The 144,179-nt window shown below is 29.9% G+C and overlaps 9 protein-coding genes across 14 annotated transcripts; 4 read left to right on the top strand and 5 right to left on the bottom strand.

The window, feature by feature from the left end:
• Positions 1 to 16,572: 16,572 nt before the first annotated feature.
• Positions 16,573 to 19,328, bottom strand: LOC125422821 (serine/threonine-protein kinase-like protein CCR4). Its single transcript, XM_048474978.2, has one exon. The coding sequence runs from the start codon at positions 19,069 to 19,071 to the stop codon at positions 16,720 to 16,722; it is 2,352 nt and encodes a 783-aa protein (XP_048330935.2). The 5' UTR covers positions 19,072 to 19,328; the 3' UTR covers positions 16,573 to 16,719.
• A 13,076-nt stretch (positions 19,329 to 32,404) lies between these two features.
• On the bottom strand, positions 32,405 to 38,112 carry LOC107421579 (receptor protein-tyrosine kinase CEPR2). 2 transcript variants are annotated; one of them, XM_016030842.4, is made up of 4 exons: positions 37,763 to 38,112; positions 37,144 to 37,489; positions 33,801 to 36,492; positions 32,405 to 33,090 (listed from the first exon to the last, which is right to left on the bottom strand). In XM_016030842.4, the coding sequence occupies exons 3-4, from the start codon at positions 36,358 to 36,360 to the stop codon at positions 32,720 to 32,722; spliced, it is 2,931 nt and encodes a 976-aa protein (XP_015886328.3). In that variant the 5' UTR covers positions 36,361 to 36,492; positions 37,144 to 37,489; positions 37,763 to 38,112; the 3' UTR covers positions 32,405 to 32,719. The 2 variants fall into 2 exon arrangements, with proteins under 2 accessions (XP_015886328.3, XP_015886326.3); XM_016030840.4 differs by having other exon boundaries at positions 37,144 to 37,492.
• A 5,330-nt stretch (positions 38,113 to 43,442) lies between these two features.
• Positions 43,443 to 49,325, bottom strand: LOC107421577 (ethylene receptor). 3 transcript variants are annotated; one of them, NM_001323874.1, is given in 8 exon segments: positions 43,733 to 43,920; positions 43,923 to 43,928; positions 43,930 to 44,154; positions 45,116 to 45,313; positions 45,505 to 45,632; positions 45,735 to 46,001; positions 46,118 to 46,486; positions 47,389 to 48,294. In NM_001323874.1, coding segments are annotated over 8 exon segments (2,214 nt in total). In that variant the 3' UTR covers positions 43,733 to 43,805.
• A 2,983-nt stretch (positions 49,326 to 52,308) lies between these two features.
• LOC107421580 (DNA mismatch repair protein MLH1) lies at positions 52,309 to 62,505 on the bottom strand. 2 transcript variants are annotated; one of them, XM_016030843.4, is made up of 16 exons: positions 62,147 to 62,505; positions 61,799 to 61,971; positions 61,422 to 61,494; positions 60,834 to 60,968; positions 60,505 to 60,715; positions 59,232 to 59,380; positions 58,434 to 58,532; positions 57,966 to 58,035; positions 57,641 to 57,779; positions 55,896 to 55,990; positions 55,691 to 55,799; positions 55,000 to 55,165; positions 54,479 to 54,640; positions 54,124 to 54,298; positions 52,978 to 53,138; positions 52,309 to 52,617 (listed from the first exon to the last, which is right to left on the bottom strand). In XM_016030843.4, exons 1-16 carry the CDS (start codon positions 62,378 to 62,380, stop codon positions 52,573 to 52,575), a joined length of 2,196 nt encoding a protein of 731 aa, XP_015886329.3. In that variant the 5' UTR covers positions 62,381 to 62,505; the 3' UTR covers positions 52,309 to 52,572. The 2 variants fall into 2 exon arrangements, with proteins under 2 accessions (XP_015886329.3, XP_048331835.2); XM_048475878.2 differs by lacking the exons at positions 61,422 to 61,494; positions 61,799 to 61,971; positions 62,147 to 62,505 and adding an exon at positions 61,351 to 61,370.
• A 659-nt stretch (positions 62,506 to 63,164) lies between these two features.
• On the bottom strand, positions 63,165 to 69,677 carry LOC107421581 (uncharacterized). The gene is made up of 7 exons (XM_016030844.4): positions 69,207 to 69,677; positions 67,980 to 68,768; positions 66,797 to 67,149; positions 65,113 to 65,324; positions 64,213 to 64,469; positions 63,934 to 64,112; positions 63,165 to 63,824 (listed from the first exon to the last, which is right to left on the bottom strand). The coding sequence occupies exons 1-7, from the start codon at positions 69,463 to 69,465 to the stop codon at positions 63,741 to 63,743; spliced, it is 2,133 nt and encodes a 710-aa protein (XP_015886330.3). The 5' UTR covers positions 69,466 to 69,677; the 3' UTR covers positions 63,165 to 63,740.
• A 9,127-nt stretch (positions 69,678 to 78,804) lies between these two features.
• Positions 78,805 to 82,599, top strand: LOC107421575 (uncharacterized). Of its 2 annotated transcripts, XM_025074407.3 has the most exons (4): positions 78,805 to 79,054; positions 80,231 to 80,362; positions 81,217 to 81,292; positions 81,773 to 82,599. In XM_025074407.3, exons 3-4 carry the CDS (start codon positions 81,224 to 81,226, stop codon positions 82,343 to 82,345), a joined length of 642 nt encoding a protein of 213 aa, XP_024930175.3. In that variant the 5' UTR covers positions 78,805 to 79,054; positions 80,231 to 80,362; positions 81,217 to 81,223; the 3' UTR covers positions 82,346 to 82,599. The 2 variants fall into 2 exon arrangements, with proteins under 2 accessions (XP_024930175.3, XP_015886322.3); XM_016030836.4 differs by lacking the exon at positions 80,231 to 80,362 and having other exon boundaries at positions 78,809 to 79,054.
• Positions 82,600 to 83,418: 819 nt separating this feature from the next.
• On the top strand, positions 83,419 to 85,190 carry LOC107421574 (gibberellin-regulated protein 11-like). Its single transcript, XM_016030835.4, has 3 exons — positions 83,419 to 83,558; positions 84,469 to 84,577; positions 84,716 to 85,190. Exons 1-3 carry the CDS (start codon positions 83,499 to 83,501, stop codon positions 84,895 to 84,897), a joined length of 351 nt encoding a protein of 116 aa, XP_015886321.3. The 5' UTR covers positions 83,419 to 83,498; the 3' UTR covers positions 84,898 to 85,190.
• An 886-nt stretch (positions 85,191 to 86,076) lies between these two features.
• On the top strand, positions 86,077 to 88,490 carry LOC107421576 (cypmaclein-like). Its single transcript, XM_016030837.4, has 3 exons — positions 86,077 to 86,231; positions 87,359 to 87,407; positions 88,100 to 88,490. Exons 1-3 carry the CDS (start codon positions 86,172 to 86,174, stop codon positions 88,279 to 88,281), a joined length of 291 nt encoding a protein of 96 aa, XP_015886323.3. The 5' UTR covers positions 86,077 to 86,171; the 3' UTR covers positions 88,282 to 88,490.
• A 38,536-nt stretch (positions 88,491 to 127,026) lies between these two features.
• Positions 127,027 to 135,482, top strand: LOC107435352 (laccase-15). The gene is made up of 7 exons (XM_048475138.2): positions 127,027 to 127,214; positions 129,732 to 129,883; positions 131,480 to 131,724; positions 132,114 to 132,239; positions 133,133 to 133,721; positions 134,545 to 134,927; positions 135,066 to 135,482. Exons 1-7 carry the CDS (start codon positions 127,116 to 127,118, stop codon positions 135,203 to 135,205), a joined length of 1,734 nt encoding a protein of 577 aa, XP_048331095.2. The 5' UTR covers positions 127,027 to 127,115; the 3' UTR covers positions 135,206 to 135,482.
• Positions 135,483 to 144,179: the final 8,697 nt, after the last annotated feature.

The raw sequence follows: 144,179 nt of genomic DNA on the forward strand, positions 1-144,179 counted from the left end.
ATTAATATTGAATCCAGAATACCAGCGATGGCATCGCTTAGATTAGGCGTTGTTAGATGGATCCTCTCATCCATCTCCCTCAACGTACAAACTGCATGTCATTTCAATTATGGAGTTCACTTGGAAAGCTCTTCAGCAATCAGTCTAGAGCAAAATTGATGCAGCTAAAACTTCTGTTGCAGTCAACCAAGAAAGTCATTGTCCATCAGTGCCTATTTCGCCAAAATGAATGCCAACAGCTTGGCTCTTGCCGATCATCCCATTCCTAATGATGAGTTCATTATGTATCTTCTTGAAGGTATGAAAGTATTCCTCTTGAATATGATGCTGTTGTTGCTAATATTAACTTTCAACCTATACCTTTAGATGTTGAAGAAGTTCAGGCACTTCTCATGTGACAAGAGATGCGTTTACAGAATGCCACATCTGTCATTGCACCTGCACTAGACAACTAGATAAATGGAGAAAGTTGAAAATACCTCAAAAGTTTAACCTAATGGAATGTGTATTTTTATTTCATTTATATTTTTTTTTAATCCGTTTTTTTAGGTTTTTTTTTGTGTCTTTACATTTATTTTTATATTTATTTTTTTATTTTGAATGGAATTGTTGAATTTTGATCCTAAAATTTTTTGGATCTCTGATACCAAATTAAAAATACCATTAATACTAAAAACTTAAACTGATTTATCCTTAAAACTGATATAACGTTGCAAAACAAGTTCCACACCAGTAAGCTCTAGTGTTCAATTAGCCAAGCAGGTTGGCTCCCCCTTCAAAGGTGTTTTTCAGTTTTAAAGCACTATTGGAGCTTTGCAATATTTAACTTTCACTCAACTTGAATTGTCTTTTATTGTGAACAAATTAGATCAATTTTTGCAGTGTCGTACCGATGTCCATTGGGCCGCTTACAAGAGGATTTTAAAATATTTAAAAGCTACTGCATCTCTTAAACTTCATATTGGATCATCCTCTCATCAATCCTTGTTTGCTTATACTGATGCTGATTGGGCTTCAAATATTGATGGTCGTCTGTCTACAGGGGGTTATTGTGTGTTTTTTTATGACAATCTTGTGTCTTGGTCTTCAAAAAAGCAATAGGACAACTAGGTTGTTGCCCGGTCAAATACTGAATCTGAATACCGTGCTCTTGCTAATGGTGCTGCAGAATTTACTTGGATACAATATTTGCTACAAGAATTAAGTTTACAACTTCCTCAGGTGCCTGTTCTGTGGTGTGATAATATCGGTGCAGGTGTTCTTGCTTCAAATCCTGTGTTTCATGCCAGAACTAAACATATAGAGGTTGATGTTCATTTTGTTAGAGAGAGAGTGGTTCAAAACAAGCTTGTCATTCAGTATGTTCCTTCCAATGAGCAGATTGGAGACGTCATGACTAAAGTCTTATCCAATGCTCGATTTCACTACTTTCGGTCCAAGCCCCAATCTAATTGCATTACCTTGAGCTTGAGGGGGGCTGTTAGGATTTATCATTATCTTATGTTATTATTGTTTATCTACTAAGAGTGTAAGAGTTTATATCATTTACGTTGCTCTTACGTGTGTATATATATACTTTTGCAATTGTTAATGAAAGTGTACTGTTCACGTAGTTTCTCCTCTGTTTTCGTTGCATGATAACAGAGCTTTGCTCCTCTGTTTTATTTCAGTTTGGCATTGGCTGGTGCTGGTGTCGGTGGCGAGTAGTAGCCGCTGCTCCACCGCCACCACCGATGGCCCTGTTTGAGCTTGAGCTTGAGCTTATAACTGGTTTGTTGGGGTCTGAGTCTCAGTGGTCTGAACCAGGTAGTCAGAGCCAGGGACCCGGGACCTTCTGATCTTGTTTATTATTTCCATCAACTAAAAAGAGAATATGAAGTCTCTAAGTAAGAGCTGGTTCACCTTGACCGTATATACCCTGACGATTGCCAGAGAAACTGACAACCTAGTCGTGCAGCGACTGATATGGAGAAGCTGATGATCAGCGGGAGGAGGAGGAGGATATAGTAATACTACTTGTAATGGTTGCTGAAGGTGGTGGTGGTATTGGTACACTAGCTAGTTTCTTTCTAAGGTGGGAAAGTGGGAGGAAGATCTGAGTACCCAAAAGATTTGTTATTTTTGTGTGATTGTTCACACACGGCTTTCTTAACTTTTTCAAGGTGTTTGAAATGCTGAAACGCTGTGAAGAAAAAGGAGACAGCTTGGATAACACCTCACCTAAATAACGCGGTTTCAAAAATTTATAAAAGAAAAAAAAATTAAAACTTTGTGAGAGGAGAAATTAAAGACCATGTACCCTTTTCTAGGTGACTAGACGTGTGGAACGATCTTTGCCACGTTTACACGAGGCAATAATCACTTTAATATTATTATTATTAGTATTAGTATTTAAAAATACAAGCTATAATAAATATGTATAATTATAATACTATTATATTTATTCAAATAAAAATCTATAATCTCAGTCTTTGTTATGAGCTTTAAGATTGATTATGTTCAGCTTTCTATTTCCTTGCTTTTTTAATATTTTTTTCTTTTATTTATTTATTTATTTTTTCTTCTGACTTAAATGATTTCGGGCTAGTAAAACTCTATACAACAATAGAACTTCTAACATCAAGAAGAAAAATCCCACTTAATTTATATAAATATGAAAAAACAATGATGGTAGTCTAGAGCTCTCATCTCCTAAAATGTAAGAAATCAACATGATATTTATGAATTATCCAGGACCAAGTTCATGAGATATGCACCACAAAATAAAAAAGTGTAGAAACCATTGACCAAAATAAATAAATAAAGTTGGTATAGATAAATTAATTTGAGAAATTCAAAAGTTATACATTCTAAGATCCTTGCTATAATTTTTTAACACAATCAACACTCCTGATCCTTGCTAAATAAAGCGGTTTCAACCCGAAAAAAAAAAAAAAAAGGACTTTGTGAGGGGACAAAGACAAAGCCCTCTTTTAGATGAAATTGGTAGGTTCCATTACTTTTAACATTTTTTGTACTGTAGCTCCTGTAGTTTCCAACTAGCAAATGAGTCCTCTTTTAAAGCGGTGTTTGGCTGGTGGAATGGAGGAGGAATGAAATAATCACTCCCATTGGAATTTCCATTTTACAAATGCATAAGGAATTTCTTATAATATCCATTCTTTCTTTTGGTTAAGAAAAATGTATGAATAATAGAAGTATTCCATCCTTCCATCAATTACACTAAAAATAGTGGATGACATGCCTCCTACGGGAGGAATATTCCATTCCACATCCTGCCACATACAAAAATACAACAAATTATTATCTCTTAAAAATTTAAATTATCTTTTCCTTCAAAAAGAATTTTAAATTATCTTTATATTTTTTTTTATATCCACTCTGTCTCTATGTAATTCTCTCTGTATATTTTTCTCACTCTAAATTTTCTATCTCTACCTTTCTATTTTTTAATTTTTTATCCTCACTTTGTCTCTTTATATTTTCTTTCTATTCAATTTCTATCAACATTTTCTTTCTTTATATTTTTTCTTCGACTTCAAATTACTTTCAGTATCTATAGCAATATTAAAAGTGGAAATAAAACGTTAGATGCCATTCTTTTTAATTTGTTCAAATGTTAATATTATTAATTAAGCCATCTATTTGTTTGGGCTCCAAATAATTAATGAAGTTAGATGGTATTTTTGTAATTTTTTCAAATATTATGGTTATTTATTAAGCCAACTTTTTTTTTTTTTTGTTTTTTTCACTCTCTAATATTGCAGTTATTCCATTTTAGGCTTCGGCGTAAGAGGAGTTATTAAAATATATATATATATATATATATATATTTATATATATATTGCTATTTACTGTCTATGCTTCAATCTATCTATGTAACAATCTATTTTTATCATTTTCTTTGTTTCTTTTTGTTTTTGTTTTTTTTTTTTTAAAAAAAAATAACCAATGCTTTTCAATAGATTTTAGATCACCAATTTCATTTAACTTTGTAAAAACTCATAGCTAATTCTCTCTGAAACAATACACAAAATCCTTACTTTATTACTTTCACATAAAACAAAGAAGAAATTTTTATTGAAAGTCCATTACTTTGTTGCTTTAAAAAAAAAAAAAAATTCATGTTTACGTTTGGCTAACATGTACCCTTAATAGGGAAATAAATATATAATTAAAAAAAGTTGAATGAAAGATTAGATTTGAAAATTGATCAAAAAGTTGTAAAAGATTGGAGAAGTTAATAAGGGGTGATGTTCGATGAAGATCATATATGATAAACCTTGTAAAAACAACTAATACAATGACTATAAATAGAGTTTGACTTATGAAGTTGGAGTTGGTTGATTGAATTCAAACTTGAATTTCTTTATTTTCGGAATTTAATCCAAACACAAAAAACTTAAAGCAATGAGAAACTACACCTGTTCACTTTATAAATTCTCTAAATACAATTTATTTTCACATTTGTTTGAGAATGTTGATTCCATATAACTCTAATGTCATTAAAGTACTTGGCACACAATGTTCAAATTTATGCAGACCGTCACTATTATATTTAATTAATTAATTTATTTATTTCTTTATTTAAGGAGGATACAGATAAAAATTAAGTCCAAAAGGTTTATGATCATAACATGCTTTCCTGCCTTTTTCATTATGTTCCAAGTTGAAATGATAAAACATATTGTCAATGTCTTCTTAGGCAAGCAAAATTTGAGCTATTATAATAATAACTGTAATTCAAAATACCTAATTTAATTTTGTAATTTTTGTACAAAATACCCAATTATTCTACATCTTCTTATTAAATTTGAAAGTAGCTATTTCCTTTACATTCTGCAAATAGGAGAAGCTCAATTTTTCAATAGTTTCAATTTACTTTCATTTCTTAGCAATAAAAATTCATAAATTGTCGTACTATTTTTTTTTTAAATGAGGAAAAAAATAATTGTTGGATTCAGTTCACAATCTCAATATATATTTTATGGCTTCAAAATATATTTTTAAATACTAAATACTGGTAGAAAAATAAATGATATTAACCAAAAGTTTGAAAAGGAAAAATAATAAGGGCAAATTAACTGACGTAGGATTTACATTAAAAGTATTAATGTTCTTATAATACCATCATAACTTATTTTCAAATATATATATATATATATATTGCTAAGCTTAAATAAAGTTATTAATATAAGGATTGACATGAAGTTTAGATCATATCAAAAGTTGAAATTTAAAATTACAATTATTACCAGATAACGACAAAGTTTACTTTTCCTAAATAGGGTTTAGTATGTCACTAAACCCACATTTAAATATTTTTTAAATTTTAAATCTTAATTTATAATATAATCTAATAATTATTAGAATGGATGTTAATTTACTTAAAGTAAGATGTATATATATATATATATATATAACTCATTAGTAGACTTAACCCATTAAATATACCTCCAGGTGTTGGGTTAAACCATATCTGGATGACATCCCCATTCTTTTTAATTTAAACTATGAATATACCTCCACGTATTGGGTTAAACCATATTTGGATGGCATCCCCTTCTTTTTAATTTAAACTATGTAATCTTCTACAAATATATGCATGCATACAAAATATATATATATATATATATATTTTCTCTGATTTGGAAATTCTGGATGAATTTTCATTTGAGACAATGTGTATCCTAAAGAAGATATGAACATAAATAGAATACATGCATATCTTGAAATGAATTGGCATTGTCTTGGATAAAAATTCATCTAGGATTCCTAGACTAAAGAATTACTGTATATATACGATAAGGCTCAAATTAGGTTTTTATTATCAGAATTATTATTTTCAACCTTAAATCACATCAAGAGTTGAGATTTAAAATTATATTTATTAATTCCTAAGTTTTGACAAGGGTTTATTTTTCCGAAATAAAGTTTTGATATGTCATTAAATCAATATTTTATTATTTTTAAATTTTAAATCCAAATATTCAATGTAATTTAAGGGCAAATAAAAAAATAATTGATATTAAAACTATCAGATCATCCTAATGTGAGTTTAACTCTATATATATATATATATATAACACTATTACATCTTTATTTTACCTAGCACGTAGCCAACACCAAGTCAAAACACATGACCCAAAATAGTGTTAGAAAAAATTTATAAAATGTTAGAAAACTTGCTTTCTAACATAACTAGAAATAAGAGACACCTACCAGAATATTATTAAAATTTATTTTTGTACTTATATTGCTAGCTTGCATTTTCATTAGTGGTTATTACTGGATTGTTCCAAAAAAACACCTGTCAAAATATTATAAAAATTTTAATCTTTATACTTATCAATATTGTTTATTTCATAATTTTAACTTTTCTTTTATGCTCGGAGTTCATATCTAAAGTAGTTTAATCTACCAAAAAAGAAAAAAGTTTATTTCATAAGTTTTGCTGAAGTTAGGCCCTGTTTAGATTATGTCATTCTTTGTGAGAATATAAAATTCTGTGAAAGTTATTCATTTATTTATTTTCAATGTTCGTGTAGGATGACCAATTCGTGTTAACAATTTATATCTATTTACCATATGTGCTAGATAGCTTAACCTATTCAAACCGTTTAAATCAAATATTATTATTATTTATATTATTTTTATAATTTTTACATTATAATATATTAAAGTATATCTTTATTTATCATGATTTAAAATTTTTATACATTAATTGTACTTATTTGTATAGATTTATATCAATTTTGAGTTAACTAAATGAGTCATTTTCGAATCGTATTTCACATCATAACCTAAATTGCCATCTCTGTGTTTGGGTAATGTGTGTTATCAAGAAAATGTGAGCTCCAGGGGAAAGTGATTGCCAACATGAGTGAAAGTTGGTGGGAAACAAAACCCATAAATTGATGGTATTCTTGTATTTTCCTACAAAAATGAATAAATGTGTTTATTTATTCCCATAGTATTCATATATTTTAAAGGAGACTAAATTTTTATTATATTTTAATCCATATTTCCATAATACAATCCCAACATTTACCAAATATTTATAATAAAAAATAATTTCAAAGAAATTAATTTTTGAAAAACTAAATTTTGGTAGCGCCTCATTTGGGAAAGTGTTCAAGTTTAAAGGAAAATTAATTTTTGAAATTTAGTTTCTAAGGAATAAATTTTCTTCTTATTATATTTGATAAGTGATAGAAAAATTAAAACTTATAAATAATTAAATTTAATGTTGTGTAATATATTATTGGTAAATTTGTATTTTTAAAAACAATCTAATAATAGGTTTTAGACATTTTAAAAATTGACATCTCTGTAGATAGGAACAATTTCTTTTATACTTTTCCACGTAGATGAAAATTTAATTCCTTGAATCTACATTTTTTTCATCCCAAAATAATTATTCAAATACAAAAAAAAAAATTATCATTTTCTCTAAAAAATTAAATTTCCTCTAAATTTACCATTTCATTTTCTAAACGAAGCCCTAAGGTTTAGATTTAGCTTGGGCATTATAATACTATTGGATATCATATTGGACTGGTCTACCGTATCATTTGAACCCATACATGGTATAATAACCCAATGCAAAATAGTCAGTATAGGGCTTTTTTTTGTTTTTTTTTTTTTTAAATGGAAAATTTATATAATTTTTCAAGGGAATTTATCTTTTTGAGAAATATTTTGGCCTAAAATTATGTATAGTTTGATTAACTTAATTATATAATAATAATATGATATCAAAGGCCTTGTGGCCAAAAATATTTTGTTTCTGTTGTTTATTCCCTAGAAGCATCTCAATTTCACGTAAAGCGGCTTTCCTAGTATACGTACATACAGGCATAAGCCCCTAAGATGTTTCAGCTCAATGCTGTAGATTGTGGCTGATGGAGTTGGGGGAATCAATTTTTGTGGGAGTTGCTACAGATTTTGATCCTTTGCTTCCCTAAGGTTAGAGAGCATGGTTTTGGATGGGAAAATCATGACCGACTAACTTCTGGACAATGCCTCTCAAAGCTGAGAAATGCATAAGTATTGATTCAATTATCCAACCAAACAAAGCAATCCATTCCACCATTTTTATCATACTACTCTTCAATTATCCTCTTCACTTTACCAACTAAACACCACACGCAATATCAGTCCTAATTCCTGGTATTGTGAGTTTGGACTGTTAACATGTTTGTGCAGTGTATGTGAGAATCTCTTCTCAACTTGGTTAACACGATTTAATACAAACACTAATATTATTCAAAATTTTATTAACTTTGTTGAACAAAATAACACTAAGGGTCCATTTGGTTACACAGGTATAATTGGATGGGATGAGATAAAATTAATCCAATATTTTATCAGATTTCAATTCTAATGGATTATTTTTTTTTATATTAATTAATAAAATTTATTAATTTTTTGAAGCAAACAAAATAATTTAAATTAGATAAAGTTGTTTGTCAAATAATTTATTATATTATTAATATAGTCAATTTTTCATAAGCGATAAATTTTCTATAATAACCTCATTTATCAATAATTAGATCTCATAAATAATTAAAATTTAAAAATGTGTTTGAAATTTTAGATAAATATGATGAAATACTAAAACTCCAATTACGTATTTGGTAGATAATAACTATTTCATAAAATTAAGTAAATTTATATTTCATTAGTTTCTATATCGAAAATACATATTCTCTAAGGATTAACTGTTCTCTCATTTTAAGTAATATCCATTCTTTATCAAAACTTAAACGATGTCTTACACATCCACTATACACTGTTCATTGGGCTATCCATTCCTAGATCCGATACTAGCTTTTCATGAGCATTAGCGGGTCCTGGAGTCCCTGTCAAGGGCGCCAGCGCATATCTCGGAGTGATCATCAAAAGCCGATGGTGCTCTTTATACTATTATAGATAGTTTGAGTTGGTCCCGGTCTCATTCCTTGACCCCAATATGGTAAACCTTTTTTTGTAATACAAATATGATAAACATTAAATAGATAATTCTTATGAATTTTCAATTTAGTGTATTATCTATTTAAAATATGTAGAATAAAAAATATTTTAAAAATCACTTAACATAAAATAAAAATTAAATTTAAAAATAATAAATTATATATTTAATTAAACAAAAACAAAATTTTTAAATAAAATATAAAGAACATAAACATAACCATAAATAAATATTACAATTAAATTAATTTTTTTGTGCTAATAATTAAATCCAATTCATTGACATATTCAAACAAATGAAAAAGATTGGTGATTTCTATTCCTTATATTTTATTATTTGGAATGACTATTCCTATTCTATCAGTAATAATTATTCTGTGTATTAAACATAATTTAAAAAGATAATAAATTTTATTATGATTTATATAAATCTCAAATGTATTTTTAAATTTTAAATCTTGAAACGAACCACTGATTGATAAATAGGATCTTGATGAAAAATTTAGTAGAATGTTGAAATAAAAGATTGACTAATTCTTAATCTTTTTTAACAATTTTGTACGTCGTAGTCTACATATCTGAATTTTTCAGTTATAAACATAGGAAAAGAAACATCAAAGATATCTATATATATATATATAGATATAGATATAGATATATAAATCCACCTCAAAGGCAACAATAAAGGAAAAACAAAGACTGAAGATAAATAAAGATAAAGAATGAAATATTTTTGAAAAAAAAAAAAAGAACAGAGAAAAGAAAGAAAAATAATGAAAGATATGGCCATGCATTAAATAAAGAATTCTACGGTCTTTGAAATTTTTTTTTTTGGGAGGGGGGGGGGGGGGGGGGGGGAAGAGAGTCTCGCGTTAAATTTACTTTATTTTATCTATAAATAATCGTCTACGCTCTCTATGTACCCTAATTTTTGGATTGAATTATTCCAATACTCGTTCTCAACGCAACGAATTTTTATTTTGGTTACAAATTTTCCATTGACTAAGTATTGATGTGTTTTGACCGGTAACAGTAATTTTTGACATGCTATTGTCACTTGATTGCCAGATAATTTTTTTTTTTTTAAATCTAAAATTTTCTAAAATTATTTTTGAGCTTCAAGCGACAAAATTTTTAAACTTCCACTCAAAATTTTGGACCATTAGCTACAAAGTTTCTTATAAGTTGTCAACACACACATACATCCGAAGCAAATTTGGAGGCACTGTTACCTACATTTAAACCATTAGGATCCACGTGGGACCTACACCTGTGGATTTTATTGTTCAACCTTTCGTCCCCCCTAACTCCGACAAGCTTTCACAGTTGCAACTATTATCCTCCTCCTGCAATGCTTGAAACTCACAAACAGTACCGGCATCAGCATTAGTTGGGGGTGTTGAAAAAGTCTTCAAAACCCTAAAACCCATTTAAGTCCATTCCAAATAAATCCGGTTCAAACTCAGATCAAGCCTTAGCCTGTCTAATTTTTTTATTGGGATGCGGTTGCACTTTAATTTTATTATTATTATTATTATTATTATTATTATTATTATTATTTTGTAGACCCAATCCAAAACCTGATCCATAGGGCTTAGTCGAGTGTCCAATCCAATTAGCTAGTCCAAAATAAATTTTATAAATTTATACCCATGTTAAATTTATTACAAATTTTTAGTTTATTATGTATAGTGATTTTTTTTTTTTTTTATCATCTGTCTTATTTTTATGTTGTAAATATGATGACATAAATTATTACTTTTATTATATTTTTTTTATCAAAGATATTTTAGCATATATATATATATATATATGTGTGTGTGTGTGTGTGTGTGTGTGTATGAATCAAATTTTGGAACCCAAATCCAAACCATAAGAAATAGATCCAAAATCAGGCCTAAGGTATAGAATGGTTCAATTTATTTTGTGTTAAAACTGTCACACCCACCTAACCAAATAATAATAATAATAATAAGTTAAATGATGTTGAATCTGTGAATTACACATCCACATCTAAAAGGTCATGATTTTGAGATATCAGAATAGAGAAAATAAATGATAAAAAATAAATTACCTTATTTTTAAAATTCTTATAAATTTGTCCAATTCGATAAAAATTGATGAAAATCATCGAAAAGGAATTATGTACGGTGCATGTAACCTCTAAATTTGATTTTTTTTTTAATTTATTTCAATTTTGTAACATTGATAACCTTATTTTTAAAATTCTTACAAATTTGTCTAATTCAGTTAAAATTGACAAAAATTGTCAAAATCAATCATGTACGGGCACATGTGATCTCTGAATCTGATCTTTTAATTTATTTTTCAAAACTTTCCATTAAAATATTCAAAAAAAGATATCATAATAGATAAAATCATTTTAAATGATAAAAAATAAATTATCCTTTTTTTATAATTCGTACAAATTTGTCCAATTCGTTTAAAATTGACAAAAATCATCAAATAGAAGTCATGTATGGCGCATGTGATCCCCAAAGTTTATTTTTTAATTTATTTCAATTTTGTCACATTGATAATCCTATTTTTAAATTTTTTACAAATTTTTCTAATTCAGTTAAATTTGACAGAAATTGTCAAATATGATCATGTACTGCACATGTGACCTCTAAATCTGATCTTTTAATTTATTTTTCATATTTTGCCATTTAAAAAATTCAAAAAAAAAATGTGAGTCCAACAAAAAAATACTAGATATTTAAAATACATTTGAGAGCCCAAAAAAATATTAGGTGGTAAAAAAAACTCTAAGGACATGATAAAAAAATATCAAATGTTCAAAAAATAATTCCGAGATCACAAAAAAGAAAATACCAGATGGTTAAAAAGAATACTAAAAGTACAAAAAAAAAATCAGATGTTAAAAAAAACTAAGAGCCCAAAAAAAATCAAATAGTAAAAAACAAAATCTGAAAGTGCAATAAGAATATCAAATGGTAAAAACATTTTGAAAGCCCCAAAAATAACAGATATTTAAAAAAAAATCCAAAAACCCCAAAAAAATACTATATGATAAAAGAATTTTGAGAGCATGATAAAAAATACCAGATGTTCAAAAAAAATCCAAGAGCTCAATATAAGTACTAGATGTTCAAACAATTCTAAAAGTGAAAAAAAAAAAATCTAAAGGTTAAAAAAATTTTGAGTATTCAAAAAAAAAAAATATTATGTTTAAAAAAATTTTGAGAGCCCAAAAAAATACTAAATATTCAAAAAAATTTAGATGGTAAAAAAATCTTTGAGAGTACCATAAAAATATTTTACGATAAAAAAATTCTGAGGGTCTATAAAAATACCACATGGTTAAAAAATTTTCCAGTGTTGAAAACAGATAACAGATAGTAAAAATAAAAATTCCTAGGGCTCAATCAAAATGCCAAATGCTTTATGAGCTCTTAGAATTTTTTTGGAACATTTGATTTTTTTTTTTTTTTTTTTTTAGCTCTCAAAATTTTTTTTTTTATCATTTGGTATTTTTCTGGCACTCAAATTTTTTTTAACCACCTAGTAATTTTTTTATGCTCTTAGAATTTTTTTGAATATATGTTTTTTTTTTTTTAAGCATTTAGAACTATGTTTTACCATATTATATTTTTTTCAGGCACTTAGAATTTTTTAACCATTAGGTATTTTTTCGAGTATTTTGTTCAAGCTCAAAGAATTTTTTTTACTATTTGTTTTTTTTTTTTTTTTTTTGCTCTCAAAATTTTTTTGAACATCTCATATGTTTTTTGGGCTCTCTAATTTTATTGACATCAGGTTTCTTTTTGGACTTTTTGAATTTTTTTCAATATCTATTTTTTTAGGCTCTCAATTTTTTTTTAATTATCTATTTTTTTTTTTTGAGTTTTCTAAAAATTTTTTTAAATATTTAGTATTTTTTTATTGTGCATTTGAAAAAAATTTTTACTCTGGTATTTTTTTGGCCTCTTGGATTTTTTTGAACATTTTTTTTTAGGCTTTCATTTTTTTTTAATTTTTTAAATGAAAAAATCTGTAAAATAAATTTTTTTAAAAAATTCATATTTGAGAATAACATGTACCGTACATGATCTCTATTTAATAGTTTCTATCAATTTTAACTGAATTAGATTAATTTGTAAGAATTTTAAAAACAAATTTGATGATTTTAAATGATGCCAAAGTACAACTATCCCTAAAAATAAACTATTGCAGCCGCTGGATGAGAATACAATTGGCCGTGCCATAAGTGACACGGTAGGCACACGGTAGGCACACGGTAGGCACAAGATATATAAATAATTTTTTATTGGGCTTTCGGCAATGTTTGAGTCGGCAATGTTTGAGTGATTTGGTTGGAAAGAAGGAGGAGCTTTCGGACAAGTTTCTGAAACGAATTACGTTTGAAAATTGAAGCAAGTACTTAGCAATTCATTTCAAGCATCGTCTACTGAAGAATTAAAAGACGACCTGTTTTTCATATTTACTACTGTTGGCAGGATATTTTGTATAATTTGTGTCTATTATTGTTTTATTATTGGTTAATAGTTTTATTTTTATCCTTTATTCTTATATTATGTTTATGGTATTTAAGGAAATTTTTTTTTTTTTAAATCCTCTATTTGTCTACTGTGATTGTTTTCTTGGCAATTAAGTTTTGTTTCTTATTGAAAAACTTATAAGTCACGCACTTTATTCAGTGCTATGACTCATTATCCCACTGTTATATTACATTGTTAATTTGGTTTCATAAAACTCTCTTTTCATATAGATGCCTGCACTTTTTATTTGCTGATTTTGTTTTTAAAACATAACCAAACAATGACCATTATTACAAAGTAATAAAATTTTGCATGTAAGATCATGTTTGGAATGAGAGAAATCTTGCACTTATTGTTAGAACTAACAACAGCTCACATGACTTGTTAACACTATACCAACCTATACGAATAATTTGGGATTTAGCTAATATAGATTAGGTTAATAACAGATTAACCTAGCTGTTAACATCCTTTACGTTAATAAATCATAACGGGTGAAATCCACAAATAGCCCATTTCACCCATTAAGAGAGACATTTTAATAATTATACTACAGGTTAAAAATAAACCTAGTTTTATGATTATAGTTGCAGTATTTTAAACAATTTGTATTTTTAATTTTCCTTTTTCTGAAAAAAAGAAAAAAAAATTAATTTCTTTATCTTTGATTTGTAATAAGATATTCTTATTTTGTATTTATTTTGATAGCTAAAAACAAATATATATATATATATATATATTTGATAGTTAATGTTATTTTTTTCTTTTTCTTTTTTAATAAAAAAATATTTTATAGAATATAATATAAAATAGGTCAAATGGGTCAAACAGGCTAAACGGGTAATGTATTTATGGTTAACCCATATCAATCAAAAAAAAATTTAACATGTTAATAGGTTGTATAATGAATAATGCATTAAATTAATAAATAAATTTAAATATGAATATATTCACCTGTTGATTTAACAAATTGTGTTTGAATGAACAAAATTTAACACAAACACGACATGACATAATCCGAATTTGTTTCCACACGACCATTGCTCAGACTTCTTATTATTCTCTTTTCTCAAATGGGGCATGAGATGGCATTTAACATGGCAGATAACCTTTCAATTGTAAATCCAACTTGAATAGTCATTTATGCTTGTCATTTCAGATAAATGGAAATGTTTGTAAAGAGGATGTGTTTGTTCAAATTGATGGTGTGCTAACAAAACTAAACTTCTTGAGCAAAGGAAGGAAACTTCAGAATCTCTGGCAGCATGAAAAAATTTACCAGAAGAATGGTTAAAACCCCCTATTTAATCAGTCTCCAAATATGGTGGGAAGGAATAATTATGTGAAATACAATGATTTTTTGGTGTATGTTCCGAGTTCTTATGAAGTAGCTAGAGAAGAAGAGTTCCTATAAATATATGAGCTTTTCTATGGCAAGCCAAAGAAATTGTTTCTAGAGTCTTATAACAACTTTGATCTACATAATGATCCATTCATCTAATGTACATAAATTTGTATGCAAAAGTAATCAAGAAAAAGGTTCGTGCATGCATTCAAGTTTTGATTTGAGTTATTATACACTTTTTAATTGACTTTGTAATATTTCAATAATGTTATACAATTTAAATGTTTTGTATGATCTGAAAAAAAAAATGATGGGTATGTGTTGCTCATGAATCATTATTAGATAATGTTATTTTGATTATACCGAATAATCTTTTCTCTAATTTGGATTTTAGATGTCTTCCTCTTCCAGTAACAAATAATAGTAATAATAATTAAAAAATTATTAGCTGCTTACAAGGGTCAGTTTATTTATTTTTATCGAACAAACAAGGAGCACTTGTAGGATTGGAATATTGATTTCCCATTATTTTCTTCCATATTCATGACTCTCTCTTTTTCTTACCCAAAAAAAAAAAAAAAAAGATAAAAAAAGAAAAAAGAAAAATTATCATGTTTAAAAGGAAATCTTCCTTTTACTCAACTGTATCTGAACTTGTATCCAGGATTTTTCCTTCGATACAGGATTTTTCCTTATTTTTAGTATATAATATTTATATATCTTTTTCTATATAATTTCCATAACTTTGATTTTTTTCCTCTTGGGTTTGACCTTAAATGATAATTGTGTAATGTACCCCATTTTGAGTACCGAATTTAATTAGAATTTCCGAATAAATGCATCCATGACCTTGTTTAACCAAACCAACGTGTAAGAGTTAGGTTTGGGTTTGAATAATGTGACATATGAACCATCTTTTGGTCATAAATCAGACAACAGCAAAAATAAAAAAAAAAGGTAATAAAAAGTTTTTTATTTTTCCCTTTTTTTTTAATTTTTAAAGCCTCTTCTTTCTCACGCAAAAGGACGGCTGTACTATTCACCCCCAAAAAAAAACCAAAAAAAAAAGAAAAGAAAGCACAATTGTACAAGACCCCTTTAATTAATCTTCACGTTTTACATTCCTCCAAGTTCTATTCTACAATCCTAATGATTAAAAGCGTATTATTGGTAATCAGGAAGAGTTAATTTCTTGCATGCATAGACTTTTCAAAAACAAAAATTAAAAGAAATTTCAACTGTTTGTCATTGTCTTCGAGGAAGAAAATCAATGACCATTACAATGATAATTGAACCAAAAAAAAAAAAGGAACTGTACAATTCACCCAAAAAAAAAAAAAAACAAAAACAAAAACAAAAAAGGAAGCACGACTGTACAAGCCCCTTTAATTAATTTTCATGTTTCACATTATTCCAAGTTCTATTCTGCAATCCTAATGATTGAAAGGGTATTATTGGAAATCAAGAAGAGCAAGTTCCACTAATTTCTTGCATGCATAGACTTTTCAAAAAAAAAAAATTAATAATAAAAGAAATTTCAACGGTTTTGACGTTATCTTTGAGGATGAAAATCAATAGAAAAAAATAATAATAATAAGAAAAGGAGATCACAAATAATCTTTTGCGTTATGAACAATGTCTACCCTCTTTTCTACGGTAGGTAGCTGATTCAAACACCTTTTGTCACAACATCAACCACTAAAAAAGATAAAATTTAAAAAAAAAAAGAAAAAAGAAAAAACAAAATTGTTTTCTATACCTATGAAAATGATGTACAAAAAAAAAAAAAAAAAACTATAATAACAAAAAGAATGATTTTTCCTTTACATAAAATCTTGACCATGTCACACCGTGTGTTAAGAAACCGAGGGTGCATGACTATGCCAGAGACTCGATGGATGGCGACCGAGAGCGTGGTGGCCGTGCGAAGCACGCCGCCAATGCTCTTTCCATGTAACCTACAATCTCCAACATAGTTGGTCTATCTCTGCCTTCCAAAGCCACACAATCGGCGGCCATGTACCCTATATATTTCACGGCCTCTATCTCAAATGGAGTAGGCGGGGGCACTTTAGGGTCCAAAACTCTATGTATTTCATCTCGAACAATATACGGCACCATATAATCAACCACATTTCTTGGTACTCCATTTTCATTTTTATGAATTGCTTTCAACCCAGAAAGCAATTCTAATAGTACCACTCCAAAGCTATAAACATCACTTTTAGAAGTCAATTGTTGAAGCCTATAGTATTCCGGGTCTATATACCCCACAGTTCCAGCTGCCAAAAGGGAAAGGTGGGACCCTTCCTCTTCCGGACCCATCAAGGAAAGTCCAAAATCTGACACCTTGGCAGTCCACGTGGCATCCAGAAGTATATTAGACGACTTTATATCCCTATGTATGACTGGTGGGATTGAGTATACGTGGAGATACTCTATCCCTCTTGCTGCGTCTAGTGCCACTTTGATCCGAGCAGCCCAAGAGGAAGACAAAGGGGAGTTTTCGAGCCTGTGAAGGTGATCATTCAGAGAGCCGTTTTCCATGAATTCATAGACCAAAACTCTCTCTTTATCATCTTCATAGAAACCCAGAAGCCGAACCAAATGCTTGTGGTTAAGTCTGGAAAGAAAGTCGAGCTCGTTGACGAAAGCACTGTCTTTGTCTTCTTGTTTTCTTGTTATTCCTGGAGTGTTCGATGTGGAGGTCGAGACCTCTGCCCTTTTAATGGCTACTTCTCGGCCGTCACCCAGTTTTCCATGATAAACAGAGCCGAAACTTCCTGTCCCGATCTTATGATCTTCGGAGAAGTTTCCGGTGGCGTCGAGTAAGACTTCGAGAGAGAATTCCTCCAAATGAGCTCCATTGCCAATGCTGATCAAGTGGCTCAGCCTCTTCTCTAGTACAGGTTGTGCTGGTTGAGCTTGTTGAGTTCGGTTGTGGCTCTGCTGGGTTCCTGTTGAATCATCCAAAGGGCCTGAGTCGTGGACCTTTCTGCCTCTGATATTGCAGAACCTGGATAGAAAGTAACAGCAAACCACAACCAAAGACAAAGAGCCCACCGAACCCAACACTATAAACGCTATCATTTCATTGCTAAGACCATTTTTTGATGATTTCGTCTGCGGTTGCGGCGGCGGAGAAGGCGACAATGGCGGCGATAATGGTGAAGTGGCTGTTTCTTCAATTGAAGGATAGCAGAGAATACCTTCTTTACAGAAATTGCCGTAGCCCGGCAATTGAAGAGTACCATAAGGGCATTCTCTCATGCATGTTCCGGGCATGACATTGTCGAAAACCGTGGAATTTTGTGATTCCAACATCTCATTTCCCCAACAGAAGAGAGAATAATTCTTTGTGGAAATCCCACAGAAAACACTTTTCTTTGCTTCAATGGAAATGAAACGATTCTCTCTCAGATTTTCCGGCAAAGTGAAATTGTTTTCACCCCAGCAGGAAACCAAACCATTGGTTGTTAAACCACAACTGCGATTTTCTCCCAATGCCAAAGAAATGAACTTTCGTGTTGGTTTCTCACCCTTCATGTCTCCCCAGCATTCCAAGCTGTTATTCATGGAGATTGCACATGCATGATTGAACCCAGCAGCAATTTTACTGTAATTCCCTTTGGGTTCACTGCCGACGACGCTGGTATTTCCTCCTAAGCAAGTGATACTTGATGTCGTAGAAGATAACCCACATACAAATTCCTCACCCACTGCTATGCTCGAAAAGTTTTGGCCTTGGAAATGATCGGGATCGGATCTAAATTTAGGCCATTGCCAACATTCAAGACGGTTAGTCCCATTAACCACTCCACAAATGGATGAATTTCCTGCAGAAACTTCCCTGAGAGGTGGTCCACGGTATAAACGCTTGTATTCCATATTAGTTCCATTAACGGAGAACCTCCAGCAACTGAGAATGGAAGTGGAAGAGAAAGGAGATGAAGAATCAGACATCAAAGAACAGAGAAACCCATTTCCAGAAACTATCCCCGTAGTCAATGGAGCATTGGGATTGACTGGAATATTGATTCCAGGAGGGAAACTAGTACAAGTGAGATTGTTGTTAGGCTGAAGCAAAGCACAGATCAATGTCTGATTTGAAGTTTCAGATATTGATACAGTGGAAAGTGAATAAACAGATGGAAAAGAGCAGCAAAATATGGAGAAGAAGAAGAAGAAGCAGAGGAAAAACAGAGTGTTGTTATTGAAGAAAAAAGCCATAGAAATAATGGTTAGTGGGATCTGACAATTTCATGGTTAATGGGTTTTTGGGTTGTTTTTTTTTTTTTTTCTTTGGGTGGTTTCTGTGATTATAAAATTGAGAACTGGCTTTTGAGATTGTTTTAAAGGACTTTGAAGGAAGAAGAAGATGAAGAAGAAGAAAAAGTGAAAAACGCGGTTTGAGAGAGTGTATTGTGAGGACCAGAGACTCAGTCCTGATAGAAAATTTCCATGCCTTCCAATTTTTTGAGAAGCAGAGAAGAGCGCGTGGGTCAAAATCTGAAACCTGTGGTCTTTTGGCTTGGCACACGAATTACCTGCCTTTTTTTTTCTTTTTTTTTTTTTTAAAGAGAAGAATATGGATGCCTTATTGACTCAGCCATGTGATTATTAGCAGCTTTGAACTTCACCACAATTAATTAGAAGAATGTGAAAAGAAAACAAGATGGTAACTAAAGATATGAATCTTTAGGACGAAGTCTAGCTTAATTGGTGACCGTTATTATCTGTGTCAAAGATGATGATTCGAACTAATTGGTGAACGTCATTATTTATGTCAAAGATTGTGCCACTTCGAATCATAGGTTGTGGGCATAAGGATAGCTAAATAAAAAAAAAAAAAATCTAATTATAATTAAATTATAATTGATCATTAATTTAAAGTTTTTAACCCTTGTCCTAATTATAGTTAAATTTTATATGTTTAAAAGTTTTTAATTGTTAAAAATTATAATTGTATTTTTACAATATTATTTAATCATTAATTTTTATTTTTTTAAGGGTATTTAACTATAAAAACTAATTTAAAAAATTAGCAAACTGATCTATTTTTTATAAATGTAAAAAATTAAAGAAAAATTAATGATAATTTTATAAAAATATAGTATATAAATACAATTATAACAAAACTAAAAAGATTTAAAAGAAATTTATTTATTAAAAAATTAATAAATTTTTACATATATTAGTAAAAATTTCAAAAGGAAGCGTGGGAGCAGCTTTTGAAAATTTCTTTCACTAAATAATTGGCTACCTAACTTTCTGACTTAATTTTCCTTTTATTTCTAGATGAATTATTTTAGTTGTAAAATTAATTTTTTTTTTAATCTCTAGATGAATTATTTTAGTTTTAAAATTACATTTTTAATTCTTAACTATTAATTTTTTAAGACGTAATCGTTATATAATACGAATATTTAGATAGTTTGATTTAAACTAAAAATTTAACAATTATAAACATACATATGTCAAATCTTAATTTTTATATGATTTTTAATATATTCAATCAAACAAACTTAACACTTGTATCTAATTTTCAAAAGAAAAGAACACAAAAGTATAAAATTAAGATAAATGCCCAAAAACAAAGTTCAATGCAAAATGCATAAATATCTATATCTCTATATATATATATATATATATTTATATATTCTGGTAAATAGCAAAACGCATATTGTTGTTCATGAAAAAGCTATACATGTTTTTAGATGTGATGTTATATTATATCCTTGTACAATCTTTCTTTTGTCAATATAATACATGTTAATATTTACTTTTACTACTTTCTATGATTTTGTTTTTTTGGAAAAAAATTCTATATTTTTATTTTATCATTTGCTTTTTCCCCAACTATTTGAAAATTTTGGCTCCCTATGCAATTTAAAAGGCTAATAATAAAAGAATTATTATATATTTTACTACAGCTATAGCTATAGCTATGATAAAAGAGAAAGTTTGTATGAATTTGTAACCAGATGACAATTTTGTAATATTGCCTATTTTTTAAGGTAAAAATGTTTGCAACAAAGAATAGTTAACCATGAAACATTTATGAAGGCGTTAAGCCTTAAGCTCTTTCCCTTCCTTTCTCTATCTCATTTTTTAATTGTTTCTTCATTATTAATAATTAAAATTCACTTTAGTAAATTTTCAATTGTAATTTTGAATTCCTGTCGATCTATCTTTCGAAAATGATGTTTTGTTTTTGAGCTGCCTGCATGCAAAAAGTATGTATTTAAAAGTGCAAATATAAGTCTTGTAGCCAATTTAATTTACATGTTTGTTACAACGTTTGCTAATTTTTTTATTTTTTATTTTGGGTATTTTTCCATATGTTAAACACCGCTGTAAAAAGAATAAAACATAAGTAATCTGAACATGTGTATGTCTATGCCTAAACATAGAGAAAAATTTATTTACACCTTTTAATTTTTGCCAATATTTCACTTAAACTCCAAAAAATTATTATTTATTTCATTTTACTTTTCAAAAATTATCAAAAGAGATTACTTTGTTAGCTTTTGTCAGTTTTTACCATTTTATTTTAATAGTTAATGATTAAAATTGTATTTTTACAATGTTAATCATTCATAAAATATATATTTTTAATTTTTTTTTAACCTTCGACTATTAAAATTAATTAGTTAAAACTGACAAATAAACTTGCTTTGACATATATATATATATATACATATGTATATATATATATATATATGTGTGTGTGTGTGTAAATATATATATATATATATAGTTTTGCTGTAGAGAGAATTATATTCATTCCATAAGGTGAGAATCTAATATTGAATATTATTTCAAGAGAGTAGTTTTGCTCCAAAACGAATAGGTTGGCTCTTAAGCAAAATTGACTCTTTCAAAATAATGTTCTATATTATATTTCTATTTTTATAAAATGAATCTAATTATTTCTATAACAAAACTGTATGTATATATATACATTAAATATATATAACTAAATGAAGGTTAATGATGATTTTTTTAAAATGTGGGATCCAAATGAAATAAAAGCAAAACTACATGGGTGTATTTAAACATATAAACATATATAGGTGCAACCTATTACAAAAAACAACTTAAATAATATTCTTTTCTCTAAAATGTGTTTCCACGTACTCCAATCATAGTCTAGATTTTGGATTGTCGAATATTGTTTACATCTTTTTCCTTTAATAGTTTGGAACATAAAAAACCAAAGCTCAAGAATTAGTGAACAAAAATTGTAATTCATCCTCTATAGTAATTGATTCATAATATTTTTTTTTTTGGATGAAATTGATTCATAAGAATTACTTACTAAAAATGATGTTTTATCGGAGTAACAACAATTACAACCACCAATTTTTTTCATAGATTTTTTTGTTTGTATTTAATTTGGAGTATAATAAATTTAAAAGCAATTACAGATTTTAAAAAATTTCATAAATAATTATGGAATTTCATAACTTTTATATTAAATTTGTAAGAAGCAATAAAATCTTTGGAATGGAAGCAATATTTAAGATGAACACTTTTATTCACAATTTCCCATATAAAATGCCATGAAATACATTAAAATCCATCACGTTTTAAAATCCTTTCAAACATAACTTTCTTTAGTACCTTAGGATTTTAGAAAACTTCAAAAATGTTTTAATTAAATACATATGGATTTTAATAAACTTACACATAAATCATTAAAAATCTAAGTTGAATACTGTTTACTTGTAGAAAAATTATGTTTTTCACTTGTCACTATTCTACATTGTAGTAAGTATCATGCAAAGTAAAAACAGCCTATATGACAGTAGTGACACATAGTGGTACTCTTATTTGTATAGCTCATTTAAAATCTAAATTAAATACTCATTGACTTTCAAACTTTTTAAAAATCCATTAAATTTTAAATTGAATACATCCTCCTTAAGGTACAAATAAGCAAACTTAGTATAATATGTTTTTTAAGTTGTTTATCTCATATTTTTGAGCATTTTGTGCTTATAATGCTAGATGTCAAGGGGAAAGAATGATTCAAAAAGTAATGCTAAAAAAATATGTTACTTTGTCTACCCTATGTAGTCATTGGTTGCAAAACAATCATGGATAAAAGTGACTATTAAAAATTCTTCCCATAGAAACATAATGTGTAACAATTTAATGCTATTTCTTTATATATCAAGCTCACATGAACTTAACGTGATGGTTTTGTCATCAGGTTGGGATTTTAAAATTAATAAATGATACAGTATGAATTTAGTGATAATTTTTTTGCAAAAAATAAACCTCGTAGAGATCTAATAAACTATAAGTGAAATTTTAAATCACAGCTTTTAAAGTGATTCAAAAATTTAAAAAGAAAATCCTAAGGGTAAAATCATTAGGCTAACTTGATAGGAGCCTAGTTGTTTCTTTATATATATATATATATATTTGATATAATATATACAACGGATTCCTATTAAGTCAACCTGATAGTTTTATCATTTGGACCTCTGTTGGAAGCTATTGGATCACTTCAAAAGCTGAGATTTAAAATTTCATTGATAATCTACTAGGCTTCTACGTGATTCACTTTCTCCAAATGTGGTTTTAACACATTATTAAATCATTTTTTTAATTTTTAAATCTCAATCATTTAAGCGATCCAATTAGTTATAATGAAAGATCTGATACTAAAAACAACAAATCGATCTAATAATGAGCCTGACTATGTATATATATATATATATATTCTTGAAAACTATCTCCAAGCTTATTTTGAAAAATATACTAATCTAAATACTAAAAATGGGACCCACATGATCCCATAAAAATTTAAATGCTTAACCTCAAGAATTCACTTTTTGATATTTGGTTTTTATAATATTGAAAAGTAAATTTTTTTTAAAGGATTAACATATAAAACCAAATGGATTAGTTAATATAAATCTCATTTTTATTAGTCAAATCATCATATCTCCTAGATAAACTAAGAGATAATTTCAAGAAAATCAATGATATATATATATTTTGTATTAGTACACTTACCAAGAAAAATTGTATATTTCTATCTATCTTACTTTTTATCAAAATTTCTTTCCTTGACTTACCCATTAAAAGTATGTCTAGACTTATCAAGTAAAAATGGTAAATGTGTAAAATAAATATTATAAATTAAAGTTTATTTTACTATAAATTAAAGTTTTAGTATTATACTATTTAGAATTTATTGTTTTATCATTCTCATACTACCTTATAATAAACAAGTTATTTGATATGACAAGATTCGCTATAGAAACCTTCTCAAGAATTTTAGTTGGTCTCATCTCGGGAAGTTAAACTGAACAATTCTTATGGAAAACCCATAAAGTCTCATCAAAATCAGAGACTATCAAACGTATGCAAAAAAAATAATAACTCGAGATATATATATATATATATACACATATTTAGCCACAACAACATGTAAGTCCTCAACTATAGTCAACAACTACAACCAGTTATACTTAAGCCACTACCATATATACAAACTAGGGTTGTTACTATGCCCATAATTTAGATCAGGCATTTTAGGAGTAAATATAAATTTATTTCATACAACTAATACAAATGAGTCAAGAAGGATGAAGGAAAAAAAAATGTAATGACTTGTCTTAAGAAGACACTTGAAATTTTAAATTTTAAATGATTTGACCATTTCCATGAGACCAAATTTGAATTTTCCTTAGAGATGGATTTTGGCTTTACCTCTTATATTATTGCATAGAGCTCATTGATATGAGTTTGTAAACTGTAGAATACCCGATTTTGAGATACAATTAAAAAGTTACAGTTTTAGAAAATTTGATCATAAGTATTTTACCTGTATTGAAACCAGTCCTTGTTTTTGTTTTTTAGTGATCTAAATGCCTAGAAATACTTCATAAGGCATGCCATGGGGTTAAAAAATTTGCAAAATATATAAAGGTCCCCCAAAACTCCGGAAAACAATAAGAACCTGTTAACCAAACCCGACTTGCAAGCGATCCATCACTGCCACAGCTACAAATCAGTTTTCATCAATTTTGAGCCTTTTTTGACTGTCAAAATGCCACATACACTAGACCCCCCTGAAGTTCATCCAATGGTGACCTAGTTGCTAAAATTTCAGGCTAGATCTCTGACCAATGCGTTTGGATCAACAACCAAAATCCGACGACACGCCTCTCTCCCTCTCTCTTAGATTCTAACCAAATTGACTCCAAATCGGCCCAAATTGACAAAGACATGCCTAACCATCAAGTTACCCATCAAATTACAACCATCCCAACCAAATTTTCTAGCTATCTATTACCAACCGAGCCCAAATCAAGGATTTTTTAAGAGCAGAAATAGCTTTGGTCTTTTCGATGAGTTGTCCATTTTTCAGCCAACTCAAGCCACCTCATACCCATTATCCTCCAATTTTGGACTCCTTAAATCCATTCTTAGTGTCAGTTCATCAAAATTTCTCACTATTTGAGAGATCCATTAATATCACGTTTGATCGAAACTTTCCAGCGAGATTATGGCCACCATCAGTATATTATTCATCTCTTGGAATTTCCATTTATATAAAGTTTGTAAATTTTGAACATCGTTTGATGATTTTTTTTATTATTTTGGGTCAATTAATTAAATACTGGTAAATTTATACTATGTTTGGATAACTTAAAACAAAATTTGGGGTTGTGAAATTAGATTTTAATAGGACGAACTGAAAAATACTAATTTTTAGTAAAAAATTTCAATTTTGGGTACTAGGTATTAAGGGTCTACAGTATAATTAGACCCTTGAAAAATCAATTTTGGTAATTGAAGTGTTGTAAAACTTATTTTAAGACATTTGATTGGAACAAATGCCTCTAGTTTGATTTTTGAAAGCTTAAGAAGTGTCCTTGTTATATTTTAGGCACCAAGACATTGGAGGTGACCCGACGACGGATTAGAAGTGAGCTATATCTCTGTGAGTATATTTATTTTTCTAAATATTTTTAGGGCATTTTAAATTGATGGGTCTTGCTTATTGAAGTTCTATGAAATTTTTTATATAAAGTTTGATTATATAATTATATATATGAGTACATATAAAATTTATCATTTCATGTAAATTTTGATAGGGTTTTAAATGTTTTTAAATTTTAATATGATTATGCTGAAATTATAGATTTTGGTATTTAAAAAGTTTTGGTAGTTGAATTGATTATAAATTTGCATGATAATAATTTTGATATTAAAGAAACACTTATGATTTTATTATTTTATTTAGCTTATTTATATTTGATTTACATATGATATGTCAAATAGTGAGTTTTTGGACATGGATATAAACATGGTTTAAAATATCCAAAATTTCCTAGAAATTTTTTCTTTTAAGGGGTCAAAATAAAATTAGGTTCTAAATGGAAATTGATAAAATTTCTATAATATCCATTAAAATTTTTGAAATTTTGCCAAAATTTCCATGGAAATTTTCATAAAAATATTCACATCAAATCCTTAAAAATTTGGTTGAAAAATTTATAATTTCTATGTAAATTTCTGAAATTTCCATGAAATTTTTAAAATATTCATGGAATTTTTTAATTTTTTTAAAAAATTCATAAATATTATTGATATTTAGTAAAAAAATTTATCAAATTAACTTCATTGATAATTTTTTTACCCTTTAATTACTTTTTTAACATTTAGTAATGTAAGTAAAATAGAATGAATTGAATTGAATAATATTAATAAGTTCTACTTATTGAATATCGATAAAACAAAAATATAAAGATTGTGGATTATATTTTTGAACCTGACAAATCTTATTGCCGGAAATATCTATTTTACAAATATTGGTAAATATATGATGAAACATATACATGGAGATGTCACAATAAGAAAAGGATTTGATTTTTATGAATTTTGGATTAATGAGTGTTGAAAGTCATTTTCATATCCTTTATTCAATAAATATTTATGGAATGTCATTAAGTAGCAACTCATGGGTACCATCTCAAACTCAACCATCAGAGAGTAGTAGTTATACACATAGTCAACCAATAATTCAGGATCCATATGGTTGGCATATTAATAATTATATACAAAACTATCAGAGAGATACAGCTTTTCATAACTACTTCTCACATTTCACATCTCAAAATTAAAATGAGGAAGAAACCGATGATTTTTAACCACCCAAAAATTCTATGTGATATTAAAATGACATTTATAAACTACAATATAATTGTAATAATCGTTTTATATATTTTAGTTAACAAATAATTTTATCATATATGTTTTTTTTTATATATTTTTATTATTAATAATATATCTATGGTCATTAATGCTTATTATAAATCAATTCACTAAGAAGAGTGTAATATCCGTTCAATATTTTAGAAAGTGTTATAATCAATTTGATAATTGATGGATTAAGTAAGCTAATTCTAAAGTTTCGATAAAAAATTTATTTTTTAAAACAAATTTCTATCATTTTGTATAATTTTTTTTATCAATATTCGATATTTTTCGATATTTCTATGGAAATTTTCATATTTTAAACTCTCGATATTTCCATCGATATTGATTTTTTGAACCTTGGATATAAAGAAATAAATGATATCTTGCTATAAGATATATGTAAGATATGGAATTATAGATACAGATATGGACTTGGTTATGGATACAGTTATGACTACATATACATATTAATCAACCCTCTACTATTATCACGTGATGTGGATGTTGAGGGTCATATGAGAATTTGCTCTTCCCCCCATTCGCTCTGAGATGCCTTAGGATACTAAGGATTGTATGTCAGGATTTGGTATTGGGCATGACACATAGATTCTGGTATTTTATAGATTATGGTTATGAAACTATTATTTGCTTATAGGTTATTTCTGAAAAATATAAATTCTTTATTTAGTATAGGAGGTTATAAATGGTATTATGTTTAAAAATATTTTCATGTAAATCATAATATTGTTATATTTTTGGGAGAAACTTATGTGTTTAATGAAAGACATTTTCTAAAAAGTAAAAGTAAGGTTTTGGGAGAAATATTTTAAAGATAAATAATTATTTTCATATTATTATATTGTTCTACTTACTAAATTTATCTCATAACTTTATTATTAAACTATTCTTCTAAGCCTTAGTTGACAGGTTATGTACATTATGTTCAGGCATCTTCGTTTTTTTTATAGTATTCCATTGCTAATGTATTGTTCTTTTTTTTTTTTTTTAACTCTAATAATAGTAAATATTTTTTCTTTCGCTGATTTTGATATATAAATTGCATTAAGCACTTTTAATATTTTATATTTATTCATTTGTACTCTTTAAATTATTCTAGTGGATTAACCTAATATATATGACTCTTATATTTTCTTTTATTGATGATATTTTGAGAATTTTATTAAAAATGTTTATGATGTTTTATTTATACTATTGAGTTATATCCAAATTATGGAAGAGTTTGACTAGATTTTCAATAAGAAATTCGATAGGACTTTCCAAGGTGAGACCACTTTGGGTTTTTGAAAAAATCTCGGGAGTGACCCTGCCAACTACCAAAGAAAGATAAAATATTGTTGTTATTGTGAAATGTAAAATTGTACAAGTGATATGCAAGAAAGACTAATCCGCTAACTCCCTAAACCTAGGGGAATGAATTAAAATATATATATATATATATATATATATATTAAAGAATAATATCTCAATAAATGACATATATAATAACAAAATAATAATTTATTCTTGTAAACATTTTTTCTCAATACCTCACATTTCACTCTTTTGAAAAAATTTCCTTTTAAAACCATTTTCCAAAACTCAACTTCTACCCCTAATCAATATCATAAAAAAAGTACTTCATAAACAATTTAAATATTATAAATCAAATCAATATGATTTAAATACTTGGTATAGAACAATATCAATATAGTCATAATATAATTATTAAAAATGGAGCAAAATTATAAATATATTAGAAAACTTACAATGTATCATGTTGTACATCCAATATTGTCAACTGATGCACAACTTTCTGAAATATCATGGGGCAATACAAAATTTATGGAAAGAACCCAATTTATAACCCTTAATGCACTAAAGTTATCGTGACAAATATAAATCTATGGAAAGAATCCAATTTTTTTTTTTTTTGGGTATTAGTATAATATAAAAAAAAGGATAAAACCCAAAAACATAGAAATTTGAATTTAAGCACTATTTTTAATTTTAATTTGATAAAACAAAATAAATAAGCTTGTTTTGGCTTCTTTCAAGAAAAAAACAAACAAAAAAATGTTGATAGTTAGGACTATGAACTTTTGTCCATATTTTTTAATTCTTTTATACATATTTTTTAATTAAAATAAGTTTCTTGTGATTATGAGTTGCCATTTGGAATTGTTAAATTGTTAATAGATGATTACAATGATATTTCTGGCTAATTTAAATTATTTAATCTAGGTTTTTATTATTATGCTAAGTATAAAATTGAATAGTTGATTTAAATGTTATTATTATTGGCTATTTTATCTATTTTCTTATACTTGGTTAGAGTTTATTATCATAATAATAAATCGAAAGATTAATTCAATTTGGTTGTTGATTTTATACTTTTAAATATTTATTATGGAATCATATATATTATTTCGTTAATACTTTCATATGAAATAATTTTGTAGTACTACATAATAAAATTTTTTGATATTAATTTGGCAAGTTATTATTATTATTTTTATGTGTTGTTATATTTATTGTGTTTGCATTGAACATATTTAAGTTAATGTAGTAGTGTTGTAATTATTTGCAAATTGAGAGATATGATTCACTATATCCCCTTCTAAGTATATGTTGACTTTTCATATAATAAATTTTTTCTATGTTCAAAGATTGTTATTTATTTATTTATTTCTTATCAGATTACAATATTTTATAAACTATGGAAAGGGGTATGACTTGAATCTAGAACCTTAAAAAGGTCAAGCAATGTTTCATTGATTTATTTTATTTGTTTTATGAATTGAATTATTTATTTAATTATGACACATGAGATTAGATTTGATTTTCTTTAAAAAAAAAAAAATTAGCCCCCGGATGTCGAATAATGGCTATGTCAGTGTTTATATATTTTATAAAATTCTTAACAATGACATTATTATTACAACTACATGTTTGGATTAAAAAAAGATAAACATTGTAATATTTTAGATAATATAAATTTTATGTCTTTTTCATACTTGGAAAGTGAAAGAGATTTAAACAAAAAGTGGGTAGACCTGAATTTTGACCTCAGTTTTGGTGACTGCTCTGCTCCTTGTAATTCACGGTCGATAAGTAGACCCCTCAAATATAAGTGTGACTGTGTGAGAGTGTGAACGATTATTCACCAAAAAAATGATAATAAAAATAATAAGAGTGTGCGACCAATTCTCGAAACTAGACAGCGATAGTCTTAAATTTAAAAATAAAAAATATATATATATTTATTTTTAAGATAATGAAAGTTGTCATAAGAAATGCCTAAAATACCGCCATCTTAAACTTCATTTTCATTATCTAGAACTCATTAATTATTAGATATAATTTATTGGATATATTATAGATATCAAAATATTTACTAAATTATAAATTAACATAAGTTAAAGTATTATTGTTTGAGAAATAAATTTAATGAATATTTTGGTAATTCTAACATCATTGATAAGTTATTTTATAGCAAGATTATGTACCTTTTTTTATATGTTTTTGGAGAATAATGCCCCATGTAGTTGCATTTTTCAATTTTTTTAAGTCAATATGATAAATAATATTTTTTTTGACGTATGTATAAATATAATATATATATATATATATTTTTTTTTTTTTTTGGGTCAAAATATAGTTAGTTTGAATTGAGTATAAAAATAAAATAATTGTGATATGCATATAATTTTACTTCTATTTTAATTTTATATTTTTTAAGTATTGGACATATATATATATATATATTTATACATATATATAGGAATTTAAATTTAGCCAAAAAAAAAATAGTTTTACCATAGAATTATCCCATGTGAATAATTTAATTTAATTATTATTATATCAATCTCACAAAATAACGGGGAGTGTTATTGGTCTTTTTATTTTTAATGAAATTATCACAATTTAAGTATTTCCATATTAAAAAAAAATAAAAATCAATAAACTGTACAAAAAATAAATAAATAAATACGCCTAAAATATAATTATTTGACCAAAATATCAGTACTAGTATATAAAATCCTTTTCATAAGTAAATAAATAGAATATGAAGATATTTACTAAAAAATGTTAGATAAAAGTTAATTCATTAATTCCATCATAATCCAATCCAACTACCAAGTACACTTTTCTAGTAACCATATTTGGAAAACCTTTCAAATTAATTATTCTCCAATTATTATAGGGAATATAACATATCAGCTATTTTTTCTTTTTTTTTTTTATCAGGATATTAGCTGTTTAGTGAACTTAATACATATATAATAACACAAAACCACTTTCCAGCCAAAAAAAAATAATAATAAATAAGTAAATAAAAATTAAGGTAATAATAATAACATAAGCACGCTGAATTATTGAAAACTACATGGCAAGTCAAATATAATTTTCTTCAAACTTAAACGTTTTAATTACTTTTCAGGACAAGAACGTTTAATTATTTACTATTCCACATTAATAATATTATATCTTTTCAATATTTGTGATGATTACAAATGCCACGTATTCTTATAAATTACATAAATCTACAACAATTATATAAAATGTCAAAAATATATATTTATATATATATATATATATATTTTTTTTTTTTTTTGGGGGTGAATGACGGTAACAAAAATATATTTAGAGAAACATGGAATTGCAATGAGCAAACGTCTTGGAACAGTGAAGATTTGGTCAAACATCCACCAAAAAGTCCACCAAATGGACTTGAATTTAACTTCGCACTGTACCAATTAGCATCAAATGGAAGACGGATTCTCTTCTATAAATGTTTCGACCTCTTCAAACATCCCATTAAATTTTCATAAATTATTATATGGTCACTATTGCAACTGACATGTTCTTCATTTTTTTTTTTTTTTTATCATTATAATTAATTCTTTATTTTTTATTCTGATATTTCAAATCTACAGCTTTCAAACTGTGGATACAAATATTTTATCAATACTGAACCAACATCACTTAGCAAATACGACTCATATATTCATCTCTACCTTGAATTACATTTCCATATTTTTTTTTTTTTAGTTTAAAAAATTAAAATAAAAAAATAAATGCAACCAATTAAGTCTCATTTATAAACATGGTTAGTTTTTAATTTCCCTTTTATATATATATATATATATATATATTTTTTTTTTTTTCCTATATAATTGTATGTAATTTGTTTATTTCGAATGTCAACACAAATAAGAAGAAAATATAAGTTTTGTACAAATATTATGTTTTCATGAAAAGAATGCAAGAAAATTATAATTCCCTTATATTTTCTTTTCCTTTGTTGCATACCAGTATCGGAACATAGGGTAATCTGTGATAGCAAAAACTGTTCCTCTATTAAAAAAGAACAAAAGCTTATACACAATAGCAGCAGTAGTAATGAGATTACAACATCAACTTTTGCTACAACTTTAACTTCCATAAGACCAGATGCCATATTTAGAGCTTCTGATTTGGAACTAATTACACCACCTTCGATTCAACAAAATACGCATGGTAGGATTCTAAAATTGCATGAAACTCTTAAACCCCAAAAGGGAATTTTTGTTTTTTTTGTTTTTTTGTTTTTTGGGTAGGGGTAAAAACTTCAACCTCAAAAAGTTTAGCAGCTGATAAAAGAGGAGAATGACTAGACAAGAACCTTGCTGTTTCTTTCTGAATTGTCATCTGGCGACCGGAGAGAGCAAGGATCAGCATCAATAAGCATTTTCACCACCTCTCTCATTGTAGGGCGCAGATTTGGAAGCTTTGTTGTACATAGAATAGCAGTCTTCAACACCTTAATCATGTCATCTCGGATTGACTCAGATGCCACTTTGTCATCGAGAACCTTGAGGACATTTTCGCGATCATGGAGATGTGTTGAAACCCAATAAACTATGTCTTTTCCTTCACCATACTCCTCTTCAATCGGTTTTCTACCAGTAACTAGTTCTAGCAGCACCACGCCAAAACTATACACATCATACTTTTCAGTGACTTTGAGAGTATATGCTAGTTCTGGAATCGAAGAGAAATGTTAGAAATTAGGAAGAACTTAAGACATGTTCAATAAACATTTTGGAAGCTCTGAAATGGACCATGGTCCATGGACTTACTTGCATAAATTTATTAGTAAGAAATGAAACTTGAACATGGGTATGAACCAGAATTAATTATTTCCACAGTTTGAATAACTGGTTCTAATATAAAAGATGAATTTTCCGTAAGGACAGGACACAAGAATTGAGCACGGTTGCAATCAGTGTTAATTATATCATTCTCAGACAAAGAAACACAAACAGGGAAATCCATGGATTTCTCAAGCCCATTAACCAGTCTATGTCCAAGTTTCATTAAGTATGTTAGGATATGTTAGAAACTATAGATGCTAACAAGATCATAAAGATATATTATTCTAAGCAGATGTTTTATAAAGTAGTGAAAAATATAAGACGAATTGATGGACCAAATGAATCCATATGAATGTCATTTCATATATACTCTGTTTCTAAATATGTGATGCATATGATAAAGAAACTAGGGACAACTACTAATTGTGTGTGAATGCAGAATCCATAAAAAACTTGTATCTTAATACATGACATGGTAAGATAAAGAGAGATAAATATAAAAAATAAATTTGCTACATGAAACCTATGAGCATATTAATATACCAGAGTTGAGAAAAATGTCAATAAGAGCAACTATGCCAACCATTTGAATCTTACCAGGAGCAATATAACCATGAGTGCCAGCAAAAGAACTATAATCAGAACCCTTTTGAGATTTTTCTGCAATCTTTGCAAAACCAAAATCAGCAACTTTAGGCTCATAGTCCTGATCGAGTAGGATATTGGTTGACTTTATATCTCTGTGAATAATCGGTGGTGAACAATCATGGTGTAAATAAGCAATTCCCCTTGCTGATCCCAAAGCAATCCTAAACCTTTGATACCAGTCCAATTCTGGTTGCCCACCTTTGATCTCTCTATGAAGTGCTTGAAACAGATTACCATTTACCATGTACTCCAAGACCAAGAAACTTGATCCTCCTTTTGTCAAAGAGGCATAAAGCTTCAATATATTTCTATGCCTGATCTTCCCCAAAATATCCATTTCTGCTGCCAGAACTTTCACACCATCTCCTTTCCACAATTGCTTCACAGCCACCGTACTGCCATTTTTCTTCAAACTTAAGCGAAAAACTTTCCCGGTACTGCCACTTCCAATCAAATTGTCCTCATCCAAATCACATATTTCTTCTACATCAAATTCCAATTGGTGGAAAGATGAAAGTTTCCATTTTGATTCTGTTTCCATTCCCTCTCCCAAGTTGTTTTCTATGTCACCAACACCAATCTTAAAGTTCTTATAGCTTACAATCAGGAACCCTGCTAAAACAGCAATCAAGGAAGCTATTATGCAGAACAAAACCATTTTATCTTGCAGGAAACTTTTCTTACTGGGCTTGGTAGAACAAATACTCATATCCAAATTTGCACCAGTCCTGGATTTCTGGTCAACACAGAGCTCCTTATTTCCCTTGAAGGCTTTGTATCCACCCATGGTCAATAGATCAAATGGGACCCTTCCAGATAAATCATTTTCAGACAAATCTATGGAACTTAGTTTCAATTTCTCCAAATTTAGTGGAATTAAACCTGTAAGTTTATTTTCCGAAAGATTCAGAGAATTCAATGTGCTCATTAGTGAAAATGTATAGGGGATATTACCAGACAAAGAATTACGAGCAAGATTCAACTCCACCATCCTCACACAGTTACCAAGTTCAGCTGGTACCGGTCCCGTTAATGAATTCTCTTCCAAATGTAATGATGAAAGCTGCATAAGATTACTGATTTCTGAAGGTATTTCACCAGAGAAGTTATTGTTATTCAGATAGAGCCTCTCTAAGTTGATCAGCTTGCCAAGCTCCGATGGAAGATTGCCTGAGAAGCGATTGTTATATAATACCAATTGACTCAAGCTGGTAGAAAAACCTATCGTGGGAGATATCCCTCCACTGAAGTCATTATAACCAAAATCAATCATTGTTGCATATGGTAGTTCCCAAACGCCATCAGCAATCTCCCCAGATAAATGATTTTTACTTATTCTTAACCTCTCTAGAGATTTACAATTTGCATATGAATCCGGAAACTCCCCAGAAAAGTTGTTTTGCAAAGCAAGCAAAAACTTTAACTTCCTGTTCTCACACAAAAACCTTGGGAAATTGCCAGAAAACTGATTCTCGGATATGTCAATGCTGTCCAATGGTGAGAATCTGCCAAAATTTGCTGGAAAGTCACCAGTGAAACTGTTCCCATATATTGAGAAAGCAAAAAGATGTTGCATATCCCCAAAACCAGGAGGGAATTCTCCAGAGAAGTTGTTTTCATATAACTGGAAAACTGTCAAATGTTTCAGATTTCCAATTTCTGGAGGCAATATCCCATGAAAATTGTTTGTAGAGATATCAAACTCCCGCAGAAGGGTAAGATTGGCAAGCTCGGGTGGGATTTCTCCAGTCAAATTGTTGGCAAAGAGTTCAATCTTGAAAAGCTTCCTCATTTTCGAAATCGACTTCGAGAGCTTCCCAGAGATTTTGTTTCTTGAAATGTCCAATGTGCCCAGCTCCTTGAGTTCGAAAATAGACTCTGGAATCTCTCCGATGAAATGGGAATTTGACAGAAAAAGCCAAGACAAGTTCTTCAAATTTGCAAGATTCTCAGGAATAACACCTTCATCAAATTCATTTAGCCCAAGTCCCAGATCAACAAGCCCTGTCAGATTTCCTATCCAAGTGGGAAAACTTCCAGAGAAGTAATTCGTAGACAGATCAAGAATCCGCAAGGCTTTAAGGGTGGAAAGATCCGGTATCCTTCCAAACATTACATTAATTGAGAGATTCAATTCTCTAAGATTGCTACAATTGGTAAGCTGGGGAGGAATCTTTCCTGAAATATGGTTTGAAGCTAATGAGAGCTTGGTCAAGCTCTCGAGGGCAGCAATGGAGGTCGAAATCTCACCTGAGAGAGACTTATTTGCAAGAGAGATTTCAGTAACTTTCCCGGAAACCAGATCACAAGTAACACCAGAAAAACCACATGGGGAATCAGAATCTTTCCAGGAATCAAGAAAGTTCAAAGGGTCTTTGAGCTCTCTTTTGAATTGAAGCAAGGCTTCTGTTTCAACACTTAGAGCCATGCAGGGCGGGAAGAGCAAGGAATTTAAGAATACAAACGCTTGTAGGAAATGGAGGGAAAGGAAGGGGACTTTGGAGGCCATTGGTCAAAAAGATCAGGGACAAAATGGGTAAATCAAACAGGAAGGAAGAATCTTGAGGATATCTAGCCTAGTGGTAGTGGATGAACAACGCCATTATATGTCGATTGGATACCAATACCATCCTGCAAACAGCTGAGCAGAAAACATTCACAAATCACTATCTTTCTTTATTACAACACCAATATTTTATAATAAGCTTTCCAATAAACTATTCAATTTAAATTAAGCTTGCCTAAGAGAGAGAAAGAAAGAGAAATTAGGTGATGTTGTGATCATGTTCAAGGAAGGTCACTTTTGTTTGTAGCTGTGGATTTATCATCATTAAAATATTATTTAGTACTGTGATTGTTCTCAAGAAAATTAGAAAAGAAAGAACACGCTTTGAAGTCACTCATAATCATCTGTTTTTGCATCTGGGGTTTTTATTTTTCCTCACTAATTAAGCAAAGAAACTCACCACACTGAATCTGGTAATTAAATAATGAAAAGGAATATTTGAAAATGGTAAAATATGATATTTTTTCAATCATGGGCTAATGAGAAGCAAAACCCATATTCTCATTTTAATTAAAAGTGACTTTTTGAAGCTGGAATGTCTTCAAACATTCCAAATTATCCAAACCCAGATTTCAAAAATTCCTTCCATTCTTTAATCATTTTACTAGTAAAGCAATTGGAAAGCCCAAGAGAAGCAAAAAAAAAAAAAAAAAAATTCCCAGAAAAGGAAAAAAAAGATAAATATGAACATGAAAGAAAATTTCTAGAAGTGTTTGAATACAGTACCTGCACACTGAAGAGTGTTACCCTGGAAATGAATAGCTGAGTTTGATAAAATCTGCCATTGCTAACTCAAAGTGGACAAATTCCAATCTTCGAAACCAAAGCCAAAAAAGAAAGAAAGAGGCAAATTCCGAGAATATGAATAAAGGAATTGACACTAGAAGAATAGCGGCTTAGAAAGAAGCTTTAGAGACCATTATGAAAATTCTTGGAAAAGAAAAGCTGAAAGAAAAAGCGTTGGACTTCCCCTTAGAAAAAAGAGCAAGAAACAGCAATTGCAGTATATATTTTCCCGAGAAAAAAGCTTCTTTTTTTTCTTTGTTATAGCTGGCTCATTGAAGAACCTCCTCTGCTGCAGATAAAATGTTACAACTAAGCATTTATATCAGACACACAGTAACTCACAAATCCACAAGCACATGTTCCACGAAGTTCAAAGAAAAACCAAATCCCAGAAAGATGAAAAAAGAAAGAAAACCAGGAGAGAATAAAAGAAGGTTTGAAAAATAAAAAAGAATAAAGATTTTGATTCTTTTATGAACTTCTAAGCAATAAAAAGAGAAACCCACATATGCAGAGCAAAAGACAAATATAGTTCGATTAAGTTTTGGAATTTACTCACCTCGAGAAGAGCGAAAAACAGTAAAAGCAAACAAAACAAAACAAAAACATGGTGGCATTATTAGTATGAGCGAGGCTGATATATGCGTTATATGTGAGTCAGAGGAGAGGGATCAAGGAATATGGAGAAAAAACATATATAAGTTCCTGAGATGAGTCAAAAAAGCGTTTTCATAAAACAAAAAATAAAAAATAAAATCAGATAAATCTTTTTGGCTTCAAAAACATATCATTCACTGCTTCTACAAGCAACAAATATGGTACGGTTTTTGGGACCCATCCATTTTCTTGGTTTTAAGGAAATCAGTGTTTTAAAGCTAAGAAATCTTAAAAATGGATTTTATATGATCCAACTTTTGAGGGCTGTTCATTTTAATGTCTGGTTTTATATTATAATATTGTCTTTATATGAGAGAATAATATGAACTGTTTTGTTTTTAAGATTTTGTGGGTGTTTGTTGGTCTGTTGCTAATTTGGATTTGTCAAATTATTTAAGCATCTCAGATGGTATCTTTTTAATTATTTTACAAATTATAGTTGAATTATGGTGAAATCTTTGGATTTTTTAGAGTAATTGTACAAATTTGTAATTATATTGTCCTTATATGTACTTTTTTTTTTTTTTTTTTGGCTTTGCCCTTATATGTACTTGAGTTGTATTCAAAGTTTTTAGCTTTGATTATTATATATATGAGGCCAAAAAAACAAAATTTAAATTTTATATTTTTTAAATTGTTTGGATTGGATCAAAATATAATTTCTATAAGATAAGCTCGACTCTGCATTTATGTAAATATGTGTTTTTTGTATTATATATTTTATTATAATATTTTTATCCATACAAAAAATATAGAGTCTACATGATGCCACATGCCCGTTTGTATATCCATCCTATTGTACCTTTCAATTTCTCCTTTTTTGATTTTGGCTTGATCGGATCTTTCCTTTTTCTTTTTTTTTTTTTCTTTTTTTTTTTTTGGTTAAAAGCTTGATCGGATCTTTTGACTGTTGAAAACAAGAAGCTGAAGTATTGTTTTTTTTATTTTAATTCTCTCTATGTCTTCTTTTTTTTTTTTTTTTTTCCCCTTTATGTGGTCCTATAGTTTGAAAACTAATTAGCCAAAATCTTTCCGTTTATTTGCAATTCTAACATGGAAAATGTAAGGGAAACAAAAATGCTTACATAATTTAGAACAAAATTGAAAAGTTTAGAATGTATAACACAGATGTATTTACATAATATATCATGCATATGTAAATATATTGAGTCATAATCACCAAAAAATATATATATAATGAGTCATATATTATGTTGATTTAATAATTTTACTATCAAAACTTTATTTATTCATCATTGAATTATTTCAATGATGTTAAGTAAAATGTATCTTTTTTTAAAAAAAAAATCTAATAAAGTATCAAATTGATTGATCTGAATATGATTATATGAATAAATTATTTTCTGCAATGGATTATGAGCTCCAAATGTGGCAATAAACAATGTAATATCTTTTTTTTTTTTAATATTAACTTTTTGAAATCCTTTTTAAACACAAAAAGGTTGTTTCATTTGGTTTGATTATATATTGGTATGCCATGCTGATTCTTTCTTTCTACCAAAAGTAATAAATAAAAAAATAAATAGAAAGCAACGGAATTTATAAAAGGATATTTTGTGTGTGTGTGTGTGTGGAGCCACTAAAGAATGCGTGAGTCGCGTAAATATGTGTATATTTTTTGTGTGTATGTTATAAGATTTTGCTTCTTAATTCCAGAAGCACACCAAGGGCAAAGGAAATTAACCCATAAAAAAAAAATGTAAGAATTTCTCTTAAGAAAAACTAGATGATAAATATGAAACGTAGTATTCTTGGTGAATATTATTCGAAAATTGAAAAAAAAAAAAAATTGGAGGCAGTAGTGGCGCAAGTCATTTCTGTAAATGAGTGAGATATGACATGATGCCCCAACAACTAATGCATTTGAAAGGGATTGACAACTGCACGCTCTTTCTCTAATTACCTTCATTTTTTTTTTATATTTATTTTTATATATATTTTTATCATCCATCTACATACATATCTTCTTCTTCTTCTTCCTTTTTTTAAGCAAAAAATAAAAATTAAAAAAAAAAAACATAAATATCTTCTTCTTATGTCTATTACATACTCAAATAATTTAGAATTTAAAACTACGTACTTAATATTTCTCTTTCGATATTTCTCTCTGTTCCCGTCAAGTAATAAAGAAGTCATTAATTCTTTAATCCCAAAACAAAGAAAAAATGCGGATGTATTGAGAAGCTAGCAAGGCATTAGGGAAATCCGTCCATTTACCAACCAATCTTCTACGCTTTTGTTGGCTTCTTGATTATTTGATCATGAGGTGGGTAGTTGTTTTATACGAATCCAATGGATTCCCTTAGGACCACATTTTGACCTACACACACACACACACACACACACACCCACACACACACATGCTTTTAAAATATAATATATATATATATATATATATACAGTTCATCTGAGGACGATCTTCATGCGGATCATAATATTGGTGACGGTTTTTCATAGTATTGGTGACGATTTTCTAAAAAACGGTCGTTAATATTATAAAAAATCGTCACTAATATTGTGCTTATCATGCGGACCGTCTTCACCATAGAATTTCTATCCTTTTCATGTGGACCATCCTCACCATAGAATTTCTATATATATATATATATATATATATATATATATATATATATATTTTCAACAAAATATTTAATATTTGAGATATCATTTATTGAATTTGTTATATTATTTCGTTGAGATAATTCTCATAGAAAATTATGTTCTCTTATTGTTGATTTCTTCGGATTTATTTAATTAGAGTCTCTTATTCCAATTAAAATTTGAAGAGTTGATTTGTAATGATAACTCGTTGGTATAATGTTATAAAATTCATCCCATAAAAAAACTGGCTTATGTTTATATTTTTACGTGTTTGTTATGTACTCTACGTTGTTTCTTCATACACTCACAGAAAAAAGGAAGAGATATTAAAAGAAAAGTAGTCATAATGACAAGCTGTTAGAATCTTAAAGTTTGCTTTATCTTTTTTGAATTTACTCGCCATTACTTAAGAAATAATCTCCAATTAATGCACTTTCTCGACAACCAAGCACAAATTAGTTGTTACCAAAGAAGGTTGGAAAGCGTGTTAAAGAGTAAATGGAGCAGTTAGTGATGTGAATTGGATTGGGTTTTTGGTTCCCATCAAACTAACCAATTAGGCAGCTTTTTTAATTAGCACTGTTAATATTCCTATGCTTTTATAATGATAAATTCCAAATAATAATGGACACTAAATTATGCAATTTCTTTTATTAGGGTAAAAACATTAGTCTTAACTATGTTTTTTTGGTAAAGAGAAGAGACAAGATGAATAGGTATTGTAGGTAAGGAAAGTAAAAAGAATACTATTTTTTTTCTTTTTCTTTTTCTTTTTCTCTTCAATCACTTTGTTTGGTACGTATATAAAGAATAAAAACGCCTGTTTTTTTATAAGAGGAAAAATGGAAAGAAAGAAAATTTTTTAAATTCAAAATTTCTCTTTTTTCTATTAATTTTTTTATAAGTTAGTGTTCTATTAATCTGGATTAATTGGACAAGGATTAAAGAAAGTATAAATATAAAATATATAAAAACAAATTTGTTAATTGCATTTTCTCTTTTCTTCTTTCTTCAATTCATCATTTTTTTTTTTTTTTGTGTAGTTAATACTTATTGTTGTAAAATGGATTCAAACAGCCTATATTTTGTCCTTCTTACCAAATAAAAAAACAAAAACAAAAAAAATTTACACTTCAAACCCATATATGATAATAATTGAGTGGCTTTTTTATGCTAAGCTACTAGCATTAGTAGTTCCTTTTATACATTCCTTTGATCATACCATTCATCCTCTTTATAAAATATTCCCTAAAAAATTCACCAATATTAAAAAAAAAAAAAATTGCTACCCATAATAAAAACTCTATTGATGTATTAATAATAGTATCAATAAAAGAAATATAATAATATTTACAATATATAATAATTGTATCAATATTTCTGTCACTCTAATTCCTTACAATAATAATATATTTAATTTGCAGATTAATTTCAGAGAAAATTGAAAGGGGATAACATATGCCTGTGTCCAAGCACCGACACACTAATTGGAGTACAGAAATGGGGCACATGTCATGCATCGCAGGGCTGCCCATTCTACGGGGCATGGCCTAAGTCTGTGGTTAGGAAGCAAAAAGAAAAAGGCAATACTCTCTCCCATCAGCTAATTTAGTACTTTTCATTATGCTGACGTTTGGATATTTTTATTGATGGCGCTTTCTTTATAAATCGTTGTCTTTATAAATATTTACACGATAAAATTTGTAAACATTCACATTATAAAATTTATATATATATATATATATATATAGATATAGAGACGGAGATAATGAAACAATTTTCTTCCCAACCAAACAGTATAAAAAAAAAAAAATCAAGGAAAAGGGCCCTAATGGGCCATCCTAAGATATACATGTTCTGTAGTTTTCATACAACCAGATGGATTTTTTTTAATTTATTTTGGGAGACTGACAATCTAAATTGAAAATTCAAACAAAGTACAGTGCAACAGTCTGTGATGGTACAGTAATTCACAATAATTTCTTCATATTTCATTATGGAAAACGAGGTGCAATTTTATTCGATTATATATGTTATTATTCATTTTATACTAGTGAAAAATAATTATAGTCCAATAATTACTTTTTTCTCATTGATCCATCCTATAATACATATTCATCAGTCCCAGATTTCCTGTTAAACATAAGCGACCTTTTTATTTTTGGAGCCAATCCATTTAGCAGGCCTTGCCATGTTTTCTTTTCTTTTTCTTTTTTTAATTATAAATATAGCTTAAATGGCAATGATTATGATTTTATATTTTCATTGGGTCAGGTGTTAAAAAATAAAAAAAATAAAAATTACTAGCTCAATTTTTTTCCTCTGGAAACAGAGAAGGGTAAGGCCGTAAGGGTATGAAAAATTCATTTCTCTTGTTCTCCTAATTCTTTATATCTACACCAAACTTCAATGTTGTGCTCAAATTGATGCATTTCTCTCCCTCTTCCGGAAACTTCAATTGCATGTCAAAGAGGTACAAAGGTGATGAATTTTCATTAGTGAGTTATTTATTTATTTATATATATATATATATGTTATTTCTTTTTCATTATCGTTCTCCAACATAAATTCTTCTAGTTTTTTATTACTCGAGTACTTAATATCATTATGAAGATTGATTTTTTTGGATTTTATATTTATAAACTATGAATTTAAATGTTAATTATGAATTTCATAACAAGTATTCAATTATTAGAGACTGATTTGTTATTTGGTTTTCTTTATGCGTCCGAACAATAAATGTCTAATTAGTCGGAGAAGACTCGTGAGCTAGAAGGGTAAAGTTTGATCAAAGCTTAAAATTATGAAAAAAAATATATATATATGAAATAACGTTTACATTTATTATTTCTAACAAATCTTATGTTATTTAGTTATATGGAAAATTTATAAACAGTCACCAAGCATCATAAACTCCAATTTAAATGGAAAACATTATTTAGTCGTTTAACTCAAAGCTATTTCATTGAAATATAACCATTTGGAGAAAACATTAATTTTTTTAGCTGGGCAAAACAGAAACCAATTTCTTCAACAAGGTGGGCATTATTTCCCACACAAATCTGTTCACTGATACATTTGCATATATATAATTTTCTGCCAAGATGCAAAACAATAATTACATAAAAATCTAATATCCAATTATTTGCACCAATAGCTCCATCTTCCATCTATTGATACAATACCATACGGTATGTACAAGATAGCGTAAAAATCGTTTGAAGAAGCTCTCGTCTCCTCCTTTCTCCAATTTTTTTTTTTTTTTTTTTTTTTTTTTTGGGTTCAGCTTTAGAATTGCCTCGTGTAGTCAGTTTTGCTATAGGTTACATTGGCCCCAAAAGAACCCGGTGTTCTAGTAATTCAGATAAAACACTCCTCATTTTATCAACTGAAAGAGGCTTAAGTATAACTCCATCCATACCAACCCTCATGCAGTTCTCTTTGGTGGCCTTGTCTGTGGTACTGATAAGCGCTACTATTAATGGTCTTTCATGGCGTTTTGCGAATTTTTCATGTAGCCGGACTGCAAGTTCATAACCATTGGTGTTCACATCCATGAAAACTACCCTGTGTTCCTGAGAAACAACACGCAAGCATTCATCACTTGAGCTTACAGTTGTTGCATCACATCCAAGGTGCACAAGAAGCCCCTTCGTTGCGGTCCTGCTAACCCTGTACCATTAGAACAACAATCATTTTCATCGCAACCCACATGAATATACTTCAGAATAACTAAATCTGTCGACCTGCTTTTCACTTGATTGCAATTGTTCAATCATACAAGTTGAAGAGAGAACTTCAAGGTTTAATTGGTGCAACGCTTAAGAATGGATCCATATGAAGCTCTGGAAGATGGAAGATCGATTAAGACTTTAAAAAGAATGACATCAATAACCGACTCAAGAAACTGAAAAGGTTTTTGTAGGAAACTCAAGACATCAGGTACTTCATGGCTTTAGGTCTACATGACACAAATCGCTACCAAAAGCTTCATAGATTCCGAAAACATAGCCTTAATAATTTTCCAAAATAGAATAATTAAATGCATACCATATGCAACTTACATAAGTAAATCAATTAACATATACACACACAGCACCCTGACATGGAACAATTATATACTTTTAGCACTTGTAGGAATTTGGTTAGTTTAGAGTTCATAAATAACCATGTTTCTAAATAAAAGACATTGACACAATCAAAAACTATCTTTCTAGTTCAAAGAAACATAAAAGAATCAATCGTCACACTGCATAGCCTAATCCTAAGCAGGAAACCTGTGAGTCCATAATATTGAACTCGAATACATAACCCTAAGCTTACCCATCCTTAAGCTTCATAAACCTTCTTTTTAATCATCAGTAGTATTAAAGTATATAAACCATTCTGGAGGCATCTCCAACATGCTTGAGTTTTTAGGAGGTGGGCCTAGAATGGTTTATACACTTTAATTGCTTTAACAATCAAAAAACATAGACCAGAAGAAGAACACAGTTTGAAAGGCCTCTTTGTTTCCTCAAATCAATTAAACAAAAATAAAATAAAATAAAATAAACAAGAAGTGTACCTTACAAGGCAATTGATCAATTTTAAGTAAAAAGGAGAGAATTAGAAAAATGGCAATGTTACTTACCCATTTTCATCCATAACAATAACTTTCAGCCCTGGAAAATTTGTTTGAGCATGATTAGCTTGACCCTTAGGTGCAAAAGGCGGCTTCGATTCATTTGATCGCTCAGGAAATCCAAGTTTCACAATGACACTGGCAGTACATCCCTTGCCAAGACCTTCACTCTCAATCCATATATGTCCCTCCATAAGATTTACAAACCTGCTCAAACCACATACAGCAAAAACCTCTTAGACAGATCAGGGCCAGCCTTAAAAAAACATTAGATGCAACAATAGGCAAAATGACCAATTGAAACTGTTCTCTTTACATAAAAAACCAAGCAAAATATAAACATTGTATAATGCAAAATTAAGTCGGGTGTAAACATGATATAAGCAGTAGAAAAGTACCTCTTACAGATTGCTAGACCAAGTCCACTACCACCAGAATTTCGAGTTGCCAATGGTTGAGTTTGAGTAAATTTGGTGAATAACTTAGGAATATCTTGGGGGTTAATTCCTGATCCAGAATCTTTGACCTATATTAGAGAAGAAAAACGTTACCCATATAGCAAACTTCATAGAGAAAAGGTAAGCACTTCCAAGCTGATGGGTTTCAATTAATTAGCAAAGAAGCATACCTGTACACGCAAATAAAAGTGACAATCACTTGGCATTGGAAAAAAATCCGGAGCTCGAAAATCTCTTAAGGATTCTACTTTCGCAACAAAAGCAGCCACTGAGATGCTGCCCTCTTTTGAGAACTTGACAGCATTACCAACAACATTTAAAAGAATTTGCATAAGGCGTTTTTCATCACCAACAACATATACTGGCAAATCTGGAGCTAAGTTTAACATAACCATCAACTTTTTGACTGATGCAACAGGCTTGATTAAGTTATGGACCTGAAAGTAGCAAGACACAGATCCAACTACATCAGGCAGCTAAACAATCCATAAATAACTTCATGCCATAATGCAGTCTCAAATGGCTAGCAGTTGAAAGGAACATATAAGCCTACCTCTCTGAATACAGAATGAAGGTTAAAAGTGCCTATGTCAAGTTGAAGGCTTCCATCTTCAAGCCTTGAAAGATCTAATACATCATTTATGAGTGTAGCCAAAAGATTGCTACTCTTTAATATTGTCTCAACCATCAGGCGTTGCTCAGCAGTCAGCTCTGTTTCTTGTAGCAAGGAAGAAAGTGCAATAATTGCATGCATAGGAGTTCTCATCTCATGGTTCATAACAGCCAAGAAATCATTGCGAGCGCGAATTGCTGTTTCTGCTTCCCTCCTGGCCAGATCAAGGGCAACATTCTGCTCAATTAGAAGATTCCTTGCCCTCATTGACTCTTCTAATATAGCAGCATGAGAAAGGGCAACTGCCACCTAAATCCATAAGAATTATCAAATAAACATCTCATGTTTTGTGTTTGTGAGTCATAGTATATAACAGCAAGCTACTAATAATGGAATATCTTCTTCAGACCCTCAACCTTCATTCGTTATATTATTTATTTATTTATTTTTCAACCGTTCCATGAGATCGAGCAACCTAAGACAATTTCCAATCCACATTACAATGTTTTAGTGAATACCAATATACTGCAAACCAATCCCACCTTCTGGATGTCAAAAGAGCATCTTGCGTTGTTTAATTGCAATATGTATTTTATTCTAAAACAAGAAAGAGTTGGCTATATGTTCTACCTATATGATGCTGCGAGTTACTTCTTTAAATGCAACTAATAAACTTAAACCTATTGGAATATTTTCCTATGGTAACAGTTTTTATGAAATACAACCTATTTCCATGGTTTATCAGTGTAAGAATTATACTATAGGCTGCGTGCTGGTTTCCAAAAGTTCTTCAAAGTTCATGTTGTACCCAGGGTTCATTACAAAAATCTAAATTACTAGTGCTGTGTGCATGCTGTAGGTATATTATAAAAGTTAAACCATCTGAAATGGTTTGCTTCTGCCTATTATCATATCATCCCAAGGCCCAATTTTTATTGCTAAAAGAGGTCAATAAACCATATAATTTGAAATATCCTACTGCATGACAACATTGTGGAGGAGGTTCACAATTTGGTGACACTCAATTTACTAAAATGAATAACTTTATTTCATAAGTGAATAATTCCACGTTGAATAATAATTATAATTTATAAAGTACTCAAACATGCCCAAAAGCAGCTACAAGTTGAAACTGGATAAGGAAAATTGCATAAGCATTTCTTATAGAGTAAGCGAAATTTCAAAAGATGGCAAGTAAGAAAAATTCATACCTGATCAGCAACCACTTCAACCAGTTCTAACTCATGGACATGCCATTGCCTTGCACTATCTGAGGGAAGCATCAGGACCATCAACGCATAGCGTTTTACTGAAAGTTCCGGCCAGTCGTTAATTTGGAAATTAGAGATATGTAGAAGTGGGACTCGAACAGCAACAACCTCTCCAGGCATGTATTTTCCAGCAAGAGACCGTAGTCTTGCTATTGGGGAATTTGGAGAGATCTTTATCGCATGGTTACTAGTAAAGACTTGGTTAATCACAGGAAGATGAATGGGCACAGTATATCCAACTGGATTCTGCTGATGGAGAGTGTAAGAAAGTTCAAGTTCTAACCCAGTTCGTGTTGGCATCCACAAAGCACACTCTTCCAGTGCCAAAGTCCTCCCCAGTTCGACAAGCGTGGTTTTGAGTATGGTACGTCTATCAAGGGTGCTTCTGATCTCATGGGTCAACATCCTGACATGTCGACCTGTTTCCTCTTGTGTACGAATAAGTCCCATCTCTCTATCAAGCTCCGCAGCCTTGTTTTTCAAGAACAGCTCTCTAGTTTTAACGCTCAACAAATCCGGAATAATGTGTACAAGCATGAGGGCAGTTGCACATGACACCACAGCAGTTAGAACTTTAGCAGTGGTCATTACGACTGCTACCGTTCTTGAATGCATAGTAAAAGTCCACAAATTGATAAGATGAGTAGCTCCACACAATACTATGAAAGCACCAAACTGAACAAGAACCCATCTGTATGGAAATACCGCAGATTTCTTGACAAAGTAGATGATTTCCAAAGGGATGGAGAAATATGCGAGAGCAATAAAAAAATCAGAGATGTATTGATACTTCATCAACAATTCATCAGCCGGCCATTGTGGCTCAATGCAGTTGCAGGATTCCATGATGATTGAGCCACTTCAGCTCATATGTCTCCTTTTACATGCCTAAAATTATAAAGAATAAATGTTATGAAAGGATTTATAGTCCCAAGTGAGTTGGGGGGAAAAAAATAAATAAAAGAAAGACAAAAGAAAATATACACACAAGCATAAACACCAGCATCAAGAATAAAGTGAATTTAAACTGATCAGATTTTATAAACCCTGTTTTGAATAAAGAAGACATGAAATTTACCAATACTTACCAAACCACCAAAAATATACTATTTGAGGAAAGTTAGATGGACCAAAAAAAAACCCGTTTTTAGGAAATTTTTAAGATAGATAGATAGATGTCAGTCAGTGTATGTTCGAGTGAACACCTGCTCTGCTTAATTAAAGGCTCCACTTGTGGTATCAAACAGAACCTGAACCCACACCCACATCTCCATTTACATAAAAATTTTCTGCAGAACCGGAAAACTAAAAACCGATCCATTTTCCCAACATCTAATATAACATGGACAAACCAACATAGAACACAAACAAATAGACACCAGAAAGTAAAAACAATTTTTATTTTTTATTTTTTAAAAAATTCTGGGATCCGATTCCCATATTACAGTTTCGAAAACCCATTTATCGTATTTTTCAGATGAACACTTCTCATCTGGGTATTCATATTCGATCACGCCAACATTGAAAAGAAAGAAAATCCAAGAGAAAGATGGAAAGAAACAAGGGAATCAACTTGTGGGTCGTAGTTGGTCAAGTGTTGGATGCTGAAAGAGAAAAGCGAAAAGTGAAAAGCGAAAAGCAAAAAGCGAGAGTTCTATATCACCTTGCTGTGGAGGCATCAATGGCGACAAGGTCTGCTTCGTTTCTGGAAGGCGGAGATGGAAGGTGGTGCTCTGCTCAACCCAAGTCAACAAAACATGGCTGTCGGAGATAAATTTTCCATTTTTTTGGGGGAAAACTTTACTGTTTTTTTACTGTCCAATTCCGAGTCGGCATCAACTTCGGTTGGACTACTTTTATCTTATTTTTTGGGTTTTCTTTCTTTTTCCGGTAAGAAAATGAAAACAAAGCCCATCGATCTAGGCCCAGTCAGCTTTGAGTAGTACGTATTAACTATCTTTTCTTGGGTCGGGCCTACGGGTTGCATCATACCATTTGGATTTTGTGATGGGGGAGTGTTTTTGTCCTTTCGGCTTTTATTTATTTCTATTTTTTGGGGGATATTTTAATATCTCATTTTTTATTACAATTCTGTCATCCACTTAAAATAATAAAATAAACATAAAATTTTTGGACGTGGTATTATTGCTTTACACATTATTATTTTCGAAGTTATTCTTTTTAACAATTTAAATACAACCTTTAATTTGAGTGTTTTTACTATACATCTTTTTATTATTATTATTTGTTAAAAAAAATTTACACTCCATTAGTGTTTCATCTTATACCAACTATTTAGTGTTTTGAGCTTATGTTCATTCAATTGTAGATGATGATTTTATTTTATTTTTATTTTTTTTCCCTTTAATGAAGATTTTGCTTCTACTTAGGTGCTGTTTGAAAAGTGTAAGGGAAATTGATTCTTGAAATTTAGTTTTTCAGGATTTAATTTTATAAGAATTAATTTTTCTCTTGGTTTGTTTGGTTAGCAATAGAAAAATTGGGATCTATAAGTAATTAAATATAATATTGTATAATAAATTAAGAACAAATATGTACTTTAAAAAAAATTCAAACTTATTTTCTTTTGAATTTTTAAAATGATACTATATAGGTGGAAATAACTTTCCTATATATTTTTCTCTATTTGTGAGAATCTAATTCTCTGGACCCATATTTTTCCACCTTATAATAAACATCCAAATAAAAAAAAATCATCACTTTTCCAATCCATAATTTTCCACTTTATAATAAACATCCAAATAAAATAAAATCATCATTTTTCCAAAGGAATTAGATTTCCACTAACTTTATCTTTATCCAAACATACCGTTATAGTGAACCAAATGCTAACTAAAATAATGTACAAAAGCAAATAATATGCAAAATATTTTCTGTTATGAATTATGTTCATTTAACAACTCATAAAATCTAATCTCCATGGAAATGCATCTTTAATGGGGTTAGAATGACACCCACATTAATTTCCTATGGAGAAATCCCAGCCCAACCTAATTTCCAATGAAGCGGGAACATGGCATATGTGTGTTAACATTTTATTTTTATTAGCAAACATGTTAACATATTTAGCCACTATATTCGATATAAGATTTTTTGTTCAAAATTCATAAGATATCAATTATCCTATTACTGGAGCATATTTAACTGCATAATTTTAATAAATCTTAAAGCTAGCACTAAAAAATTTTTAACGTTATAAAAATTATTATTATTACATTTGAATTATTCTCATACTATATCCAAACAATATAGAGTTTGATATAATATACTAATACCATACCTATCTACAATCTCCAAAAAAACCACAATACATTCGGATTACTTGCTTCCTTCCTTAATACAGAAGTAAAGCCCACGCACCCTAAGAGTTATAATGATAATAATGAAGTATTTTAAGTATTTTATCTTTTATCCGGTCAAAGAAGTATTTTATCTAATTGTTAAGAATTTTTTTTTTTTTCATTTCATTTTGTAAGCCTTGCTATATTATAATAACCTTTTCTAGTTCAACTTTCATCAACCATTGTTCATGTTAAAAATGCTTCCAAGTTTATGTGGCTCAGCTTCGAAGTTTGCATGTCTTAGCCATATGGATTCAAAGTTATTGGTAAAGAAAATTAAGTTTATTAACTGGAAAAGTCATTTTATGGACTAAAACAATCTCTGAAGCAATTGTATAACCCTTTGATCAGTCTAAAAATATAGCACAAAATGGTATACTAGAAGAAAGTTTGGTCATTCTGCGTAATTTTAATATTTATATAAATAAATAAATAAATATATATATATATATATATATCTCTTTGGAAATCTAAGGTTTAATTTAACTACAGTTTAATATGATTATTCACTTCATTTTATGACAACATATTGCAAAGACTTTAAATCAAATTTTGTTAGAAATACAAAGATAAATCTAACAAAAATTATAAAAAATAATGTAATTGTTTCTTAATTACTAATAGAGCTCATAAAACCTCCAAAGAACATAATTATAATTCTTAATTTTTTTTTTCATTTGCAAAATAATAATATAATACATGCGAACCTCACGCACATTTCTATTTTCCATCAGCCTCAAATCATCTCTTCAAAATTTTGTTAATTTTCAACCACCGACCCCCACATGTATTTGAACTTATTGTAAGCAACAAAAATTCCCACTGGCCTAATAATATCACCGTCGATCAATAACCACTTTTTGGCATCTAATGCATTGGCTCACATTGTAGGAAATAAATATTATTTAGCAACATACTTATCCACATTTGGTAAGTTTCCCCCTAAATGCAACACAATCTTTTTTTTTCCCCCCCTATTTTTATTTTCAGCAACTCCACCGATTATTATTATTAGTATTATTAAATGGAACTCGCAATGCAAGTAGCGCGAACTCCACCAATCTATTACCAGTTTTTTGCAACAAGGCTTCGCATATTTACAACAAGGCTTCCATCATAAAACCTTTAAAATTCACCGTCGGTAACAATGATATAATCTAACAAAATATTGATTCAAGCAGTTACATATCTAAGTCCACATCAAAATGTCATCCTTATGTAACACTTCAAACTTTTTCGTCAGTCCAAAAAAATAGAAATAAAATAAAAATACCCCAACATCAGCAAAGGCGAGAACAACCCAATTCCAATCCATAAAGTTAGTGCAGGTTCGTCATCATAGGGGTGAGAACAGTTACAATCAAATCAATAGTCAGCTTGAAATACCATATATAGCAGCAGCACAAGAAACCAAGCTATGTATATCAATACAATAGTCAGCTTGAAATACCATATATAGCAGCAACACAAAAAACCAAGCTATGTGTATCATACTGAGTGAATATTAAATTTTACTATTATTTATTTTTAATTTTTTCCCCCTAAGGAAAAAAAATGTGTTTTCCTTACTTGTAAAAGGAAGAGAAAATTAAGAAACAGAACATACACAATTTCAGTCATTTTCTTTTTGGTGAATGATTTCAGTCTACATCGTGTAGCAACGTGTAATTATGAAGTTTAGACTACATTGAATCCATAAACCCTTAAAACGACATCACTTATCTGCAGGCTTTTTATCGTACATCCATAAAGGGCGAGCTAATTAGCATCTTTCAAAAATTTTGTAGAGTTTTTCCAATGAAGCTACCTGCCAAAAAAAAAAGCGCAAGGTATATATATGAAGAATTTTTAAGTCTTGTATTATTTTCAGCATTTATAACTAAACAAGTACAGTGCCTAATGGACTTGAAACTGTGTGGGAAAGCTAGGAAAGCTAGGCCAGGCTTAGAACCTTTAACAGTAATATGTAAACTAGAAATGCTACGGTACGGATGGTCCATATGCGGACCCGTAGTATTGACAAACCGTCAATGTTGCTTTTGTGTGATAGTATTAACGACGGTTTTTTCAAAAACCATCGTCAATACTGCAAATCTGCATGCTAACAATCCGCACTATAGATGGCCTTATATGTAAACAACTCGTTCTCAAAAGAAACATAACTTACTTGAACAAATGTTCCGTTTGTAGCCATAAAAGTCGGTGGCTTAAGAAAGAGTCTCATAGCTGGAATCAAGACATGCTGGATTGACCATTCCCGCTGAGCCCATGCTGTCTCTGCCTCCGAAAGCAGTTCATGATCAATTTCAGTCTCCATTGTGACATCCCCTGTGAACAAGCAAGAGCACCATATGGTACAAACTTCATGAAATGATTTTAAAAACAAATAAGCAATGAAAAGGACTTGTGATCTGGGCAGTAAAAAAGACGTCTACTACATTAGATTAGGTTCATATGTAAAAGCAAAAAGATCTAAATTAATGTATTTACCATAATAATAATAATAATAATAATAATAATAATACTTCTTCAGATTGATAGAAAAGATTTTTTTTTCCCCCCCCTAAAAATTAGATTTTGTGTTAAAACCCAATGGTAACAGTCACTGCTTCTTTAGGCAATGATCCAAGTTCAAATCCCCTCAACCCCAATATCAAAAAACGAAAGAAAATAAATTGAAGATATGAATGATGCCTATAAATTCATTTCCTCTCATATTCCACAGGTGATTGAATTTTATTTATTGACTTCATGGAAGTTTCTTTTATCCTTGTAGGAATCCTAAAATATCGACATTTGAAACATCAATTCCACCAACCATCAAATAAAATCTTAAGACTCAGCAAATTAATTACTATCTTTATTGGGTACTTTGGAGGTCATGGCCCAAGATTAACAGTTTTCAATCCCAAATATAATTCTAACCGAAAGCCTGATTGTTAGCCCTCCTGAATAGTACTCTTTTTATAGGTCTTTAAAAATGCACTATGATGGCCATATTTTGGACAATAAGTAACAAAGAAATGGCAGGATTTCCAGATAAGATTAAAGATGTTTGGTTTCTATTAGTGAAATTGGGTTCTTTACGAGCATCCACTTAGAAAGAGTTTAACAATATGCATGTCTATTTTATTCATCAAGAGTTGGAAAGATGTAATTTAAAGTCGTTACTTTATTTTCTTGTGTATACTAGAGTATTTCTCATCCTCCCTTATTTGATATTTTTTATGCTAACTAAGTTAAGCTGTCTATCACAGACAAAAAAGACCCATGCTACAGCAGAATGGAGTTTACACAGCATGAACAGCCATACCTATTTTACCGGCTGGATTTCCTTCATCTTCAGGATGCCATGGAAGTTTTTTCTTTTCATAAAACTGCAAACCATCACCAGATGGGTTGGGCAACATGGGAGGATGCATGGCATAGAAATTTCCTAGAGCAGCTGAAATTGCTTGAAAGCAATTCTTTTCATCCTCCCAATCAACCTACAATAATGAACCAGAATCAAGTTCACCAAGTATAGTACAGAACTTTAGAATGCAAAAGTATGATAGCTATAAAAATGTCTTTTTAACAAAATTTTAACAATCAAAAGAGTTAGTATCAACATCTATGATATTATGTCAAGGAAAATACATATGGGAAAAAAATATAATCGAACCTACATCATTTCCCAGACAGAGAACAAATTCAGGGACATGATCCATGTCAGGTGCGTACTGGTCCAGAACGACTGGAAGTCTTGACAAATTCCCATTCATGTCTATTTCAATGCCAAAATACTCCTGTAGCATTTCTGTCTTTTGCTTGAGTAATTCTGTATTCATCTGCAGAATATCACAATAATTGATTTAATATATTCTTACTTTTCAAATAAATACACATTTTGAAGTTTTAATATATGTTTCCTATCATAATAAACAGTCAATTAATTAATTAATAAAGATCAAGGATATTGTTATGATACCGATGAAACTTGCTAACAATGGATTATTCTATTCAGCAGCATATGTAAACAGCATTTTCCTATTCTACCCCACAAATCAGCTGATATTGCTCAAAGTAGATGAGAGAAAAAAGAGAAGCATAAAACAGAATCCAAAAGGTTTAAACTCAATATAAACCTAATAAGAAAGCCAATACACAAAAACCAAAAAGGCAAAACTACAGGGGAACAGTGCATTACTTCTGCAATCTTCTCCTTTAGGTCATGATCCCCACTGCATTCAGTTTCTAAATCTTCCTCTTTCAGCGCCAACATAATCAACTCTTGTAGAGGAGCTGGATCACTTAATTGTATAGCATTGAAATGGGCAAACCGGCGAAGAACTTGCTGATACATAAGCTCTTTGCTGTAAATGCATTAAGAAAAAAATGAAATGTTAGAGAACACATAGAAAGGAAGCATGAAAATTATGTTTAGCACCTGGTTTTCTTAATACCAACTTGTGCTAACTGGTGTTATGCTGTTAAATAATTTGGCTGCAGTAGGCCCAATGAGGAATGCTAAAAGTATCTACTATTTAAGCTTGATATACAGTGATGTGTCCACTTCTTAACAACTTAAGCTTTTGGGAAGAATAGTAACTTCAGATGGTCCTAGAGCCTAGTGATCTAACCGGTCTCATGAACAAATCATGCCATCCCTCATTTCTATTTATTAATTGTTCTCTATGTGTAAGGCCCAAAATCTATCTGCAAGGCTACACACACGAGGAGAAGTGTTAAAGATACACTGTCTTAGTTTCATTTAAATATTTAAACCCACTTTAAGGAAAGTGGTAAGTCAACAAATTCCAAAAGCTAAAACTGTTAGGAAGTGGGCTCAACCATAAAATAAGGCAACATAACACACTACAGAAGCCATAGAATTATACCTCAAGTTGACAACATTTGCAAGATAGAGATGAGTATCATGTTGAAGCAATGCAAATACATCATCTGCCATTCCAATATATGTGCAATGTCTGACAACCTCCAGAAGCCCTACAAAACTATAAGTCAATAAAGTATCTGCTAGATTTTCCAGACTCAAAAAAGGCTTCACCGCATAATGGTATATGAATTTGGTAAGAAACTTACCAGAATGGCAGTTACAGTCAATCTCATCAATAAGCTCCTGAATGCTTGTAAGATCCGCAGTTTCCTTTGGTTTCCTTCTTTGTCTAATAGAAGACCTACAGTTGGGGTTTTATATGTTAACAGAGGTAACCATGCATAGAGGGCTTGTGTTGTTATCCATGTTAAAATGTGTGTGCATGCACATGCTCGTGTATACAACAGAATAAAATGTGATATTTATTTGTACAGAAAAAAAGGAAAAGATATGAGAATATAAAACCAGCCTTGCGAGCATAAAGAAACACCATGAACGAGTCAAACACCACAAAAACACAGCTCTTAAGCAGCATTATTTTCAACACCTCTTATATTATTCCTAAAGCAAACACAAAAAAGAATGTGAACGACTTTCTATCAAGCAAAATCAAGAACATCCAAACACCTATCCCTACTGGAATTTCTCTAGTTCCAAATGTGAAAAGAGAAAGAAAAACAAATTTGTACACTATTTAAAACAGATGCAAAGGTTTATGCTCTTTGCAAACTATATATACTCTTTAAACCACACCAGGGATAAACAATATATACACCTACAAAGGGGCTAAAAGCCATGGATAGCCTTGTGGTTACAAGATTGGAGTACCCTAGATCGTAGGGCTCTAAAGTGCAATAGAAAGAAACTCTGGGAACAGTTGATGATGGTTAAAGACATGAAGCAATAGAACCATATATGAAGAATAAAATCATTATACATGTTAATAAGAGTGGAAAACTAGCCAAAGCTGCAGCAAGAAATGGATCTGGATGCTCGAGATATGGAAATGGATGAGTTATGCAAGGACTAGAAACACAAATTGATTGTGGCGAAGGAAGGGGGTAAAACCTCAGTGGTAATTGGGAGGTAGATCAAGTTATGAGCTACAATAACCAATCAGGTAACAATAGCCATGAATGATGAAGACAATAGAGCAATTATTAGTGCTAACCACAAGTCATATTAAAGTGCAACCTCACAGGTTATACACAAAAAAGCAAAAAGTAAATAAGAAGTCTTATGGCACTTGAAAAAGTCAACATAGAGACATCATAAATAATATTCGCCATTTGTGGGGGTAACCAAACAGGCTTCAACATCCTCTTCCTCCCAGTTCCTCGCCGTTTAGACTACTAAGAAAAATTCAGACTGCTACTGGAAGGGCATTTCTTCTCTGTCAAGTAACATCAATCCCAAAAATTAAACTGTCTGCCATTAGAAAATGTGATAGGTATAGAATTTGAAAATTTCATTCAAATTTGGTAGGTAGATGAAGAATATTATATATTTAAATTTTGAATAAAGTGTGATGGAGAGAGAGAGGGGTGTGTGTGTTGGTGGTTGTCGTTATTACCAACATTTTGGACTCAGTGTCAATATAGTATCATTAGAGCCATTACGTGGGTATATGTACATCCTTTTTGTTTCTTTTTTTTTTTAGAGAAATCTTTCACCAAAAGCAGATGAATGTACAAAGGAGGACCAGCAGCTGTACTTTTTATCCATCTACAATGTAATGCAAACAAAAACTGAATAATATTTTAAACATTCAGTCATTACGTTAAGTTTTTTACAAAATTTTAAACATATTATAATCTTATAATAGACCTGCAGTAACTAATGCCAATTCACACTATATATGAGAAACAACATTCAATAGAGCGAGTTTTGGAAGCAATCGAGTCCAATATATTTGCAGAAGTGACTACACATGATCATATATCCATCATACCTCACCGCTGTCAAACTGGAATCCGTTCCAAGATGGTCAACAGGCTTGTTTTGCAAGTACGCATGCAACCTCCCAGCAGGATCAGTTGCATCTGTTCTAACCATTTTATTGACTGGAACCTTTTGAGGTTTTGATCCTCCTGAAAATGATTAGTTGAAGGAAGTTGAGTTTAGTACTGATTAACTATTAAATAACATAGAAATAAAAAACACTTAAAATTGACAATAGTACAAAGCAATGAGCAAGTAATATTAAGTAAATAACACAGAGTGAAGCGAAACAGCAAAGGCATGCAATTCAATCTAAACAGAAGCATTCGCCTTGCCTGACGGTGACTGGCTGAGATTTGAATCCTTGAGTAGATTATTTTGAGCAGATGGAGATGGTTCAGCCATCTATGATGCACGTGTCAAAAAAGATAATGAGAAAGTATAATAATAATAATAAGATTTTTTGAAAATAAGATTAAGGATGTGTGGAATTTGTATGATAAAATTAAATTTTTGGTTTCTTTATGGACAACTTCTTCTGAATTGGAAGGATGTTATTGAATATTTTTCTTGATCGTATTCAAGGATTTCCCAACCTCTTTTGTATAACATTTTTACGCTAATAAAGTTTAGTTTTTATACAAAAAGAATAAAAATAAAATAGTGTAACGAAGTCAGTAGAACTCAAGCTTACAAAGTAAAACATAACAAGAAGAAGAATAGCAGGCAGACAATAGATGGGTTCTTCAAACTACCAAAAAGCATCAATTTTTGACCTTGAGGAACCTGTCAGCTAGAATTACCTGTTCATCATATGTTCTCGCTTCATTAGAGCTCCTCAATTTTGACTCGACCACTGACTGTATCTTCTCAATAATGATTTCCTGATTCAAAAGGCTTACCTGCATATCAACATATGAGGTGTCTAAGACCTACACTCCAATATCAGTTGCCCTTCAAAGATACAGTTTATCAAGTATACCCTATTTTTTATGAAACCAAGAGGCAAACCATCCAGCATCATACAATTTTTTGCTCTAAACTTAACAACAACAGGTGGAATTTCTACAGTAACAAATATGAGAACATTGGGAACCAGTTGTCTCTAAGCTGTGACAGAAAGCTACAATGGAGTCATGTCCAAAAATAAGAATAAATAATGATAGGAACAGCGAAAATGTTCCACTCTATATATCCAAATAAAAATTACTCAAACAAGATGGCATTTTAAGAGTTAAGGCTGGTGTCAAAAGAATAACTAAGAAACACAGTGGCAGATGCTCATTCTAGTTAAGGCTTGAGATATACAACTAACAGTGAACATAAAAGTTGGACGGAAAATCATAAAAAAAAGCTCAGGAAAACTTTCAAGCTCAAAAAAATCATCTGCTCTTCCATTAAGGAACTACTAAAAGAAACTGTTGCTTCAGTTTCTGCAACTGCAGGATAAAAATTTACATTCTTTGCTTTGCCAATCAGAAATTTTTCTTTTTTGTTTGTTCTTCTCATCATAAATAGAGTTATGACTCCTGGACACCACTACATCCAATCTATAAAAAGAAATCATAACATGACAAGTTTCAAACAAATAAAAAAGACACCTCTCTTTTAGTTGGGTGCACATTCACATCAACATGCTCTGCTGGCACTATGATTGACATATATATGAAGGGTTTCGATGCTTTTGGCAGTGTTGCAGAATAAACAATTTCTAGAGCCCTCTTCAATGCAGTCCAGTCCACCAATCTGTCTGCACTTAAAAAAATAATTAGAATAAGAAAACTGATAGTGAAACAAAATATCAAATGTAAACTCTGTTCAATCCTAAACTCAGAATTAAGAAGATTTTACGCTCAAATGTACAACGTAGTAAATATAAAGAAATGAGGTAGCCCCCAGTCAATTTCCTCACGCACATTTATTTCCAAAAAGAAGAAGAGAGATTGTCTGCTTCAATGAGATGCAAGTTATTGTCCACAGATAAGCAAAATATTTAATACTTGGAAAATTAAGAAGGGGAAAAGGCCATGTCAAGAGCAACATGATTTAGTGAAGCATAATAATTTATACATGCATTGTGAATGGTAGTCCATATAGTTTCAATTTTAGAGAGAGAAGCCATTTTCTGGCTGTTTCCAATAATTTGGATTTCTCAGAGAATCATATGCAAGTAGGAAAGGAAACTGAAAGCAGAGTGATTATGCTTTTTTGAGTTATTTGGCGGAGAAGAAATGGATGACCATTTGAAGATAGGTCTCAAAATTTAGAATATAACTGGGATAGAATAAAACTTTTATCTTCTTTACTGGCTACGAGTTCCAACAGTTTATAGATACACCTTTTGGTTCTTGATTTTATTAAGGTGGATGAGTGCGTCATACTTCTTTTTTTGTTTTTTTGTTTTTTTTTTTTTTTTTTGAGCTTTATGTTTCAAAGTTTCCTATGGAACTTCTTAGTCTCTTTAGACATTGTACTCCTTTTATCAATAAAGTTATATATTTTATTAAACAAAAAAAAAAAAAATTATAACTTACTTCGCTCAGCCTTATGTCATAATAAATGTTTTTTCTCCCCAACCTTGAATTTCAGAAGATTAGATGACCACTTGAAATTCACAATTGTCCCCATTTTAGACATCACAAATAAGAGGTAAATAAAGTTTACCATCACAATGAGATATTTATTCTTGAACCTTCACAAACAACTTTAACCTCAGAGAATAGATAGCCATCCGAAGTGGACATTTTATTTGTAATTGCTCCAAGGCAGATAACACAAATCAATCCTCAAATATTCTTTAAGATACTACAAGTCTAAAACATACAAGCTGAATGTCATATGTTGCACCATTAGCATTATATGAATGATACATACCATTTATGAAAAGCACCATTGTTGTTTTCTTTGCAACAAAATTACAATTGGAGATGAGACCACTCATTTGAAAAACTGAACTGGATAGATCATCGTCTGAAGCTTCTACTTCCAACAAATTGTGAGCCACTGAGACCCCATAAACTGATCGAATAGCATTAAGCCTTGCATCTGTAGCAACAGAATGCACATCTGCTCTTCCAGCACCATGCTGATTATAAAAGCGGGCCAAACACTTTAGTAATGTGTTGTAAACAATCACCAACTATGCAAACAAAACACCAATCACAAAAAGGCAAATTTAATCACTCAGTGACACAGAGACTCACCTTTCTACAAGAGAAACTAACATTTATATGATGAATGGCAAAGCGGCTTAGCAAGTCTATAATCTTAGAATAATCGTCTGCAGCATTTTGTAGCGTCTTCCTCCGAGCAGTCATATTATAGAATAAATTCTCAACCTAACAACACATTCAAGGAAAATCATAATTTCAGGTGCTAAATTTAAGTCATCAAGACAGCTATGATTTCAGAATAGCTATGACTTGAGAAACTAAATTAAATTGCAGTCAGTGAATTAGCCAGCAGAGTTAAATCTTAATAATCCATAGACTTCAAACAATGCTATCTTTCTTACTGAAAAATAGAGTCATCCCATTTACTTTGATCTGCATCAAATACAGAGACATGTTTAATTATATTCACAATAACCGATATCTACTAAACCAGCGAGTATACACTTATAGTATGAAAGAACAGCCAAATTAAACCCATTTAACTTGAAGCATAGAAAAATATAAAAGATTTTTATAAGGTATTATATATAGGACACAAAAACTATACCAAAAATTCCAAAATGACCATTTTCCTAGTTTCATAGTGAACTAACTCCAACCAAAGTTTCCAGTTCAAACCATTATCTGAGTTCCTTTTACAGCAGCACACGCCCTTGGTTCATGCTCCATGACTCCGTCCTTATAAGATACCCTAAAACCATTAAGAAAAAAAAAACAAAGAATTAAACCTATAAACCATTTATCTCCGAACAAATATTGAGCTTTTTTTTTTTTTTTTTAAAATGCAACAACTTCATTGTTCCTCACATTAACCATTTTCCTTCCTCTTTGAAAAATAATAAGAATAAAAATAAAAATACAAACTCATGAGATTCAACACTCTTTTTCCTTCCTCCATTCTTCCATATTTGTCAAAATCAAAGACGAGCTTAAATGCAAACCACACACCCAGACAAATTTCATCAAACAGGTTAGGCGCACAAAGACACACCAACCTGTAACCATGCAATTGACCTTCGGTAATGGTGGTAACTGTAACATGACCGACATAGGTCATGCTCGCCAACGCTTCTCCTCTGAATCCCATCGACTTTATGGACTGCAAATCCTCAAAGGTAGACAACTTCGAAGTCGTGTGCCTCTCGCATAGTATTGGCAAGTCCTTGTACTGTAAACAGCAGCACCAAAAACACACAAGGAAAAAAAAAAAAAAAATCCCCATTAGATAGTTTCATTCCAGTGAAATTCCCTAGAATAAGAAAAATTGAGAAAAGCCAACACTAAAACATTCTCGAGAAACAAATGGAAAATGCAAACAAGCAGAGGAATTAAGGGAGACAGACGCGGATGCCATGGCCATTGTCGGAGACTTGAATGAGCTTGAGACCACCGTCTTTAACGGTGACGTTAATGGAGGAAGAGCCGGCGTCGAGGCTGTTCTCGACGAGCTCTTTGACCGCGGACACCGGCCGCTGGATGACCTCGCCGGCGGCGATTCGGTTGACGACTGACTCGTCGAGGCGGTAGATTTTGGGAGGGTCTCTGGCGACTCTCTCTTGTTCTTCATCCACTTCCATTTTTGTTGAAGTTTGCGAATTGCTTGCCAGGTATGATAGTGCCACTGCGCTCTGTCTCTTCTTCTTCGTATACTGTTCTTATTCTGTTCGTCTCCCAAAAATGCCCGCGCCGTACAAACACTATATTAGAACCGCCAAATTGCCTCACTTTTTTTAATTATTTATTTATTTATAAAGGTTTTTTTTTTTTAAAAGATAAGAATTTATTTATAAAGGTTAATCGCAATATGATAATTCTATTTTTATAAATAATTTATCAATTGAAATTATGTTCATAAGATTGTTTGGTAACTAAATTGATAAGTTAGGATTAAATTCAATTGGTTTAATTTGCAACAAATATAAGTATATATATATATAAAGGGCATAATATTATAACAAATTTTTAATCCGATGATTTAAATTATAAAATCTTAAAACTACAAAACATAGCAAAATGCAATTAGCTTTTTCTTTATTATAATCAGTAAATTCAAGATGAATGCCTAACCAACTCAAAATGTGGTGGAACAGACCACTTATGATTAGACACTTTTATTTTGACCAATTTATTGACCTCATAAGAGTGATGCGATATCACCGTGCACCCAAGTTTGTGGTCACTTGTAGTAACAACAATTCAGAGAGTCCAGAAAGGTTGAGAAGTTTCACATTGCAAAAGAAACAAAAGAAAAAATGAAAGAAAAAGGAAAAAATTTTAAATCAAATCAAATCAACACTTCACGAAAGAAGAACAGAAAACAGCAAAGATGTTAAAAATACAGTATGGAGTTCATGAGATCGATTTTGGAGCAAAACAAAAATAGTCCCCTGTTGGCCGTGTGTATATCATATCATACATATTCTAAATGACCCACTCAAAATTTCTTACAGAAAAATTTATAATTAAAAAAAAAAAAAAAATCCAATTGAGCAAGTATGAAGTACACTGCACCACAATTTGTTGCAGTATGAGCAACAGTATAAAGGAGACTGATTGCTTCAGTTGCCTCCAGATGAAGCAGTGATAAAAAAAATGAAATGAATACAGAGGAGACGCTTTTAAGCAGACGACAAGGTTCTTTTATATATGGTCACACCCAGAAGGAATAAAGCAACTGCAGTAATGTTGATCCCTCACCCACCACAAAGAACTCACGGACAAAGGGACGATAAAAATTCAGCATTGCCTATAGTCGACTTCTGTCACATTATAATCGCAAAATTCTCGTGTACCATGTTGGAAAACAGTTGCCTGCTACATGTTGGGATTTCAAAACACATACCAGCCACTAAAGAGCAGCTTGCCTGAATGACATTGTATTAAAACCGACTTCCCACAAAAAGGGTATAAGAGAATTTTTTTTTTTTTTTTTTTTTTTTACTCTGCTGCCTTTGTTCGATTACGCCGCTTCTCCTCTGACCTGTGATGAAACAACTTGGCAATGGATCTCCTCTCACAGTCCTGCAATGTAGGGGGGAAAAAATAAATAAATAAAAAGAATAAACAATTAGACATGCATTGTGGTTTTCACTCATATTGGCTGGTGATAAAATTCTCAAAAGTTAATCACCTTGAACATATTAAGATGAAAAGGTTTTCCAGGATTCATCCTCTTCAACTTCTGGTATGTATATGCAAAACTTAGCTGATCACGGGGAGTAAATCGATCGACCTCATTGAACCAAAGACATGAAAACAAATTTGACATGGGAGTGTGCGCCCGAATGATGAAAGACCCTTCTGGTACATCTGTGGATGGTAAAAACCATTTGCATTAAAGATTGGTCAGACAAGGAAATTCAACCAATGAAAACCAAGGGAGAAAATGATTATTGAAAAAAAATCATACTGCTTGGGAGAAGCTTGTTGGGATCTGAGGCATTAAATCTTCTCAAGCCATCAGCCTGATAAAATTCAAATTGCTGATCTATAACGCTATGATTGTACTTGTTCAATTTCTTATTCTGTGCAACCTCTTCCCATACACAATGTCGGTCATAGTGATTCGAAATTGCATACTCATAACCTTTTCGCCACAGGAAGTATTCCAATATGAGTAAAGGGTCAAGTTGGAGGCGCAACTTGCTGTCTAACCAGATTGAATACCTGAAAATTTCGTGTTTGAATAAATATTACAGTGGAGAACTTTTTGCATAATAAAATCATGCTATACAGCCAAAAAAAAAAAAAAAATTCCCAAGCACAATTGCGGGACAGCAATTTCTGTAGAAGTCCACCATCAATGTTCTTTGATGGTTTAATAATTCATTTTGTTTTAGTAGAACATTATGCTTGAAATATATAGCATGGCAAAGAAAAAATAAAAAAAATATTAAACAAGAAGAGGTGTTCAGGCTACAACATCCAACCATCAAGAGATGTTTACAGCTAATAAATAATCTTTCAATCATAAGTCTTCTCCTCCACCACATGCCCTAATATCTAAATTGTTTCACCCTAATAATAGCTATATTAAATTAAATCATAAAAAAGAATATAATAAAATATAAGAAGCTGGTCCTAAACATCACTTGGCATTTTGAAGTTCCATATCAGAATAGTAGCAATAACTTCACTAACCAATACCTTTTCCAAAATACAGTTCATATATTCAAGTGCCAAACAAACACATGTAGACAAAAAGAACAAACATATAGAGTGACTAGTGACTGCTCGGGTGCATGCTAAAGGGATGAGCTAAAGAGCTACTTAATATTGTTGTTACTTGTTACAAACTTATCATTCTCACCTTGCAGAAGGGAAAAGCCGATGTGGCAAAAGTTTTGGTATTTTGCCTACTCTTCGCATATCATCATATGGTAAGTTTTTCACCACCACAATCTTCCACAATCCAATGTAACCCATTGAATCTGGTGCCTGACCTTCTGAAGAAAGTGTTTGCAGTGTAATCTCATCAATGAACATTACAAAGCATACATTTTTCCTTGACAAGCGAGTGACCTGAAATCAAAAAAGCTGAAAGTGAGACGCCATTTTAGAAATTTAATTAGTCTGAACCAATTATCAATTAGCATAGAAACAAAGGTGTAGATTGCAGAGCAAGGGTCATAGTTAGTAATGATAATTTTTTGGTATTTTCTTATTAGAGAAAAAAAATAAAAATAAAAAGGACAAAAGTTTTGGATTATGGATGGCATAAAGGTTAACTTAATGCTCGAATAAAAAGAGGTTAAAAGACAGGACAGCTTGTAGAAATCATCCTAGCAAAAGGCTATCAAAGGTATATGTTACAGGAGACAGTGAATCTTTGTTGACCATCTCACATTAAGATGGACTTCTAACCCTCCCTTGCACTTTCTCTACTTCTTGTTTAATCCTTTTGTTTGTGAAATCCTTTTGTTTAGTACATAAAGGTTTATGATGTATGACATGTCATAGGATAAGAAGATGTTGACAGTGTAAAACCAAAACTGACAAGGAAACTGGGAAATTGCATGGGTTCTTATTATGGCCAATATAGAAGGACCCAAGAATAGTACCACCATTTATTTTATGAATTTCAAGTACACATGGGCATTGGGTTGCACTGAGTTTTCTGAAATTATACTTTTAGGATGTTCTCAGACTCGAAAGAGGGTTAGGTAAGGCTAGAATTTGAATGTAGGGTACAGTAAACTAAAGAGAAGGCCAGACAGATAGCAATTAAATGCCTTAGAATCTCATTAAAGTCTTCTAGGAATCCCATAGAGAAGAGTTCATCAATGAAGAACCAATATAGAAATCAAATATGCTGAGAACTTCATAAATCAAAATTTAGAATTCTTGCAACATAGGATTTTCAATAAATCTAATATTAGCAAAAGAAATATTAAAGAACCACACAACAAGAGAAGGATTTAGATAAATATAAAGATTAAAACAACTTCTACGCAAAAAAGGTAAAAAGGATTTAGATTACAGAAGTGCCCTTGACATATACAAAAGAAGCCTCCAAATGCAAAGATCATATGTAGCCAATCCAAATAACACTTAAATGGGTAGAACTCATCAAGAGACATCATGATGAGGAAAACAATTATATAACAGAAGCACTGGTAAAAAATTCAAAATGCAACCGAAATATGAATCCTACTGATCTTAAAAGGCCTATAATAAAGTTACACGTGAAATAGTTATAGGCTTATAGCCACCTTCATTTAAGGTAGCTCTCAGCTCTCATCCCTCAACTCTCTACTCTAAGCTCATAAGATGGAACAAAAACACTTAAATACATGTCAGGTTTTATACATTAGAGACACTAATGCCATAAATTAAAGAAAAAAGCCACACGTCAGGTTTTATACATTAGAGACACTTATGCCATAAATTAAAGAGAAAAGCTAACATTAGCAACACTATATTTTGTAATAAAGTACATTATTAAGAAAATAAAGAACATGTTTTGATTCCCATTAATAAAAGAACTCCCATACCGCTTTACCAGTAGGCATCCTCAAGCGATCCGAATTTCCAAAAATGCAGGACATGACAGCAATGTGACATCTACTGATGTAATTTTCATCATCTTCTGCCAAGTCAAATCCAGTACTTGGGGATCCTTTAGGACCTTTAACAAAGCCACAATTTATTTTTTGATCACGTGCCACAAATGAATTTTCCCTTTCTTGCAAACTTTGATGTCCTGCAAATCTTGGTTCCCACTGCTCTTGTCCAACAGGGTTCTCCGTTTTAGTGTACTGCAAACTAAATCTTGCAAATTTTCGACTTTCTGGAGGTTCTATAAGCTGTGCAGTAGAGTTTAAGAATTTTATCTCACAAGAGGAACCTGAAAATTTAAAATATGAGAAATCAGGGAAGTAACAAGAATCCAAAACTCACCAAACATCCCAAACATATGATTAACAAGAAATGCCAAAAGCTTGATCCTTCAGCAGATTCAAATCAAGAAGATAAACCATTTACACCAACTAGGTCACAAGCCATTTCAATGGGTTGATACAAACAAACATCCCAAACACTAACAGATACATAAATATACACCTAGATGATACCTCTTCAACAAGAAATTACAAAAAACCAAATCCTCCAACAGATTCAGACTAAAGTAAATCATTAGTACCAACCAGTTCCCTTTACTTCACAAGCCATGGACCCCAAATCCAATACAATAACACTTATGGAATACCTAATAATTGAAAATTTCAGGAAGATATGTACAAACAAACTATTATCATTGAGGATCAGAATCACTGATTTCAGACCTTACTTCATGTCAAAAGGATTTGAAATTAACATATATATATATATATATATATATTTTCATAGACAGGTTTCTATTTGTCTACTAAACCTCCTTTAAGTCCCCGTGCTTTCAATAAAGCAGCATACAATACATAATATATTTTTCAATTGATTGGACAAGAATGCTATCTAATCTACAATACTAAGGTACTGAAATGTCTGATTTTACCAGCATTTATAAGATCAGAAAATTTTGTCTGTAAGTGGTAAACAGTGTAAAAAACCAAACTATTGTTTCAAAGGTGCACAATGATTTGAAAATTTATGAATGAGAAAATAAAATAGTTAGACATGCATGTGTGTATACTCACACACGTACACAGACACCTGTCTATATTAAAAGCAGTATGTTACCCGAAAACTTGTGGCGCTTTCCTTTTTTTTTGGAATCTGACTTGGACCTTTTTGACGAGTGACCATCAGTGACACTGACATGTCTGGAGTTAGTACTAACTTCATCAAGATTTCTAGAATTCTTCTCAAATGACTTGTTGGAGACTTCTCCAACTTTCCTAGCAGTATTTTGATCATCGGTTTCAGAATCAACAAGACCAGAGGACTGTCCACCAGATTTATGATGCGAATTCCCTACATCAGAATGATCACCTTCTTCATGTCTAGCATCGTCATCATACTCATCCACACGAGCATCATTATAGTCAATTCCATCATCATATTCATCAATAGCATCAGCTGCCTCGTTTTGATTTTCCAAATCCTCATCATTCTGTTGATTTCGATGGATGCCTGCTTTAAATGAGTTCCCTGTACTTTTCAATGAGGCCTCATATTCTGCTTCATACATTTTCAACTCATTTCGACCAGCTTCATTGTACAATCCAACACTCTTCCTATCCGAACCCTTAACAGACAACCCCTCGAGAGCAGAATTCTTCTCACCATGCTTGTCTTTCATTGAAACAGCACCCTTAACGGTAGCTTTATCCGTAGAATCCCCACCAGTTTGCTCCACTGCCTCCTCATTGTAATCTTCATCCCTTCTCCTATCATCCTTATCCCAATATCTTGAATCTCGGCCATGCACCACCGAACTGTGTCCAAACTCAACGACTTTCCGTGTCACATTTGAAAGGAAATCATCATTTTTCAAATCATCATCTTCGGCATGGTAAGTACTTAATTCTGCACCACCGCATAAACAATCAGTAGGTTCCATATATAAAATTCATACACTTCATTAAACAGAAAGCTAAAAGTGAATCACATGTTCAATTCCAAAATTAGCAACTCTTGGTTCTGTTTTCCCTCATGTTAAACTCAGTTCTCCAAATTCTTCCATGGAGAAAAATTCAGTACTAATCAATCACTAATTTATTTCCAAATCCATAAGCACTATTCCTACAATTTTTTTTTTTTCCTCACCGAAGACGGGGAAAAAAAAAAAAAAATGCAACATCTCAAATGCAAGTGAAAAGTAAATACCACTTAGTCTGCATCTCATAGATTTTCTCGGCAACCAAACAAACAGATGGAATGCACAAAATGCATGTACACATTGTAGTCTCCCAAGTATCCAACACATCGAAAATAAGCAAATAGAAAAACCGAAGAAAAAATCACCTCCATTGTCCCTAGAAAGGAAGTAGTAAGCCAAAACGGTGACAGCGAGCACGAGAATAAGGACTACAATGATGGCGCCGATGGATACTCCGAACAGCCCCTTGTCGGATCGACCCGATCGGCGGGTCCGACCCTGCTTGTGCGGTCCGGAACGAATACCGAGGACGACGTGATCCGACGAGCCGTTGGAGTGGTGGTGCAGATCGTGAGACGCACGCGCTCCGTACCTCTCCGTTCCCGACTGCCTGTACTGAGCCATCCTCGCATTGTATTCCCAATGCACTCCTCAAAAACAAAAACAAAACCTCCTGATATTTTTTGTTTTTATATTTAATTTTTTTTTTTTAAGGCTCTGAATTTTCAAATAAGAAATTAGAACAAAAAATCAAAATAAAAATAAAATAAAACAATTTATGGTGTGTGGGGTTTGGTGGAAGAAGAAGTGTGAAGTGAGCGATCTTCCTTTGAATTTTTGGTTTTAGATGAGATTTAAGCTTTTTAATTAATTAAATTATTTATTAATTTTAATTTTAATTTATATTTTTTTTATATATATTGATGCGAAAGAGAGATGAGGGTGTGTGCATTACACCTGTACGATTTGAAATGACAGTGTTGCCCTTTGTTCAGCCCCAACGTCACGTCTCATGTTTCTTTTTCTTTTATTATTTTCTGATAACGTCGCGTCTCGTTTGATCGTGACATGGACTACGAAATTACCAAATTGCACTCGAACTTTTCGTGCTAATATAATTATCAGAGTTCCGGATCAAGTACAAGTACATCATTTTGGTGCAAAATGTTAAGCAATCCAATCGGGTTTGCAACACATAAACGTCCGTCACTGAATTCGATTGGGTCGAAGTCACGTGTTTTCCCACGTGTTATTTTTTTTTATCTTTTTATCGAAGTAGGAGTTTTTGAGTTTGATCTTTGCATGACAAAGCTGCTAGATTGCCCTCTCAAGAGATAAAAAATATTATTTGTTTTTTTATGAAAACAACTTTTTTGTTTTTTATTGGGGTGTTGAGTAGTTTTCTGAAAACAACTATCAACATATTATAGTGATGAAATTTATAACCAACCTATACTAACTTAGTAATTTTACTTTTCTATCTTTGAAAAAAATAAATAAATATTAAAGGGATAAATTATAATTTTTAGGAATATAGAGTTAGATTTGCCAAAAAGATCAAATGATGGTATTTATTGTGAAATTTAGTTTAAAAATTTTTCAGTATATTATAGTTGAATATTTTGAATAAATAAAATTTTAATTTTAATTCAATTTAATTTTACATCTATTTAGAAAATATATTGTATAGCAAATGCATTAATAAGGAGATCATATATTATTTTATAAATAATAAATTTTTTTATCTTAATAACATACCATAATTAGTTATTATTGTGAATTGTTGAGTTACGAGTTTAGTAATATTTGTTATTTTCTTTAAAATACATAATATTCATTTAATTGTATCAAATTATAAAAAAATTTATAAGTTGATTAACAAATTCATAACTTCGGCCCAATTTTTCATTATAGTTTTGAAAAAATACCTTGGATTAAACACATACATCTTAATATTGTACTTTTAGACAATATTTTATAAACTATGCCATTTAATTTTTGAAGAAAAAAACAATGCCAATATTGAGTGGTTCTTTTTCTAATTACAAATGGACTTTATATAGTCTCTTTTTAAAGAATGCATGCCCAAATTAGGTTTTAATTTAAAACCAATTAGTTATGAATGGAGCAGCTCACTTAAGTTATATAATAGATTCCTTTTAAGTTTCTTATTAATGTGGAACTTTGTTTTGTATTTTCTCAACAGTCTCATATCCACGTGAAATTAATAAAAGATCTAAACGGTTATCCCATTTTTAATAGCTACTGCACTCACCTAACTTATCAACTTGCCTTGCAATAACCCACATTGCTGACAATATTAGAGTCAAATGGAGAATATATACCTATCCATACGAGAGGCAATAATATGAAAAAGCTTGAATAATTTCATAAAGCAAAAACCAATATTAATACCAAGTTAGGTTACAAGTAGGACTGTTCAAAACATCCGTTAATCCGACAAATCCAACCCAATCCAACCCAGTAATTAAAGAAACTGATATAATTTGGACGAATTGCGAGTTGATTTTTTTCAACTTGAATTCATCCGGGTCAGGTTTCGGATTATAAATTAAAAACCCAACTCCAATCCAACCCGATCCATGCTTTACCTATGGGCATGTTTTGCTTCCTAGAGGACACATAATGACATAGACTAAGACTTACAAAACTGGGGCGAAAAAAAGAAGAAGCAAAATATTGGGCTTTTAATTTTGGTGGGCTTACTTATTATAGGCTAGTGAGTTTATTTGTCATGGGCTGGTGAAAAAGAAAAAAAAAATTCTTATAAAAACAAAGGAAGGAAGGAATCACGCATTTCAAAGTTGAAGGGATTGCTCTTAATTTTGCTTCTCTCTCAGCGGCTCCATTGAGTCTCCAGCTTCTCTCCCCTGGTTTAGATACACCAATCTCCTTTATCGGTCTCTTTTCCTGCCTTATTTTTGGTAAGTTTTCATAATTTTCAAAAATACATTATTTAGTTTATTTACTCTTATCATTTTATTGCTTGTGTAGTTTACATTTATATATGCAATAGACAGGAAATAGAAAAAATGACAATGAAAGATGTAAATGGATAATTTAGAAAGTAGATTTCAACTCAGAAAAAAAATAAATATGATCTCATATCAAACCATGAAAGAGATTGGGAAGAAAGTTGTAGCCATAGAAAAAGAACAAAAAAAAATTAATTAGAAAAATGGGAGCAACAATATTTGGGAAAAGTCATATCTAATTTTAAAAGAGGTTCACAAACACAATGACCAAAATTTATATCGACCACCCATGGGTTAAGATTCTTATTTAGAGAGTCCAAAATTAATAATTGGGCCTTAGTTGTATGAATTTTTATTGGAAAATGATCAAAATTATCATTTGAGTTAAAACCTAACTTGAGGCCCAATCTTTAAATTTAACATTTGGACTTAAGACTAATTTAAGATTCAACCCGATCACCCAATCTAACCCGATTATTATTGGGTTGGGTTATTATGGGCTATCAGGCTGGTTCGGGTAGAAACCTGATCAACACAACTTGGTTGGGTCGGTTATCATTTTTCTTCCTACCCAACTCGTATACACCTTTAGTTACAAGAGATAAGCCTCACTAACAAACGTACAAGCCTATATTACATCTGTACAAGTAGTTACACCAAATAAATACATAATAGACTACACATTATTTAATATGACCTCTTAATATTAAGGTTATAGGTTGAACATTAATTTTGTTTTGGTTGGAAAAAAAAAGCTGATGAGGAAGGGATTTAGTTAATATATCAGCATGCTGATCTCTAGTAAAAGTATGTGTTGTTCGACGTGAACCTAAAGCAATCAGTTCGTTGACAAAATTAAAATCAAGAGTGAAGGATCGGATTAGAACAGAAGTATGTGACACTAAGGATATCACAATAAATCATTGATGGATGCTTCAATTGAACACCCAACTTTTTGATCAAGGGTTGCACTCAACAAACTTCTATAATGGTGTTTCTATAACCCTATATTCAGCTTTAGCAAAAGATCGAGAGATAAACTTTTATTTCTTGGAGGTCCAAGAAATTGGATTAGCACCAAGGAAGATGATATAGGCTATGGTGGAACTTCTATAATCCTTATTGCCAACCTAGTTAGAGTTCAAAGAGGCATGCAACATTAAAGGAGAAGAGTTGCGTAAAAAGAGTCCAAGATGGCTAGTTCTTTTGAGATAATGTAATATTCTTTTTACTGCACCCACGCACATCAGTAGGTTTGTGTATGAATTGAGCAAGCTTATTGATAGAAAAAGTGATGTCGGGCCTAGTGATAAACAAGTATTGTAAACTTCCAACTACTTGTCTATATTCGGTTGCACTAAGTAGGTTGGCACCATCAAATAGATACAAAAGGAAAAAGAAGACATTGGTGTTGGGTATTCCTTGGCATCTAACATATTTGTTCTTTCTAATAAATCAACAACATATTTTTGTTGAGAGAGAAGCAATCTAGTTAGAGAAGGTAATATTTTAATGCCAAGAAAGTAACTTAAATCCCCATGGTTTTTGAGAAAAAAATGTTTTGAAGGCATGAACAAAGAGTTGCATAAAGGAGAAGTTATTACCTATTAGAATTATATCATTCATGATACCTTTTTTATTGAAGACAAAAATAGAGGCATGTAAGAATTTTGAAACCCATACTATAACAAAAAATCTTAGAGAGCTCTGTACCAAGCTCTAGGAGTCTACTTTAAACCATAAATAATTTTCTTCAATTTACAACATAGTTAGGAAATTCAGAACTTGCAAAGTCTTGAGGTTGAGACATGAATCCGTCGTTATTCAATTGACCATTCAAGAAAGGTGTTGTTAATGTCTAATTGTTGAATCTTCCAAACATTATAAATAACAATGCTCAGAATGATCTGAATGGTAGTAGGCTTGATCATCAGTTTAGATATTTAAAAATAATTAATATCCAGTTTTTGATAAAAGCCCTTTGCTACTAACCCGACTAGATATTGTTGAATGGAATCATCTTTTTTTTTTTTTTTCTTTATATGGAAGATCCATTTATATCCCACTACATTTTGTGTTAGTAAGGAAGGTACTAGTTCCTATGTGTGTATATATATATATATATATTTTTGAAGAGCTTGAAATTCATTTGTCATGACTACATATTAGTCCTTATCGATAAGAGCTTTACGAACTATTCTTGGTTCTATTTCAATGTCACATGTGGCCACATGGAAAGGAATTTTGTGTTTGAAAATATTATCTAAGGATTAGGTACACATAAAATGTATGCATGAAGGTGGGGAAGGAGTACTAGAGATAGAGTGCTGTAAAGAGATGTATTAGATGGCCTATTAGTGTTGTAAGAGATGTATTAGATGGCCTATTGCATGATAAGTGGGAAGAGGTGATAAGGACTTTTGAGGTGTACTTTGATGAGATAAAGGAGGGGAAATAGGATGGGATTGTTCTAGTGGGGTTGCATTGGAGTTAATTTTGGTGGAGACAGAAATTTGGTGGGTATTGGAATTAAAAGAAAGAAGGTGATAAGGAGATTGATAAATGAGAGGAGAAGACTCGTCATTTCTAGTGGCTGGTGAGGACTTTTTTAAAAAATCAAGTTTGAAAGGAAATATGGACTCAACAAATTTAACATGACAAGAAATACATAATTTATTATTTATTGGGTCAAGACAATAATACCCACTCTAAAAAGAGAGATAGCTTAAAAAAATACATAGTATTGAAGGAGATTTTAATTTATGAGACTTATATAATTTAATTCAAGGATAACATAAATAGCCAATTTTTTTTTTAAAAAAAAATTAAAATTAGGAGACTTATTAAATACAACTTGAAAAGGGAATTTATTTGGAAGAGTGGATGTGGTGAGTCGATTAATAAATACATAGAAGTAGTAAAAGCAAAAGACTAGAACTTTAAGGGAAGATTGGTGCGAGAGAGCAAAATTAGACATGTTTCTTTAATATGTCTATAGTATCTTTCAGCATATCTATTTTGTTTCAGTGTATAGGGAGTTGTCAAAAAATGGTTTATTCCATTTTCTTCAAAGTAAGGTTTTAATTTTAAAAATTTTCCCCTTTATAAGAATAAAAAAAGATGAAGATTGTTTAAAAAAAAAAATTTAACAACTTTAGAATACTGGAAGAGAAAATTTAGAAACAAAATGGCTAAGAACTTTTGATGATGGGTGACTAGTACGTGAATGCCAATTGGACAATGAATCCTTGTTAGTAGCAAGAGCAATGGGCTGAGAAATTTTGGAAGGCCATTTATATACTCCTTCATGATGTGGACCTTGAAGCAGATTGGTTACATTTGCATATCTTTAACAAGAAAATAATTATGCAAAAATTCAATACAAGCATTATTGAACTAATAATGTGAAGTCCCACATCGGTTGGAAAGGAGAACGAAACACTCATTATAAGTGGGTGTGAATATTTTTCTCTTGAAAGACCTTTTAAAACCTTGAGGGCTGAGTTGTAAGAGAATTTTACAGGCCCAAAGAGGACAATATCTCATGCGGGTGGTCTGGGCTGTTACAGATATTATCAGAGCTAGTACCCAGATCGGTGTGCCAGCGAGGATGCTGGACCCCCAGGGGAGTGGATTGTGAAGTCGCACATCGGTTTGAAAGGGAAACAAAACACTCATTATAAGTGGGTGTGGATACCTTTCCCTTAAGAAGCCTTTTAAAACCTTAAGGGCTGGATTGTAAGAGAATTCTCCAGGCCGAAAGAGGACAATATCTAATGCGGGTGGTCTGGACTGTTACAAATAAAGCTTAGAAACTGACATTACATTTTTTTTCATAATAGGTACACATAAAATATCAATAAGAAGAAAGGATTTTGAAGGTGTGTAAATGTGAGCGAAGCCAGTATGAGTTATAGGTAGTTTAGTACCATTATTAATAGTTATTTCGTCAATGCCATCATACTCAAAATGAATGGTTTGGGTTTGAAGATCATTGGCAACATAGAGAGATGCTCCTATATCAAGAAGCCAATTTTGATTTTGGAAGTAGATAGGTGCCGGCCCAAGAGATCATGTTCAACCGAGCTAATGTGAAAAGCTTATGGAGTATAATTGTATCGACAACCAAGGGATTCTAGCATGAGAGAGTATAAATCCATTGTTATTCAAAGTAGAATAATACTTGATAGAGTGACCTTGTTGGTCACATAATTGATACTTTCGTTTTTAAGTGTTCTGACACACAAGATTGGAGAATCTAAAAAAAGGCATGGTGGCAGGATAAGGAAAAAAATTGAGAACATGTGGTCTTCTTGTTGGTGGGGACAGACCGATTGGCCATGTTAACAATGATAACAGACTTATTGAAAGATTGAGCAAGCCTTTCTAGGTAAGCATCATACTTAATTAATTGGTCATGAATATTGTCGAAGGAAATGGATGAGTCCCTGAGTTCAAAAAGATGCAGAGATGTCTTTAAACTCTGGTGCCAGACCATTCACAATGTATAACACTATATCATTGTCACCAATAGGTAGGTTGAAATGTGTAAGTTCATTTGTAGTGGTGTGAGCATTAAAAAGATAAGTCGATATTGTGCGTGAGCCCTATGGTTCAATAAATTTTTCCTTCAAATGCATTATATAACAACATGAGGGCTTGGGAGAGTGATTGGCAAGTTTTGTCCAAACTTCATATGAGGTTGCAACAGCAGAGACTAGAAGAGAAACTTCAAAAGTGATTGATAAAAGTAATGCATTGAGAAGAAACTTGTCTTGTCTCATCCAAAAAGGGATTTGGCTTGATTAATGTAATAGTAGAGTGGTCTCTATTATGGTTGGAAGAGGGCATGGTCTGGATCGTCTATAAACCCATACAAATCATTGGTCGTAAGTAATGAATCAAATTATGCTCACCAAGGAAAATAGGTAGTTTCCTTTAGTTTAAGAGGGGCTTGAAAGGCAATATTGAACACTACTAAATCCTATCCAGCAAACATTGGTTCATTCTGAATAGTTATGGTAGGAGCTAAGATGAAGATCCGTCAGTAATCGAATTAGATGCCATTAAAGAAGGGACAAGAAAAAAAAAACCCATTAGAGTATTAAAGGCTTTGATACCATATACGAGAGGCAAGAATATGGAAAAGCTTGAATAATTTCATTAAGCAAAAACCAATATTAATACTAAGTTACGTTATAAGACATAAAACTTACTAACAAATATACAAGACTATAAATCTGTACAAGTAGTTACATCAAAAAATATATAATAGACTACACATATCTAATACTATCCACAATTGTTTTTGCCACTTAGATATGTTGAAAAAATGACCATAAAAGTCAAAACAACCAACATTGTTCATGCTCTTGATGATACCATCCTCCAAAGATACTAATAAACTCAAAGCATGTCTATATACATGACCATGGCAGCATTGCAAGGAAAATCCACCAAAAAAAATAAAAAAAATGCCATATGCAGTTGGTTAGAATCACAAACAACACTCTTATTCTTTCATAGTTTAATTGGCCAATAATTTTTTTAATCATATTTTGGTCATAAGTTGATACATTAGTGTGTATTTAAAAAACATGTCGTCATGTCTAATTATAACAAGCAAAGACTGGCAGTTCTTTTTTTTTTTATTTATTTTTTTTAATAGGGTAATAGGCAATTCATGTTAATAGTTCATAGCTATATATGTCTAACTCATTTAGTTAAATCTATTAATTAGTATGATAAAATAAAATGCTATTAATTAGTGTTACAATTTATAATCCTAATCCACTAGCTTAAATAAATTAGATGAGGTATTTAACCTATTTAATAAAATATAATATTTATTAATATTGTATAATATATCATATTACGTATTTATCTATCATTATGTTTAATTTAATCCAATAATATAATTTTTTAAATTGTCGATATTAGTAATATTGTTAATGACTTGTCTTTTAGTCGGATTTCCATGACAAAACCCAATACTATATAATACATCCCTATTGTTAAATATTTTGTTAAAATTGGCAGCAAAACAAATTGAACCAAAGCCCTTTTTAGGTGTGAAGTATAACGAGACTAAGCCCATTTTAGTGTCTGTTCAAGTAGACAACTAAATTCGCAGTTAGACTGGCTATTATCCTGCCAATTACATTGAAGCGAGTTGCCTAACATATCTAGTTTGTTCTAATCTCTACTGTTAAGGATACGTAGGCAAAAATTTAAAGATCTTACTTTTGTGTTTGTTTTCATGTTTCTGCTTTGTCTATTAACCCTCAATTGTCGAAGTTTTATAAATTATTTTTAGGATAAGATATTAGTATAGAACTTTATTTGTCCATTTTAACCTATTACAAAGATGATAACACAACGTTATATTTATACATTTAATAAACAAATGAAACTAAATAAACGTGGTCAAATGTACTTCTTAGAATGTAGTTCACATACGTATCCATAAGTCATCTTGACATTGTTATATTACAAAATATTAAAAAAAAAAAAAAATTTCTTGTATTACCACATGATTGATTATCAACATTTAGGGCCTAATAATGAACTAATAATTGATACTAGACTTTAAATAGGATAAATAAAAAATTTAACAATAAAATAGATATGTATTTTGTTAAAATTTGAAGTGAATTGAAACAAATTGCAAAATTATGTTTGTTTTTTGGTTGAATTGTAAATAATAAATAAAAAATAAAAGTTTTTATTTATTTAAATAGATAAGTTTCTTGTGGAAATGCAAATTGCATTTTATTTACAACATTGCACGTATTATTACTCTTTTTTTTTTTTTTTTAACTCATATGAGACTAAAAAGAAAAGAAAAAAATTTGAAAAATTAGATGCATTGGAAGCCAAAATTCAATTGAAAAAGCAAGTGGACTTTTAGGTCTATATCCACGTGTCATCACGACCATTCATTGTACCAATACCGGGATTTTCTCATTTTCCTTCTTCCTGAGCCAAGAGCAAGTCCATTGGACAAAACTGCGAGGATTTAGAAGCTAATAGTGCAAACATGTGGCGCGTATAGCTGGGGATTTAGAGTGAGAAGAGAGACGGGGTGTGGGGTCCAACTTTTGCTCTATTTGCTTTGCGAACCAGAGCTGAAGACCAACCATCTCCCTCCATCTCTCTCTGTTTTCTCGCGGTAGCTCTTTGAAGGTAACGCTGCGTTGAAGAAGTGCTCAGTGAAGGTATTATCATCTACTTTAGTCTTTAAGAGTTTCTTTTTGAATTGTTTGATGAATTGGGTTCAAAAGCTTTAAGCTCCAATGTGTTTTTTGTTTCTATATGTTTACATAAGAGATTGAAATCTGAGAGCCCCCTTTTTTTTTTTTTTTTGGTTGCAATTTATAATTTTTACCAAAGACCCACATAGAACTAGTACTTGTTAATATATTTGGAGTCTTTTTTGAGTTTTTATCTGTCTATCTCTATAAGTTGGGATTTGGGTTTATACATGTTTTTGGAAATTACCAATCCTAGGATTTTCTAGCATATCAAATTTAATTTACTCTCAGAGTCAAATTTATTTTGCTGATATTGCAAGTTTTGCAAAACTGGAGGTACTCAAAGATTTGACTTTATGGTAAAAGGTTCAAGAGAGTATGATTTATTAGGATGAGTAGTTTATATTATAAGTTTACGGTAGATGTGATGTTTCTTAAATGCCAAATGTGTTTTCTGGGTATTCCCTTTGAATGCCTGAGGTTTTGAAAAACCATGAGCTGCTTGAGAATTTAAATTGCTTGATATGCTAAAAAGTGCAGAAAGTAATTAAATTTTGGTAAGGAAAGAGATTTATTCATCAAAAAGTAATCAAATTAAACTCAATTTCAAAGGCCTCTTGACATGGAAGTAGCTTTAAGATTGTTTTGTCCCTAGTTTGTGCATAAGGACGAGAGTTCACTTACCTCTGTATTTCTTGTTATCTTTCAAACTCCCTCTACATTTTCTTTGAATAAAATGAAATCACTTTGGCTAGTGCTTGTGTTTGTGAATTGTAACGGTTTTAGTGGGTTCTTGGTAGGGTTGTAGCATCATCTTTTAAGTTGTATCATCTATTATCATGATAAAACAAATCCATGAGACTCTTTAATCTGATGGAACTGATTAGAATGAAGCTTTGTACAGCTAGGGATCTTAACCCTTTTAAGTCCTTCTCCGGTTGCAGTATTTACTAAAGTGTCTTGTACTTACGGCTGAGTGCTAATTTTACCATGTTATTATATAAGTTCTAGAAGATGATGTAAGGTTTACTGTCTCCTATGATACTAAATCTTTGGTCATTTAGAAAGAAAATGAAGGGAATTAGCTTAGGATGATTTGTTCATGCATAACGAAGACCTAACTGATGTACTATACTGAAGATTGTAATAATTCAAACAAGAAGTAAAAGGAGACAGATGAAGAAAAGGAAAGATGTGAATTCTCAGAAGGGATATAATTGTTAAAAGACATTTTGGAGGGAATGATTATTTACAGGATCAAGTGGTGAAAATGTAAGTATTATTCTTATCACATTATGATCATCAATAAGTTCTAGTTTGTTAATTGACTTGTAAACCTAGAATCCTTTTTCTTTGTTGAGTTGAGTTAAAACAGTCTAGTATTTGGTTTCTGCATGTTATCCAATTTTTCTAATGCAAATGAATTTGCTGAAAGTGTAAACAAATTAATCAGAGTTGATTTAGTTAGTAGAAAACTACACTTCAACGCTTTGTTCAGAAAGGTTGATAGATTGATTTTGAGAAATTAGGATTTAAAATGCTAAAATTATGTGTTAACCAGTTTTTGAACCACTAATTTTCAGATAGTTATGACAGTAAATTACTTTGGTCCCCTGTTTTCCTAACACAAATAAGATATCTTGAAGTTTGAATTCTTTTTAAACTTCACCTCAGTATAAGAGCACGATGTTTCTGTCACTTTTGGATCTTTTATTACAATATTTCTCTCTCTCTGTTTCTCGCAGTTGAATCTTTCTTGGGGGGTTATATTGATCACCTTAGATGACATTTTTACGGCAGAAATCCATGTTAAAAACAGGAGACTGCATTTTGACCTTTGTGTGGCATTGATACAACTTGCAACAAAGTCCTTGTCAATTAAAATTTCCCCTTAGTGCTACAAGTGTGTTTTGGTTTAGTTAAAGCATCAATATCTTTTAGCTAGCAACAGAAAGGCATGTAACTGAAATAAGCAGAAATGCTTTTAGTTTTTGTTGAAATGCTAGAGAAATTTACATTCTTTTATTTTCAGTTATTAATCTCTTCGATGTTCAATTTCTTTTTAACTGTTTAGTTTTACCCACATTGTTAGCCTTGTAGTTGATTGTTTATTACCTATGTTACAGTGCAGGGATGCTTGACAAAACATTAGTTTCTCCTTTAATGTCCTACAATTATGCGGCAAGTTTCTACATTTCTACTGTAAGTAACATTTCAAGCCTTTTTTTTAAGGAATCATTAATCATGTAAGCTATCGAAATCTTTCTGTGATCTTTGAGTAAAATCATTGATTTTATGTGTTAGGAGTCAAGCTAAAAGGCATTAATTGTTGGTTTGTCAAAACAAATGGACGTGGATAGTTTTGGATATGGCTTAAGGATTGTGTTTTAAGTTACAACTTACAAGATGGACTATATGAGGAAAAACAAAAAGCTCAGATATAGAATAATATAAAATGAACATTTTAAATGATAGTTTGGGCCCAATCATGGATGAGTTAGCTGCAACCTGTGTCCAAATGTTCCATATTGTATTACAATATTATTTTATTTTATTGTTGGATTGTATCTATTGTATCCTCTTGTGGTTCACTGACATTTGTTGGAGATTTTGTGCTTTTGAAAGTTGAATCTACAGTAATCCCACTGTAAGTCTTACAGTTTGTTTCCAAAACTTCTGCAGCGTGATGTTGTAACTGCTACACCAAATATTGCACATTTAAATCTCAATAGTCTTTCACAGAATGCAACCAAAGGAACTTTGACATCGAGTTTTTCATGCAAGAAATGGCTATTACGTTCAACATTGCAAATTGAGAATATGATTTCGACTGAAGAAGATAAGAAGACATGGCAAGATTGCAGAGAAGCCCTGTATGCATTTAATTTCAGCGTTGAGGAAGCAGACAAGATACTTGGAAAAGCATATGGTCAGATTCATTCACCTTATTGGGGCGAAGAGCGTAAAAAGGTTGTCCCAAAAATTGATATTGTAAAGGAGATATTAGACTATCTCAGGAGTTTAAGCCTTTCAGATGATGATCTCTGCAAGGTGCTCAAAAAATTCCCAGAAGTTCTTGGATGTAATCTTGATGATGAGATAAAAACAAATGTACAGCTCCTGGAAAAAGAATGGGGAATCAAAGGAAAGTCGCTTCGAAACCTTCTTCTTCGAAATCCTAAGGTATTGGGTTACAATGTTGACTGCAAAGGAGATTGTATGGCACAATGCACTCGATGCTGGGTTCGATTTTAGCTTGTGATCCACATCCTTTTTTTTTTTTTTTTTTTTTTTTTTTTTTTTTTTTTTTTTCCCCTCAAAAGAAGTTGGTAATTTTGCATATATGAGGGCATAATCTTACTGTATATCTACATAATTGTTATCTGAGATTAAAACTTATTTTTAACCATTTTAGGTAAATTTGATCATATGTATTCACCGACCCTAGCATTGTTCTCTATGTTCCAAGCAATTTCAAATAATTTTATTTGCTTTACTTTCTATAAAAAGCAGAGTAGGGTTGGTTTTCAAATTCAGGATTTGGAATTTTATTTGGCACCTAATCACATGAATTAATATGTAGCTGGTGTCGGCTCAGAAAATGCTCCATTAGTCAATTTAGAAGGTGGTAGGTATTTTGAAGAGAGAAAAGACAGAGAAGAACTTAGGATCAAACTGGGCATGCTTGTTGCAGGAATTGAAATATGCCAGCAAGGGCAATATGAGAGACTATTTTAATTTTTATTATTTTGATCATAATATGAGAGCCTATTGACTACATAATTATTGGCAAAACAAAATTATTGTATATTGAAACAATGTTAAAAAATGGACAGCCTCCTAATAAAGTCCATCCTTTCCAAAGCGTATAGGATGTAGCTTCGAATTATGCCTAGTGATTACTAAAAATATAGAACTTGGCCCCAAAAAAGAAAAAAAAAAAAAAAAGAGAAAAAAAGAAAAGACCGCTGAAGTATAGAAATGGTAGGAATCATGAGTGACAAAAAAATTTACTCTTACCTATTGCCATGTGATCCCGATGAAATATAACAAAAATTAAAATGTGAGATTATTTTGTAATTTGAATATTTATATATATATATATATATAGATTAATTATATTAGAAAGGCAATGTTCAAAATTAGCCCATGCAATTTATCCACCAGAAAAGTCACTCGACCTGTGTTTACTCTCTGCTTTTCTAGCACAAAATGATTTATGTGGCTATGAAACAGTCATTGTTGTGGCTAAAAAAATGGCTATTATGCAAGAAAATTAAGGAAGTTTATTGGAAATCATATCTGAATCATTTTCAGACTCAACCATCTTCTCCTTTATAAAAGGGCCAATATCAACGTCAACAACTCATTCTCTTTCTTAATTTCTCTCTGACATATATGTGTAAGAATGGCCAAAACCAAGACAACACTTTTGTTTGCCATCCTATGCTTTGCCCTAATTCTGGAGGTATGTTATTTTCATGCTTTTGTGTTTAATTAATTTTTGTAGGATTAACCACATCATCATCATCATCATCAGCAGCAGAATTCAACAATATATTATGCCACTATAATTAACAATTTATTATCCAAAAAGGATGTAGAGTAATATTATTTCTAATTGTTACTCTTATTTATTATCCTAGATTCACTTTTGCTTGTTTTATATATATATATATATATATATATATATATTTATATAAAGAAGGAGAGAAGATGAGTGCTTTTATATTCTCTGTACTCTGTAGATAAATTAGTGTATACAGTTTAACTCCCTGTTTAGAGTTTAATATCTAAGAAAATGAAAGATAAATATGATTATCATTTTCTAAAACATTTTTATGGGTTAAAAAAAGAATAAACACATTTATACTTTTATTCTCGTTATAAACTAAATTAATTATTTTTTTCAATTTAATTTCCTTTGTAGATTTTTAAACTAATTAAATACAACCTAGTTAATAAATAGATAATATCACATAACTTTTTTTTTTAATTTTTTAATTTTTTTAATTTTTATAAATTATTGGGGTTTAATACACTTATTAACCACCAGCTAGTTTCACCTAATTTCACTTGAAGCCTTTTTTTTTTTTTTTTTAGTTCAATCACCAACTCTTTAGTTCTCAATTTCAAGCGAAGCTGAAAGACAATAAAATACTAAAATGTATTGAACGCTAAATTACATATGAAGTAAAATTTTAGCTATAACGATTTTTTTTTTTTAAACAAAAAACAATGCCCTTAATTAATTATCTCTTTTATTTCATGAGTGCATTAATTCAAATGGGATTATTATTATTTGTTTTCTTTTCAGTAGTTTTTAAGTCATACAATAAATTGGTGTGACCCATTTGAGCTTTTGAATTAATTTTCAGATAATGGATCAGATGCCTAGTGGAGGGCACTTCTTGGTTAAAGCAGAAGATGATCATGATGATCATGATCATGATGACCAGGATCATCAGAATCATGGTGAAAAGATTGGTAAGAAAAGACAATTTTTTTTTAAATACTTGAAAAATATCAACAATGACCAATATAATCTAATTGTATAACAAATTAGCTTAGATTTTTTTAATTAAAAGTAAAAATGATTAATTATTTCATTATATATATAAACAGATTGCAAATCCAAGTGTGAATACCGGTGCAGCAAGACAAAAAGGCATAAAATGTGCATGAGAGCATGCAATACATGCTGCGAGAGGTGCAATTGCGTCCCTCCTGGAACTTCTGGCAATGAAGATGTTTGCCCTTGCTATGCCACCATGACCACCCATGGTGGTAAACACAAATGCCCTTAAATTAACTAATTTAATTATTACCATTTTTTAATTAATTTCTTTAAATACTTATTCATATATATATATATATATATATGAATGTTGTAATAGAATAATGATCAAGAGCCTCTGGACATGATCATCATCATCAGTCTAGCTAGAAGAGCTTCAGGTGTTTTTGAATATTATTTCTGGCTTGTATAGCTTTCATATATCAGTGTAATTTTAATTTCCTTCAATCAATTAATGTTCATTACATGGGAAATTAATTCAAAATTATTGTATAGCTCATTCTATTATTTTCTTTAATTTGTAAGAAGTTGGTAATTATCAGGGGAAAAAAAAAAAAAACAATTTTAGGAGGTAAATGTATTTTTATGGAATCATGGACTCTAAAAATATGTTCTCTACGTTAAGCATTCCAAACCACTTTATTTGCTTTGTTAACAAGTTAAGAAAAATTATAAAACCCTGTATGAGTAACTTTCCTTGTACTTGTTTTTCTGATTAAATAGATTTCATTTATCATTTTCTAGATGGTGAATATAATATATACATATATATATATATATATATATATATATATCTTCAACAGAGTTTAAAATATTGTTATTATATATATATCTTCAACAGAGTTTAAAATATTGTTATTTTTTATTAATTAATTTGGAAGTTTATTCTCAATTGTTTAAGTACTGGAATTGTTTAAGTACTGGACAAAACGTAAAAATGTTTAAAATATTATATATTATTTGAAAAAAGAAAAACCAAAAAATATTTTTCTTTTTACAAAACCAATATATTATAACTTTATTTTTCCTTTTAAAGGATGTGCATAAATTCATCTAATTGATGTGCATAAATTTATCTAATTACTTTTTATTATATTCAATAGGGATATGCAGAATTTTTCTCCCAGTTAATTTATCGATTTTCCTTATAGAAAGAGATGTGCAAATTAAATTTAATTAACTAAACTTTCCATTACAAATGGATGTACAAGATTTACACAATACGAAAGTCATGACTAATCATGACTTAGACCGATAAATTTTCTCTTGCTTTTCTTGTACAAAATGTTTTCTTGGATGAGTCAATTAATTCGTGGCTAAAAAATTTGGCGTAATGCAATAAAATAAGGAAGTTTGTTGGGTATTTTCGTATCTGAATCATTTTTAAACACAACCACCGTTCTCATTAGTTTCTATATAAAGTCCCATATCAAGGCTCAATTTGAACCCCCACAAACACATTCATTCTGTTTTTACTTGTGTCCAAATCAAAGATTTGGAAATATGGCCAAACCAAAGACAACACTTTTGTTTGCCATCCTATTCTTTGCCCTAATAATGGAGGTATGTCTTCATGTTTTTGGTTATATATGCATAATTAATAACATCAAAACCAGCTTCGTTTAATTGGATTGTTTTCGTTTGTTGTATATATATCATTGGATTTTTTATTTATTTATTTTCGTTTTTTGAAACATATTGGATTTTTTTTGTTTGAATGCAGCGAAAATATACGATTTGGATTGTGAAATTTTACAAATTGTGATGAAAATTTTGTTTCTCAAATATATCAACAATTAACAATATTATAAAAAAATATCATTAACAATCTAGAGCTGAAGTATGGTTGGTTATCAACAGGAAATCCCAAATGATCCTTAACTTTAATCTTGCTCTTTTTTCAAGTGTAATCTGCTGAGAGATATAGTCTAACTTTATGCGTGTATTTTAGAGCTTGAAGTTAATTAATTAGGAAATGGAAAGAGAAAAGTATTCTCTTATATAAGTTAAATGTCTAGAATTTTTTTTTTCTCCATAATTTTGTCAAACATAAGCATAGAAAATTGCATTTTTTTCATTTTCCTTTCAAAGAGTTAAAACTTTTATTTTTTAGAAAAATATATTTTATTACAAGTTTGATATACGATATCTTCAACCATTATAAGCTAAAGGCTTTTATCATCACTAGAGTTCGTGAGTAACTTCAATAGGAAAAAAGAAAAAAAAAAATTAGACTTCTTATTTTATTTATCCCTTATTAAACATCTTTTTCTGTTTTGGTTTTCTTTGATGTAGACCATTAAATCTCATTCTCAAGTAAACTTTTTACTTTTATTTATCTCCTTTCAAGTCTCTTTTTCTGCTTTTTGATAGGCATCCATTAAATCTCTTTATCAAGTAAACTTTTATTTTATTTATCCCACTTAATTTACATCTATTTTTCTGTTTTGTTTTCCCTTTATGTTGGACCAATAAATCTCTGCCTCAAAGTAAACGTTTTATTTTATTTATCCCACTTTAACTATTTTTTTTTCCTGCTTTGTTTTTCTTTGATGGACCATTAAATCTCCTTCTTTCATTATAAAAATTAATTCTATTGGGATACATATATCATTTATACTTTTGTTTTGGTGGTTTTAATCCATGTTCTTTTATACTGACGCATTAAGTTTTAACTTGTGAATTTTCAGATGGAGATCCATGTGGGAGGGCGCTTCATGGTTCAAGCTCAAAAGATTGGTAATTAATTATTTTTAACAATGTCCATTTTTTTCTTATCAAAACAAAAACTTTTGCAAATTATATAATTTAAAACAACTTCGACATCTTATGAAAAGGTATTTGTTGAATATTATTAACACTGGCAAATCTTAAAAAGCTTCAAATTAGAACAGATACTCATGCAGGCGAATGTCTACATATATAATTACACACACACACAATTATTTTTAACAATGTCCATTTTTTTCTTATCAAAACAAAAACTTTTGCAAATTATATAATTTAAAACAACTTCGCCATCTTATTAAGAGGAATTTGTTGAATATTATTAACAGTGGCAATCTTAAAAAGCTTCAAATTAGAACACATACTCATGCACGCGTATGTATATTTACACACACACACACACACACACACACACACACACACACACACACATAATAATAATAGTATTTTTAACATGGCAAATAACATACATGAAAAGCCATTTACTATGCTTTTGACGATGTTCTAATCGAGTTTTGAATCCAACTTTCGCCCATGCATATATGATGCCAATGCAATATATATTTTAATATTATTGCAATTAATATTTCTAGATATATATATATATATATATATATAAATATTTATGCAATGAATTATATAGATTGATGGTTTTATTTAATTTATATATGAATGCATAAAAAAAAAAAAAAAAAAAACAAAAGATTGCGGGTCCAAGTGTGAATATCGGTGCAGCAAGGCATCAAGACACAAGATGTGCATAAGGGCATGTAACACATGCTGTGAGAGGTGCAATTGCGTCCCTCCGGGAACTTCCGGCAATGAAGATGTTTGCCCTTGCTATGCCAACATGACCACCCATGGCGGAAGACACAAATGCCCTTGACATATATAGACCTACATCAGTCAAGTTGTCTTTGGATATATATATATATATATATATATATATATGTATATACATACTAGAATAAAGAGAGGTGTTTTTAATTAGTTATATATATAGATATATATGTTGACTTGTATGAATTGATGTAATACTGTTGGTCCATCGACCAGCTATATGAAATTGTCACTAAATAAATTTGTTTACGCTCATTAGATTCTTATGGTACTTTATGGTTTTTTATTTTTTTCTTTTTTTGTTTTGATTTTTTTTTTTAATGTTAATTGGGAGAGAGGATAATTTTTTAGACACAAGCATGAGAGATTAAGCCTAATTAAAATGAAAGGTTCAACAATGAAGGCCAGGCCATTGTCATCTAAATGGTCTCTTATACGAGACTCTTATGGTAATTAAATTATAAGTATAAATTATATATAAATACCAAATTCATGCTGAATAAAGATTAATATTTTTCGACCATTTATATATTGTGGTATTAATCGATAAATAATTTAAGATTGGTTTGGTACCATGTATTAAAAGGGATAGGATTGTATATGCAGCCTTATCCAGTGTTTAGCCTGGGTTGACATGCTTACCTAGATGCATACAATGTACACGAAATAATGTTGATCCATGGGGGTTGGGTTATTAGACAAGATCCAACCCACAAATCCCTCAAAGATTTTTGGAGTAGTCCTATCTAAGGAAAATTTTGTTGAATAGTTCTATGAAAAATTCAAAAGAATCTCTCCTAAAATATGGATAACCTGAAAAAATTTCTTGCAAATTAAACACATTCAAAAATATATTTATTTATCCACGACAACAAAAAAATCTCCTTACTACATATCATCACTAGCAACCACCACTACCATCATAGTCATAATACAGGTTTAGTACAATACATATTCAACTAATGTCACCGTTGTGTTCATAATTTATGACAAAGTATTTTAAGAGTAATTTATGATTTTAAGTTATGTAGATTAAACAAATATTCTAAATAAATAAAGATAAAGATAAGGAAAACTAAATGCTACTGCTATGGGAAAGCTGAAAAGAATTGTGCGCTAAGTAAACTGTCTGCTAACTATTTGAACTTAGTAAACAAATTAAAAATAAATAAAATATGAGATATCTAACTGTTTAAATTTAGGGAATGAATTAAAAATAAATAAAATATGAAATAAAGATATCTTAATGAGTGATTTAATACCATAAGAAAATAAGAATTTTACCCTAGAACACTCTTTTGAAAAATTCCCCATTTCAAAACTTTTTTACAAAATTCAAGTTATGTCCCCGTAAGTTTTTTGTGAAAATAGTATTTAATATTGAGTAATTGAAACATCATAAACATAAATTCAAACATAAAACTAATAACAGGTATAAATAATATATATCCATACAATAGTATGAAACATTAGAAAAATCATTATCAGATACAAAAAACATATAATGTCTCATACTATATATCTAATACTGTCAAATGATGTTTTGTGTCCCAGAACACCATTAGACATGTCTTAAAGACATCGTGACAAAATTGTCATCTTATGATTATAGAGAGGATAACATAAAATTCATCCATCACCCTCTGGCATCATGACAACACATATGATAATTAAAAACCTATGTGCTGATAATGATAGAACAAAAAATACTGGTTATAACACCCTGTCCTGAAAAACATCGAAATTTTCTTCACGTTGACCAAGGTTGATTGGGTTTGACTATCGTTGACCGAGAGGGGTCAAATTTTGACTTTTTGTTTTGGTTGGAATTTTGTATTGACCAAGACATTGTTGCGAAGTACTTGTCATTCCAAGTTCGTAGACTAGTAGCATGTCGAAATCGGAGCTACAATTTGGAAGTTATGAGCAAAACAAGTTAAGGTTCGAATTGTCCGAGGGTGCCGAAATTGACTTTTTATTTTTGTAAAATTGAGTTTTGACTCATGCATGGTTGTGAAGTATTCATCGATACGAGTTCATAGATTAGTAGCACGTCTAATTTGGACATTGGTTGAAAAGTTATGAACCTGCAAATTTTTTTGAATACTTTTTGAAAATATGAACAGTGTGTACCACGTGTCAAAATCTGGTCACCCTCATGAGTGTACAGTGACACCCACGGGAGGCATTCTGATTGGGCAAATGGCTGTGTGGGGCGTGTGAGGAGTGAGGTGGAGGAGAAAGAAAGAGGAGGGAGAAAGATATGAGAGAGAGTCACCATCAGCCACCACAGATCCATCCTTTTCCGGCCACCCCTGATCTACACGCATCAAACCATCATGAAGCCAACCTAAAAAATGGCCAGCCAGCCAACCAAAAATCACAGCCAACCGACCGCCGATGCGCCCGGATCGAGATGACGTCCGTCGGCCTCGTCGATTCCTTTTCCGATCGATTTCTCCTAAATCAAACCTCGTTTGCCTTACTACCAGTTCCTTTGAGTCACCTATCTTCCGATCTACCTTCCCACCAAAAATCACAGCCAATGGCCATTGAATGCACCGCAGGTGGTGATGGTTTCTGATGACCACAGCGGCTCATCGGAAAACTTGATTCTAGCGAGTTTCCGATCACACCATCCACCTTTTCCCACTAATCCAAACCTCCTGAACCCAAATTCGAGATCAGTTTCCTCCAATTCATGGCGGTTTGTGAGATCCAAGGACCTAAAGACTGAAACCTTTCCGGCGAGATTCCGGCCACCTCGGGTCCGATCTCCGGAAGGGAAGGGTCAATCCTTAGTCCTCGTGTTGTAAGCTTTGTTTCGATATATTATTTGCGAATTTTGGTTAACGTTTGTATTAAATCCCCCAGGTAGCCGCGTATAATTTATCCGATTAAAATATTAATTTAATCGGTTTGTGTATTGTCAATGTTCTAGGAACATGTGTGAATTGTAGAATCGATCCTATGGAGGATCTTAGTTGAATTACATGCTCGAGGTGAGTGACCCACTTTTAAAATTATTTTGGGTTGGTAAATTGTATATATTTTGTGTTGATTATATATTTGAAAATTATATTTTATGTGTTAAATACTTACTAAATTTATATTTGGAATTTTGATGCTAAAATTGAATGGAATTAAATATTTGTGCATTATAAAATATTTTGGTTTTAAGGATTTTATGAATTTGGAATTTTGTCAATTATTATTAAATTTCATTGTTGGAATATTTCATAATTAAATATTTGAGAAATATATTTTATGTATTTGATATTAAGAGAATTTCTATCTAGAATTATATTGCCAATTTATGATAATTTTTAATATGTGTTTTGGTGCAAAAATATACTTGGGAATTCAAAGAAATTGTAGGTTTAAATTCTTTTAATCATTGTTGTTTAATTGAATTTATTATGCATAATCAAGGTGTTTTATTAAATTAATTGCACTTGAATTTTATATGAATTTTAACATTATTTTGACATAGTGGTTTTAAATATTTCAAGAAAAATATTGGTTTAAATCATGGTGCTTTCAAATATATATATATATATATATATATATGCACTTGAAATATTATCTGATTGATTTTATAGTGTTGGAAAAATTATATAATTATATCAATGGATTTTATGATGAGGATTTAAGAGAATGTGGATTTGAAAAATGGTATAATTCCCATGGTGAATTTTGGAAAACTTGGTATTTTAATAATAAATTTAGTAATTGATTTTAGACGCACTCATACAGTATTTGTGTTTTGTATTGTATATGTGGATAAGCACGTACGTTGTAATGTTTCCCGTGAGTTGCCATCGGACTGAGGGCAGGTAAGTTTGATATTGGCCATAGTCGCTTCCCTCCATGGCAGGGATGACCGTTTAAGCAGCGGTGCTGTTGGGATGCCAAAGTTACCTTATATAAGTTTCTCTCTTTAACCTCCCGCTAGACTGCACTTCGGATGCTGGGTATCATAGGGCATCACTTGTATATAGTGTGGTGCGTCAAGCATTTTTTTCAGATATAAATTTCAAATCCCAAAGTTTTAAAGCTGTATTTAAATTAAGTGTATTTAATTTGGTTTATCATCTATTTCCAATTAGTATTTTTCTAAAATGTGTTTATTCATATTTTACGTCAATTATTTTAAATCAATATTTCTAAAATGCATTTTACCTTGTTTTTTACTATTTAAATGGATTTGGTGTTTTCAAATAAATTCTTTTATGTTTTTATCATTTACTTCAAATAGATGATTAAATTGATTTAAGTATTTCCTTTATTAATTAAATGATTTATTTTACTTATTTTAAATTGATTGTTTAAATGTATTTTACCACGTTTTTATTATTTGTTTTAATTCAAAATTTTAACATGAATTTTATTTATATTTCATAATCTATTTCAAGTTGAAGTATAAAATTAATTAAAAGTTTTCTTTGATTATTCCATATATTTAACTAATAAATTTTATAATTTATATTTTGAGTTTTTTTTTTGTTTTTTTTTTGTTTTATACCAAATTCCTTCAATCCAAGTTTATTTATTATTTTATTTACTTTATCTAATGATATCTTATTCTAAATTTAATAATTAGATTTTTTTTAAATGTTTTCAATATATATATTGAGTTCTAAATTAATATTTGTATTTTATGTGCATTTTAAATTATTGCATTCCGTTTAATTTAATATTTCCTTGATGTTTTTAATGTAAATTTATTATGATTTTGCTTATTTTATTTATGACATTTTGTGTACAATTCAATAATTGTTATTAAAATTATTCTTGTTTCTTAGTATACATTCTAGATTTTTAATTTAATGTATTTTATTTATAATTTATTTAATTAATTATTCTTTGATTTTTGGGGTATAATTATTGGATTTTGTGAAAATCTTTTAAAAGGAAAACTTTTCCAACTGAGTGAACTGTGAGGGTTTTGAGAGAAAACAATATTTCAACGACTTATTATTTATTTGATTATTTATTATTAATTAATCAAGTTCATCTTATCGTTATATTATTATTATTATTATTATTATTATTATTACAACTATGTCATAGTTAGGGTTACTCACTGAGATGATTAGCATCTTATGTTTTTAAATTCCGTTCCCCTAGGCCCAAGTTAGTAGACATTGATCGTCCGGAGGCGAGCTCGATGTCTTTGTTTGTTGTTGAAGATCCAAAAGGCTTTTCTTTCTTTTCCTCTCTATCTTGTATCGTTTCTTTATCCTTGTTGTTGTGGTTATATTAATTTCATACTTAATTGTATTGTATAATGCTCTGTATGCTGATTGGACAAATATTTATTTAATTATGTATTGATCCTCTATCATTTATTTGGAGTGCTTCAACTTATGGATATAAATTGTAGCAAGGTGGGAGGAATAAGGTGGTGTATATAGAAGTGTGTTTCCTGTACAGGGAATTTTGTGGTAAGTCCATCCCTTATGGAAGATGCTACCGAATTTTCCCATCGAAGGGTCCAATATGGTTTTTCTGGGATCAGGGCTTGTCTAGAATTCTGGTGAGAAATCTTAGATGGGTCATGACAGTACAATTACATTTTCATAGATATATCATATAGTACTAGTGTCAAGACCTGTCCAAAATTCCGCTGTCATGACAGTACAATTACATTTTCATAGATATATCATATAGTACCAATGTTATGACCCGTCCAAAATTTCTCACTGGAATTTCTCACCGGAATTCTAGATAAGCCCTGATCCCACGGAAACACCATCGAACCTTCCAATGGAAAACTCGACAGTATCTCCCCTAAGGCTTGGATATGTCACAAAATTTTCTACACAAAAAACATACTTCTATATGCACCACCTTATTCCTCTCACCTTACTGCAATTTATTTCAACAACTTTACAGCACTTCAAATAAATAAATGGGGAATCGGTGCAATATTAAATAAATAAATGTAGCATACAAAGCATTTTAAAGTTACAACTAAGTATGAAATTTAATACAACGAAAGATAAAAAGAAAAATGACAAGTTAGGAAGGAAAAGAAAGAAGGTACTCCTCGGAAGACGGCAACGAACTAATAAGTCAAACTCACCCTATACGGTCAACGTCTACCAAACTTGAGCCTGGGGGAATGGATTTAAAAACGTGAGATGCTAATTATCTCAATAAGTGATCCAATCTACTATACAATAATAGTAATAATAATTATAATATAATATACTTGATTAATTAATAATAAATAATAATTAGTTGAAAATAATATTTGTCCTAAAAACCCTCACAATTCACTCAATTGGAAAGGTTCCTTTTTTAAAATATTTTCAAAAAACCCAATATTTGTATACCCCAAAATCAATGAAGTAAATAACAAATAAAGTGCAAATAATTTAAAATTTACAATATGCCCTTGAGAATAATTTAATAATAAATAATTGAATTTATAATAAAATATCATAAGATAAAATAAAATCATAAATAAACTTGTAGTAGAGAAATTTGGCATAAAACAAAATTAAATTCAATATATAATTTCTAAAATTTTGATTAACTAAATCAATGAAATAATAAATAATAAAAGGAATATTTTAATTAGTTAAAACCTCAATTTGCATAGGCAATAAAATACAATAAATTTCATGTTGAAAATCCCACATCGAAATAATAATGAAAACATGAATAAATGCATTTAAATAAGTAGAATAAATCAATTAAATAATAAAAGAAATATTTAAATCAATTTAAAACATCCATTTGAAATAAATAGTAAGAATATAATAGAATTTATTTTAAAACACCAAATCAATTTAAATAGTAAAACCATTGTAAAATGCATTTTTAAAACATCAATTGAAATAAATGATAAAAATAGCATTAAATACATTTCAATTTTAAATACTCTTTTAAAACAACATTTTAATTTTAAATATTCTTTTAAACATTGATATTTTGGAAATCGTATCGAGAAAACCACTTGATGCATCAAATTATATACCAGTGGTGCCTAATGGTACCCAGCATCCTAAGCATTGCTTGACGGGGAGGTTAAAGAGAGAAACTAACATACGGTCACTTGGCGTCCAATAGTGTCGCTGCTATCAATAGTCATCCCGACCATGGAGGGGGGCAGCTGATGCTCACTCTATATTAAATCCTGCCAGCCCTCGGTCCAATGCCAACCACAGAACGACCCTATAAACTTGCGTGCTAATCATAACTACATTTACAGTACAAAACACCAATACTGCATGGTGCATCTAAAAATTATAAAATCAATATTTCGTGTAAATACCACCGAATTTATTCTATCTATTTAAGCCTACAAATTTCACATTTCTTTTTAAATCATCATAAACCCATCACTTAAAATCCATGAATGGAAATCCATCAGTTTCACCATAGCTAAAGCAAATCCACAATTAATCAAATGCATAAATAAATTCTTTGAGCATAAAAATGTAGAAACAAATATTTCCTCAAATCCTTAAAATTCAATATAAATAAAATTGCATTAAAATCACATAAAAATCCACAAATGCATAAATTCATATAAATACCTTTTTATTAATCATAAATAATCTGCCATTAAATTCAACAATAATTTAATAAAAATTAAATTCATAATTTCTTAAAATCAAAAATATGATTTCTATGCACATATATTTATATCACCCCAAATTTTGCATCAAAATTTTCGAATATAAATTTTATAATTATGCAACACATAAAATATAATTTTCAATTAAGCGATTAACACAAAATATATATAATTTAGCACCCAAAAATAAATTTAAAGGTGGATCACTCACCTTAAGCACGCATATCAGTCAAGATCTTCAATGGGATTGGTCCATGGCTCACACATGCTCCTTCTGGAGATCAGAATTTTTGTGACTGGAATCTCGCCGGAAAAGTTTCGGACTTACGGCATGTTTAGATAATAATAAAGTTAATGGAAATTTGATTCATTTGGGAAAGTAATGACTTTCTTTTGATTGGGTATTTATTATGAGATAGAAAAGTATGGGCCCAGGGAATTAGATTCCAACCAATATAGGAAAATATGTGAAAAAGTTGTTCTCACTTATAGATGTGTTATTTTAAGAATTCCAGATAAAATAGTTTTGTAATTTTTTTAAAATACATATTTACCCTTAATTTATTATACAATATTAAATTTAATCACTTAAAAGTGCCTACTTTCCTATTACTCACCAAACATACCAAAAGAAAAATTAATTTTCAGGAAACTAAATCCTAGGAAGCTAAATCTTGGAAATTAATTTCCCTTTTAACTTTGACACTTCCCAAACAGGGTCTTAATGTTTTCAAATTTCATGATCCATTGGGATTTGCAAGAAAAGGACCTCAGATTTGGATTTCGAGAGATCAAATTAGTGGGGAAGGGTAGGTGGGATCACCGGGAACTTGTCGGAACAAGATTTCACAGCGAGCGGCCGTGCTCATCAGGAAAGGTCACCGTCGACGGTGCGTTTGGTGGCCAATGGCCATGATTTTTTATGGGAAGGTAGATTGAGGAACAGATGGATAAACAGGACCTACGGTGTTAAAAATAGGTGGTTGGTTTGGGAGAAATTGGCTAAAGAATGAAATGGCACCTTTGACGGAAAACACCTCGATCCAGGCACTTTGGTGACCAGTTGGCTGTGATTTTTGGGTGGCTGGTTGGAAATGATGGGAGGGTGGTGATGGTCCAGTGCGTGTCGATTCTCTTTCTCTCTACACTGTGCACACACGTAGATCAATACACATTAAACGTTATCCCAGAAAAACTTCGCAGGTCGGTAATTTTCTAACCAAATGTTCAAATTTAATGTGTCACTAGTTTATGAATTCGTATCGACGAGTACTTTACAAGCATACATTAGTCAAAGTGAAATTTTGCAAAAATAAAAAGGCAATCCCCACACCTTCAGAAAGTTCGGACCGCAACTTGTTTTGCTTATAACTTTCAAACCATGGCTCCGTTTTTTACGTGCTACTAGTCTACGAACTAAGATCGACGTGTACTCCACAATGATGGCTCATTCAACGTGAAATTTCATCCAAAGCAAAAGGTTAAAACAGGCTCCACTCAGTCAACGTTGGTAAACTCAATCAAACTTGGTCAACGTGGGGAAAAATTCCGGTATACTTTGAAACAGGGTGTTACAAATGAAATCAAACCATATATTTAAATATTTCAGTATGTGAATTTATAAAACCGTAAATTTCTTGTAAGCACATCAAAAGTTCTAAACCATTTATTTCATGCCAAAACCACACATACATACATACATACATACATACATATATTTATAGAAATATATAACTCATAAAGTTATTTATAAGCACTTTAAACATTCAAGCTTGCTAAAAATTTGCATAATGCATATATATAAATACAGATAACCAAATATGCATAAATAGGAATTTTAATTCTTATAACCATATAAAAATATTCAAACCATATAACTAATATATTAGTATGTCCAAGACACATTAAAAATAATTCCATTGATAAATACCACCAGTGATTACTACTGTTCCACTGTAAGATTGTTTCCAAACTTAATATGGGTGTCTAAAATATAACAAAAATATTTCTTAGGCTTTAGAAAATTTAATTGAAGGTAGTGATATATGCCTAAGGTCACAAAATTAATTCTATTGCTCTAAGATTGCAATAATTTGACACCAAAGGGTCCAAACATTGTGAACTCATTGAATCTTGTATCCAAAATTAGAGTTTGTCAACCTCTAATCAATTTTATGAAATTGAATCTTTTATTTTGGTTAAAAAAATGTTTTCATATGGTTTCCAAATGTCGTCTTTGTGGTAAAGCTATTGAGACTATTTATCATGTTTTCTTTTTTGCCCTTTCTTTCTCATGCTATTTGGAGTGTTTTGGAACTAATTTTTGAAATTCACTTGAATTTTACTCTTGTTTTATTGGATTCTTTCTTAGTGGTATTTGTCAGAACCTGAGCATCCAAGTATCCAATCTCCTCAAAGCTGATTTAATAGCTTCATTCTCAACTAATTGGTTTGTTCGTAATTGATACTGCTTTAAAGATGTTAAGGTTCCTATTGCAATGGATATTTCTTTTGTTTTTCAATCAATTCATGAGGTTTATTTATTACAATCAGGCCGCATGTATAATTCTCTTCTTGATCTTCAAATTCTTAAAAATTTAGGTGTGAAAAACCATGTGTCTAAGGCACCAAAAATTATTGAGGTTTGTCTCTTCATAATCCTGATTAGGTTAAAATTAATCTAGATGGTGTTACTTTAAGTGCTCCTAGAGTTAGCGCTTATGATGGTGTTGTTAGGAATTGCAGGGTTTTTGTTCAGGCTACTTTGCTTGTTCATTAGGTTTGGTTTATGCATTTAATGCTAAATTATTTATGGCCATTCAAGCTTAGGAGTATGAGCAACAATATGGTTGGTCTAAAGTGTGGATTGAATGTGATTTTTCTTTTGTTGTTTCATTGCTTTCTAATCAATAAGTTAACGTTCTATGAAGATTTAGAGCGTAATGGCTTGAATGTCTTAGCTTTGTTTCTCGAATTTCATGTGTTTCGTTGTATAATTTTTGAGAAGGCAATTTAATGGCAGATGTATTGCCCAAGCATAATCTTTTAGTTTTTAAAAATTTTTGGGTTCATGAGCCTCCTTTGTTTTGTAATAAGTTTCATTTCTCATATATTAGTGGATAAAGTTATTATAGATTTATGTAACCTGGTACCTTTTGTTTTTTTTTTTCTCTCTCTTCTTTTTGGTTTTTCCATTAAGAGGTTTTAATGAGGCTAGTTGAGGCTTTTATCTTTTTTATACATTTTTCTGTACATCTTCATTTTCTTTCATTGGTAAAATGTGTCGGTTTCTAGTTTTGGTCTTAAAGGTGCCAACCTAGTTGGAATTTATGGGCCTTTCCTAGTTCTTAGTCATTTATAATAATAATTATTATTAAGTTATATATATATATATATATATATTCAAAAAATGAAAAAAAAAAAAAAAACATTTTCAATCCTTCCTCACACTAATAGATTACCTTTGCATTTTTTGCACCACCAGCAAAGGTATTTACCGTCAGAAATTTGTCAAATATCGATCACAATCTTCCAACTCACCACCCAAAACTTGAAGACCACAACCTACTCTACCTATCCATGTTGAAATCTCCCCATAAAACCCCCTCAAAATTTGCCCCAAAAAACAAAGAAAAATGGTGATCAAACTTTGCTTTAATTGCCTAATTTCAACAACTTTTAGGCGTTGGGGCTTTTGTAATAATTCATACCCAAATATCCCTATAATTAAGTTTGATCAGGTTTGACAGAGTAGATTGTATGTGAATTCTAGGTTGATTTTTTCTATGATCAATGTTTTGGTTTGATTAGTATAACATTGTGTCAAGCTCATCAATACAAGTTTATAGATTGGTGGTATGCAAAATTTCAAGGTACAGTTAAAAAGTTATAGTTTTGAGAAGTTTTGATTATTAGTATTATATCAATATCTAAACTAATTTTGGGTTTTTGTCTACCAGTGATCCAAAGTCCTATATACATGCTAAGAAGTAGCCCAATAGGGAACAACTACAAAAATACCCTTCAAGTCATTAAAACCCTTTCCAACTCAAGAGAACCTGAATCGAGTTGACCAAACCCAAACCCACTTATATGCTCAACCAAGTCAAGCCAATTTTGATCAAATTGCAGCCACTGTTGCCAACACATGCTGGCAAGCTGTGAGGCCCACTCCCGAGCGACCTAAGCCTTTGATTTCCAGCTAGAACCATGGTTGAACGCAGCCAGATTGGGCTTTCGACACCAAACACTGTGACCCATAGGTCTTCCGATAAGTTAGCCATTTTCGGCCACTCTAACTTGACTCATATCTCTTATCCATCATTTTTAAACTTTCTAAACTCGAATCTGGCCTTCATTTATTGAAATTCTTCATGGTTTTCCGACTACTAGTGAGACTTTTGGATCTATGTGAGTATACTAATTAATGCTAGATAAAATTGGAATTTGTTTGGATAACTTAGGAGCAAATGATATGATCCTAAGCAATCCAACCTAGATTCGTACAAACTAATACTCGATTATCTAATTGATTCAAGTTCTTGTGGAATGAATGACGCCATAAAATGGTGGCGGAATTACCCTATTGATAAGTCAATGATTGAATTTTAATTCTCAAGTTAGAAAAGTTCAAAGGATAATTGTTAGAGAACCAAAAATGTTTAACTCTCATAAGTATTAAATTTTGCTAAAGATAAAAAATTATTGTATGAATGAAATTGAAGCCTTTTATAGGCAAAAATACATGCAAAAAAATAAGAAATTCATCCAAAATAATTTCCTAAACTCAAAACCCTAAATTCTAACTTATTTCCTTATTTAAATTTGACTAGTTAACTCCTTTATAGTTTAGGAAAGTGACTATTTACATAACAACTTAAGATTAGGAAACTAGTTAATTTTCCATTAAAAAATAATAAAATTAAAGGTTTCCCAAAATCAAAATAAGACTAAACTAGTAAAACTTGGTGATTAAGTAACTTGGCAATCAAGTAAAACACCTAATTGGTCTAAAAAGGAAACAAGCTGATTTCTTTCTTTTCAAGCCATATTTGACAGCCACTTAAATGTCACATATCCAAAGATGCCATGTCATCAAAGTACCACGTCATCATGCTATTAAGAAATTACTAAACTACCCCTAACATTGTTTTCCTTTAAACTTTCATATCCGTAGCCTTCAATACTCAATATTGTTACTAATTTTGATTCTTCCTTAGTAAAACTCTTGCATTCTTGATTGATAAGCACTTCCCGGATAAGACCATTCAATGCTTCTTTAAACCTCTTTGCACGGGCTCTAGTAATTGTTCCAGTTGGCAACTTTAATGGCTCAGGACTCTATCATTAAGTGCTCCCATGATGATCCTTATCACCAAATTGGAATTGATTTTGTGTAGTTAAATATTATTAGGATCCATTAGAAGGTTCAATTTCATAAAGTTGGCTTTCAAGTTAAAAATCCCAATTTTAGGTACTAGATCTTAAAGGTAGCAGCATAATTGGAACTCTCAGTGTCCAATTTATGTAATTGTATAGTTAAATAAATTATTTTAAGATATTTGATACACATTAATATCTTTGGTTTGATTTTTGAAGCCTAAAGAATATTTTATTATATTAGAGGCATCCATATTGCGCAGCATAATTGGAACTCTCAATGTCCAATTTATATAATTTTATAGTTAAATAAATTATTTTAAGGCATTATGTACACATTAATATCTTTGGTTTGATTTTTGAAGCCTAAAAAATATTTTATTATATTATAGGCATCCATATTGTATTTAGAAGCGATCTTGCGGAGGAACATTAGTGATCATTAGCAGTATCTGTGAGTGGTTTACCTTTAAAATGAATTTGGACATGCTAGTATGATATTCATATATATGGTTTGGATATTATATATATGGTTTGAAAATTTGAATGTTTATTTATGCATATACAATTATTTATATATATGTTATGATTTTATCTGATTTTGGAAAACTTTTAAATATTTACAGTATAAATTGGCTCATGGTGAACCTCTGAAACTTGGAATATGAATGTTTTGATATCTAAGTTTACATTCTAGCCCAGTTGTTAATTATTTGATTTTATGACATGAAAACTCTTTGAAATGGTTGATGATATTGAGATTTAATATGTGATTGATGTGATTATATGCTTTTGGATTTAATGGACAGTTTGGTAATATTGGACATGATGAGGATAGTGTACCAAACAATATTAATGAGTATAATTGATAGTATTGAGTATGATGAGTTGGTATGTCATACCGTTCAAATGGTTATAGTTGATATTGATTATGGCCAGTATATAATTTTTGTCATCCTTTATTGTAGAGAGTGATGATAAGATCCCTACAGCGATGCCTTTAGGATGCTAAAAGGTCGTGATCAGTTTTCTTTCCCTTTTCTCCCCTTGACCTGTGGTGCCTTGGGACACTAAGGGTCACATGACAGTACTTGATATATAGTATAATACTCAAGGTTATAAATAAACATTGGTAGTTTAAGACTAAGATGATGAATTAAATATCTGGTATGCAGCCTAAATGGTTGGTTAAATGCGTGGTATTTATATTGATCTTTAAATTAAATTAATGTTGATTTATTCGATGAATAATATACTTTTTTAACTAAACTTTTGTAAAAATATGTGTTTTGTGAAACAAATTTTAAAAAGGGAACTTTTCAAAGAGTGATGAGAGGTCTAGGCTTTTAAGAGTAAAAAATTATTTTCATACGGTGCCATACTATTGAGATATCTTTATCTTATGTTTTATTTATTTTAAATATGTTCCTCTAAGATTAGGTAGTTAGCAAACAACTTATCTTGCACATCACATATTGTTTCTGCGATTCCCACAGTAGCAATAAAATTTATCTTTTATTGTTTATCTTTATTTTCTTAGACTTTTTGTATCAGTTGTATTACTTAATTTTGAAACACTCTTACAATGCCCTGATATAAAGTATGGATACATTAGTGACCTAATATATATGTATAGAATGGCCTGTAGTATGATGGATTATAGACGATGCTGCAGTTATATACTTGCATACTGTTGTGGCTTTATTTTTATATATTGAGGTATTATTTTATATTGTATGCATTCATTATATGTGGTTTAAGTGAAGTTTTATTGGATTTTTTCTATGGATTGCCCGAAACTTCACTAAGTGGGATCGCTAGAGAGATCCTGGGTGGGTTTCCAAGTCAAGTATTATCATAATCTTTTCTTAATAATTTAGATCTCCTGAGTCCATTTCTTAGTTCAAATTAGCTCAACTATTTCTTGTTTGTGGCGTACAAATAGATTTGGCATGACTGCATTTTTCCCAATGAAATTCCAATCACCACAGACCATAATTTTGCAAAGTATGTTTACCATCTTGATAACCATTTCACAAGCTTCAATTTGATATATAATTTACCTATTATTGTTTGCACATTTTCGAGCTATATTGTATACTTATTGTTTAAGTTGGATTGAAATTTAGATGAATTCATTAGCAATTTTTGATGCATTTAGATTTCTAATGATTAGTAGGGGACTTGGCAAAATTCAATCTCAATAATTTGTTGCTATATTGAGAAACTTCAATTTTGGACAATAGACAAATCGGGTTTACAATATAATTGGACTAGTTGATGTTAAATTTCTGTAATCTTAGTGTTATGGTATTAATTTTAGGAACTTATGCATACACTTATGTCTTTCATTAATTTTATAGGAGCCCAATAATGTTATAAGCATTCAAATTGAGTCAAAAGACAACCTTGCAATTGGACAAGAGTGAGCTTTGATTATACTGTGGGTGAATCTATTTTCTAAATTTATTTTAGGTTTGAAATGAATTTAATTTTATGTACTTGGACTTTTATGGGTTATTTTAATTAGTCATGCTCATATATATATATATATATATAGTTAGCTAGTCCCTAATTAAGACGTCCTAATGGATTTTTCATTAATACCTCACTTATTAGTCCTTAGATCTCTTCAAGGGTTAAGATTTATTTTGTATTTCTACAGTTTTAGTATTTCATTAAACTTATATAAAACTTCAAATACATCTTTAACTCTCATCAATTGAAGAGATCCAAGAGCTGATAAGTGAAATTCTAATAGAAAATTCATCAAGACGTCTTGATGAGAGATTTACTATATATATATATATATATTATATGTATGCTATTTTTAATAGTGTACCATATAATTCCGGTGATACATATGTATTGGTTGCTAGTTACTAGGCACATCTAGATCATCCTCTACTATAGTCATGTGATAAGAGAGTGATGATGAAATCCAATCCAATCACGAGGCATTCAAAATACTAGGAGTCATCTTGAGCATTCGCCCCTTCTACTCTATCTGAAAGTTATTATTTATCACTATTAATGATTATCACCAGTGAGATCTTTGCTTACATGTTAATTAGTAATTTGTTATATTTAAATTAATTTTGATTTTTGAAGAATAAATTCATGAAAAATTAAACTCGTAAAAAAAAAAAAATTTAATAACAAACATATAAACATGGATCCCACTTATGGTAAATTGATTTTATATATGTTGATTTCAGTATGGTTCTATGTATATACATTTGATTGTACTGCCTCTGTTGATGGCAAAGATTTATATTTATTTTCATGGATTATGACGATTCATTTATTGATTTAAACTTTGTTTATTTAAGATATTGGGGATATAAGATTGAGTTTTATGAAAATTTTTTACAAAGGGGATTTTTCACATAGTGAAAAGTAAGATTTTAAAAGAATAAATGGTTTTAATTAAAATATCATTTTTCATATATTATTAATTCATTCACCGAGATTTTATCTCACTGTTTAGTGTTCTAAATTTGGTCCTCAAGGTTTTTGGCTGAGAGTCGGCAGTCTACCACTGTGCACCACCTTTCTACCAACTTCACCAACCAGCAATTTTATGTAAACTTTTTATTTATATCATTTTAAATTCTATAAATTACTCTTAAATATTGCTCTGATGTTACTATGGACATGGGATGTGATTATTTTATTTTATTTTATTTTTTTTAACTTCGTAACCTGATTTTAATATGATGTGACAACTTCCCTATTTATTCACTTTTTTTTTCCCCATTAAAAATTAATAATATTAGGAAGATGGAGTAGTTGGAAAAACGAAAACCTTACCCAGGTTCTGGTTTCTTGTCTTATTAGTGTGAAAGATATGAGAATCTATTTTATGAAAAAAAGATATGGCAATCTGTGCCCTTTATCTTTATTTTTTTATCTATCCCTTAAAAAAAATAGAAAAAGAAAAGAGTATAAGAGACGATTCCACATGCCCAATTCATTGTGCCCATATCAACAGGTACATTCCAGAATTATCATCAAACAATGTGTTTCTCTCCCTTCCATAATGTTATCTTTCTGACATAGAAAACTGTTCAATCATGTTAATTATCTTTGTTTTCCTCTTGGGTAAATGTTCAATTAATCATGCTATCCGTATAGGCTTTCAATCAAGAATCGATTAGAAACACGTGTTTGAATTTTTTCCATGTTCTGAATTTGGATGAATTGCATTTAGATTGATTGAAATTTCACAATTTGAATCTCCAATTTTAAATTTGGATAAATTAAATTTTAAAATTTCAAAATCAATACAAATTGATTAAATTTCTAACAAAATCTGTTAAACTTGACTTGTTGATGTCAATTTGATATGATAGCGATGTTATACTTCATTTTCTAAAAATAAAAATAAAAAATTTTAAAACAGAATTTTGAGAAAACTGCATTTGTTATTTTTTTATTTCATATGTAGGATTTTTTATTTGACAAATTGTTTTCACTCTTTTTTATTTAAATTAAAATACTCACAACTATAATTAAATATTTTTGAATTTAAAATTATATAAAAAAATAAAATAAAATTGGAATTATTGTTCTAATAAAAATAATTTTATTTGAAAATTAAAAATAACTTTTTATGTCCAGATCAAAAAAATAAAAAAATAAAAAATTTTAAAATTAAGAATAATTTTTTTTTGTCTAATTTTTAATTTTTATTTTTGGTCTAACAAATTAATTACGTTGATGCCATAATTCATTTTACAGAAATAAAAAAAATTATTTAAAAAAATTGAAAAAAATACATTTGCATTATAAAGAGTGAGAGAGAGAGAGAGAGAGAGCAAAATGGTCTAATTCTTTCATCTTTGAAAAAGAATTTCCATTTGACCATATGATTTACAGAGCAAAGACCATTGTGGAAATAAATTATAATCTATTTTTTTTTTCATTTAAATTTTTTTTTTCATTTGACCAAAAAATAACCCATTCAAAAATGGAAAAATAAAAATTAGACCCAAAAAATAAAATGTGAGGCCATTTTTCCATGTTGGTCTGATCTAATTAATTTTTTTATTTTCCATTCTTCCATTTTTATATTTTTGACCTCCAATTTGGTTTATAAAATAGTATGCTTTTTTTGTTTTTTTTTTCCAATTTTTTTTTAAAAAATGCTTTTTTATTTTATAATTTTTGTTCTAATTTTTATTTTGGTATTTTGGCCTAATTATTTTTAACTTTTGCTCTCGTAAAATTATTTTTGTTGGACCAATAATTCCAATTTTATTTTAATTTTTATTTTTCTATCTAATTTTAGGTCTAAAAAGAATTAATTATGATTGTGGGTATTCTAATTTAAAAAGAAAAAGATTTGATAGAATTTTTCAACTAAAAAACCATAAATATAAAATGCAAAATAATAAATGTATTTTTCCAAAATTTTAATCAAACTTTATTTTTTTCTAATTTATTTTTATATTTTTAATTTTGGTCTTATTTTTTTAAATTATTTCTAATTTTTATTCTAATTTTTTTTTTGGCTTGGGCATTAAAAATTATTTCTAATTTTTGATTTAATAAAATTATTTCTATTTGACCAAAAATTCCAATTTTAGTGTAATTTTTTATTTTTTAGTCTAATTAGGTCCACAAATATGTAATTATAATTGTGGGTACTTAAATCAAAATAAAAACAATTAATGGATACAAGTTTTCATATAAAATACCATTAATATAAAATGGAAAATAACAAATATATATTTTTTTCAAAAAATTATTCTTTTAAAGTTTAATTTAAAATCTTTATTTTTGGTCTAATTTTTTTTTTGTTTTGGTTTGGATGTAAAAAAAACAATAATTTTAATAGAACAAAACTATAAATTTTATTTTAATTTTTCATTTTTAGTCTAATTTTAAGTTTAAAACTATTTAATTATGATTGTGGATAGTTTTAATTTAAATAAAAAGAAGTGCATACAATTTTCCAAGTAAAAGCCCATAAATATAAAATGAAAAAATAACAAATGCATTTGTTTTTATTTTTTAAAAATATTCTTTAATTTTTAAAAATTAATTATGATATCAGCATGATGTTGTGCTGATGTCAGTATATTAAATTTATCAAATTCTGTTAAAAATTCAATCAATTCTCGTTGATTTTTAAACCTTATGGCCCAATTTATCGAAATAAAAAATTTAAGACCAAAATTGCAGAACCCCTAAACTTCAAGATACCAGAGTGCAATTTACCTTTTGAATTTTGACAGTGAATTGTTACTTTTCACATAACTCAGTTGGCAATGACCATATGTAATAATTCTAATTTAAAATTTTGTAATAAAATATATCCTCTTTAATTTATCAAAAAAGCCTATGGATTATCAATTTAATGGAGATATAGCTAGCTCGTTGTCCTATCACGTGTGAAGGGCTGATCTAGTTTCTACCTTTTATCCGGTATGATATATATGTTATTCCAGCTTCTAAATAGAATGTTTATTTCCCTTGAAATTTTTTTTTTAACTATTTTATCAACAAAAAATTTTAGAATAATTAAATTCAAATTATATAGTGTTAATATGTATTTCATATGCCCAAAAAAAAAAAAAAAAAAGAAGAAGAAGAAGAAGCATGCACAGGCAGTGAAAAAGAAAGCAAACAATTCAAATCCTTCAATCAAACTTATGAATTAAATAACTTGATTTAGTTGATAAATCATTCATTCCTAGTATTGAAAAATCATGAATTCAAAACATCTGGATGAGTGGGGGCCTTTGAAGAGATGGGAGAGAATTATTGTAAATGATAAAAAAATAAAAAATAAAAAAAATCACAAATTGAGTATTTTAAAGCATTTCCAATGGCTCTGTACATTGATTCTGTCAATTTAAAAATTCTTTGTCACATCAGATAAATAGATAACGTTTTAAAAAAAGCATCACCAATAGTTCTGTGTATTAGTTCTGTCAAGCTGATGTGGCAACAAAAGAAATAAAAACTGTGAAAGACAATGTCCATTTTTAAAAGTTCTGTTAGACAGGCTGAATTAGCATTTTATTTATTTTTATTGACTTTTGTTAAAGAAAAATAACTCATGCATGATATTTTAGTTTTTTTAATTAGATATAATTTTAAAATAAAAAGTTACATATTAGTATTCCATAACATTTTAAACAGAACCCATTAGAAAGAAATTGTCTAAAATATTATCTATTAAATACAGAGAATGCCATATTAAATATGAACACTTTCCAAAATGAATGCCACATAAACTCCAATAAAAAAACCATTGAAGATGCTTTTAAAAAAATAAAAATATAAAGGATGATATGGTGTTGAAAGGAAATAATCTTCTCTTACCTTGCATATCAAATAGTTGTATAGCTGTAACAGTAGTAATGTAATATGTATAAATAAATAAAATTATGAAATAATGAACATACAAATATAGCAACAAAATGATATGAAAATAATAATAAACAAGCACATAAATATAAAATAGCAAAATATAATACAATTAAATGGTTAGAAAGATTAAGCCTGTATAGGTATTAATAGATCTCCCCTCGTGTATGTATACAACCTTATTTCGTAAGTTTAGCCCCTTGATGAGCACGATTGTCTTAGAGTTAATTTTTAACCAAATTAATAATTGTTGTTAAATAATTTATTTTAGTAATATACTTAAGATAAAGAATAGTATCTGTTTGAAACTTTTAAGAATCACAACACTCATAATAATATAATGCTTAAAGTGCTCTAAAAAGCCGTGGTACCTTAACCTTAGAACATATACATGTATATAAGTCTTAAAATTTATTAAATAATAAAACATATACAATAAGCTAATGGCTTATTTTGACCATTATTAGTGATATAAATTAAATGAAATATAAAGCTATAACCACCATATAAATAATCAATTTATTACAATATAAACATATATAACTTCTAAAATAATAAATATATTTAATTAACTAGTATATATTATAATTTTAATTATAAAATTTGCCAAGCAATAAAAATAAAATAAGAATAATGTTTTTAAAACTTTATTTCCAACGAAACATGGTAGGTAATGATCTCAAATTATGATTTAGCTATATAATGTACTCGTGTTGGCAAATAATAAATTACAGCCTTTTACAATCACATCAAACGTGGTATCAAAGTCCTACTTGCTAAAGTAAAAAACAATAATAATAATAATAATAAATTATTTTTTGGCATCTTCTTTGATTAAAGTTTTCAAATGTAATGCCCTACTTTCTAATTTCTAATTTCACCAATGTTATTCTCAATTTAGTCACTCTCCTTCGGATAGTATAGAGTTTTTTGTTCAAACTTTCTAGAAGTCACCTTTTCTAGTATTTCTCTTATTAGAGCATGTTTAACTTCAGAATTATTTAAAAATTTAAAATCAACCACTTAGAAAATACCTCGACTATTAAGAGAGTGTTTACATTACATTTGAACAATTCATTCTATACCTAGGCGATATGGGAATGGACACAAGGTCCAGTAGCCTTTGCCAATAAGTTAGCTTGCTAATGTCCTGCACTTGCCCAGGCTTACCTTTGTTGCCTCACTATAGTTTCGTCTTTAATCATTACAATCCACCCCCTTAGAGACTAGGCTCCTTGTTAGCATACTTTGACCAAATACAGATTCTGATATTATTTGTAATGTCTTACACTTTTGCTCTACTGATATTGTCTTCAATTAGTCAACGCATTTCAGACATTATGAGGTTTTTTTATTCACACTTCTCAAAAGTTCACCTATTCTAAAATTTTCTCCCACTAGAGCACGTTTAACTCCAAACTTTTTTCAAATCTTGAAGCCAAATACTTTATAATGGGCCTTGATTGTTGAGAGAGTGGTTACTTTATATTTGAATCATCATCACTTCATACCTGGACGATGTGAGATTAGACATCAAGTAGCTTTTATGATAGGACCCACCTCAAAAATCCTTGTAAATCCTGGGTGCTCTTGCTTAGGGAAGTTCCATTAAGCAATCCTTATGGAAAGCCCCTATGGAACCTTACCTGAATCAATATAACCAAATGAATACAATTGGAAATAACATTTCAATATAATAAGATAAATCCCTAGTAATTTCCAATATATTCATTTATCAATATCCACCACAAAAATTCATAACTAAATAAAATTGCCATATTATCAATAACCGAATGTTACAACAATCATGTTCAAAGTATATTAGAGTAATCTAGACGATCTTATAGTATTAAATAAATAGAGCAAAGTGAATAGTACAAATGGGATAAAAAGAAAAAGCAAAATATGAGATGTTGCTGCTGTGGAACACCATAAGAGATGGGATGCATGAGGGGAGTTCGTAGCTAACACTCATAACCTAGGGGGACAAATTTAAAATAATAAAATGTGAGATAAGTGTAACAACCTGTACCAAAATACCCTTATTGTGAGTGTTTTACTAGGTTTGATCAAGTGTACTGTATATGGGTTCTAGGTTGATTTTTTCTATGGTCAAAATTTTTGTTTGACTGATTTACTATTGTGTAGAAATCATCGATACGAGTTCATAGATTAGCAGCACACCGAATTCCAAGTTATGGATAAAAAGTTATGGTTCTTGAAAGTTTTAAACATCAGTTTTATGTCAGTGTCCAAATCAATTCTGGATTTTTTATTTGTTAGTGATCGAAGGCTCTATATAAGCATTGAAAAGCGTGCTCAACAGAGCACAAATCCCAAAATGCCCGTTATATCCCTTAAACCGGAGAAACTTTTCTCCAGTCCCACGAATCTAAACAGGGTTGACCAGAACTCATTGAGTGCTCAACTAGGTCACTACCGTTGTGCCTAATTCTAACTGTCATCTATCTACACACCCAGCTACCCATGTTGCCCACTTCTAGGTGGCCAAGTTGACCAAATTTTGTGCCAAACTGCCAGTTGATGCACCGAGATCGATCGTTTGAAACCGGCAACAATTGTTTGGTATTTTCTCGCTGTTTGATCATTTCTGAATGTTCGAGGCCAACCCACACACTACTCTCCTATTTTTGGACCCTTTGAATCCGTTTTCATCTCCTTTTGCCAAGATTCTTTAACGTTTGAGAAATACATCGACAAGGAATTTAGCCAAGGTTTTTGACAAGGTTTTAGGCCATTCAAGACTCTTTTGGACCAAGGTGAGTATATCATTATATTTCTTATCTCTTGGGCTTTCCATTGATATAAATTTTGTGAATTTTGGATATCGTTTGATAATTTTTCCATTTTTGAATCAATTAGTTAATTATTTGATAAATTTGGACTATGTTTGGATAAAAAGGTGGTTAAATAGGATAAAATTGAGTTTAGATTAGTGTAATTAGATATTAATAGGATCCATTGGTGGGTTTGGGTGAAAAACTCCAGTTTTGGGTATCGGATCCCAAGATTTCACGGTATAATTGGATTGCTCAGTGTCTAATTTATATAAATTTATAGTTGTATAAACTACTTTAAGATATTTGATGCACACCAATATCTTTTGTTTAGTTGTTGGAGCATGAGGAATATTTTATTATATTACAAACATTCGTAGTGAGCCTGGAAGCGACTCTGCAGAGAAGCAAGAATGAGCATCAGCGGTGTCTGTGAGTGGTTATCTCTTTTTAAAATGTTTTTGGCATGCTAGTATAATATATATGTGGTTCGAATAGTGTATGTATGTATTATTTGATTGAAATGTTTATTTTATGCATATATGAATATTTGTTTTTACAATATGTATTACCTTTTTATGTGACTCATGATAAAATTTTAAATGGTTTCCAATTCTATTGAGTTCATAATGGACTTATGGATTATATTATTTAAATATCTTCGTATTTAAATTGAGATTTTTATTAATTTTATAAAATAATTGATTTTGATAAAGCGGATTGGAAATCATATATTTTCAAACATGCTTAAGTGTTTTATAATTTTTTGTTCTTAAATGGTTTATGGTGATATATATTTTATTGTGGTATTTATAGTTTTGATATGAAATGACAATTTGAATATTTTAGAATATTTAAATAAATGATTGGATTTAAATATTAAATTATGTTTTATGATATATTATTGTTTGAAAATGCATGATCTTAATATTTTAATGATCATTCACTTTATACTTTTTGAGCATCGATTTTATGATATTGATTTGGAGTACAAGTTAAAGATTTGCGAAATAATTTTTAAAAGAGGAATTTTTCAAACGAGTGGAACGAGATGTCTTCAGAGAAAGTTTTACAGAAATAATTATACTATACCACTCATTAAGATTTCTCTATCTCATGATTTATTTGTTTTTAATTCATTACTCTAGATCCAGATAGTTAGCTAGTAGTCTATCTAGCATTCCGCTTGTTATTTCATACTTTCCACAGTAGGAGTGGTACTTATCTTTCTTTATTTAGCCTTATCTTTTTAGACCTATTTATATTAGCTGTACTTTTAAATTTTACAAATACTTTTAGAATACTCTGATCTATATATTGGATACAGTATTAACCATACTATGTATATGTAGTTATAGCATGTAGTATGACAGGCTGTAGTTATGGACCATAGTTGTGGATTTGTATTCTGTTGTGGTTTTATCTTTATTTTGAGGTATTATTTGATATTGCATATGTTTGTTTGTCCACATTTTTAGTGGGATTCCATTGGATATCTTCTAGGAATAGTTTAATCAGACTACACTAGGCAGAACTACCCAGGAGATCCGGAAGTGTTCCTGAGGCAGGTTCTGTCATAAGGATATTTCAATGAGTGGACTAAATAATATGAGAAAATACTGTTATTTATCTTTTCGAAATTCTTTCCTATTAAAACCTTACACTTTTGCTCTTTAAAATGTTCCTCGTTTTAGAAAATTTTTCACAAAACCCATAATCATAACCTTAAAAATTTATTGAACAAAATTCATACCCAAAGAATAAACTAACATTGATACCACTTTAATATAATTTATTAAAAAAGTTGGAAGCATAAGTAGTCACATACATAAAATATTGTATTGAAGTGCAAACCACATAGATATTGCTGAAGAAAAATAAGCAAAAAATATAATTAAACCATCATATTTATTTACCCAAAACCATGATTAATGTCATATTTAAATCATTTTTACAATTATCAATCTGTGAATATATAATTATGTGTACCATACTATATACCAGGTATCGCCATGTGGTCCTTAACGTCCCAAAGCGCCATAGATTAGTAGGGGAGTAAGGAAAGCTCATCAGGACCCTTCAATGCTTTAAAGGCATTGTTACAAGTTCTCATCATCACTTTGTGTAGAGAGGATGACAAGACATATAGAGACTGTACTCAATATCAACTATGCTCACTGGTAGGGTATGGCATACCAACTTATCATATGCAATACTACCATTACCGTGACCATAATCCATATAATTGTTCTCATTGATACAATATGGTACACCAATCTCATCATACCTATTATATCTAATTGTCCATATGCATATAAATACAGCATCTACAATTTTAAATATCAGTCTCATCAACCATTTCATATAAACCACATTTTCCATGCCATGAAGTCAAATAACTAATAATTTGGCTAGAATATCAATTTAGATATTATAGTATTTAAATGCCAAGTTTCCCAGTTTCACCAAGAACAAATTTGAGTTTGTAAACATTTAAAGTTTTTTTGAAAATCATATAAAATAATAACACATATATGTAAATATAAATATAAAATTTAAATCTTAAAACCATATGTGATATTAAAACCATGTAATTATTATATTAGTATGCCCAAAATCATAAGAAATATAAAATACTCATAGATACCAATAATGCCCACTCCAACTCAGCTACAAGATTACCATTATGTTCGGTACGGACGCCTAAAATGTTTAAAATATTATTTAGGCTTCCAAAAATTTATAAGAACATTAGTGCACTCAAAGAGTCCAAAATTTAACTATACCACTTTTGGATTACAAAATCTATCCACTAAATGATCCAATTACACTGTATCTAGTAGAATCGATACCCAAAATTGAGGATTTTTCATTTATGGTTATTATTCTTTTTTTAAATTGAACATTCTATTAGATCTTAATAACATGTAAAATCACAACTCCAATTTCAATTTGGTTTTAGTTATCCAAACACAGTATAATTTTATCCGATATTTAACTAATAGACTTAAAAATGGAAATATATTTAATCTTTGTCCAAAATTGACAAATAATATACCAAAATATATAATTTCCAATTAAGCAATTAGTACAAAATATATATAATTTAGCATCCAAAAATAAATTTGAAGGTGGATCACTCATCTCAAGCACGCGTATCAATCAAAATCCTTTACAAGATTATGCTTCTAAAATATCAAGCCACACAAAACCAATTAAATTAAAATTTTAATTAAATAAATTATAAACGGTTACTAGAGGGAGCTAACACAACCAAAATCAACAAGTAATATACCGAAACGAAGCTTATGAAACTAGGATTACAGATTGAGTTTTATCTCCCGGAGATCGGATCTGTGGTGGTCGGAATCTTGCTGGAAAGGTCTCAGACTTAATACCCACAAAAGGACCTCAGATTTAGACTCAGGAAGGTCAAATTAGTGGGAAATGGTAGGTGGGATCACCGGAAACTCGCCGGAACATGATTACAAATCGAGCCACCGTGCCCACCGGGAAAGATCACTGCCGAAGGCACGTCCGGTGGCCAATGGCCGCGATTTTTGATGAGAAGGTAGATTGAGGAACCTGTGACTCAACGGGACTAACGATGTCAAAAATGGGTGGTTGGTTTGGAAGAAATCCACAGTGAAGGAAATGGCACCATCGATGGAAAATGCCTTGATCCGGGTGGGTCGGTGGTTGGTTGGCCATGATTTTTGGGTGGGAGGCCTGTTTTTAGGTGGGCTTGCCGGAGGTCTAGAGCGTGTCGACAGAAGATGGTTGGAGAGTCATCAACGGTGGTTGGCCGGTTCTCATTCGCTCTTCCTTCTCTTACCTCTCTCTCCTTTCAACCAATGAAAAATGCCCATGGGTGCCACTGTGCACTTGCGGGTTGGCAAAAAATATGACATGTGGCACAGTGCACACACTCTGATCAGTGCACCTTAAATGCTGTCCTGGAAAAACTTCGCAGGTTCGTAACTTTCTAACCAAATGTCCAAATTAGGTAGGCTGCTGGTGTATGGACTAATATCAATGAGTACTTTACAACCATACAAGAGTCAAAGATAAATTTCACAAAAATAAAAAGTCAAATTTGGCACCCTCGAATAGTTCAGACTGCATTTTATTTTACTCATAACTTTCAAACCGCAGTTCCATTTTTGACGTGTTATTAGTCTACGAACTCGAGTCGATGTGTACTCCATAATGATGCCTTTGTCAATGTGAAATTCTATCCGGATCAAAAATTCAAAACCGACCCCACTTGGTCAACAACGGTCAAACTCAGTCAATGCGAGAAAATTCCGATATACTTCGGGACGGGGTGTTTCACCTTAGTTTTTGAAAAGGTGAGAACACTAACTCCACATTTGATCCTCTCACTCTCAAGTTGGCCCCTTCATTATATTATTCTACAAAAGGACTTTACTAAAAGAATGGTCTTATTGCGAAGCTCTTGCTCTTCTCTATCCAAAATCTACACTAGCTACTCCTCATAAGATAAGTCACCACTCATATCAATCTTTGGTTCCTCCAACAAATGTGATGGGTTTGAAATATAATTATAGAGCAAGGAGATGTGGAATACATCATAAACTCGAGAAAGATTTTCTAATAAGTCCGGCTTGTAAGCCACTGAACCTAATCTCTAAACTGTCTCATATTGTCCAATATAGTGAGGATTGAACTTTTGTTGCTTTCCAAAGCATACCACGTCACTTCAAAAAGAGAGTCTCATATTGTCTTGTGCTGCTTTCAATCTGGCCTGAATGATGTTAACCTTGTCTACCGTCTTTTAAACAAAGTCAAAATCTAGAAGTTTCTTTTCACTTGTTTCTTTCTAACATAGAAGAGTTCAACATTATTTATTATATGATGCCTCATAAGGTGACATCTCAACACTTGAGTGATAACTATTATTGTATGTGAACTTTGGCAAAGGAAACTGATCATGCCATTCTCCCTTGAATTATATTACATATGACCTCAACATGTCCTCCGAGGTTTGAATGCTCTTTTAGATTGTCCATTAGACTAAGGGTGAAAAATGGTATTCAAATTCAACTTGATACCCAACTCCTTCACTAATTTCCACCAAAACCTTGAAGTGAATCATGGATCTCTGTCAGATACAATTGATATCGACATCCCATGCAAACTTACTATTTGATTCATAAAAGGCTTTGCTAACTTCTGAGAAAACCTCTCATGAAAGGCAGGAAGTATGCAAACTTGGTGAGTTGATCCATTACGATCTAAATATTTTCATGTCTCTAAACTGTGGAAAGAAGAGTGAATATAAATCCATAGTAGTGTGCTCCTAGTTCCACTCTAGAGTAGGTAGCAGTTATAGAAGTCCAAAAGGCTTTTATCTCTCCGCCTTTACTTGTTGGTATAAAACACTTGGATACATATTCAATAACTTCTCTTTTTATCCTTGCCCACCAATTGTACTCTTGCAAAGTACAATACATCTTGGGTACAATACATCTTGGTACTATCAAGATGCATAGCATAAGCAGAATTATGAGCTTCTTCTAATATTTGTCTTTTCAATTCTTTATTGACTAGAACACAGAGTCTAATATCAGTCACTAAGACTCTATTCTTCCTCTTTAATCAGCTTTACTTCTCATTCTCATCAAGTAGAGGCCTCAAGGACATGATCCACAAGTATCAGTCATAATTGGAAACTAGAAAAAATGGCTCAAAAAGTATGCATCTACAAATCAACACGTAACTTTCTTAACTCAACCATCAAAGGCAGCTGTACTATTTGCACATAAGCCAATGAACGTGTAGACTTTCTACTTAGTAAGTTGGCTACCACATTTGCCTTGCCTTGGTGGTAAGCAGTGGTGTAATTGTAACTTTGAGCAACTCTATTCATTTCTTTTACCTTAAGTTTTATTCCTTCTGAATAAAAAGATACCAAAGACTCTTATGATCGGTAAAGATATAACAAATAGCTCTATACAAGTAGTTTATTTAAGTCCTCAATGCAAAGATTACTGCAGCAAGTTTTAGCTCGTGCTTCTTCAACTGACTAGAAGTATAAGTAACTACACTCTAATATTGCATCAAAACACAACCCAAACCTTGATGTGAAGTACTGCTGTAAACTTTAAATCCTTCATTGCCCAGTAATGTCAGAATGAGAGTTGAAGTCAACTTTTTCTTCAATTCTTGGAAGCATTGTTCACACATCTCAATCCACTCAAACTTAACCTCTTTCTTGGTCAAATAATGAAGCGGTCCTGCTATTTTTAAGAACCCTTTTATGAACATATAGTAATACGATCCTAAACCTGGTAAACTCCATATCTTTATCACTGTAGTGGGTTGCTCCCAATTCACCATTGCTTCCACTTTCTACAGATCCACATAAATGTCGTTAGTAGAACCTACATACCAGAGAAATCTTACTTGATCCAACCGGAACTTACAATCACTATGGAGAATTCCAACCACAAAACCCATCTGCTCATAATTGCCAATAATTTTGAAACTAAAGGACTACAACATGCATGTGCCGGTTTTGCAAAAGTACCCACTAGCTTCCCATTTTAATTATGCACAACACCACCTAGACCAATGACTTCATCTATCGAAGAAATTGAAGCATCAACATTTAATTTATAATAACCAGCTTCAGGAGGATTTCAGCTCAATTTCTCATGCAACACTTTCTTGCAAACTGGACTTAAATTACCTTCTATGAAGTCCACATAAAGACCAATCAAACCATCTAATAGCCTAGTATCATACATAGGGACCTTACCATGAATTATAGCCTTTTCATCGATTCCATATTCCCCATAAGACTAAATCAAACCAATTCCTTAAAAGAAAATCACACCCTTTTCAAAATAGAGTAAAAATCCAATTGTTTCAAAAGAACTTAAGAATGAAAACAAAACCAAAAGGCATGCAATTTAGATTCAATATCTTCTTCACAAATATCACATCTACCACTTTCTTTAATTTTTTGTAACAGTCCAGCTCTTCCATAAGGCAACACTCCCACAATGGCTCTCCATACTAATAATATAACCTTGTCAGGAACATTGAGAGACCAAATTAATATCCACCAATCTTGATGAGAACCATCACTAGAACTACGCAAATTCGAACCAACAGCCATTGTCTAAGCCAACTTATAACCAATTTTAGTAGTGTACTGCAAATCTATTAGAACACTCCATACACCAATAGGCATCTTTAAGATTGCCTTACCTTCATCGGAAAAAAAGGAGAGCGAACTATTTCCATATTCCATGAACTAAAACTGGAAGCATAAATAAAAAATATCAACTCGTGACTCTGCCAAAAGTGTTCAAGGAGAAAAAATTCTTATAGAACTTAAACCAGAAATTAACTACTCCGAATATATTTTCACTGCTTTACTATTACCAATTCACCAAATTCCTCCAACTTCCAAAAATTTCCTACCCGAACGTAGATTCGACCATAAATGAGATGCTTATCTTCCCACACTTGCTTCCTAATTTCCTATTTTGATTTCAAAACTCTGCTTACTCAACTATCCGGACAAAAACTCTACTCACAAAACTATAGGTTGTAATTTAGTTTAATTATAATTAGTTACTAATAGTTATATAGAAGATATAGGATAACTATTGTAGATAAGTTTTTCCGTTCCAAAGTAAGAAATTAGAGTTGCGTGAAAAAAAAAAAGTTTGTGATATAATTAATGGTCAACTTATTTTCTTAAAATTATTGTTTGTAAAATATACTGTATTCAATTAGTTTTTTTCTTAGCAGCAAGCAATATTAACCATATGTTGGTCGAATTAATAACAAACGCAAATTAATAAGAATTAAATCAACAATCACATCTCCAACATTAATTTTATTATAATAAGTTTGCATATGTGCAATATATCATAGGCGTGGCCATCTCTCAACGTTGAAAGATTGGTATTAATCGAGTTTTTGCCATCGAAAAAAAAAGTGTCTATACCTATGATATAATAGCTGTGCAAGTCCATTACGGTGGGATTGTCTTCAATACTAGCTTTTAATTAAAGTATCTTCAATGGTTCTAATGAATGCTAAATTTTTTTGCCACACTAGAAATATAAATATTCATTTTAAAACAGCCTTCAAATAAAAAAAAAAAATAGACACTATCAAAAAGACTTTTTACTTTTCAAAAGGTTTGTTAGATAATATAACTTAACAAAAGAATCCTTATCAAGAAAATAATTTGTTTTATTTAAAAGCCTTGTTTGGGAAGTATCATTTTTTATAGAAATCTGAGATTCTTTTGAAATTATTTTTTTATGTGTTTAGGTAATTTTTAAAATATGGAAAATGTGGTTCAACAGGATTTGGAAAAATATAACGGAATGTATGTAAGAGCATGTTTGGTATGTAGAATAAACGTAGAGATAAAATAGCTATTCTGCAATATTAATTTTTCTTATATTCAGTATATTCAAATAAAAAAATAATTATTCTAAAAAAATAGATAGTCATTCATTCAAAAAAATAATTGTTCTTTTTTAAAACTTCAGAATTACTATTTACATATTCTTATCTAAATAAGCTTTAAATATATTTTTAATGTATTTATTAAATATTTAAATATAAATAATTTATCACATTTAAAAAATATATAAATAAAAATAAAAATTGATTTTTTATTAATTTTTATCAACTTTTATATTTTTAAATATTAAATTTTGAATCTAATTCTTTATTGTACGTACAAGAAAGAATCATTATTCTAATTTTTTTTATTCTTAGGAATATTTATTATCATTTTAATGGGGCTAACATAAATCGAATATGCCCTAAGTTCTTTTAAAATAGTATCATCTTGACATTCTCAAGGAAAATAAATACCATTTAATTATAATTTTCTCCTTAATTAGAAAGCATCAAAGAATTTAATTATTTGTAAGTGTTGATGATTTCATTACAAACCAAATACTAAAAAGGACAATTGATTCCTATGAAATTGTTTCTCTAGGAATTAGTTTTCTTAAAAATTTTAACATTTCTCAAATAAAATCTATAAAAAAATAAATAAATGTATCATTATCAATTATTATTGACTTTTTTAGAGAAACAATAGATTAACACATCACTATTTAGTGGTGATTTACGTATCTATAGAGATAGATCTTGAGTTGGTTATATATTAGATAAACATTCATGTCACGAAATCCCTCCCAATTGTTGTGCCATAGAAAATGTTCCAATAGTAGAAGGATAACGATTTGATTTAATGCGGTCGTAACAAACATCGTGCTAGCCAGCTGGTCATCATTTTAGTATGAGGATGTTGCTTTCTATTGTCCGGGACACCAATTGCGGACCAGATACGTCCAGTACCCTCCACCTCAAATTTGTTTTTTGCTTTCTAAAAATTTTGACTATTTTTATTTTTATTTTTATTTATTTAGCCACTTACCATTTTCATTCCCATATATATAAATTAAGGATCTGGTTTCCCCCCAAACCCCTCATTCATATTATCTCCCCTGCACTTTTGAATTTTTCTTTTTTCATTTTCTTTTACATTTTTTTTTTGTCCCACCCCATTTTCTTTTCTCCTATCTATATTTATTTTATTCATATATCTTATATATAATTATGGTTATTTATTATAATTATAATATTTATATTTATAATTTATAATATCTTTAACAATATAATAATTATTTAATTAATTTTTTAAACATAGTATTCATATGCAAATATAATTGTTGAATACAATTATTAATAAGAAAAACTATAAATAATATAATTCTGATTTCATTTTGGTATTAATTACAGAGAAATTAAGCTGCCATTTTTTTTATTGTTTTAATTATATGATTTTTTTTCTTACTTTTTTTTTTTCTAGCTTTCAATTACTTTGGTCGTTTAAATCCTTACAAAATCAAAATTTTCCTTAAGTAATGTGTTTATTTTATTTATTTATTTTTATAAATTTGCAATAAATTTATTTTGCATTTGCCAAAATTCTAAAATTAATATTCTTCTCCAAAATAAATTTATATAAAAAATAAAAAAATATCTTTAATTTAGTAAATACTCTAATTAATTGGAACACAACATGGCAAAAGATAATGCATTTTTTTTTGTTTTTGTTTTTATGTTTATATCTCTAACACCACAAATTGAATAAGATAATCAAGTGGTATTATACAATGGAGCTCACAAATTTTTTTTGGTGGATCCACCTCTAATAGTGGCTACGGCAAAGTTTTATGGATCCATCACTGCTGGACAACACCAGCACTATATTAAAAAAAAACAAATATATATGAGCATATCTTTATTTTATAGAAGGGTTTGTAGCTATATATATTCTGCACGTTTTTATCATTTGGATATCAATATTAACGATGATTTTTAAACAAGTATTGATGAAGATTTTTAAAAAAATTATCATAAATATTGAAATTTATATCATATTATGATGCAGACTGTTTACATTGTAAAATTTCCATATATATATATATATATATAATTTTTTAAGTTTTGAAAATAATTTTTTTATTTTTTTATGTAAAATAAGATGAATTCAATTAGTAAGCTATTCATATTTATATTTGAAAAATTATAAATTTAAAATATAAAAATAATATTATAATTATAAAAAGTGTAACCGTAAATAATCCAAGAGAAAAAAGAAAATAAAGTTGTTTATGGAGAACTTTGAAAAACGCTGTAAAGAACTGTAAGATTATCATGACGTGCAAGAGGAATAAAATTGTACTGCTACGTACAAACTCCCAATAATTCATATCGGCGTGATTTTTGATGTAATTTTTTTTTTTAAATAAGAAAATAAAAGAAGAAAATTTTGTATGGAGGATAGGCACGATAACTGGGCAGGGTGAGGCCCTCTCCCGTACCTTGCCCTTTCCTTTGAAATGTGTTCCATCCTTGTTTATTTTTCCGTTTAGCTTGAAACGGTATCAGATGGAAGATTTTCGATTAAGAAATCAGGGTGGAACGGTTTTCCTGTCTATATACAAAAAAATTTTAAATTTAATTTTCAAATATATTTTTCATTTATTTTACATAAATATTATATTTATACAAATATATTATATAAATATAATATTTATAAATCATAATATGGTTACTATCATAAATAAATATATATATATATATATATATATATTTGAATAAAAAAAAAATTATATGTTTAATTTAATATGTATATGTATATATATATAGATTTTATATTACGGATGGTCATAAAAATGATGGTTTTGATGTTTATTCTTAAAAATCATCTTCATTAATAAAAAAATTATTTTTTAAAAAAACTATCATTTTTATGAATATCCGCATAATAAAGAAATATGAACATCCATATTATAGGATACTTATACATACGTTGATCTAACATTCATAATGGAAGATTGGAATTGAAAACAATTGTATAAAAAAGCAATATATTTATTATATGATTATATATATATATATATGTTTTCTAACTATACAATATATTCTAAATTAAAAGAAAATATGTGTAATCTGAATATAAAGGCATATTGTTGGACCAATCTCACTTATCAGACTAATTTTAATTGAAGGGGATTAGTTTTTGCTCCATTTTTTAAGATAAACTTTTTAGGAGTGTACGAGCACGGTTTTAACATGATACACATTACCCAATGATATGGTGTCATATGTGCGCACTATTACACCTTATTTTTAGAACTCCACATAAGCCTCTAAGAAGAAACAAAAAATAATAAAAGGCGGGAAAAAAAAGGAAAAACTCCTAACAGTGTTAATTAATTCTTTCTGATTTCAGCTACAGATTTTTTTTTTTTCATTTTCTTTTCCTTACCGTTATTGTCTTTTTAAAAGTTTAAGTTAATAAGAGGTATTTTTATTTCATTTATATATATTTATATATAGGTTCATCTTTTATTTATTTATTTATTTTTAGATTGATATATATATATATTTTTTTATTTTTTGAGTAGAGTTATTGAATTTTAATTTATAATTTCTTGGATCATTGATTCTAATATCAAATTAAATTATTATTTTTATTAAAAATTTAAATCATTTGAAGGTATGGTATGATTTTATTTATATTTTTTTCTAAAGTTTCTTTTTCCTCCGCTTTTGTCCTCCGCCAGAAAACAAGTGTATAGCTCTGAGAAAAAGAAAACTTTTGGTAGACAAGAAATTAAAATATATGTATATATATATATATGTGTGTGTGTGTGTGTGTGTGTGTGTGTGTATAAGCCTGTTTGATACAGATTTTGGCGCTTCGAGGGCTTTAAAAGGTTGTGAAAATTTCACTTGTGTTCTTTCCAAATACTGCATTTTGTTTGGTTGTTAAGAAATTGTACAAAATGTAAAAGAGAAAAAAATTAATTTTTTTTCTTTGAACTTAAATATTCGAAGCCAATAGGATTCATCAAAAACAAAACTTTTGGCTTTATTTATTTATTATTATTATTATGATTTATAATCTTCGGCAACATCAACTTATTATTTAATCTGCAGATCTCAATTAGTTTAAGTAAAATCTATCCATAACCTTGATTTGTTTTAGAAAAATTAAGAGCTCAGAATCATGGAAGTTATTTTGTTATTTCTGGCCCCAAAAAAAAAAAAAAAAAAAAAATAGCAAAAAAAAAAAAAAAGAAAAAGAAAAAGAGGATTACAACGTCGTTAAAAGGCTTGAGAAATGCCCAATAAGATGTTTGGCACCTCTTTAATCTTTTTCTCTTCCACCTTCAGCCAAGGGTTTTTTTCACTTTTTAATTTTTTTAATTTTAACTTTTTTTTTGTTTTCAATTTTTTTAATTTAAATTTAAGGTTCAGATATGACCTTTTCCTTCCTAATCCCTTTTTTACTTCATCACCCTCTCTTCCTGTCATTTCTCTGTCTATTTTATTCTTCATTGTGAATTTGAATAAAATTTAATATATATATATATATATATTGCTTTTCTTTCGGTATTGTTTAGCATATTTTTTAAAAAGTCAAAAATAGTTTTTAAAACTTAGAAACTTCTTTTAAAAATATTTGGATAATTTTAGAAAGTACTTCTGATTTTTAAAAATATGTTTAACAAAAATTAATTAAGATTGTTTCCTCATGATGCACTTTTGAAAAAATAAAAGCTACATCGAACAGGCTTGAACTAATTGTTATTTTTATTCATTTGTTTCCCGAAACATAACAAATAGCAACCAGCACATTTTTTTTTTCCACAACAGCATTAATAGACACACACACACAAAAAAAAAAAAAAAAAAAAAAAATCTTATTTCACACATATTTCTAGATTTACATTTAGCATTACAGCAAGAAAAATGATCAGGATTTTGGGTTTTGGATCAAAAGAGATTTTTGTTGGAGTTGAGAGAAGAAATAGATAAGTGAAAAAAATATCATCTGTTGGTTTAAGAAGAAAAACGATCCAAGGAAAGATTTTCACAGGTTAGTTTTTAGCTTTAGAGGTCAGAGAGGCTAATACGCAGTTAAAAAAAAAAAAAAAAAAGGAAAACATATAAAAGGGATGTATTTAATTTAAAGTTTAATGGATATAAAATAAATTATAAATTTTAAAGGATTTGATAGATTGTAATGGAATTACATAGATTTCATAAAGAATTTATAAGAATCTAACGAAATCTTTGGGATTAAGGTTGGATTTTATATTAATAATTTTCATCAAAATTTCACTGTTAAAATCTTTTCAAATCTATTAAAATCCATTATTTTTTAAAATCAATGACTTTCTGAATACTACTAGATTTCAAAAAAGTTATATAAAATCATAATTGAATATACATGGATTTTAATAGATTTTTATAAAATTTATTAAAATCTAAATTGAATATCATTAAATTTGTATAAACTACTTTAAAATCTAAATAGAATATTTTTAAACTTTTAAACACTTTTAAAATCTTTTAAATTATAAATTGAATATACCTTTTAAATTTAGAGAAAAAAGGAAAAAAAATTGATACGAGGTAAAAAGAGAAAAGATGAGAAAAAAAACAAAGATAAAAACAAAAATGTTTCTCAAATAACTGACACAAAAAGTTGAGAAAAAAGAAAAAAGAGTAAAACAAATAAAAAAATCATATTATAACCAAAACAAGTTGGTCACATCCATGTCAACTGGTATGATCCGTCCCATAAAAAATTTCTAACCTTCAAAAAAAGAAAAAATTCTCCACCAATCATTTAAGGATCTGAATTTTAAAACATTAAGTCAAAAGTAATTAATATTATTGTTTTTGAAAATAGTAATTAATATTATTTAACCCACTAAACAAAATCATGATAGGTTCCCAAAAAGGAGAGAGAGAGAGAGAGAGAGAGAGAGAGAGAGAGAGAGAGAGAGAGAGAAGAAGAAGAAGCAAAACAAGTCAAAATCATGGTATGCTGCACGCTTCCACAATGGAAAAAAACATAAACAAATATTGTCACCAATCCCACCTTGCAATTTTTGTCAATATAGATTCAATAATGAGAAATGAACAAACTAATTCACCAAGTAACATGATCTTCTTCACTATAAATGAACTCTCACCTTTTTGTTAATCAGATTTCAAAATAAGAACAAGAAAATGTAGGATATATTACAATATGTCGACCTACTAATTATATTAAATTCTTTTTCCACTAGACATACCCTATTTGTTCTATTAATAGCTATTGGTGTCCAGGAAACTTCGTTCTCCATGTGACTGAATGCTAGACAACCAAATCCACTTAGTCCTTTATCTAATAATAAAGTTAAGGTTTGGAGTACTTACAAAAATAATTTTTTAAATTTCTAATAAAATCATTCACCTTTCTAAAAGAGTTTAAATTATCTTTATATCTTACTAAAGTTAAATTACAATTAAAATTCTTTTCATTTTAATTTTTTGTTCTTTAATTTAAAAATTTAAAATTTTGTTAATCTATATTTTAATTAATTTTGTTGAAACTAAGTGATAATTTTTCAATTTGCAAAATGATATATGGTGATTTTAATAAGATAAGTTTTTTTCAACCAAATAATAATTTGTCAAATATATTTTACTTACAATTTGTCAAATATATTCAACTGAATATAATATATCTTTTCAAACATTTATCAAATTTATAACTTATTTAAAAAAGATTATATAATTAAAAATATTACATAGATTTTTTTTTATGAAAAAAGGAAAAATTATCACGTAGTCTTATATAATTAAAATTATTATATAGGTTTTTTTTTTAAAAAAAAAAGGGAAAATTATCACTGAGTTTAAGTAAAGATTAATTGAAAATATAGATAAAAGAATATTGAAGTCTTCAAATTAATTATTGAAACCAAAATAATAATAATAATAATAATAATAATAATAATAATAATAATAATAATAATAATAATAATAATTTAACTTAAATAATAAGAGTACAAAAGTAATTTAAACTCCACAAGAGGATGTGGATATTATTATAAATCTAAAAAATATTTTTTTATTTACACAAAATTTAAAAAAGTGTAAATGAAATATTTCCCAATATTTCCCAATAAATTATGATTTATCTATAATGGCTTACTGTAAGGATCACACTATAAGCCACTTCCTCTATAAATAGATATAGAGTGTTGTCCAAGCTATATACAATTGGCGACCGCAAGCTGAAGAACACTTAAAAAAATCTTGGAGGAAAAGAGAGAGAATCATCTTTTTCTTTCTAATAGAAACTATAAAATGAGGATTGTGCTAAGGGCCTTAGGGTTTATACTGTTGTTGGATGAGTTGCTTCTTTCCATGGCAGCTAAGCCGCCCAATGTCCATTATGATTTTGTTGTAAGTATATAACTAATCACAATTTTGTACACACTTAGCTTAGAGTTCATAATTTCATGTTTCACATACATATGTTCTTTCGAAAGCTATCTTTTAAATTGTAATAAACAACACATCATGATATGAAAAATATTGATAAGGATATATTATCATTTCTCCACTTGATTTGTATTAATTTGGAAATTTTAAATTATTTATTAACAGGTCACACAAAATATTTATTAGATTATCATATCTTTCATAAGAGTTAGCTAGTTTCTAAAATAATAATTTTTTTTTCATATATAGATATATATTATATATAATTTTACTATAGTAAACAAGCATGCTCACCTTATAATATGTATATTAAGCCTTTTCATTTGTTGAAGGACATATGATTTTTATTATTATTATTATTATTATTTTGTTTTAAGCCTCTCCTCAAATCATACACCTTTCCATGTGTGGAAAGGCATGATAGATACACCATAAGATGAGTGTGCGCAACCACTATATCAAAAATATATATGCAATTAATCTCTTATTTGATTGAACTAATAATATTAAACTAAAGCCTCTTCTCATGTATGAGTGTTCGACTTGTTTGATTGGGTTACCTCTATTTTATAAAATTAAATTTATAAAAGTCTAATTTGACAGGTTTCTTAGTATGATAAATTAAATTCATAAAAAGTTTTATATATGATATACCTTTAGTATAATATTATTATCTCAATATGATGAAAGACTAAATGCATGTATACATGTACAACCAAGCTCTTTATAGGTTGACCTAATAATTTTATTATCAGTACCTTTTTTTCGGCTCTTTGATAACTTTAAGAGTTAAGATTAAAAAAAATATTTATTATCATCAAGATCAACAAAGGCTTTTATATTTGATTTATAATTAAATTTTAAATTTTAGTCCTCAATGTGATTCTCATGTGAATAATAAAAAATATAATGCTAAAATTATCATATTAATTTGATGTGAGCCTAATTATAAACTATATATATATTGTAATTTTGATTTGACAAGAACCATCTCCTACTTTACAATTGAACAATATTAATATGGCAAGTTCTATACGTTGCTAATTCTCTCCATAAAATCTTGCTATTTTTCTTTTGTTGAGATAGAAGTTAATTTTATTTAAACAATATCTTTTTGTTTACCTTGAAATTTGGTAACACTTATGAGAGAGAGAAAATAATGTCCGAAAATTGGGAATATCTAGTTTCATCTCATACCTTTATTGAAACAACCCAAAGTCAAAAGCAGAGAGATAGTAACTCTTTCTCTCTTGTGAGTGTCACTGTTTTAATATGCAACATATAGAGGTGATAACTTATATCGATGTGTCGTGTTCATGTCAATCTGTTTATTAATCATTTGAAATTGATCAATTCAAATACGATCTATTTATTAATCGGATCATAAATTCTCAACCCTAACATGATCTGTTTAATAAATAGGTAATTTGATACAATCCATATAACTCGTTTATTAAATGGATCAATAGGATTCGTTTATACAAAATCGATCCGTTTATATGAAATTGATCTGTTTATACGAAATTTATCCAATTAAATAAATTAACTTGTTTAAATTAATTATTTCATATAAAATAAAAATAATTTATTCATTATTTAATCATAAATTAAATATATATGTAAAACCATATAATTATACTTACAAATTTATATTAATATAATATATGATATGATAACAATCTCATATAATAGTTAAAAAAAAAATCTATATATATATATATATATATACATAATAAACCTAATATTAGTTTTCCAAAAATAATATAATCTTTTTTATTAATAATCGTGATTTTAATTTTTTACATTGCCAATACTTTTAGACATATTGATTTATATTTTTTGATGTCTACAAATCCATACATATATTAAATATATTATATTTAAATAAATAAATATTATTTTAATAATTTTTATTCTTTATTTTTTAATTAATAAAAGAAAACTAATAATACAATTTTAAGTAAGTTTGAAATTTAGTAATAAAAAAATACTAGTTAAAATTTTATTAATTATAAATTTAATATATTAAAGTTATAATTTAAACGGAATATAATCATATCGGATTTGATTAGCATGTTAATTGATTCATTTAGTTAAATGGATTAATTTAGATTGATTTTGAATTAAATAAATTAATTCAAAATTAACATATTTAATTAAACAAATCAATTTCAAATTAAACGGATCATTTCAAAATTAATATAATTTATAATCATATTAAATAAATTGATCCGAATTAATTTATAATAATTTAAATCTGTTAATTTCATATTATTTTTGAAACCGTGTTATCCGACTTCATATACGTATGTATCAACATGTCAGTCCCTACAATTAATTTTTTGAAATTATTTCGAGATTTCGAGATTCCAATTACATGTACATAAAAGAGTTGAAAATGTTAATGCTAGTAGTATTGTACTTTTTTATTTTATATTTTTTTTAAGGGGAATTTGGGAATTGAACATGATGATGCAGGTAAAGGAGGCGAATTACACGAAGCTATGCAGCACAAAGAGCATATTAACTGTTAATGGCAGCTTTCCAGGGCCAACCATTACCGTACACAAAGGGGATACTATTTCTGTTACCGTGCACAATAAGGGCAGATATGGCCTCACAATTCACTGGTAATTAATTAATTAATTAATTAATTAATACTCTCTCTCTAATTAAGGAAACTTTTGGATATTTTATATCTTTAATTAACTGGGTGATGTGACACAATGACACGCAACATGCAAGTTAGTTATAAACATATGAATATATTATATTGGATTATACATTGTGAGACTTATTCTAAGCCTATAGTCAACACAATAAGGTTAATGCCACTTTAGTAGATCTTTTATTTTATATATATATATATATATATATATATATACATTTAATACAGTTTTATTAAATAATTAATTTAGACTTTCAAATAAGTGTATTAAGGACAATGAAAACAATTATAAAAATTTTAGAAAAAGAGTTAACTTGTATCATATATGACTAGCTTTTTTCTGATCTATTTCAATAATTTTACCTTTTTTTTCTTAAATGAGTAATTTTGGCTTAATTATTTAAATTTTTTTAATCTTTTGGGTCAACCTTGAGTATTTAACTTGTAAGATTATTATTGTTATTTTTTAGATGATATCTACGTTGTAGGACTTCTAAACTATTAATATGAAATTTATCACCGACATTAATATTTTATATTAATATATTCGTTGTATGCTTTAAATATTTTCTCTATTGATTCTCACGGAGTTGTTAATTTTGGACAAAAAATGTTCCTGTGTCCCGTTATAATAATATTTCCACCTAATGCATTATGCAAGATTATATATCCGATCCACATGCATATGCAATTTTTTTCATTTAGGATCTCATTCGTCTTCTCATTGCCATCTCTAACCAGCTGTAATCACATATATAATTATTTATGTTTACCTAACCTATATAAATTAAGTGAACACCATTATCGTCCTTTGAAAAGGAAAAGGAATATACTTTAGTAATAATGTATATATATATATATATATATATACACACTAAGTCGATTTTTGCTTGTTTCAGCTTACTTTAACTTTAATTTTTGCACCTGACTAATTTGTTCTTGTTTGATTAGTTTATAAATACTCATGACATATTTTAATCTACACATATATTAATATATTTGCTTTATGTATATACCTGGAGGTGTGACGTGTGATTATTTTAATCCATTGGAATAGGTAGAAAAATAGATTAATGATTGAAATCAAAATATAAGGGGAAAGAAGAAGAAGAAGAAGAAGAAGAAGAAGAAGCAAAGAATGATATAAGATAATTCATAAGGTGAAAACATGCTGATGTGTTACGAGATTTTAAAACTAAAATTTCATGAAACAAGTCAGAAGTCTTAGTATTTATTACATAAATAAATTCCAATATAATTAAGGTAGATGAAAACTAAAGTTCCAATTATAAAATCCAATATATATATTTCTTAGGTTATTTCTTATTTATATTATATATATGTGTGTTGATCAGCCACAGGCTTTCAATCATTTTAACACTTAATTAAATACCTACAACCGCATATAATCAATCCAAGTAAAAAATATACATGGAAGATATTAACATGATCCATATTAAACGAAGATGTGATGTGAACCAAATAATAAACTAATTTATAAGAACCTTTTTGATTATTAAAAGGATTTGTTTTTCTATTTTCCAAAAATGATGAACAGGCATGGAGTAAAACAACCAAGAAATCCATGGTCAGATGGTCCGGAAAACATCACACAGTGTCCAATTCAAGCAGGAGCAAGTTTTACTTATCAAGTTATTTTCTCTGATGAAGAAGGAACTTTGTGGTGGCATGCCCACAGTGATTGGACACGTGCTACCGTCCATGGTGCTATTATCATTTTACCTCCTAGGGACAAAAGTTATCCTTTCGCAACTCCTTATGCACAACAAGCTATTATAATAGGCAAGTTTTAACTTATATATATATATATATATATATATATACTCATGTTTGGGTAATATGATATTTTTAATAGTAAATTTTTTTTATTAATTATTGGGTAAGAATTACAATTTAAAATTTAAAAAAGACAAAATATGGTATTAAATTTTACTTAGAAAAATCAATCCTATTGAAACCGTATTTAATAAATTTAATTTTAAATATTAATTATTAATGTGATCTAAAAATTAAAAAAATAAAATCTTGATATTAAAAAAACTTTATTTGGATGTGGTTGTGTATGTGTTAATTAAGAAAAATGCCTTAATATGATCCATTTGATTAAGTTCATATATATACTGGTCTGATATTATATTTTTCTTTAATTTTGTGTATAATTGAGGTTTCAGCATCATGGTATAAGGCAGACGTGATGGCCGTATATGATGAGGCCGTTACAACCGGAGGTGATCCAAACGCATCTGATGCTTTCACAATCAATGGACAACCAGGAGCTTTATACGATTGCTCCAAGGGTATAAAATTTAATTTACACATGCTTTTATGGTGTGTATATATATATATATATATAATTTTGCTAAAAAATATGCTAATCTCATACCATAACGTGTGCGTCAGCAATTTATTGTATGGTGGCATGCCCTCCCTGCTGCAGGGCTAACATGTTATAGCAAAATTTTATATATATATATATATATATATATGTAGTAATTTTCTTATTAAAGAATCCTATATAATTTTTTATTTAGATCTATAGTAACGTAAATTTTTTTCAACACCTAACATTATTTTAAGGACAGGTATTGAACTTAACGAAAATTTATCTAGAATTATTAAATGAGAGAAAATTTAGGTACATATGATTGCTCCAACGATGTGTGTATATATACACATATAAAATTTTTCTCTTATCAAGGAAAATAAATCTAGGATTTGTGGAGACAAAATGTATATATTTAAAAGTATAGGTATGTTAAAAAATTTATAACCTATTCTTTTAAAGCTGTGTTGTCCTGGACAAATTCCAAATGAAATGTTTATTAGGTTGATTTGATCTGTGAAATCAATCTTTAATTTAGATTTTGCTTTAAATAAGCACGACACAATCAAACAAGCTCAAAGAAATTGAACGGTTGCAATTAAAGAGCATATATAATATTAAAAGATCAACATTTGTCTTTCAATGGTTGAAATTTTAAAATCCATTAAGCAATCTATACAGATCTATATAAGATTTATTTCGCATATATAAATTTTTAGTAATTCACTACATCCATATATATCTCTAATGTATTTTTTAAATCTCAACAAACTATCTAAGAACGGATAAAAAAAGTCATGCGTGGTTCTAATATGAGTTTAACTCTAATATATGTTAGAATTATAAGTTGATTCCATATTATTGCAGGAACTACATATCGTATCTTGGTAAATTATGGGAAGACGTATCTTTTCCGAATAATCAATGCGGTATTGAACGAGGAACTTTTCTTTGGAATTGCGAAACACAAAATCACGGTGGTCGGAACAGATGGCGAATACATAAAACCTATAATTACAGATTACATCATGATATCTCCAGGACAAACCATGGATGTTTTGGTCACAACAAACCAGACACCAAGTTACTACTACATGGCTGCTTCAGCATTTGCTGATGCTACTGCATCTTTTGACAACACCACCACAACAGCAATTCTCCAATACAATGCTAGTTACACTCCTCCTTCAACAATTCCTTCACCAACACTTCCTTCTTACACTGACAGAGAAGCTGCTGAAAATTTTACTAGTAAGTTGAGGTCCTTGGCAAGCACAGAGCACCCAGTTTGTGTCCCAAAGGATATTACAACACAAATGTTCATTTCAGTTTCTGTGAATCAAGAACTTTGCCCCAATGCTTCATGTTCTGGACCTAATGGGACTAGACTCTCTGCAAGCTTAAACAATATTAGCTTTGTGACCCCAACCATTGATGTATTGCAAGCATATTACAGGTATGTAGCTTTTTTCTTGTTGAATTAATTTGTTGTTTCAAATTGAAATGTTTCCAAATACACCACTGAATTACTGTGTACACCCACGTTGCATCACAAATTTTCACCTCGATTTTGACTAACACCCACATTGATGTATTTATATATATATCCATTGCAAGCATATTACAGGTATGTGGCTTTTTCATGTTGAATTAATTGGTTTTTTAAATTAACATTTTCCAAATACACCGCAGAATTGCTGTGTACACCGATATTATATCACAATTTTTCACCTTAATTTTGACTATAATGTGAATTTATTATTTATTTGTTTATTTATAGATAAATTACAAGATAGCTCTTTGTGTTGACGAATTTTAGCATGTACACATTTCTTAATTAATTGTAATTTCTGTAAGAAAAATGGAATTATAAGTGATAAGTTAAGGATCAAATTGATATTGATATCATAATGTAGCTTGTAATTAATTATCAAAAGCCCAGTATATGTAAAAAATGGGTTTATTAGATAAACTTTTTTGTGCATTTAGAATTATCAGCTATAAATAATTCTGCTCAATTAATATTAATGGTCTTGCTATTAGGCCTAACTACTATCCAACAGTTTTATCGCATATGGGCGTCTCTCAAAACATACAAGGAATCCACATGGATTTCATATATGAAGCTCAAATGTGTTTGTAAGAAGTGCCTATTTAGAAAGTACTTACTGAATATAAATCTCCATGCTAAACTATTTGTTGATAAACTAATTAACTATGTATGATCATCTCGTAGGTTCTCTACGTAATGTTATTAACCTATATAAGTGTATGTGCAGAAGCTTAAAAGGGCATCGTGGAAAGAAGGGCTCTGATAATGAGATTTACACCACAGATTTTCCCCTTAAACCACCTTATTTTTACAACTTCACAGGAGATGTTGGGAACAATACCATGAACCCAAGCTTAGGGACAAAGGTGAAGTTAATAAACTATATGGAGCAAGTTGAGATAGTGTTTCAAGGAACAAATGTTATGGCTCCGGAGAACCACCCAATGCATCTCCATGGTTTTAGCTTCTATTTGGTTGGAACAGGCTCAGGAAATTTTAACTATAAAACATCACCAAAGTCATATAATTTGGTTGATCCACCTAAAGTCAACACTTTTGGTGTTCCTAAGAATGGATGGGCCACTATCAGATTTGTTGCTGATAATCCTGGTATTTTCTTCCTTCTTGTGCCTATAGTTATCTAATATTGAAAATAATATTAATTTCAAAATTCATCTTTTTATTTTTTTTGGAAAATATAATTATTAAAGTAATTAATTTGTAAAAATATTGGGGGTTGTGTTTCAGGAGTATGGTTTATGCATTGTCATTTGGAAAGACATGCTACCTGGGGAATGAACACTGTGATTATAGTGAAGAATGGAAACGGAAAGAATTCAAGCATTCTCCCACCACCTGATAATCTTCCATCTTGCTCCAAGTCTTAACTCCTTCGAAGTCTTAATTATATCTGTCTTCTATAAATAGAAATAATGACTAAAGAGTTGTTTTTCTTTGAAAAAAAAAAAAAGGGAAAGAAAACAATCCTTATATTATATATATATATATATATATATATATAAGGAATATTAGTAGGGGTGACATCCTCCATCAAGAGCTAAATGAATGAATTTATTGCTGTCTGATGTATGTGGTTAATGTAATTAGTCCACGATTACGTATAATCAATTGCAATTAGATCTTCACCCCCCATCAAAAGGTGGTCAATGTCGCCAATAAATATATATATATATATATATATATAGTCTATTAATGGTGTGGATGTCCATATTGTTTTTATCATGCAGACCTCAATATCGATGATGATTTTTGAAAAAATGGTCGTTAATATTATCACACAAAAACGAATATTGATGATTATTTCTTCCAAAACCATCATTAATATTAAGATCCGCACTACGACATGGTACGAACCGTCTACACAATAGAATTTTCTTATATGTAAATATAAGTAATTATTTGTTTATTTTGGATTTAATTCATAATTTACTATTTTATAGTTTGGTAGAATTATATTTTAGACCTTTTAAGTTAGTTTGGTGCATTTTATTCAATTATAATTTGGCAAACTACCTTTAAATGCGACATCTAAATTAAAGTTAAAGGGTACATATTGCAAATTTTTAAAATATATGAGAATTTAAATTGCAACAAATTTAACTAAATTACATTTTAATATGGTTACTCGAAAAGTCAAATTGAATTAAAAAAAAAAAAAAAGGGGGTGCAATTTGGTAAGCTAAATTGTAGCATTTTATATTTAAAGGATGAAAGTAAAATTGTTCCAAACTAAAAGATGCTAAATTGCAATAAACCCATTATTTTTAAAATAAATTTGGTTATGTGAGATAATACACTCATTTTACCATACGTTTAATAAGTTCGTTTTACAGGTTCAATTGAAAAAAAAAAAAAAAAACGCTTTTCTACATCATAAAAAAAAAAAAAATTTAATTTATTAAAATTTTTAGATAAACAATATACATATCTTTTAATATGAATATATTACAAAAAATAATTTTATCTATAATAAAAAATAGTTAGTTTTTCGTTAGTAGAGATAAAATACAGTGGTTGTTTCAATTGCTTAAGATTCTATTGAGGTGGTTTCTGGTTATGGTGCGCCCGTGTCCAAAAGAACAATTTAGGAGGAAGCAGTAGACCGAGAATCAGTCAGAATATTTGTCCACAATCAAATTCGTCCACAATCAAATTTTCAATGCTGCTGACAGTAGTGCTGACCGTAGTGCGCCCTTTTCCACAAACAAATGAGATGTACGTGAGACCAACACGTGTGAGCCCCACTTGGTTGTGAGAGCAGGGAGCACTGCTCCCAGAAGCATCTGAAATTGTTTTTTATTCATCACCATTGCAATTGCATTATTGTACTGCTCTGTTTCATTTTTTTGGAACACTGAACATCATATATAAACAATTAAAAATGACTCCGTTAAAAATGCGATAGACCTCAAATATAAAATCCTAAGGATTTAATAGAAAATAAAGTTAATAAGCCTCAATATAAGAAAATGAAATAAGAAATTTAAGAATATATTAATAAAAAGAAACTGTAATTGCCCATATCAAATAATAGTTTATACAAGTTTGACCGATTTTGATCAATTAGACCGTATGTGGATCTACGAGTTGATTTTTTGTATGATCAAATTTGATTTTGACCAATACACAATTGCATAGAACCTTTAACACGAGGTAGTATGTTTAATTTTGAGTTACAATTTAAAAGTTACGAAGTCGTAAAGTTAAATACCTAAGTATTTAACCAATGTTAAAATTAGTATTAGTATAACTTGAAAAGGGCTTATGTGCCTATAAGTAATGGATAAGTGTGTTAATGTGACAACCCACCAAAAAAATCACCTAAAAATATCCAAAAAACTCAGTAAAACTCACAACCATCACTGGTAGTCAAGTTGACTTGCATCCAAACAAAACACTCCACTGAGTCATGCCTGGATCTACCATTTTCTTGCCAAAATCAGCATACGTGTGCTGCCCCATCATCTTGCACACCAAAAATTCAACCAGCCACCAAAGTTTCATGTGCAAGCTATTGCTATATGCATATGGATTGGTGTTCGAAAGCTGCTTATAACTACTCGTATTGGAAATTTCTCGAATTTTCAATTTTGAACAAGTTTGATCATGCTTGACCAACGGGATCATATTTGGGTTTGAAAGTTGACTTTTTGTATGGTTAAATTTTGGTTTTGACTAGTATACCATTATGCTGAGCTCATTATAGATTGATGACACGTGTAATTTTAATGTTCAATTTAAAAGTTATAGGTTTGTATGTATATGCATCGATATTTTATTAGTATCTAAAACCAAAGCCAGATGTTTGTCTTTAATGAGCTAGGTATTTATAAATATATTGAGAGCCATACCTTAGGATGAACAAATCTAAAAACCCCAATTAAACTTGCGATTTAGTTGGGTACCTGTGAGTATCACAACCCTAATAGGGTCGATGCAGGTTTGGCCACTCTTTTGGTCGCAAATCATATATGCATTGGACCATTGCCCCCCCCCCCCCAATTGTCAGCCAAACACCAAAATCTCTTACCATTTAGCCGTTTGATGCGTGGACGTTCAAAGCTAGTAGCAATAACATTCAATTTATACTGATTTTATCGTAATACGACCAGTTAATGTTGGGTCTTTGGTCCTCACCTTGTATTTTGAATCCTCTAAATCCCATCCCACATTTTTCTTGCCTCTAATCCGCTAGTTTGAGAAATCCATCTACCTCAAGTTTGGTTGATTTTTACCTTGAATTTTTCGATCATTGGCAATGTTATTTGGCCAAGGTAAGCATACAAATTTGTTACCCATCTTATGGGTTTTCCATTGGCGTATGATTTGTCAATTTTTGTTAACATTTTGAGTAATTACCCATTTTTGGGACAATTAGTTTAATAATGAAGACATTGGAATGTAATTGGACAATATAGGATCAAATTCTTGTTGTTAATGTGTTCTTAAAGGTATTAAACCTATTAGAAGGCTTAATTCCATAAAATTGACCATATATTTGTTGGAATCATGGCAGTGGCTAGTGTAAAAGTTGTAAACTCAAGGCTAACACTATAAAGCCAAAGGGTATGCTTGTTATGTCTTCTTATGTTTTGTTCATTATGTTCTAGTTTAAGCTAGTTAAGTACGTCGACGTGGATGCTAGAAAGAATTGTTCTAAAGCAAGCTATAAGTTTAGAGCACAGGATCAAAGAAAGCCAAGAAAGAAGCTTGAGAAGCTTAAGTTACTTGAGATATTTATCACCTAACTAAGTAGGTGGTGACATGTTAAAAGCATGAGGTGTCAATACGAGGTTTAACCTCATTTTGGAAAGCATGACAAAGCAAAGCCATATTGTGACAATTCATCTAAAAAAGCACATAGATTTTGAAATTTTGACTGAGTTTGACCAACTAGATTATTTATGGGCCCCCCCAAATTTTATTTTTTGTATGTTAAAAAAATTTAGTTTAACCAATATACCATAGCATAACTCATCAATAAAAGTTCTTAAACTTGTAGCATGCCTAATTCTGATTTATGGTTCTGAAAATTTTTTGCATCCAATCTTGTTCAAGTTTTTGTCTTTTAATGGACCTAAGGTCGATATACACCTCAAGAATTGTACTCTCGTTAAACAAATTGAAAAAATGCAAAATGTCCCAAATCCTCACAAACTCAACATACCGGAATCGGACCCACCCGAACTATTTTATTGCCTAACTAGGTTAATGTCGATTTGACCCCTTTTCTAGTGTCGATGACCTATAGACATTGAACATGGCTTTGCCCATTAAATTTCCGACCAAACCCCAGAATCTAGTGGCCAGTCGCAGCCTGATTCATCAGGATCTGTGGTCCGACATCGACGACAATGGCTTGTGAGTTTTGCCCAAGTTCGGTTGTTTTTTGGTCATTCTAGGCTGCCACATATATTCTTTCCCTATATTTTAGACCCTTTGAATCCATTGGCACTCTCTTTGTAAAATTATTCACGGTTTGAGATATCCATTATTGTCAAGTTTAGGCAAGTTTTCTGATGTATTTTTTAGCCATTGACAATGTCATTGGACCAAGATGAGCTTAGATTTTTGTTACGCCTTCTACAAGCTTTTTATTGATATAAATTTTGTAAATTTTGAATGTTATTTGATAATTTTTTTCATTTTTGGATCAATTAGTTAATACAAAGTGAAAATTGGGCTATGTTTGGATACAATTGGACAAATTAAATGAAGTTGAATTTAGATTTGTGTAATTAGGCATAGGCGATAATGGGACTCAATGGAATATTTAATTTCATGAAATTGGCCTTCAGGGGAAAAACCCCAATTTTGGGTATTGGATTTTAAAGTGTCATAGTATAATGTGTGCAATTTATATGATCTTAGAGTTATATAGAGTATTTTAAGATATTTGATATGAATGAATGCCTTGAATTTGATTTTTGGAGACTAAGAAATATTTTATTATATTATAGGGCCTTGTACTGCGCCTGAAGGCGACCCTTAGAAGGAGCAGAAGTGGACATCAATAGTATTTGTGAGTGGTTTATATTTTTAGATAATTTTTGGGCATATTAGTACAATTATATATATATATATATAGTTTGAATATTTTATATATACAGTTTAATTTAAATACTTATCGTGTACAATTATAAATATATCCTTTTACATGTGATTTTTGATAAGATTTTAAATATTTTTAAATTCAAATGAGTTTATTATGAACTTGAAAATTTTGCTATTTAAATATCTGAATATTTGAACTGGTGTTTTAGTCCTTTTGAAAAATGATTAATTTTGAGAAAGTGGATTTGAAATTGTATATTTTTTTAAGCATGTTTAAATATTTATATTTTAAACTGTTTAAAAATGATTTATGATAATATATATTTTCCTGTTTATAATTATGTTTTGGTATAAAATAATAATTTATGAATATTTAAAGTATTTAAATAAATGGTTGTGTTTGAATATTAAATTCTGATTTATGGCATTGTATTAGTTTGGAAAAGATAGAACGTATAATTTTAAAAGGATGGTTTATAGATATTGCATAATTTTTTTAAAGGGTGTACCATATAGTTTCTATTTATGTTATTAGGCTCATGTAAACTTTGTAATCCTATGTGTAGTCGCGATATAAAAGAATGATGATTAATTGTGTACCATTCTTTCAAAGTGATGATGAATTGCGTGACACTTCTTTATGACCATAGGATGATACGTTATCATTGTAACACCCCATCTTGAAGTACATAGGAAATTTTCTCATGTTAATCGAGGTTGATCGGGTTTAACCGCCGTTGATTGAGAATGATCAAATTTTGACTTTTTGATCGGGATGGAATTCTTCATTTACTAAGGCACTGTCGCGGAGTATGCATTGACCCGAGTTTGTAAACTAGTAGCATGTTGAAAATGAAGCTACGATTTGAAAGTTATAAACAAAACAAGATGCAGTTCAAACTATCCGAGGGTGTCGGGGTTGACTTTTTCTTTCTATAAAATTTAGCTTTGACTCATGTATGGTTGTAAAGTACTCGTCAATATTAGTTCATAGACTAGCGGCATGCTCAATTTGAACATTTGATTAAAAAGTTATTGACTTGCAAACTTTTTCCGAGGTAGCATTTAATGTGTATTGATATGTTTTCGTGTGCACAATGCCCAATAACATTATGCCATGTGTCACATTTCTGGCAAACCCGTGAGTGCACAGTTGCTCCTACGAGCATTTTAGTTGGGTGAGAAGGGGAGAGAGAGGGGAGAGAAAGTAGAGAGAGAAGGAGAAAAAGAAGAGAGAGGGAGGAACCGGCCTTACGTTGTTGACCCATTTTCAGCCACCAGCCAGTCACATGCACCGCAACACCGTGACCCACCCCTCAAAACAAGCCAGCCACCCAAAACCCACGGTCAGATCGCCGACAACATGCCAAGATCGGGCTTTTTCCATCGGTGGAACCGTTTCCTTCTCTGGCCAATTTCTCCTAAACCAGCCACTTGTTTTTGACACCGCTGGTCCCATTGGCTTACCCATCCTCCGATGGTTTCACAGCCATTGCTCATCGAACGTGAGCTTTTTCGGTGGGTATGGTGACTTGCCGGAAAACACAATTCCGGTGAGTTTTTGGTATATTATTTGTGAATTTTGAATATCATTTATGTTAGCTCCCCGTGTACCCATGTGTAAAATACCTTAATAAAATATTAATTTATTTGATCTTGTGTACTGTTAATATTTTAGGAGCACGTGTGAGTCATGAGACTGATCGCATTGAGGATCTGGACTGATACGAATACTTGAGGTGAGTGATTCACCTTCAAATTTATTTTCGGGCATCAAATTACGTATATTTTGTATTCACTGATTAATTGAAAAATATGTTGTATGCGTTATTTATGTGTAATATTTAAGGAAATTATTAATTAAATTTTGATGATGATTTATGTGGACTTATGCATCAAATTTATATTCTAGGTTTTTGAAGAAATTATATTTAAAGTTATTTTTGAAATTAATTGCGGATTAATTGTGTTTGATAAAAGTGTATTTATATGAATTTATACATATGTGGATGTTTTTATGTGATTTCAATGTGATTTCAATTGTACTGAATTTGGAGGATTTGAAGAAAATATTTATTTAAATTTATTACGCATTGAAACAATGGTGGGAAAATTATTTTATGGTATTGGAAAATTGTGGATATATATATATATACATTGGATTTGAGATGATGGATTAATTGATGAATTGGAATTGATGGGTGTTAACACTTGTTTTATGAAAATTGGAAATGGTATATATATATATATATATATATGGTTTTTAAGATGCACTATGCAGAACCGGTGTTCTGTAGTTGTGGATGTGATTAGTGCGTGGGCGGATCATTATGAGCGCAGAAGTTTATACTCTTCCGTGGTTGCCATCAAACCGAGGGCAAGCAAGTTTGATATTGGCCATAGCTGTCCCTTTCCATGACTGGGATTGAAGGTTATAGCATCGACACTGCTGGCATGCTAAGGGGGCCTGGATGCAGGTTTCTCTCTATAACCTCCCTATCAGGCGATGCTTTGGGACGTTGGACACTTTCGGACATCACTGGTATGTACTGTGTGTATCAAGTTATTTTCCCAATCCAATTTTCAAAATTAAATGTTTTCAAATTGTATTTGAAATTAAAAATATTTAATTGTGATTTTATTATTTATTTAAATTGCTGTCCAAAAATATATTTTATAATGTTTTTCAAGGTTTACATAAATTTGAGACTTATCAAAGATTTCTATGGTGTCTTTCATTATTTTATTAATTTATTGAGCAAATATTATAAATTATTTATTGGAATCAATTTTGCTTTACGTCAAATCTCTTTATTATTAAATGAATTCATTGCATATTAATTGCATTTTATTTATTAATATTTCCTTAATTATTTCGTTGATTTAGTTAATAAGTTTTATAATTTAAATATTGAGTTTTTCTTTGTTTTATGCCAAATTTCTTTAATACAAGTTTATTTATGATTTTATTTTATTTTATCTTATGATACCTTATTCTAAATTTAATAATTAGTTTTTAAAGTGTTTCCAATGTAAACTTTGAGTTCTAAATTATTATTGTAATTTTATGCATTTTGATTTATGGCATTTTATTTATTTAATTAAGTATTTCTCGATTTTTGGGGTATACAATTATGGGGTTTTGTAAAAATATTTTAAAAGGGTAACCTTTCTAATTGAGTGAATTGTGAGGGTTATGAGAAAAAATGTTATTTCCTAAAATTTATTAATTAATTAATGTTCATTATATTATCATTATTATTACTATTATTGTATAATAGATTGGATCACTCACTGAAATGATTAGCATCTCATGTTTTTAAATTCGTTCTCGTAGACCTAGGTTAGTAGATGTTGATTGTCTGGGATGAGCTTGGCGTTTTGGTTTGTTGCCAAATTCCAAGGAGTTCTCCTTTCTTTTCCTTCCATCTTGTATTATTTCTTTCCATCCTTTATTGTATTAACTTTATATTCAGATATATCTTTATAATACTCTGTATACTGCATTGGCCATTTATTTCTATAATATTGCACGAATTCCCTACTTATTATTTGAAGTGCTGTAAACTTATGGAATTAAGTGGTAGTAAGATGGGAGGAAGAAAGGGATATTGCTAGGAGTGTGTTTTCTGTGTAGCGAATTTTGTGGTAAATCCAAGCTTTAGGAGAGATGCTGTCGGATTTTCTATTGGAGGGTCTGGTAGGGTTTTCATGGGATCAAGGTTTGTCTAGGGTTCCGGTGAGGGATGTTGGACGGATCCTGACAATCATGATATGAGAGAATGACGATGAGTTGCATGTCATTCTCTCGAAGTGATGATGAGTTATATGTGGTTTCCTTATGATGTTGCTTTCTATGTATCTTTTTACTGTTTGGCGAGATTTCGAGACGTCATGCATCATCTGGTAACTCTATGCATATTTTGATTGTTTTTATTACATTTCATTATTATTTCTAAATTATGATTATATTATTCATTATCAAGTATTAAATTTATATTTCAGTTGGTTAATGAAATTTTAAAATTTTTAATTATGAAATGCTCTTTCTATGATATTATTTTGGGATATAAATTGGGTTTTGTAAAATGATTTTAAAAAGAGGAACTTTTCAAAAAAGTGAATGTCAAGTCTTAAGTGAAAATGTTTGAGTTTTAAATGACTATTTTCACACTATTAATTTATTCCACTCGCTGAGCTTGTCTTATAGTTTTATATCTTTAAATTGTTACCTTAAACCTCAGCTGACAGATTATGCGCATTACGTCTACAATCTTCATCGTCTTT

The sequence above is a fragment of the Ziziphus jujuba genome, chromosome 5 (genome assembly GCF_031755915.1).
Source record: "Ziziphus jujuba cultivar Dongzao chromosome 5, ASM3175591v1".
Classification (NCBI taxonomy): Eukaryota; Viridiplantae; Streptophyta; class Magnoliopsida; order Rosales; family Rhamnaceae; genus Ziziphus; species Ziziphus jujuba.

Bases quoted from the DNA above. Each gene is read 5' to 3' on its own strand.
- LOC125422821 (XM_048474978.2), bottom strand. From the start codon at position 19,071: ATGGCTTTTTTCTTCAATAACAACACTCTGTTTTTCCTCTGCTTCTTC.
- LOC107421579 (XM_016030842.4), bottom strand. From the start codon at position 36,360: ATGGCCTCCAAAGTCCCCTTCCTTTCCCTCCATTTCCTACAAGCGTTT. The intron at 33,091-33,800 runs GTAAGATTCAAA...CTTCGATTCCAG, and splicing joins TCATGGTTATATTGCTCCTG to AACTAGCATATACTCTCAAA.
- LOC107421577 (XM_048474956.2), bottom strand. From the start codon at position 48,294: ATGGAATCCTGCAACTGCATTGAGCCACAATGGCCGGCTGATGAATTG. The intron at 46,487-47,388 runs GTATGAATTTTT...TTATGGATTTAG, and splicing joins TTGAAGTGGTTGCTGATCAG to GTGGCAGTTGCCCTTTCTCA. The intron at 45,314-45,504 runs GTACTTTTCTAC...TGGTTTGAGCAG, and splicing joins GGTCTAGCAATCTGTAAGAG to GTTTGTAAATCTTATGGAGG.
- LOC107421580 (XM_016030843.4), bottom strand. From the start codon at position 62,380: ATGGAAGTGGATGAAGAACAAGAGAGAGTCGCCAGAGACCCTCCCAAA. The intron at 61,495-61,798 runs GTTGGTGTGTCT...TAATGGTTTTAG, and splicing joins GGTCAATTGCATGGTTACAG to GGTATCTTATAAGGACGGAG. The intron at 53,139-54,123 runs GTATGGCTGTTC...GCTTGTTCACAG, and splicing joins AAATCCAGCCGGTAAAATAG to GGGATGTCACAATGGAGACT.
- LOC107421581 (XM_016030844.4), bottom strand. From the start codon at position 69,465: ATGGCTCAGTACAGGCAGTCGGGAACGGAGAGGTACGGAGCGCGTGCG. The intron at 67,150-67,979 runs GTAACATACTGC...TTAAATTTTCAG, and splicing joins AAAGCGCCACAAGTTTTCGG to GTTCCTCTTGTGAGATAAAA. The intron at 65,325-66,796 runs GTATGGGAGTTC...TTTTGATTTCAG, and splicing joins GGATGCCTACTGGTAAAGCG to GTCACTCGCTTGTCAAGGAA.
- LOC107421575 (XM_025074407.3), top strand. From the start codon at position 81,224: ATGCTTGACAAAACATTAGTTTCTCCTTTAATGTCCTACAATTATGCG. The intron at 81,293-81,772 runs GTAAGTAACATT...AAACTTCTGCAG, and splicing joins CAAGTTTCTACATTTCTACT to CGTGATGTTGTAACTGCTAC.
- LOC107421574 (XM_016030835.4), top strand. From the start codon at position 83,499: ATGGCCAAAACCAAGACAACACTTTTGTTTGCCATCCTATGCTTTGCC. The intron at 83,559-84,468 runs GTATGTTATTTT...ATTAATTTTCAG, and splicing joins GCTTTGCCCTAATTCTGGAG to ATAATGGATCAGATGCCTAG. The intron at 84,578-84,715 runs GTAAGAAAAGAC...ATATATAAACAG, and splicing joins GAATCATGGTGAAAAGATTG to ATTGCAAATCCAAGTGTGAA.
- LOC107421576 (XM_016030837.4), top strand. From the start codon at position 86,172: ATGGCCAAACCAAAGACAACACTTTTGTTTGCCATCCTATTCTTTGCC. The intron at 86,232-87,358 runs GTATGTCTTCAT...GTGAATTTTCAG, and splicing joins TCTTTGCCCTAATAATGGAG to ATGGAGATCCATGTGGGAGG. The intron at 87,408-88,099 runs GTAATTAATTAT...AAAAAACAAAAG, and splicing joins GGTTCAAGCTCAAAAGATTG to ATTGCGGGTCCAAGTGTGAA.
- LOC107435352 (XM_048475138.2), top strand. From the start codon at position 127,116: ATGAGGATTGTGCTAAGGGCCTTAGGGTTTATACTGTTGTTGGATGAG. The intron at 127,215-129,731 runs GTAAGTATATAA...ATGATGATGCAG, and splicing joins ATGTCCATTATGATTTTGTT to GTAAAGGAGGCGAATTACAC. The intron at 134,928-135,065 runs GTATTTTCTTCC...GTTGTGTTTCAG, and splicing joins ATTTGTTGCTGATAATCCTG to GAGTATGGTTTATGCATTGT.